At 42.0% G+C, this 144,179-nt stretch overlaps 5 protein-coding genes across 6 annotated transcripts; 3 read left to right on the top strand and 2 right to left on the bottom strand.

The window, feature by feature from the left end:
• Positions 1-22,249: 22,249 nt before the first annotated feature.
• ccdc85al (coiled-coil domain containing 85A, like) lies at positions 22,250-48,080 on the bottom strand. Of its 2 annotated transcripts, XM_035145999.2 has the most exons (4): positions 47,388-48,080; positions 44,861-45,947; positions 25,773-25,830; positions 23,220-23,384 (listed from the first exon to the last, which is right to left on the bottom strand). In XM_035145999.2, exons 1-4 carry the CDS (start codon positions 47,631-47,633, stop codon positions 23,366-23,368), a joined length of 1,410 nt encoding a protein of 469 aa, XP_035001890.1. In that variant the 5' UTR covers positions 47,634-48,080; the 3' UTR covers positions 23,220-23,365. The 2 variants fall into 2 exon arrangements, with proteins under 2 accessions (XP_047194206.1, XP_035001890.1); XM_047338250.1 differs by lacking the exon at positions 25,773-25,830 and having other exon boundaries at positions 22,250-23,384.
• Positions 48,081-51,035: 2,955 nt separating this feature from the next.
• Positions 51,036-61,499, top strand: sec23b (SEC23 homolog B, coat complex II component). The gene is made up of 19 exons (XM_035183565.2): positions 51,036-51,225; positions 52,875-53,105; positions 53,526-53,583; positions 53,722-53,808; positions 54,454-54,690; positions 54,880-54,962; positions 55,059-55,203; positions 56,413-56,571; positions 56,757-56,872; positions 56,977-57,100; positions 57,215-57,295; positions 57,416-57,505; positions 57,755-57,861; positions 58,718-58,871; positions 59,048-59,125; positions 59,304-59,465; positions 59,629-59,715; positions 59,809-60,030; positions 60,553-61,499. The coding sequence occupies exons 2-19, from the start codon at positions 52,885-52,887 to the stop codon at positions 60,640-60,642; spliced, it is 2,301 nt and encodes a 766-aa protein (XP_035039456.1). The 5' UTR covers positions 51,036-51,225; positions 52,875-52,884; the 3' UTR covers positions 60,643-61,499.
• A 5,540-nt stretch (positions 61,500-67,039) lies between these two features.
• LOC118116936 (germ cell-specific gene 1-like protein) lies at positions 67,040-75,369 on the top strand. The gene is made up of 5 exons (XM_035168931.2): positions 67,040-67,598; positions 69,393-69,440; positions 70,397-70,549; positions 71,406-71,517; positions 73,077-75,369. Exons 1-5 carry the CDS (start codon positions 67,310-67,312, stop codon positions 73,369-73,371), a joined length of 897 nt encoding a protein of 298 aa, XP_035024822.1. The 5' UTR covers positions 67,040-67,309; the 3' UTR covers positions 73,372-75,369.
• Positions 75,370-75,854: 485 nt separating this feature from the next.
• tmc5 (transmembrane channel like 5) lies at positions 75,855-85,122 on the bottom strand. The gene is made up of 21 exons (XM_047338241.1): positions 85,049-85,122; positions 84,266-84,498; positions 84,010-84,087; positions 83,568-83,684; positions 83,351-83,453; positions 82,380-82,461; positions 82,002-82,262; positions 81,684-81,826; positions 81,371-81,515; positions 81,067-81,219; positions 80,549-80,715; positions 80,051-80,126; positions 79,868-79,965; positions 79,697-79,792; positions 79,476-79,551; positions 78,826-78,959; positions 78,445-78,618; positions 77,683-77,761; positions 77,428-77,520; positions 77,051-77,336; positions 75,855-77,002 (listed from the first exon to the last, which is right to left on the bottom strand). Exons 1-21 carry the CDS (start codon positions 85,120-85,122, stop codon positions 76,773-76,775), a joined length of 2,898 nt encoding a protein of 965 aa, XP_047194197.1. The 3' UTR covers positions 75,855-76,772.
• Positions 85,123-86,972: 1,850 nt separating this feature from the next.
• nomo (nodal modulator) lies at positions 86,973-115,906 on the top strand. The gene is given in 48 exon segments (XM_035168943.2): positions 86,973-87,128; positions 88,619-88,883; positions 89,046-89,194; positions 89,352-89,507; positions 89,594-89,679; positions 89,761-89,906; positions 89,988-90,135; positions 90,433-90,615; positions 90,794-90,939; positions 91,975-92,089; positions 92,457-92,554; positions 93,595-93,778; positions 93,870-94,000; positions 94,227-94,382; positions 94,477-94,555; positions 94,670-94,858; positions 95,740-95,792; positions 95,794-95,959; positions 96,525-96,614; positions 96,694-96,739; positions 97,119-97,219; positions 97,562-97,668; positions 97,789-97,861; positions 99,044-99,196; positions 99,484-99,621; positions 100,744-100,833; positions 100,948-101,053; positions 101,168-101,318; positions 101,435-101,612; positions 101,922-102,063; positions 102,241-102,372; positions 103,586-103,722; positions 103,806-103,893; positions 104,091-104,154; positions 104,256-104,351; positions 104,473-104,694; positions 105,207-105,289; positions 105,529-105,688; positions 107,083-107,209; positions 108,677-108,790; positions 108,956-109,083; positions 109,620-109,761; positions 109,961-110,044; positions 111,290-111,400; positions 111,523-111,624; positions 112,420-112,539; positions 112,731-112,823; positions 113,114-115,906. Coding segments are annotated over 48 exon segments (5,976 nt in total). The 5' UTR covers positions 86,973-87,112; the 3' UTR covers positions 113,246-115,906.
• Positions 115,907-144,179: the final 28,273 nt, after the last annotated feature.

The following is a 144,179-nucleotide window of genomic DNA, read 5'->3' as shown; positions in this document are numbered from 1 at the left end:
GCCTTTTCTTTTAGCTGGGTAGGGAGTCGGTTAGGCAGGCAGGGGGTTAGACAATCAACAAGCGACTGGCTGTTAAGCCAGCCAGAGCAAATTACAGTCAACAGCTTGCTGGTAAAACATCTCTTAGCAAGCCAGAGAGGGAAGCCAGTCTGCTCGACAGTGAGGGTTTAAATGGGGAGGAAGACGCTTATCTCAACAGCCGAGGAAGCTGAGGAGACAGCAAAGCTGTAGAGGCAGGTGTGGTAGTATAGGCCGGGAAATATCTGTCAGTCTGCCTGCCTGTCTTACTGTCCGTCTGTCTGTGCGACAGTCTGTCAACCTGTCAGGCTGTCTGTGTGTGTTTGTGTGTGGGTGGAGGGGTGGGTGGGGACACACCGAGGTGGCAGCTGCATAACAGCACATGAGGGAAATCACTGTCAGGATGCTGGACATGTGTGTCAGCCCTGACCCCAGAGGATGACCAGTTGGATTAGCCGGGCCTCATCATGTTGTGGTCACGTGGGTGTGGACGTGGCTGCACTGCTTCAATGATACTGGCGTGTGTGTGTGTGTGTGTGTGTGTGTGTGTGTGTGTGTGTGTGTGTGTGTGTGTGTGTGTGTGTGTGTGTGTGTGTGTGTGTGTGTGTGTGTGTGTGTGTGTGTGTGTGTGTGCGATAGGCTTAGTGGTTCTTCACTTTGCTATTATATTGATGTTTACTGTCAGTGGTGCAATCTTTTCCCTTTCAAGAAGAGCAGCTCGGTGTGCGAGGTCACTGCAGTGGGTAAACAAAATGTTGAGCATGCTCCGCTGACCTTCTCGCTACTGCGATGAAGCAAGCATCAAAATCTGCGATCAAAATCCTGTATAGCCTTTGACAAGGTAGAGGAATCGGTGGAATAGAAAAGTTGAAGTATCTCCGGTTCTGCTTTATTGACTTTGATCCTGTCTTTTAACTGTCAATCATGAGTCCCATGGTGTTATAGTAGAGCAATGCTGAATCACTGGAGTTCTTGCAATACAGTGCAAGATATTTTTACATTTATATTCAGCAGGATATCAGTGCAACAATATCATGCAATAAACACCTTTCCTCCAATAAAGAAGGTGCTGTCCCTTATTTCATGATTACAACTCTTACCTATTGAGCTCTGTTATGATTCAATGCATCATGTCCAGTATCACCTGATATGATATCTCAGGAAATGCCACCTATTGTAAAATTTTATTTTTTTATTTTTATTTAATGTTATTGTGATTTATTATCTCTTTTTCAAGATAGACCCTAGAAAAGGCGACATTCACCATCAGCAAATAAATACAAGAAGGAGTTAATAAATAAAAGCAACACAACAAGGAGAGGGAAGAATGGTGGAACACATCAGATAACAAAGATTTAGAATCACCAAGTGGAATGTAGTTGCAGGACAGATTGAAGCTCATTACATTTGAAAGGTGCAGAATACCTGAGTTCACTTCTGCCAACATTAGTGTGAGTGTAGTGGATATTTAAGAGGATGTAGTTACTGCAGTGTCTCGTTTTAAATAAGAGAAGAAAAGCAGTGTTCACACTTAAAAAGAACTAGCTCAAAGTTCAGTTCATACAGATGAAACTAGTTCACGCTTATAGTTCATTTTCAAAAATTTCACAGTTCCAAAAATAAACTAGTTCAGTTTCATTTGTTCCGTTTTTTTCCTTGGGATGGTTCTGATTTAGATGACAAACTTGAGATTGTGTGTTTATTTATTAATCGATGGTGTCGGATCATGGATCCAGATCCTCCGGCCACTTTAACACTGAGTCCTGACTGTGAGCGTCACGTCTCGTGTTCTACTGAGCACAAAATGTTGAGGACTCATTTTTTATGATGTTTAAATGCAGCCTCATGAATTCTGGAGCGAATCAAACAAACACTAAGTTACTTCAAGTACTGATAAGGTCTTAATAACTTGTGATGAGTGCTGGTGTTTATGAGTTAAAGTGAGAGCAGGTCAGCAGGAGAGTATAGAGGAGGACACAGGAAACTCCAGCTTGGGACAAACCAAACCTTCTAAACACTGAGCAGCTGAGGACCAGAGAGAAACTCAATATTTTGTTCCACTGTTCTTCAACAAAGTAACTTACCGGCTGCTTCACGTTAACGCTCCTCTTATCTCACTGTGTGTGTCACTCTGAGCGAGTGACTGGGGACGGAGCCCCGGGTCCTGTGTGTGTACTCCCAGTCTGAGGAGTCTGAGGGCACACACACACACACACACACACACTTTTTCTCTCTCTCCTGTTATGTCACATGATGACCTATGCGATGATGATTAAACAAACGTGAGCTCACGTTCACGTTCATCATATGTAAACTGATTCGTTCAGTTCAGTGTTCACAAACAAATATGAACTGGTTCATGCACAACACTGAAGAGAAGTGTGGTTTTAATGGTAGAGCTTAGAACTGAATAACATGAGACGGCCGTTTCTTCTTGACTTGAGGATGTCCCTCCGACAGATTGAGACAGAGAGCAATGATGAGAGCCACATTTTTCATTTGTGATAAAACCTACTGCATTCTGATACTCAGGGTCTAACTGACATTTAGAAATGACAAAATAGCAAGGAGCATTATTGCCTATAATGCCAAGTTTTATATGACTTATCCAATTTCAAATGACAAGCTGTAAACATTGTCCATGTTTGTATTGGTGTAAAGAAAATATTCAGAGTCATTGATGTTGTGCAGTATGTATTTCATGCAGCTTGAGTTATGTTTCAGTCCACTGCCAGAGCACTGCGTCTGCATCTCCATACAGGAGGTGTCAAATGGCCTCTGCAGTAGTTACTATCCATGCAGCCCTGCACTGTTACTGGATACCTGCTGCTGTCACCGCCTGCTCTGTGAGTGTGTATGTACGTGCACATGCGGGGTTGTGTATGTGGGCTCTGTGTGTATTGATGTATTCTACATTTTATGTACACAAAAACACTTATGTGTTATGTTTTGTACGTATAACAACCGCACACATAAAACAACTCCAAACCTTGATGTAACTGCTGTATTCTTGTCCGTATCAACCAACTGTATATTTGTATTAATATATCGGTATATCCTATATATCAGTATTATATGTCTCTGGGATGCACTCTAACATGCACATGTATCGCCTGGACCTGCCTGTGGCAAAAACTTCCTCTGGAGGACAATAAACTACACGTGCTCTCTTCATGTGCTTACTGGGAAATATGTTTGAGTTTATGGACTTAATCACCCCCTCCCTCAGGAAAAGGCAATACTTCATACAAGTATATCAACACTGGCAGGCAGTGTTCGCCCTGATGGAGAAACAGACAATAGCCAAGCCTCTTAGAGCTCCTCTAAAGGGAAATACCCATAAAAGGTTAACAAAAGTCACCTCTTAGAAGGCTCTCACAGTCTATTAATCATGTTAAGATGATTACGTAAAGGGTTTATCTATCAAAGTGGGCTCAGGCAGGTCACAAGGGTAATTTAGGCTTCTTTTGGCTTAGGAAGTTTAGTTGGAAATGCTTTTTGTGGGTACGGCGGAGCCAGGCTTACCCGCTCAAACAAAGGCTGCACTGAGTGTTACAGGAACCAAACGTTCAAAGGATAGAAAGTCCACCCAACTAATACTGTGAGTCTCCATGGTTACACTCTTTGTCCTGTAGATTCACAGACCTCTGTCTCAGTGGGGAAAAGTCTGATATCCCAATATCTCATCATTTTGCTGATCAAAGCTCTACAAACCCTTTTTAAAATATTAAATCAAAAGATTACGTGTAAAATAAGTAGCAGTTGGTGATAGTGATAAAACTCACAGAGGATTATCTATCAGCTTTGTGCACTATCGTACTTCTTTCAGCTGATTGTTTTGGTTCGACTGCCTGTAGTATAACTGTATTGTCTTGGGTGTAAAGCAATTTTTTAAAACTGTACTCTACACTACCTACATAGTAACAAATGACAAATTGAGTGATGACCACAGTGGCCCAGTGGATAATGGTGTGTGCAGCTACCTCCCTTACGAGGGAGGCCAAAAGAGGTCTCACGAGGAGAAGAGTGAATATTGATCTTACTTCGTCCATTCACCAGTTGTACAGAAAGAAAAAAAAATGTTTTTTCTCAATCTGCTGGATGTAAAAATATGTAACTGCTCATAAAATATTCCCCACAACAACTTTACAGGCTAATTTGTCAGTCTTGTTTTTATTAGCTTGCTCTGATGCCCCGGCTCCGCCCATCAGTAGATCATTTAAATGGCGGTCTGTGTGACGGCCATCAGCAGGACACTGCGTTCATTTCTTCTATTTACGCATGAGAGCTGATGACAAGAGAGACCGTCTATGTCCAGTCCGGTCAATCAACAAATTCTGATTAGAAACAGGTATCAATCTGAGTTTATGATTTTTCTGACATAAGTAGATGAAAAAAAGACAAAATCAAGTGAAATTGAAAAATGAGATTGTGTGTTATACATTAATATATTATGTGAGTAAGGAAAGCAGGTTGAACAGTGTTTTTTATCTGTGAATTATGGAAAAGAAACTGGGGGGGAAAATCCTTGATAAAAAGGTTATTGTGATTTAGTGAAGAGATAGAAATCTGTTTCAATAATGTGGAAGCATAAATATCAGTTTCCAAATATTTGCTTGAACTCTCGCTCTCATTTTACAAAGTATCATTAACATTGATACACTATTAAAGACAAAACCTGGAAACACCATAGCTACTAAAAAAGGAGCTACAGTTCAGCCATAAACAACCTCAGCTTTAGCCGATCTTGTTTTCCTTCTCCACTGCCGGTTTCAGAGCTATAAATGCCCACTTTGTGTTCTTTCTTCCTCTCTTTTCCACTCCCTTCTTCTCTCCCGTTTTCCTCTCCCATGGCCTGATTGATACAAAATGCATTCCTTTTGAATCTTTAATTCTCATTAAACCAAAGTGTTCAAGGCCCGTGTAATGGCTAGCAAATTCAAAATCGCCATCAATTATCTCTGTAGACCTCTCATTAGAGATTCTGGCTGCAGTTTTTGGGGCTTCTGCTGCTGCCGCCGCTGTCCCCGACAGCACGCTGGCAGGTCCGCCTCCACTAATAAGGAGAAAACTGCAAAGTCATAGAGAGGGAGAGAGAGGGGGGGGTGACACGATTCTTCTCTTTTTCTCTTATTTGCTCAGTTTTATCTCTCTCGGTCAGTGTCAGAGCGGTTACATGACACAGACATTGAGACTGGCAAGAGATAATAGCAGATATATATATATATGGTATTAAAGAATATTTGGCCACCAAATTTAACTCAGCACTTTGAAATACATGTTTCAGGGATTTCATTGCATATTCATGACAAAAAATATGTCTCTATTTCTCATATTGTTCTTTAAAAAACGATTCCATAGTCTGACTGTGTAATTCCACAGAACAAGAACTTTGTAGAGGTCGGAGGGGATGCACAGCGATCTAATGATCCATTAACAAAGAGTCAGTCTGAATCACATTAAATCACCAGATTAATTGTACACATCAGCTGGAGGCGATTTCCTCCACTGATGGTCGCTGACTTCCATATGAGTCGTGGGCCCCATTGGAAGTGATTCGTCAGGATGGGTGGAGACCGTTTGCCTTGATTTGGCTCCGGGGAACGGAGAGCCTCTCAGAATGCAAATCAGAGTCGCCACTCTGCTGTGTGTATAGTGATGCAAAACACACACACACACACATTTATACTCGCTTTATACACACACACATACACACACCACATTGTGTTTGCCAAGTCCAATCAACTGGACCCTTGACGAGCAAGAAAGGAAGAACCAAATTCAATCATGCCATTGATTTAAGGGTGTGTTTGAAAATAGAAGGGAAGAGTGTGTGTGTGTGTGTGTGTGTGCGCGCGCGCGCGTGTGTGTGTGTGCGTGTGTGTCCTCACACTACATGTCAAGTCACACTTTTGTCAAAAACGACTCCACAAGTATTTCTATTTAAAGGATTATAAGCGGCTCGTGCGGCTGCAGCCGGAGCCACACAGCGACTGTTACGTCCTCGAGCAAAGTCCTCCAGGATACCATGTGATTCAAACAGAGGCTGACACACTTCAACCCAAGCTTTGCGAATATCAGCGTTATTGCGAAACATTGCGGCAACAGCCTCATTTACAAGAGTCTGCCGTGGTGTCATCGACACTGAAGGGGACATATGGACAAATGCATACAGACAGCTGCCTTTCTCAACCTGCGGGATTGCTATTGTGATATGCTGTGTGTTCTTTTAAGACGGCCTGTCTGCCGCTGTTTGCTTCACAGACACAAACGCTGTTTGATCTGTCGGTGTTTCGGAGCCTCCCAACCGAAGCCTGTGTTCTGCTACACCCCACCTCCATGTTCTTGCCCCCAAGTTAGCGCATACCTGACCTGAAACGCAGTTATGCAAATCTGACGCTAACTGAAACTGACATAGTACGATAACGATCACTTTGACTCCTGTCCAACAAGACATCTGTACTGATGCATTAAAAAAAGAATTATACATTTTCATGTTATGTAGTAACATGAAAATGTATCATTTACCGTGTCTGGATCTAAAGGGTAGAATGAAGTGGCAGAAAGTGTGCTGTGATAGATGATATGCTGCCCAGTATTACATAGCACTTTCTGTTTGGAGGAGGGGGACCAAATGATCTCTTTTTACTGGTGTGCAGGTGGTGCGATAAATCTCCCACCCTGGTGGCCATTTTAAGAGCAGCTTGGCCTGTTTTAGCAGACCCTCCAGACTCCTCTCTCTGTGGAGAAACAGGCGTGCACCATCCTGCAGGAGATACACTCCACATATTCCTGTATATTCCAACATTTCTCCAAGTATTCCCTTGTCTAAATTCCCTCCATAAATTTACTAGACTGTTGTCCAGCTCTTGCTTTACAGTTTGACAATTTCTGCTGCCGAAATGGAACAGTTGCTGTTACTAACTATAGAAGGAATGACTTGCATGAGGGAATCTGAAAAATCCACATTCTGTGAAATACAAATAAATAAACTTCCACGTAGAGTACTATAAAATATTTTCAGGTCTTCTACACAATAGTCATTTTATTTAAAGCAATCACTCATCATTTTGAGGAAAATCTACTTTCTTTCAAAGAGTGAGACGAGAGGACGTTTTTTTTCTCATTACCTTGTGTGATTTATGGTTGGTACATTTTGAGATTCAGAGCCATGAAGGCTCTGAAGTCTGGCAGTGTGATCTCATGGCGACCCTTCAAGTGAAGGTCACATCACATCATGGTTTCCTATACCATTAATACAAGGTTCCTCCTCGCTATCGCCTTTCAAATTTGACTACATCTTCATTTGATACATCCCCATTAAACGGCTACAGATGGCAGACCAGATGTGGCAATAAACATGTTTTCATTCAAAATAAAAGTGTCACCAAAATGACTTACAGCTCAGCCATTTATTTCCACGTGAAAGAACAATGTACTTTGCCTGCACACATTGATCCACAGGTACTCGTGGGCATGAAGCTGCGTTCGTCCTGTTCTCCTGTTTACCTCTTTCGACTGGACACACGGGGAAATCAATACCTCTCTCTGACAGGTCAGTAAACAGCCTGCATCCGATATTTACTGGTGTCGAGGTTCAGCGCTCCTCCTCTTGCAACCGTCTTCATCTACGTGACCCAAGTTTAGATTTCTGTCCGAGCCGAGTCGCTCCGTCACGGGACCTATACCTCCTGACGTATCCCTCCCTTCTCCTGCCGCTGCTATCGCCCATCAGGGTGGCAGGGTCTTTAATCGATGTGGAGCCAAATGGGTCTATGCAAAAGGCCCTTTAGCCTGGAATGTTTGCACTGCTGCTCAGACAAAATGACAAAGCTTCTCGTTGGAGATAAGAGGAGGCAAGGAGGCAGTCATAACGGAGGATCTTTGACAGGGTGTACAAACCGTACAGTGTAATGTATGCATGTGTGCGCCACCTGTATTCCAGCTTTGGAGTCTTACCCCTTTGTGGAACAGTCCCTGCTTTAATGTTATTTAGTAGTGCACAGCGTTATCAGTGTCAACATCACATTACTCTCTGATGTCTGATCGACTGATACCCACAAGAATAAATCGATGTGTCTGGCTGGAGATAGCTCCTTAGCAACCGTGTTGCCCAATAAGCTTTATTTTCAAGCACACATCTCAGTTGGGGCATTGTTGTCGTCAAGACAGCTTGGTGACACACTGTGAGCAACTGGGATAAGAGTCTATGAAGCAGTCCTGTTTGTGACAGGGTTGGCTTGAGGGAATGGTTTGAATAACTAGACGTTTAAGGGTTGTCTAGATTATTCCACGGAAGGGACAGTGTGATTATTATAATCCCTTTCTGGGAAAAAAAATGTAATTGCCAAAACCTGTTGAGGGTTCCTGGCTCCAGCTGCCATAACATAGTCTCTGTCCTCTGTGTTGCTTTCTTCTCAGGTTTCCTCCATTGTAGCCTCACATTAATAGACAAGGTAACTCTGAACCGGAAGAGAATAGAAATGAATTGAATGCAATAGAATAAAAGGAATCTTTGCTTTTATTCCACTTCATCAGTTAGTATCTCAATAGGATATATTGGACATTTTATGAGTTTTAAAAAGTTGTTTTATGTAATAATTAGATGAATAGAGTTTATATGTTTGAAGGTTCAGTGTGTCATAACAATGACCGAAAACTGAACTGAAAATCTCCAATGGCCGTGTGAGTTGAGCCAATCAGATAACTGAGGAATATGCACGGCTCGAAGAAAGGCAGGAAACATCACAGTTTGGCTCTGCTTGTGTCATGGGTCAGTGCACAACCCTCTGCTGAGAAGAAGTCAGGGAAATACAAATGATTACTGACAGGAAGGAAAAAATGATATGATATGAAATACTGTAGAAAGACCAAATAATAGACACGAGTATGACAGGAGTTGATTTATATCAATAAGAGCAGTGTTTGTGCACATATACATATACATTATATATATATATATATATATATATATGTCATAGTATCAGAGGTTGAATAGTCAAGTGAGAGGGAGACAGAAAAAAAGAAGAGGCAAGCAAAAAAGGCCTTACTCAGAGAGAGACAACCCACTCTGTTGGGGGAGTTTGAGTGTGAGGATGGGAGCATCTGCTCCTGCCCACTGGGCCTCCCAGCTAGTGCAAGCAAACACTCACACTCTGTCACACACATACACACACAGACACACCCTCAGAATGAAAACCGCTGCTGATTCTAATGAGGCCGAGGCCTGCTGGGCAGCAGTAGGGCTGTTCCAGCGTGTCTCAGCCTCCCTGATTCTCGTCCCAGAGCTCCTGATACGTCATCCACTGTTTCACACCATCCACACTGTTTTATTCTTGACAAATGTTTCCTCCAGTGTGGCCTCACATTAATAGACAAGGTAACTCTGAACCTGAAGAGAATAGAAATGAATTGAGTGCAATGGAATAAATGGAATATTTGCTTTTATCCCAATTCATCAGTTAGTATCTCATCAGGATATATGGGACAAAGTTATTTTATGTAATAATTAGATAAATAGAGTTTATATGTGTGAAGGTTCAGTGTGTAGTAGTAGTGGTATCATATGGTGGCCTTCAGGGACCATAAAGATGCAAAAGAACACACAGAGCAGAGCCAGTGTTCTGAAATATAGATATAAGCTGCTTTCAGACACGCACAAATGTCGGAGTGAGAGCCTCCAGAGTTTCTGCAGACTCTTTCCACCTTGCCCCCTAGTATAAAGTCTGCAGAAACTCCAGAGGAGCTGATGTGAGTACACCGCAGAAGATCCTCCACAGGAATCACAGCAAGCGAGTGGCGGGGTTGATGATGCTTCTAACACACAACAGACAATGATAAAAACGAAAAGAAAACAAATATCCCTGCAGGGAAAAGCAGTGTCACACACAGAGAAGACACCACCAAAGATGTCAGGAGAGCTACTGGTGATAAGGGCAGATGTGGGTGTCGATGTGAGTGAGATTATCATTATTATTATTACAACCTGCATCTGTCTGCTGCACCACCACTCGCCTGATCACAACGGAGGATTCGTTGTTGTTGTGAACGTGTAAAAGGAAACCTCTGGAGAAGGGCCGTACCCAATTCTCCAGGGTTCCTCCGGAGGTCATGTCTGGAAAAGGCTTTAGTTTAAGGTGGTTATACACTAATTTTAAACATAATTATTAATAAAATATTGCATTGTTTCTGTTAAATCTTTTAAAGAAAAGCAATTAGCTGAAAAGCAGCCAAAGTGGAAATGCAAATAAGGAAAGCAAAATTGATGAAAAAAAAACATGATCACATAAGTGATATAACTTGTGGCCTCCCTGCATTAATCTCCTGTTCACTTCCTTTCATGGCTTTACTCAACCAGACCACTACGAACATCAAGGAACTACTAAACCCTTAATTTAGCTGACACTGATCTTCTGGTCATTCTCAGAGCATGACTGGTGAATTTCATGGCTTTCATGCTTTTTCATTCTGGCCCACAAATCAAACTGGAACCTGCCGAGATTGAATATGATCTCCTTGAAATCTCTTCTTTCCCCCTGAATTTCGAAATCCTCTCAAACCATTTTTGCTGACATCATTGCCACATGGGTTTGTTTGTTGCAGATTTCTTCAGATTACGGAATAGTTTGCTCAGACAGAGGGGTCTTTGTTTTCAATGCAGGTTCAGAAGTTTGCAGAGAATCAACCAAATAATTCAAGTTAAAAAACAAATCTTGTTATTTTTCTCTGCAGGGTTTTGCAGCTGCAAACCTGCTGATATGTTACAGCCAAAATTCCTTCTCATTCAGTCTCTCAGTCGCTTTTGAACTCACTTTTCATTCAGTCCAACCCCGTTTGCCCCTCTGTCTCAGAGTCTCTCCATCAACAGGAGGGATAAGCCCAAGCAAATCTGCCTAAAGCATTTGTCGGGCTGATGGTCTCGCAGGAACGATACCCATATCCTCTCCTTTCCACAGACACTAATGGCATATCGACGTGCTTGCAGATTAACAGATTATTGTGTTTGTGTGTATGATGGGGAGGGAGTGTGCACTCACATCAGTGTTTATTTGAATTCAACGTCTGAGCAAGCTTCATTATTTCTGGTCACAAAGAAGGACTCTCAGTTTGTCCTTTTGCCCCAACACACTCCGACATGTCGCACATTAGCATGAGCGTCCAGCACTGTGAGCTCTTGGAGGCAATTTGCTTCATTGAGAACGGGCTCAGCTTTAGCCTCATTTTGCAGAGATTATGCAGTAATCTAACTGTTTATGATTTAATTGACATATTTAACAGTCTATAATTATAATTTAAACATTTTATATTTATGCAAAGCGTGGATGTCTAATCCGTTCTCACTTACTGGATTCTGCCTTATTTAATCAGGCAGCGCGGCAGTGGTCTGCTTCTGCAAATGGTTGTCGGGCCGAGCTATTTCTAAAGTGATCATAAAAACAGGGGGGGAAAAAGAGGGGGACTTGGAATGTCAGTGTGGTGAAGAATAGGAGGGGACAGAGTCATCAAAAAAGATCCCCAAGGAGTCATCTCATCCTTTATTTGGAGCCCAAGCCCTGTAGCTAAACTAATAGAGCGAATCAATCCAAGAAGGGCCTTTATTTCTCACCTCATCTTATGTGTCCGCGTGTCCGTTCAAGCCCATGGCTGCATCCTTGTGCCTGATCTTTGTGAAGAGAGGAGCTAAGCCCGACTGCTTTTAGCATTTTGTCTTTAGATTAAATTTTGCTGACGATCGCACACCAAAGAAACACTTTCAAGTTACACACGAGCATCTTAAGCCCCTTTTCCACTGGTCAAAAACTCCACTAACTTCCACTAACATCTGGCTTTTGTCTGCAGTGGGAATTAATACAATCTGTCAAATTACTTTTTTATGGCTCCGGTTCCGATTGGCAGTGATAGAAACATGACAGCCAAGGGAATACGCTAATGCTGCAAGACAGCGAGGTGAGAGAGCGCCTTTCCCCTTTTCAATGCATTTGTGATGTTGAACATGATGCACCATGGGAAAAAACCTGAAAGGCAATGTCCTCTAACGATACTGTCAAAGTGTCAATCTCCTTTTTTAGCGGGTATATTTTTAAAAAACGTGTGTACACACCCACATTTGGTGTAAAATAGGAATCATTAAATTACTTACCCATCATATGATAAATTCATGATACCCAAATCACCAGCGACCATTTAAACCAGTTTTAGTCTTTTCATTCATTTTGAGAATTGAGCAGAAATAAGGAAAAGATTGCGAGAAACACAAAAGAGAGTTTCCTCTTATCAGAAAGCAGACCAAAGCATCTGTCATCTCTTTGAAGTGGGCAAAAAGCTGGACACATCCATCCGCAGCTTGGCTCTTAAATGTTCTGGTTGTATTTCGATCAAATGATAATTGCATTGTCTGTTCGGAAGGTGTGTGTGAAGCTGGGTAGCATGGCTTACTGCTGGCGTCACTGCTCGGGTAGAGGCTGCCTTCTATTAATTTGATTTTTGACAGAGATAGATGGAAAGTCATAATGTCAGACATTGAGATTCACATTTCTCCTCGTAAATGTGGTGCAGTCGCTGCGATGTGTGAAGGATGGGCAGAGGATCAAGCAGCAACTCATCAAGGAAAAGGCATTCTTCCTCCATCAGAGGATACAAATCTGCCATTGTACCAGGTGCTGTTTGTTGCCTCCCAGCGGTGCAGAGAACTCACATCCACTTCCTCCACTTAGCTTCACGTCCAGCTGAGTCTCCCTCTGCCTGCTCTGTCCTAGTTTGCTTCTTGAAAAATGTTTTACACCAACCAGCACAATGTGTTTTCCATGTTCACTGTGTGTTCACGTTAGCTTTGTCCAAAGCCTTACCTTTCCCTCACATGGAAGACACCACAGGTGCAGTATGGAGGCATTTTATGTTTATTTCTGTTTGAAGAAGTACAGTACAGTTACTACAATTGTATTGGATACTGCTGCAACATTGTTTACGCCTGAAAAAAGTGTTCTGTGGACTCAAACACTTCACCCACACCTCCATCGGCATAGTGGCGAGTAGATAATGAGTGGATTTTCATTTTTTGGGTGAACTATCCCTTTAAGGCAGCAATGATTGGATCTAGAGACTTCAAGTTTAGAAATAAAATCTGGGCATGTGGAATCAGAAAGAAGTGAGATGATGAGATCTGTGTAGGCCGCTTGTTAGCTCCTCCTGAGGCTGTAGTGGCTTCAGACCACTGCTGCCAGAATAGACTGGGTTTTACTAAGAAGATGAAAATGACACAGCAAAAGAAAGACAATATCTCTAATTCTGCAGAGAAATTTGTAATCTTTTTAAAACTGTCCATCTTGACAGTGTTATAGAATTGTGACACTAAATCAGTGCAGTTGTCTTTTTATTAAAAACAGTGATTATAGCTACTGTAAACCAATTTCCACCAATTGTGATGAATGCTCATTCCTTTCATTTGCTTAAATGTACAATATGTAACTTCTCAAACAAAACAATAACAAAAGATGTAATTTGATGACGTGGTGAAGCAATGTGGGATCATGGGAGTTGTTGTCTTTAACACCATTGCAGATGAAAATCGACCTGACGTGACTCAGGCGCAAATCATGTTCACGGATGAGGTAAATTATTAAAGTTTTATTAACGTTACTTTAACAAACAGCAATTAAAAAATTGTGATCCATTACGAGTGACCCAATACAAACAGTAGAAGGAAAAAACAGTAGATTGGATAACTAGCTAGCAGTGTCGTTTTTTTTTCTTTTATCACACGTCATTTGGCCCGGAGGTTATAGCAAAGATGAGTAAAACCACAGGTAAACTGGACGTGACGCAGTTAAAAAGGCGACCAAAATGAGATGGGACAAAGAGCGTTAACAGTTGACTATGTATCGACGTAAAAAACATAAATCAATAAAAGAGTAGAGAGGAAAAAGAGGTCAGTAAAGTCAAGACAGTTCCATGTGGGAGCTCAGTGTTCAGGTCCCTTCTCACGTTCTCACCACTGCCTCAACGTGAGTCAGCCCTGGCTCTCTCTCTGAGTTCAGCTCCTACCTCCGCCTACCACCACTGCTGTCACTGCACATCAGCATTGTGTTAATTCCAACATCTCGCTCCACCAATCCTGCCTCTGCTCACCATCTCAGGAGACAGGAAAAAAAATGTTAACGACTCAAAGAAACAAAGAATTTTTTTCCCTGTTTCTTTGAGTCGTTAACATTTTTCTTCTGAGATGTCAACAGAGGCCTCATTAACACTAATAGATCATAAAAAATGATTCATAGATTAAATACCATATTATGATCCTTTATTTTTCTTGTTTAAGAGGTTCAGAAAACCCTACTCAGGGTTTGTGTGAGCGGGAAATTCTCCATCTCTGAAATTCAGGTAGAGCTTGTGCAGGTGGGTGAGAAAGAGAAAATTTAATTACCTTTTATTCTTCCACAAAATCTCACTGACAACGGTGTGAGCGCGTCACATAAAGTCTTCGGGGAAAATGGATGACAGAGGCAGTTTTCCCGTAAATGGCACCGATGAATTGCAGCTTTTTAAGCTCTTCTTCTCTTCTTCTCTTGCCGGATGCACATAGAAAGCAGGCAGTACCTCCACTGATTGCATAATTAGCTGCTGCCTCTGGTAAATTAGATGCTAATTACACAGAGATTGCAATTGCACACAGAATGAATGCTCCGTGGTTTCGAGTCCGTGCACATCAATCAATCAACGCATCTGTCCATCAGTGAGCATGACAGAGTCACCAAAGGCGCATTACATGAGTTTGTGTGCTGCCTCATTGCCTCTGTCGTATGCTCTAGTGGCTGGTTAGCATTACTGAATGACAAACAAAATAGTTGTAGTTGTTATTCTTCCCCTAGCTTGGCCGAGGCTCTGCCATAGAAGAAAATAGTACACTTTAAAGAAGAGGAAGATACGTTTATTATGTCATTCTGAGGGTTAGGTTTGCTGGAATTAAACCCTACTTTAACAAGTAGGAGCAGAACTCCAAGTAGTCACAGAAATCGCAGTGGAGCAAATTTAATTTTGAATCTATTAATCATCGTAATATAGAGTCAACACCAAGTAAATAAATTAAATTTAAAATAATTTTAAAAATGTAAACTACAATTCATAAAAAAAGTTGCAAATGTTTAGCAGCTTTAGCAGCTAGTCTGCCTCCTAACAAAGCCAGGTAACGCGCAAATGGAGGCTGACCAATCACAACAGAGTAGGCCAGCTGACGAATGAGAGTAGACTGGGCTTTATAAAGAGGGGGGCCTTACAGAGACAGGAGCTAAAACCAAGTGATGAACGAAGGCTGAACGAAACAACATAAAAATGCACTGACAGCATTTTCTATTGTTCTGAAATTATGTTTAATCACTATTTACTGACTACTTACCTTTACTAGTTTATCAACCATGTGTTGGAAATCAAGTAGATAAAACCTCACAGTGGACAGAGGCGAACACTATCTCCTGTCACTGTTTGTGGTGCTGACTTATAGGAAACTGTCTGTCTGGTCATATGAGAGGGTATAAACAAACAACCTAGAGTTTATGATCCTGAATATGAGCATCATTTGTCTCCTAATAAACACTTAGCCAAGTTTCCATGACAGTTGCCTGGCCGTCTTAACCAGGGCAATACCCGCACAGTGCGGTCACATTAGAGTGCAATTACCTCACAAGTGAAACATGTGTTTTAATGGCACCAGAGCTAAATGACAGATTTATTGTTCCCCCTTCGTAGCAGGACCCATATAAATGTGGACATGTCCCCTCAATGACGTGTGCGCAGTTTGTTTAATAAGTCCTCGGTTCCAAGATGTGTGCAGAGGGGTAATGAGAGATCTGTTATCTCTGTTGGCCATTAGCCTTAGTGTGTGAAGTCATTAGAGGATGTAATTAACTGCTATTGTACTAGAGATGGGTCGTTAGCAAACGAGTCTAAGACGCTGTATGTATGATGTAGCTTCGCCGTGATTGTCCTGACCTACATGGGGTGAGAACGCTGTTCCTTGTGAGACCGCGTTGATGTTGTGTTTACAGCCAAGTGTTTGGCTGGGATCACAAAGGAGCTGTGCTTTCATGATCACCTACAGAACGCAGATGAAGCACATCGCATCCTCACCTGAGACGCAGCATTACAGAGACATTCATCACTTCACAGAAATGTTTGCACTGGCTGCCGCTCAGGTGCCAGATATGGGAAACAATCAAACTCCTGTCCAGAGCTAACGCATGTGTGCTTTTATACAAATCACTGCCCCCAGAGGAGGCTCGTCCTTTCTTTCTGTCTGCCTGCCAACAGTAAGAGTGTCATGAAGGATTGGTTATTTTTCCTTGTGCAGTTTTGCACTGGCCTATCTGTAGCGGTTCACATTTTTGGAGCTCAGTGGGGTGCTGTCTATTTACGTAAATAAACAAGATTCTTTCACATGAGGGAAATTTGAGACTTTGCTGCGTTAGATAGAAACATAGGAGGGAGGGGGATCTATTTGTTTGTTTCTGTTGTATCAAGATGACAAATTGACGGGCCCTTTGAAATCCTCCTGCTGCGCAAATGTAATAAAACCCAGAATATCCTGGCTGATGAGCTGAGCTGAGTATTTGCACAACAAGCCGCTCCGTGTCAAACAGCTCCCTGAAGCCATATCGGGCAGGAGACGCGGTCAGAAGGTAAGTCAGTGAACTGTCACAACTGTCGCATTTCCCAAAGTGCTCTTTGTTTTATCTATGCCCAAGTTCTCTCAGTCTGTGTCAGTAATGGCAGAAAAATAATGGAAACTGGAAAACACAGTGGTTTTTGTGGCTCAGGACAGTTTTATTACAACTTTTTTTAACAATGTTTACTTCAGCTTTGGTCTCATTCTCCTATTTTTGGTCATCACTTTTGAAACACATTCCACCCACATTAGCCGGACACCAACGCTGTCATCTTGCACCATTGATGTCATTTGGAGCCAGAGTCTGTGCAGTAGTGGATGGAGCCATGGTAGGGATGTCCAGCAAGTACACATACTCAACCAATCAAGAGTCGGTCTCAGCAAGCCACCAGGGGGCGATCAAGATACTTTGGATTCCTTTTTTGTGAGGTGCCATGACGTACTTAATCTACAAGCTATACCTGTTCGACTGAGAAAATGAGGGGGGTGGTAGTATTGTGACTTAAACTGCAAGCATGAATCTGTAAATACTGACATTACATAAATTAAAGGGGCGATAATCAATATTTATCAGAATAATATAATATTGATAATATTACATAATATTTTACATGTTTTTTGTAGGACAGCAACAAAAAGGGACAGACACTGTATAGACACAATTTGAAGTCTGCTGGTGCAACTGATCACATGTGTTACTAGCACATTACTAGATATTAGCCTCGACCTTGGTAAATGCAATGTTACCCACATTGCAAGAAAGTGTTATTATCATTTAATACAGCATAAAGCTTCTCTGTAATTAGATTGTGCGTTGTCCAACTGCGCTGAATAACATATTTTTTAAATTCTCATGAATCATGAATGAATCATTCCAGGAGCATGTTTACATTCACGTGTGATTCATGCATATTTATACTAAATATAAAAATGGTTGAACATGAATTTGCCTCTGCTCTCCTGTTAGGCCAGCCTCTCATACTGTATTTTAAATATCTTCTCTTCCATCAAATTTGTAGTTGTTGTTGCTCTCAGTGTTTCTGTGCTCAGACTGAACAATGACTTGTATCCATGGCAGCAAGAGAAAATATTTTATTCGTTTGATTCTGCCTATGAACATAGATTATTTTACTGATATGAAATCTCTACCTACAAAGGAATGTGTTTTTGTGTAGTGTAGTCACATGGAATTACAACTATATTTTATGTTTGGGTCTGTTTTTGTTCTTCATTTGCATTTTAAAGCACTAAATTGTGTTTATTTCCATTTTTCTACGACTCAATTCAATAACAATGAAAGAATAATATCCTTGTTTCATATCAAATTTAAAGTTTGTGGGGTGGCGTATAGCTCACCTGGTATAGCTTACGCCCTATAACGAGGCTCTACGCCTCTGCAGAGGCTCGGGTTCGATTCCGGCTTGCGGCCCTTTGCTGCATGTCATCCCCCATTCTCTCTGTCCCCTTTTCCCCACTAACCTCTGTCCTATCAAATAAAGGCCAAAAAGCCCCCCAAAATACTTTTTTTTAAAAAGACGTTATAAAGCTGTGTCTCCAGATGCCTTTTGGCGATTCCCAGGGAAGTCCTCATCCTCAACAGATGGACAGTACATTCCAGCAGACTCAAAGCTCCCAAGTCAAAGTGTCTCTGCATGTAGAATGTGTGTGCAGCAGTAGTTCATCTTGTGTTGATCGCTTTTCCTGGTTGATCGACCGGTCATCTGGGTAGATTACATGCCCTGTCTGTGGCTCTAATAGATTATAGCGAGCATAGAGGCTGAGTGTGGTTATCTCCAGCTCGGGTTGTTACTGGTGTCTCATGGCTCTAACGGCCGACAGATTTGGTGTGGTGTTTACAGATTTACCCTCACAGCGGCTGGGTATGCAGATGGGGAGGATTGACCTGCTGCGACCTTGGAATAGTGCCCTGGTGGGGAACGACGGCGACCTCGGGATGGGCAGGATGTGCTGCAATGCAGCAGAGCAGATCAGTGGCGCTGCATGCTCTCACTCACTTTCACATGAGCTCCAGTTTAAAACACACTTCTCACACACACTTCTCACTCTAACTGTACATACATTTCATGAAGGAGGGACAACATGCACAGGTACTCCCAAATTAGCATTAACATACTCTCATAACATCTCTCTCTCTCTCTCTCTCTCTCTCTTTCTCTCTCTCTCTCTCTCTCTCCTTTATCTTCCTGGATAACCAGGCAGGGTGTGTCTTCATCAACCTGCCTCTGTCTGGCTGACTGGAATACACACACCACCCACATGACTCTGCATATTGAACAGCATGCACAAGATCACACATATTTACCTCCATACTTCTTTATAAATGCACACATGTGCACCTTTGCCGGATGCTTGTACAAACTCACACACACACACACACACACACACACACACACACACACACACACACACACACAACACACGCTATATCTGTTGAGACCCATACGATAAACTTGTGAAAACAAACACAGGGCTTTTGCATTACACTGCAATAATAGCACTATATACACACATTTACACACACTAAAAATAATGCACTGATTCATATATTTTCCCATCTCTATTGTCCTTTGTGTACAACAGCATTTGAAATAACAACATGCCCTATTCTCTGCATCTAAGCAACGTCCCTCTAATCATACAGATCTATAAACAGAGGTTTCATTGAAGATAAGGTGATCACTCAGTTCAATCAGCCACTATAACTCCCCCACAGATGCCTCCCCCAGCAGGGCATCCCATAGGAGGACAATATGAAACTGCAGTGCCAAGATAGTGAATTCAAATACCAGCACAGCTCCAGAACTTAATTAAAGAGATTTTCTCATGGCAAATAAGTAAGCCCTAATCACTCTGAGCAATCAGATCATACCAGATCAGCCTCCGTTTGCTCTCACTGGTACTGTGAGTGTACTAAATAATACTCTGACCCAGTGGACGGCCTAATACAAAGCACACACACACACACACACACACACACACACACACACACACACACACACACCAAGGCATGTGGGCATTTGTGACCTTGCAGTGACTTTGATTCATTTCTTCCTGGAGACGGCACCAAACCAAACCATTTAGTCCCAAGCTGACATTAAAGTTCGGTGATATTTTCTGTTTTGAGAACACCGAAATCAGTTGTGAATAGATTTCTGTCTAGTATAGGTCTGATATATCTGATTTCCTTTGAACTACAAATGCACCGGGGCGGCTGTGGCTGAGGGGTAGAGCGGTCCTCCCTCAACCTGAAGGTCGGCAGTTCGATCCCGAGTCTTCCCCATTTGCAATGCCGAAGTGTCCTTGGGCAAGATGCTGAACCCTGAATTGCCCCTCATAGAACAAAACAAAAAGTGCTGCTAATAGATGCACTGTATGAATGTGTGTGTGAATGGGTGAATGTAAGTGTACTGTAAAGAGCTTTGAGTGGTCATCAAGACTAGAAAAGCGCTATATAAATACAAAACCATTTACCATCCCACTGGATGACATGTCCCTTCGTTACAATGAACACAGGCACGGTAGTTTATTTGAGTTTAGCATACATCCACCATCCTGCTGCCATAGTAGCAACTGTGTAATAATAAACAGTTGGAAGTAATCCCCCGCAATTTGCACTTTTAAATCCTGACTGAGAAACGTTTTCAAAAACAACAGTGACCAGCTGTAATATTTGTGACCTTTTTAAAAAGATTTATATCTTCAGTGAACATGTAAGACTTTTGGGAAGTTGGAAAGTATGAGACGGACTATTCCACTGTTGGTTTTGCTTTCATGGGATTTGTTTACCATAACAAAAATAAAGAATATCATCATCCCTATTGTTTAACTTGTCCCCATAAACACCCCCCCACAATGGTGGTGGCAGATGTCAGAGCACAGCTGGACTGAGGCTCTCGGTCAGGATGTGAAGGAAGGTGATGGGTGCAGAGGAAGGAAGACGCCTCTGTTACAGTTCCAGTGATTTAACAGGACATTCTTTCCATGTTGTTCCTATTGTCTCCGATCTGGCAGGATGAGACGGGGGGGGGGGCATGTGGTGGTGTCACGTTGAACATGTGGTGTCCAGCTTTGCTATAGCTTGATTATTTTGGTTCAAGTAGATTTGTACTCTTTTGGAATCGTATTTACACACTTATGCCCTGTCCCAATTCACCACTTGGCCCTACCCATTTGTTTTGCATATATTTCTCTATGTGATGAAGGGGTAGCGGCCATCTAGCACTTCAAACACCCTTTCAACCGTAGTGTATTTACGACCCCCCTAAAAACAACGGGGTAGAAGGAAATTCTTGAATGCTCTACGAACAGACGCAGCGAATCAACATGACGACCACTGCGGGTAAAATGCTCATAAATGTAAGCATGAAATCTTGCAAAATAGGTATGAAAAATGTTTAAATCCAGAGTAATATCTTATTTTAATCGCTGTGACAAGCGTTTCAGGGAAATTGCTATTCACACCGTCAAAACAAGCATTTAATCAGTCTGAGTGAGAGTAATGTGTAACGTTCCTTACTGACATGTTCCGTTTATGAAATTTGAAAAGAAAGAAAGACGTTTCTATGGACAGGACATTCAAATAACTGATGTAAACATGCGGACTGATTGTGTATTGATCAATAGATAAATCTGTGCCCATGTGTCCTGCAGTTGTCAGATGTGTTCACTATTATAATGTTGGTTGATAACAGTTGTTAATACAATATTGTTTGTCACTGTAATACCGTTGGCGGTCTGCTGATGACGTAGTGAGTGGGGTCCCAATTCCTAGGGGAAGATTTTCCAGCCCTCTCACTTGAGGCTCCGTTTGGAGGGGGACAGTGAAGGGCACTTCATATCTCAGGGTTAGGCCAAGGGAGAGGCATTGGGACAGGGCCGTGAAGGTGGAGTTATTGATTCTAGGGATCGACTGATCGACTGCTCCTTCAGAAGCGCCACCCTCCCCATTCATGCACGACCATTACCAAGGTAACCACTGACCTGACAAGTTGGAATTAGCCACTACATTCATTAGCATTAACTATAAACCCAATCAACCCTCTGTATTGTAACACGTTACATGTTAACATGTTTTTATTTTCATCTATATTGTATGTAAAGCACTTTGAGCTGCTATGCAAATAAAGTTCATTATTGTTATTTTTATTTACACAACCCGTTCAATGACCAGAATCAGCTGCAGCAGTCTGTCTGCCCTTAAATAAGCAGACAGTCAGACACTGATGTACCGTTACCGCTGTACCACTAGTGGCAGTGACTGTCTTGAATCCTGTGTTCTCCGGTGCTTCAACACTTAGCATTTGAAGCGCTACTGTGAAAATAGCATTTCCAGTGGCTACAACAGTCGTGGCGGTGGACGTTATCTGAGGCCTTCTATTTTTAACCCCTGTTGCTGATTGGCTGGAACACTGCTGCTCTACATGACATATGGATTTTTCCTCTGACCCTAAAATTTGCTTTACGAGTCCAACTTGACCTTTGACCCGGCAGGTGAAAGTTCAGCACACACTCAGCACCATCTCATTTCAGCACACTGAAATAAAACCTGAACAAGTGATGCACTTTTACATAAAGAAGTCTGTTTATTATTTGATATATATATCATATGCATCTTAATATAATAGTTCTAATACCAGTAAGTCAAAAATAATAATCATATTATATATATATATATATATAGATATAGATATATAGAAAACTAATCCAATAATCTACTTTTTACTTGGACTTCACTTCCTTGTAAAAAAACAACATGGAGAAATGTATAATTTTCTCCCCAGCTATAATATAGGCGCTTGAAGGGAGCAAAGAAGAAAATACAAAAAAGAAGAATTACACCTGAACATTGCATCTTATCGAACTAGACATCTGTCAGCAGCTAGTAATGTTGACCATGTTGGTTTAAGACACAGGAAAAGGTTTTTTTTCTTCACTTTGATCATCTTTGACGTCTGTGTTTTTTGTTTTGTGATTTTTTTTTTTTTTAAAGTTCAGTTGAAATGGCTGAAAGAATTTACGAGGAAGGAGGAGGATACGATGGAGATCGTGTGATCGGCTGGATTTAGAGACCGGGAGACAGAACATTGGATTACACCAGTCTCATTATACATTTTGGATGAGGAATGTCTGAGGATGAAAGAGAGGAGGGAGAGAGTGGGACTAGATCGAAGAGAGACAGAGATGTGTGTAGCAAAATAGATAAAGTTTAGAACAGCAGGGCGTAGAAAGTTTCATTTCTGTGCTTCTCCACCAATGATCTACATTTGTAAACAGGGGACAGCCCCTTTCCATCTCCTCTCACCAATCCCCAGCGCGGCCCGCCCACCCTCCGTCTCTATGGGTGCTCTCTGGGAGGTAGCTGTGTCACAGTTGGCAGGGAGAGACATCCGCTCTGATCCATTTAGGTGTGGCAGTCTTCACGAGTTGTACCAACCACGCTAACAGCATTCTCTCAGGACACTCCCCTCCGCTTACACATCGATATGTAGAAACAAAGAAAATGGAGGCATGCCGTGTCAGGGCTGCCGACATGGATGAGGCCATGGGCGACAGACCGTGTGGGGCTGTGGACAGAGGCACCCAGGGGCCCCTGTGTCTATCAAGGCCGGAGATGCAGGAGGGCTGTACTGCTGCGACCCCTCCTCTGGTTGAGGAGCATAACTGTCCAACTTGGGGTCAAGAGGAGGCATCGAAGCTGTTCAGGGAAACAAGGAGAACAAGAGGAGAAGTCATTAGAACGGCGTGAATTATGTGATGCATCGTTGGTCCTTGATTGATTTTTTTAAAGGAAAGACTGGGAGTACAGGAATTGTGGCACACCTGAGCCACAGAATAGCTGGGTTTAAACTGTAGGTGAGTATTCATTTTGTACAGAAAAGAAGCATATTTCTACAAACTTACAAATAGAAAATTAACATATCGATCAAAATCTAAATATGGCACTATAGGTCACACTTTGTAAAGATTTACAGATTCTAGCTAATGATAAGTATCCGTCAATAAATTGAGTGGTAATGATTCATAGACAGCAATAAAATGCATGTCAATAACAAAGATTGGGTCTAAATCATTCATCAGTCACAAACTACGTTTTCCAAGGTGCTCCTTCTTAGAATCATGCCCAAATTCTGTCACTGCTATATACTATATATAAAATAACAATTCTTTACTTAAACCTTTAGTCTCTTTATAAGTATATTTTAGTGTGTCCTACACTATTTATTAAATTATTATATACTGCATATTGATACTAAACAGATGCATTATAAGTGTTACTGTTGAACTCACAAATGCATCTGTGGAGGAAACATAAGAGAAGAATTTGGGGGGATTGTGTTGAGGTATTTCCTGAGGAGTTTGAAATGTAATAGCAAATTTAAATTAACCAATTTTCTCTCATGAACTGATTGGTATAAACCCAGCCTGAGGATATTTGTTTCAGAGGAATAAAGTTAGGATTACACGTCTCATTTTAATAGGAACTCCAGCTTCAACAGGATGAACTCTGACCTTTTTCAATGCACCTTTTCTGGATAATTCCCCTGCAAAGTAACAAGACGCCACTGATATTCTGCACGGCAATGGATTACTCGACTTCATGCTGATTAATAATCAAGCGTTACCTGTACAGACAGATAGGATTCCACCCTAATTCTCTTTTTTCACAGCAGATGTTTGAATTAGTGTCAGTAATGTGTTCCAGATGACGGGCCTGTTCCATTCAAGTGTCCCATTAAGTCGGTGTGAACCTGCCGGGACCCTGAACCTGAAGCGGTTAAATGGATTCAACCATAAAAATTCATTATTTCCACCTGCATTTCTAACTGTGACCTGTAAACATGTTGTCTGTGGAAAATGCTTATTCACGTTGCCTTTCAAACCAACACAAACACTGACTCTAATCTTGAAAGTCACCTTTGAGTGTTCTTACAATAATCCATTAAGTCTGCAGATGTAAATCTTAATAAGTTTTTCATAAATGGATCCAGACGCTCTACACCACTGGGGCACGGGGATTTTTCACAATCACCCCAAAAGCTGTTCACGGCCCATTAAGTATTAGCAAATGATTTATTAAGGACAAATAAAGCCATTAGCTACGACATTAGTTGCAGCCGAAGGAGGCAGAAAGTTTGAATGAAAGCGATGTCCAGACTTTTCGTGTTGTGTAACGGTGACAGATCGTTTGTTCCTCCTGTGTCTGTCTGCAGCACAGCAGGGAGCTGAGGGAAAGCCATGGGACCCGACTTCAGTCTGCACTGTTAGCACATCCTTGAGCTCGCAAATCATCCACTGACATAAAGTACACCTTCTTCCTCTCCTCACCTGAGTCATTGGTATTTTTTGCCCGAAGGTGTTTGGGAGTGGGCTGAAAAAACTGCAGGCGCAGGAGTGACGGGGTGAAAATACTAATGTGAAGGAAGGAAGAGGACAAGTCGGCATTCTTGCAAGAGCAATAGTGACAATGTGCGTGCCGTTACACACAACACGGTAGTGCCTGCGTTCTGCGACAGGAATGGCCGGTGGGGCATGGCTATCCCTGAGGGGGCGTCTTGTCTTGCAGTCATTAAATATTAACACAGCCATCTCGCCCCCCCGCTGGGGCCTGATTGAAGATGTAGGATGGCACACAGGGACAGGAAAGGGTCACCTCTAACTCTGTAGTCTCAATGTAAACCCACTGTGATTACACCTGGGCCAGAGTAAGCATGCAAACACACTACTCATCAAGGGCCGCTACATCGGACTAAGTCATAGAACGACCCTGCAATGACACGGGATCACAACGGAATGTATTTTGTTGATCACCCACTGATCAGAACAGAGTGAAACCCCTCAGATACTGTTGATATAAATCACATGTACCCCCAGCCCAACAATAAAATGTAAATAAGTCTCAAGACTCCAGCTGCAGGAAGCACGCTATGGTTAAATAGAATAATGGGAGCTAATTACAGGATTATGGACCCTTGTGGAAAGAGCACACAACGACCTTCACAGGCCGTTTTTTTCTTCGTTCAAAGACTCTAATTAACACTTACGGGGTTTGTAAAGAAGAATCAGTGTGGCGGTGGGTTCTTACCTGTCCCATAACTTGACATTTCTACAGTTGTTAGTGCAGCAGCCGGCTGATATCAAAGCTGTGACGGAGAGAGAAGAGGACAGAGGCGGAGGATTAGAAGACTTTCAAATGTGCTGTTTTGACAAAAGAAGAGCTTCTCATTAATCTATAATGATGTCTGTCTGTTTACACACTGCCAAAACAAGGGGGATATGAATCATACATAAAACATGCTGATGGAGTGCGAGCAGTTTTTTGCAGGAGCGGGAATAGTAGGTGGAACTGGGAATATGTTTGGTTTAGAGAAATGACTGCACAACACAAAAACTAACAAAAATAAATGCAGGAAAAAAGTACGGCATTTTGGAAAATAACTTTTATTGCACATAGTTAGATGAGAACATTAATACCACTCTCACATCTGCATGTTAAGTATGGAGACAAAGCCCAGAGGTGATTAGCTTAGCTAGGAAAAAGGACTGTCTCTGTTCAAAATTCAGTCAAGTGTTGTAACTAATAGTTTATTCACTCGTCAATGACTTAAGTGCAGCATCTACACTGTTCGCTTGGCACGAATACATGTATTTCTATGACCCAGTTCAGACTTGGTAATATCGTCTATCCTGAGTTATCCCGGACACATGTGGCCACAACAACGCCGCAATATTATCACTGATCACCATGAAACGATTGATACTTTTCTTAACTTGATCAAATATTTCCTCACAGCAGTGCACATTCATTCATTCTGTCCCTTAAACGTAGAGTGGGGAAGATCCGATTATAAGTGGTCGCAGGAGACACATTCAGGATTCATTTCAATGCCAGGTGGGAGCAGACGTGCAGAGAGCTTTCTGCTTGTGATCGGATCTCTAAGGATGTATGTTAATACCAGGTCTGAACCGAACCTATGTTTCATCTCATCAGACACACTTCAAATGCAAAGCATCACATGGAAAAAGCAAAGTAAAAGTAAAAGGAGATTCAGATGGCCTCCACTTTGTGTTGTGTCGCGTGAAGCCGCGTTTACAACTCTTCCCGCATTTCCCCCTCGTCTGTTTCAATCTGTGCTGCAATGGTGCAAGTGACAGCAACGGAGCGGCAACAACCTTCACAGGGTGGCTAAATGAGAACCACACAGAAACATGCACACCCACAGCCAGACAGATTTATCTCCCCTTTAATCATCAAGTGTGTCAAATCTTAGACTAAGAGATAAAGTGAAACAGAGGGAGGAGACAGTGAGGCAAGAAAACAAGGATTCATTTGGTTTAATGAGTGACAGACTGAACAGCTTGGTCCACTGGTAATGCTCTCTCAAGTGTAAGACATCACACTATCACACTCAGCTTTACTGCCCTTAAACACAAGGCAGCCTCTCGACTCTATCTTGACACCTCTGACCACAGATTCCTTTGCTCCTCCAGTTCTTGTGTCCCAAGGGAAAAACGTGTTGCTGTCCAAAAAGACGTTTTTTTTAAGTAGCGGACATTGCAATCATACTCTGTGAGCAGTATGTACAATATGTCAAAACTTCAACCACAAGGGGTCTCTGAGTCAAAACAATAACCAAAGACTTAGTTTGATGATGTTGGGAAGCAGCGTGGGATCATGGGAGTTGCTGTCTTCACCACCATTTCCTGTTACATAATCTTCTTGGGTTGCTTGGTTCCCCTGTGCATTTCCAAAAACAAAAGACAGTGAATAATGGTGAACTATAATGAGTGACCAATACAAACAGGGGAAGGAAAAAACTGCACTGGCTAAATGGCTAGCAGAGTGTTTTTTCCTTCGTCATACGTTGTTTGCCCCGGATGTTTATACAGGCAAAGCTCTGGGTAAGGTGGATACAACACAATTACAAGGTGACTAAAATTCAAGGTTCCATTACCTTGAATATGATCTCTGTAAAAAAGATTCTGCGTGTGAATATGCAGAATCTGTAGGTGGGGGACAAGATTCTGGGGCCAGAAGCCCTTTGGTTTCAGTTTCTAGTTTGAAATTACGTTTGAACAGGCTGTGATGCCCGCAGGTAAAAAGTCTGTGTGGAGAGCAGGGCTTTTAATTTACCTGCATTTATTTGCAGATAGCTTTTCATAGAGATGAGCCAAAATGTCATCTTGACCTAAGACAGTCACAAAAAGTATGGGTGTTTGTGTTTTGTGTGGGGCGAAATGTTCGACCCGTTCCACTAAAGCCGATGGGCTCTGCAATCGCCTTGAATAAACCTGGGGATTTCTCTGGGATTGAACAAGTCAATAAAATATATAACATCGGTCGAAGAATTACATATTATATCTTTAAAGAAGTATAAACACCCTTGCCTTAAGCAGTCCATTAAAAAAAAATGGTATCCTTCTTTACCTCCTTTGCCCCTCAAAACAATTATTTTATCCTTGCACCCCTGCTTGATATAGCTCTCTGTCTCCTTTTCTCTCTCCACCGACCGTTTCCTTCCCATGAGTCCATAATCGTGTTTTCAGCACATTTCCTCTCCTTGGCGCACCAACGTCTCACATTAAAGATTCATGACGCTCTTGTGATCGCCGAGTTCTGCGAGCGATTCCAGAGGCCACCTTCACCTCCACCTGCCCCTTCCCTCTCTCTGTTTATCTTCGTAGGGGGGAAGAGGCAAAGAGGGCAGTGAGAGATATGAAAACTCCTTTTAAGAAGTCGGGGGTGGGTGGTGCGGAGGTGGGCTGCTGGAGGGTATTTTCATTTGGAGGTCAGGGCGTGCAGAATGGGATTGATTTCACGGTTAAAGCAGATCTTATAGACCTGTTAGAGGCCAGTAAACACACGATCACGTGCGTCTGGCTTCCTCGGAAACACACAAACACAAACCCACTAAAAGTGGACAGGATGTGTAGCTGATAGCTATTTAGCTGATACATTTGGAGGCAGGACTTTGTCTGAACATGCATCTGATGGATCGATGCAAACATAGAGTGGTCTCGCAAAAGCAGCCCAGCAGTTTGTGGAAGTGGTTTTGGATTGATGCTGGGAAAAAATGGCATCAAATGATACAATAAGTCTGCTCTGAATTTATGTTGATAATACTTGAACAAAAAATAAAATTAGCCCAAGTAGCCATGAGACAATGTGATCAGTTCCAGATGTGTTCCAGGTGAATTTTCACAAGACACAAATGCTTCCTCAGCACAAAGACTTGTCTGGAATGTCCACATGAATTTGCAACCATGCTTGATACTTTCATCCACAATAATAGAGAGTGACACAAAGGGCTTTGATGCAAGATGTGCGTTACTGCAAACGTGAACGCAACTCATTATTAATAGGAAAAAAACACAAGTAGCACGAGCTGCCCACACATTCTTATGCTCTCCGCGTGGAACCATCGTAGTGGGATATTTGAGGTGATGAGGTGCATGTACCAGCATAGCTACAGGAGCTTTGTGTGTGTAGCCTCCATAGCTAACACGCAACTATAAATCTAGCGAAACACACTAATGGTAGACAGTTCAACAGCCACAACGTGCAAGGCCAGGGTCATGAGACAGACGAGGGTAACCAAGCTAGCCATATAGTGTGCATTGGTCAATTCTCATTGGTATTTGAATGAGGTTTTCTTCTTTTTTTTTTCCTTGAACCAAACCTACAAGTTGTGTTTTCTCTGAAGATCTCTATGTGTCGTCGTCATTGTCTGATCATTTATCAGAGAGGGAGTCTGAGCAGAGAGACATTCTCATTGAAGAGATGGTTAAATGTGTTGAATAGAAATCTGATTACAAGTAATTATGTGCATTGTACCTGATAAATGTTTCACTGACAATTTAAACTTGAATTTGTATTTAGGAATGAAATAATGCAGCAGTATGGACTTCCCCCTTCTTTTCCAGTGACAGCTGTGTTGTATTTCAGCTGCTTTCAGACATGCACTGAGCTCCAGATTTATTCCTGAAAGTTTTTTAGAGGGGCTGAATGTGAGAACACAAATGTCCGGAATAAGCCGCCTTGTGAAATGTCCAAATGAGCCCATGTGAGTGAGATACAGCATGAAAATGTGGTTCCTAACGCACGATTAATGCAAAACCGAAATAAACAAAAAGAAGACGAGACCGGATGTGAAACAAAAACACGTCCTACATTCTCTTGCAGGTGACACCCGTCGCCTGAATGCTCCAGACATGTTCCTGTTGTTGTGAACATGTTTGACCCCGGCAATCTCCTGCTGCGTTCCACTAAGGGAAAGAAAAACACTGGGAAAATGTCCAGATCCAATTTCCCAGACTTTTTCCCGGAGTTCATGCTTGAAAACAGCTTTCTTTACAGTTGTGTTTCGCTGTGTGTTTTTATCACAAGGCAGCCTAAAAGTAGCATGCTGACACCTTCGGCTGTCTGTCATGTGACCTTCGCCTTGTGAAGTGTAGCTGATAGATATCTAGATGGTTCATTTAAAGCAGGACTGTGTCGTACCATGTTCTGATGGATGAACACTGTGACATCAGTTTGTGAATGTGGGTTTTAATTGACCCCAGAGTTCTGAAACAGTAATTCATGTTGCTTATATTAGGAAGGAAATGAATATTAGACCAAGTGTTCTCTGCACCACGAGATTATTTTCAGATGGGTTCCAGATGATTTCCCAGAGTAAACACATGTTGGGAGGACTATGTCGTCACCCTGCTGTATGGAGGGTGGCGTCCGTCTGTTCCCGAGCTTGTCTGGGACATCCAGACGTCCAGATCAGTTTCAAGAAGGGTTGATATTTTGGTCTCATTGCATTGTCATTTGTTTCCGTCTGACACTATGGGCACTCTGACATTTCTGTGCGTACAGAAAGAATAATACGAGGGCAGTTTCGGGTTCAACGTATCGTGTTAACTCACTTCTCAGTATAAGGATTCAAACCTTGACCGCTCAAGCACAAGAGCAGTTAAAAGCTTAAATGGATTTGCAGTCTCTGGGTCGGCAGTCACACACTCACAGGTCACAAGATTACAAACGGCTGTCTCGTGATGGAGCTGTCCCGTTACCGCACACGCCAGCCATATGCCAAAATCCGGAGAATCCCTTTAAAGTGAACTTGATCAGTCTCTTTCTGAATCCTAACCTCGCTCTGTGACCTCTTCAAGGACAGATATAAAGTGAGAACACACACAGCTCACTTGGATGGCATTTGTTGATTCACTTACGGGCAGAGTGTTAAAACCAAAATTGGATTTAACCGGATGGGAGAGATGTGTAGAGCGAAGGGGTTTGGTTGTGGGTCAGAGGAGGAGTATCGAGATAATGTGATTACTCTGATATAATGTGGGGCCTAAGCTCCCTTAAACTCCACCTCTGTACATCAGAGCTGGAGTGAAAGACTGCAGATTTCCTCACAAAGATATCTGTGAGATTGGTTTGGGAGAAGCTGCTCCCACACCGAATAAATCACTGTTACAAATAATGAACCCTTTGCTCTCTGCAGCCGAACACAAATTATTAACCCTGTAAAACTCATCATCGGACAGATTATAGTGGAGAATCAAGGCCATTCAAAAAAAAAAAATCACATTTCTGATGAGAAACATGTGCCAAACGATTCAAGGACGACCCAAGTGTTAACAATAAAGCAGTTCTGAAAGAAAATTAGGAATGACTGCTGCATAATTTGTTAAAACCAGTAATCAAGTTGTTATTGATGTGTGAATGGAGACAGTAAACACATGAAGCCGCTCTCCAGCAGGATGCTCGTCTCTCAATCCTCTCTAATCTGTCAGTCCTCCACCCCCTCCACCCCCTCCGCCTCTCCTTCTCTCAATTTACAGGATCAATGCAAGGTAATTTCACATGGCCATTCCCTCAGATCTCCTAAAAATGTGCCACATAAATAATTCAGGCTGACTGGGCAGGAGAGCCTGTGGAGATGCACGGTGGATCAGTGACCCTCCGTTTAGCTCGCAGTCAGTCAGACAATCACAGAGACAGTCAGTCAATCAGTCAGTCAGCAGTGGCTGCCTGGCAGGAAGAGAGACTTGTCTTCTATCGTCCCTGCAGGCAGCTGCAGCCACTGCTGCCGTGTGCAACTCTGGTGCATGAGGGGAAGTCCTGAATGCAAAATACAGAGTGTATGGGTGGCCAGAACACACACACACACACACACAATGAGGAAACAATGTGCAGGATACTTCTTGAGTCAAGTCAGCATTTGGTCAGTGACTCACAGAAAGGCTCAGTCGATACTTCAGGTCTGGGGAATTGCACCTCTTTGGTAATTTCTGCTGCACTAGACTGTACCAACAACATGCTGATTAGCTGTTAGACTGTTTTGTGTTAACTGTTGATCTGAGACCCTGGTGGCCTGGATTTCTGTATTTATAATAGACAATCAAGGGGTTTTCCAAACTCACAAACATTATGGATGCCTGAGGATTTCTCACACATATCTTTTATATATCATCATACATAGAGCCTGGTGTTTTCTTTCGCCTTCAATATGCCACGTTTAAAGTCAATGCACTGTGACAGTAGTTCAGGCATACATAGGTATTGCTGTGATGTTGTCAAGCAACGAGGGCGATTGGTCCTTGATCGTTAGTTGTTTTTGGCAGATTTGTAATTGTATTTTGCTAATATGGTCTGCCTCCCGAGAATTCATTCAACTCTATAAATTATCAACTTAGGAACTGGCACTTCTTATATTTATATAAAAATAAATATACATATTCATTCATTCAGTCCCTCTTCCATTCTACCTCTGTCTCCCCCTCTCTTTCTCTCGTGCTGACGCGCAGACAAGCACTGACACAACACACATACGCACAAACTGAAATATTGTCAAAGGTTTGCATCTGTAAACTCGTCATTGTTTAGTCTTGTGAATGAGAGTCAGAAGTTCATAAATATGTCTACTAATTCAAACATATCTTGTTTGAATTAAAACGATGGTTACTGTGGTTAATGCACAGACATGAGATTTGTGCCAATCTAACCTGGACAAAATATGAACAAGCATTTTCCCGCAAAATATGGAAATACTTTGTGTAAGAAACGACTGCACTTATCAATAGTGTGGACAGGCCTACATATTTTGCCCTTTTTGCCTATTTGATGTCCTCATAAGTGTATTTCTCTAAAATGTGAAATGATCTTGGTTGTTATGCTGATATATGGGCTTATTTTCTCTGCCTATTGTTGTTTAACAAAATTTGGATCATTTAAACTCTTGTTCGTTGTCACATTAAACTATGCAGAGGATAAAAATGCAAAAAAAGAGAGCAAAAACTGTCATGCTGCTGTAATTAATAATAAATGTCTATACAAGCACTGGAATGAAGTGAGTGACGGAGCAGGTAGGAGCAGGATTTAACTTGGCTAGGGTTAGGGGGCTCACTGTGAGGCTGGAGACACACTGGAGACTGTGGACTGATGAGGCTATGAAACTCACTGGAGTAGAGCTGGATAATTGGTGCCCTGTGGACTGATCAAGCCTACGAGGGTGATCTGTGTGTGTTCTCTGTGTGTGTTCTCTGTGTGTGTTCTGTGTGTGTGTGTCTGTGTGTGTTCCCTGTGTCTGTGTGTGTGTGTGTTTTGGATGTGCAGTTATTTTTCCCTTTCCGATCTAAGGGACAGAGATACGCGTCTATATCTAAAAGGGAAAGCTTACCCATGCAACCACGTGTAAACTCATGCATGGAGTGCTGGCCTCACAATGTGAATATTACCAGGAATTCTTATGTTTAGCAGTAATCATACACATGCTCATTTAACATGATGGATGGATGGCTGCTAAAACTATAAATCTTTGCTCTAACATCGCGTGTGTACATCATATTTAGACAAAAGAGATCAACATAGTGAGGGGGAAAAAAAACAAACAGCTCACTGTCAGAAAGACTCATCGAAGCGAGCGCTGTTACACCATCAGCCCTTAACTCTCCTGTTTTTTCTTTATTCTTCTTGTGTTCAAGCTACCCCCCCCCCACGGGATCCCTGCACAATCTACAAGGGTCAGAATAGTCATTGATGCGGTGCGCTTCCCGCCATGATTCTCAAAGGTGAATTAAATATTTAAGCGGCCGTTTGCAAGATAAACTGCTGTTGTCCTATTTTAACATGTCACCACCCATCACTCCTCAGTGCTGATGAATAATACAACAGCATGTAGAGGATTGGGGTATGAGTTTGTGTGGCTCCCATGGCCCGGGATGAGATACATTATTGGTAATTCACTGTAGCTGTGCATGATGTTCGACTCTTAGGCATCCCGGAGTTCTTTGCTGCCTCGTTTAGGATCTGCGTTTAATGACGCCCGACTTCCCACAAGCCTTTCAAATGTGTTAATACTTTATCAGACCGTTGCTGCCTCGATCCTCCTTCGTGACAACAACCTTTCGTTGCATCTAGATAGAAGTCACTTTGTCAGATATTCAAATAATAAAAACTGTTGGGGCAGTTTGCACCAGTACAATGCAACGCATAGACATTTTAGGTACTATTGTGTCACGTAGAGCCTGAAGGATGAGTTGACATTAACGCTGGTGTGCAGTGCCTTTGGGTATACATCGGAGGAAGGGGGATTTGCATTTTTCTGCTCTTAAAATACTGCACACGTTTCACACAGCTCTTCTCACATTAAAGAAGTTATAGCACTGTTATTCAGGATTCCTAAAAACCCTACAGCCCATGAATGCAGCTAGAATATTAAGAAATGTCAATTAAAAGCTGCTTCTACCTGAGATTCATCTTCCTGCAATTAGAGGAGCTGTACTAAAAATCAAAATACCTGCAAAGAAAATGGTCATCGAGGTGACCCAGGATTTCTCTGCAGTTTCATGTTGTACCTGCAGCTGCAGCTCTCAGAAAGCCACATGTGGGGGGGTAAGTAAATGCACCTTTTGCTGTAACAGTAAGGGAAATGAGCCAGTCAGTCTGGAGCAGCGGGGGGTAATGAAAGTGATTACAACATCTCCGAGAAGATATCTCATAGACTAAAAGAGAACTGGTACGAGATAATGATGGAAATATAATGACGGCGTTGCCAATCGCTTCACGTGGGTAAGATAAGCCCATTCATCCAGCAGTAATGGGAGCTGTGCACACGCCTCACTGTCAGTCCCATCAGAGAAAGCATTACATCAAATGCACATAATGCACAATATGGGCAGCAGGTAAATTTATGCCCCAGGAAATGGATAACTACATCCTGGGTGTAAGGAGATGGAGAGATTACGATGTTCTCAGCTGCAGCGCTTTCTGACATGTTGTGTTCACACTCTCTATCCCTCTTGTAACAGATGGTGGGGCCATAAAAACTATAACAGCGATGACAGCAGCAAAAGCAGCTCGTCACTGCCGCTTGACCATGAGATGGAAACGCACAACAGACCAATTAAAAGTTGGTATCATCAGGACACATTTTATGCCTGTGAGTCCAACTGGCTTCATCCAAAGTGACGGCTTTTGTGCCTGTTATGTAAATATCCCTCACAGCTTTATTCAGACCAGGCGAAACATTTGCGGAGAGAGAGCCGCACCTGCTAAACCAAAGTGAGCGCTGTCACTGCCGGAGGCCAGAAGTGAGTTGAAAAGGTTGTGAAGAAAGTTCTCTATTTTCTCAAAGTTTGTATCTGGGATTTTTAAAAACATACTGTACTTTTCTTTTGAAGCCTATATTAATGACCACCATGAATGCAAGGGTTCACTTAATGTGACAGGTAATTTCCTTATAATTTTTCTCATCAATTTCATCTTTTATCCAAACTGCGCTGCTTATTTTACAACGAGCAAGCATGGACAGGCAAAGAAACACAAGACATTCAGTTGGGATTCACATTTCTCAACGTTATATGTAAATTTTTATCTGTGGGATGGATGGAAATTATAAATAAAGAGTGCAAGTTCTGGTCTGATTGCTATTGTACGATGTTTATTCTTGCATTGCAAAGGTCGAAATTATTTTATATACTCTGCGAGGAACCTGCTAAACAACTTAAAATGGGCCCAATTCTACTCATTTAAAATTGACATGAATCTATGCAGATATTACAGCACTGTCCGAAATGAATTTATTAAAAAAATAATAAAACATTTACATAACAAGGTGCTTATTGAGTCGTACAGTGGTGAGCTAAGGTTCTCGCATTATCTTCTGCTGTTGTTCTCTTAATGTTCCATAGTCTAATTACTCAGCCTGGCTTTAAATAACTCATGAAACTCAAGTATGACTGAAAGAAAACCTTGGACATTAGTTCTTACAACAACACACACAGAGTAAAACACCTGAAAGCTGCCAAACATCCAGCACAGTGAAAAGGTGCCTGCAGCACATCCACTCAGCTGCATCGGTCCGGCTCTGCTCTCCTCCTTCCCCCCGACCCCTTCACCTGACACCCTGCGACTGCCAGCTCCCAGCATGACACCACAGCTGCAGCTGAAGCAAATGCAACAACGCTAAATGTGGTTACCGCTGGTGACTTTGGGACTGATGTAGGTCCCCTCAGGGCCCGGTGCTGCCCTCGTACATGGCAGCCATTCAACTTCCAGTTAATTACCTGGCCTAGCGAGCTAATTTCCTCTCAGCTCAGTGGGCCGTTCCCCGTTGGCACCACGTGAGAGGACAAATATTGTTCTCCATTCCGCTGGGTTTTGCGTGTCTACTGGATGACTGGGGCTTCTAAGGAACATTTGTCACGTTCCTCCGGGGTTTGGGCTGGAGCGACGCTAGTACACGCCAAGCCTCACTTCATAACTCACACAGCTACTTAGGAGCTGCTGATGCGGGAGATGGTGGCGGGGGTGTTTGGGGAACGTCCGACAACAGTTAAGTGCTCGACATGTTCTGATTGAATTATCTTTCTTTCGAGAAACATTTGAACACTGGTGGAGCATCTTTGTACTGTGCAGTCTCACAATATATCTGCTGTACATAATCGGTTTCCTTTTCTTTCCCTTATTTATAATTACAAACAATCTTTGTTCTCTTGTCAGACACATTTCCCACTCCACCTCCCATAGACATTACTCTTGTAGAGATTATTTGGCTGAAATTACCAATATAGGACAAAAAATAAGCCTGTATTCTGTGAGTAGTACACAGCAAAGAGGTAATAAACAGCTCCATCCAGGAGGAGAATGGAGGTGATGACAGCTGGAATTAAAAATGACAATGATATACACCAGAGGCAGATAAACAAAAAGTTAATCATGCACTCCTCCGTTAATAGCTGCCGAGGTGTTTGGGATAATTGATCTCAAGTGTGATTACAAATTCAAAGGCCATGAAAGCATTTAAAAGTAACATTTTACCCTTTGCCGAGCAGTGATAAAGACATCCACCATGAGAATGGCACGTCTCCAGAGGCCTCAGTTCTGAATATCTCTGGGTCTTTTTAACCTCTTCTCGTTCCCCCACAGTTTTAGATGATAAAACACGAGAACATTGCTGAAAGAAACTCAGGATTGCGTCCCTGAACAAGTCAAACTGATACTTCTAAGTTTTCATTTGAAAATGCGTTTTTCAAACTAAAAGGACCTTTGTCCACATGACCATTTTGGCTCTGAATAAATTTGAATCCCTGTGCATATAACACGCCTGAAAACCCATATCACGTGACCACCCATGTATACTGCACATGCACATGCACATGTAAACAAGAAGGCATGCACGTCTCACTCCAGTCCAGCTAAACACAGGAATTGTTGCAGATTGCTCAAATAATAGCTCATCTCCTACACAAAGTTGTATCATCACCGCTTGTTATTGAGTATCCATGTTGCGTTCTACACTGTTAACCGAGGCTAGTGCTGGTTGTTTTCTTCGGGAAGTGGGCCATGTGACAGGAGCCTGACAAATCACGAAGGTTACGTCATGACTGAAAAGACCCAATCAGCAAGCGGATATGAGTTTCTACGTCATTGTTTCCAAACCTCTCCATTTCAGCACATCCAGACTACAACACTGCCCCGGAGTTTTCAAACTAACTCGAGGCCAGCAGCGTTTCTCCATTTTAGCTGCACTAAAAACTTGACGCCAGAAGAATCTGCAGCAGAGTTGATGTGTTTTCAAAGGAAATGTAATGTGGATGTAACCTTTAGCAGGTTCAAGAAGTAATGAAAGGTAAAGCTGGGATATACTGGCAATACAAATGCAGCGTTCTGGTAATAATACTAATCCGTTTGAGTTACAGCCGCTTATTCCTCCCTCAAATCCTTTTCATGCCATGCAGCTGTGACAAACATTTGAGTTTCTTGATGCTGCTTAGGCTGCGTGGCTCCGCAATTTGTCGAGGGGATGCTTTTTCCACCCAGCGCCCAACTGGCAGACGAGTAAGGAAGAAGATGGAGTAGAGTCAGAGGAAAAGGAAGCAAAGAAAAGATAGAGAATGAGAAGGAGGGGAGGAGAATAACGAGTAATCCACTCAAAGACTTCCTCAACCCTCAGCTCAGCCTGGCAAACAGCACATCCTCCGGCCTCCTCCTCGAGAAAGACGAGGGCTTTGTAATCAGAGTTTTCTCTCTGTCAGACAGCTGGTGGTTTACACTGGCAGCCAATTAGGATGGAAGGAGAGAGGAGGACGCAGAGAGGAGGAAGAGTGAGATAGCCCGGCTTTCTCAGTAACAGTGGAAGGGGAGAACATTATCTCAGGCCGAAGCTTCAGTGATGACTTCCTGTTGCACTGACAGGCAGCAGCACTTTGAAAGAACAGCCGCAGGAGCTGGTTAGTCTGAACTGATGCTTACGATTGTGAAGATAAACAGAATCAATGAGACAGGGCGCTGATCTTAGCTAATGCAATCAGATATGTTATATGCTCGAGAACAGAGAGAAGCTGTGGAACCATGCTGACAGCGTATTGTCGGTTCTCGACCAGTCAGAAAACAGCAAATGGCGTTAGACAGGAAGACGCAAAAGTTCAGCAAACGCTTATTTCAAAGATTCAGTTAATGTGACAGAAAATAATACAATTGTATAAATAACTGTTCGCCAAACCCCTCCCACAAACGGCGACTGCCCAATCATAGCTTAGCGACTGTAAACAGACACGACAGGCCTGTCAGGGTTAGGTTTCTCCACATGCTGAAGTTGTATATATATCTGTAGTTAGAGCAGTGCTTGATATTTAAAGAGTTTTAGGGGTGTTTTTCATCCCCTGTCCAAAAGCAAATGTTAACAGCTCTATCCTGCTCTTTACTGCTGCTTTAAACCCATTACCTGTGATAGTGCTGCGTTTGTCAAACTCAATGGTTACTTCTTAGTCTCTTTTGTCATGTCAAAGTGAAAAATATGAGCGCAGCATGGCACTAATCTGCTCCCTGTCCACAAATGTTTCTATACAGTGAGCTATGACCACAAGTAACTGTCAGATTTCACATTTTCCTAATTACCAATATTCATTCCATATTACCTTTTAGAATTTCATTGTACCTTTGCTATTTTCTATATTTGAATTTCACCGGCTTTAATGGAGCATAGTTTGCTTGTTGCCACATTTTTATCTTTGTTTTATTTTATTTAAAACAATATTATACTTCTACCATTTATAGATGTGTGGCTCAGTGCTGTTTATATATATTCTTTCATTTAATCTGACTTCATTAAGTTGCCGTTGAGGCAATTCCGAGAGTTAATTGACAATACCATTGATGTAACTGTCACTGCTTTTAATTTAACTGCATGTTTTATTTAGTCATTTTTTGTCATTCACTTTCATACATTTTGACTTCTTCATTGTACTTGAAACGTTTAACTTATTTTAATTGCTATGCATTGTTCCATTTTAATTTTAATTTCTTATATTCCCTGTATTTTTGTATTGCTGTACCTCAGCACCATTGAAAATGAGGGTTCCAGCTCAATGTGTCTCCCAAGTTTAAAAAAGAAAATTTAAATGATGATGAAAATGTGTTTGTCCTACATGGGGTGTTTCGTGGTTTCCAGATTTTAATTTCTACTCTTATTTCATGTAAATACAATAAAATGTATATATAGCACTGCATTGCACTACATCAAACATGCTCCTTTATTACGAGGTCTTCCGAGTCAACTGGTGAGGATGCTGACTTTTGGCCTTGGCGATGATGCTGAGAGACAGAATCATGTATATAATGATTAGTTGATAGCTGTCAAGTGCGTGTCTATATGAAATTCTTGAAATACATAGTTCAGCAATCTGTGTACTCTATAGACTCTATGTAAAGATGGACCACATGTCAGTTCTCCAAAGTTGAAGCCAAAGCGTCTTGATTGCCCTCCCTGGTGACTGGCATCTACATAGGTCATAAACCCTCCTCCATGTTAGTGGATGGGACATGGGCCAAACTAAAAAGTCTGTCAAAGATGGTGTCTGTCATTGTAGGTAGATCTTATCCTACTGGTATATGTTCAAGTGCTAATCTCTCTGGTAAGGTTTGGTTTTATTAGTTATTTGATGTTATAAAAACAAGGTGAATTAGGTGAAAAAACAATTGGTCAAGCACATTTATCGACAGGACCTCGATACTACGGCTCCACATCACGATCACTACTACACTGACTCTGGCTCCATATTATATCATCAGCGCAAGATGGCAGTCTTCATACCCAGAATATTTTGGCTTAATTTCTAGATAGTAGGAGGAAGTGGAGCTGCATCGTCTATCTTTATATGATGTGTATGGGGGAAAACACTCACACTGTGGGGGCCAAACTTTGGGGGCTAAAAGCAAGCACTAACATAAATCAGTAAGGGAAAGACTTTAAGAAGGGGGGAGAGTTAAGATTAGCTTTAGATTTAAATAAAATAAGGGTTAGGCAAGCAGTGATTTAGGTTTGGGTAAATGAATGTGATTCAATATATTGTCCTCTGAAGACATGGAGACATTAATGTGTGTGTGTGTGTGTGTGTGTGTGTGTGTGTGTGTGTGTGTGTGTGTGTGTGTGTGTGTGCTGTGTGTGTCTGTCTGTCTGTCTGTCTGTCTGTCTGTCTGTCTGTCTGTGTGTGTGTGTGTGTGTGTGTGTGTGTGTGTGTGTGTGTGTCTGTGTGTCTGTGTGTGTGTGTGTGTCCCATTTATTGGCATCACAAGGGCAGACGTTCTCCCACACACTATAGTATTTTTTTCCCCCTCAAGCGGCCTTGCTTTCTCCTCCCGATCATCTGAGCAGCTTAAGCTAATATGCAGAACTTGTGATTGCTAAAGCAGAAAACATGATTAACTGTCTCCTCTTTTTGAAAAAGGACCCTCTGCACTGCAGCGCTCCTATAGGCTTAGTGAAAAATCACCCCTCCAGTCTGGGTCAGGAGACTGCAGTGTAATAGCTTATTATCTGTCACTGAGAGGGAATCTGTCCCAGGGAAAGGCGGATGTTTTTGATCTGGGTCATCGCTGAGATGAAGGTGGCATTGTTTATACAGCTCAACATCACATACACAGTATTACCAGGCTTTACAGGCCCATTATTTTATACAGGCGAGACAACATTTATTGTTAGTCTAAAACTCCAAAGTGACGTGCAGTCATTCTATCTCAAATTTATGCACTTAGTCCTCCTTGTATTCTTCAAATGCCTTTTGAGTTACTGCACTCTGCAAGGATTTTATGGATCAGGCATTGTTGAGTGGAGAGGATAAGCGTATTCTGGCTTTTTTTTCTTCCAGAAGATGAATTGAATATCATATTCAGTTCATGTCATGTTTTACACAACAAGAGTAAAAGTGCTTTTAGGGGTATTCCTGTCTCCCGCCTGCAGATATAACAGAACATGTGTCATAAGCTTACCAGACCCAACAGCAGATTGTATTTAAAGGCGGCAGAGGTCACCGTCTTGTTTTGCTTTCATTTTGGATTTTGACAGAAATTTAAATGGCCTTAGCTTCAACACTGTTGGGTGTCACATGAACATGAGACTTTCATTTGTCTGAATGAAAACCCAACACCACTGCACTGTCCCTGGATAGGGACACTAAAGCGCACCCACCCAAATCACACACAGTTATACACGCACACACACACAAGCACATACATAAAAAAATGAAATAATACTGTGCAAAGGGCTTAGGGGATAATCCAAGCAAGTGGAATGTACTACATCGTCACAGGAATTAAATTCCCTCTTCATCCAAAAAAGGACATGGCAGAAAGGATGGGTCAGGGGATGACACACACGGACATGACCACAAAGCTGTTCTCTTCACTTCTCTTATCTCACAGATGTCTTTCGCTACATCTATTCATCTTCCTCATCCTGTATTTTCTCTATCGCCTGCACCGCAGTTAGTTTGAGTGATGTTTTAGTGATTTTAATCCATCAACAGGCAGCTGGTAAAGTCTGAGGAATGAATTCAATTCCACAAAAGGAAAATCTCCAACATCTGGCCAAGTGTTGATTGCATGTTTTGATCTAACTGTAAATATGATGTTGTGACACTTAAAGTTGTCAGGTCAATGGAGTCACGGTGGCCCTGTGGGGACATGAAACCATATAAACAGCCATTCTGACAGACAATGCACACACACACACACACACACACATGATTGATGATTGATTATGTCTTTAGGGACCTGGTTAAAATACATTTGGTGTGTACATTTCACTCTGAGCTAAGTTCACAGCAGTTATGCCACAGTTGGCAAACCACCAGGCTCCAGGGGCAGCGATGGCCGGTGAACTCACAACATTTTCCAATTAAGGATTTGTGAGGCATTAATGTGGCGGGGCCTTTTGCAGACATCATATGGGTTTCAGGTTTGACCAAGATTGAAATCTCTTACAGAGCTACACGGGGAGCTAAAATAGAAACAAACACAACGATGATGCAAATCAAAGTTGTGTGTGTCCTTATAATAATCCAGTGCAATCCGTAGAGATTGCAAAATGGCTGCAGAGAGCATGTTTCCCGCTAATCTGTCATTTCTGAGGCTACTGTGAAGTTCTTAAAGGGGTCATCCAGCGACCTGTTGTTTTCATTTCATAATTATGAACTCACAAAAATCTGTTTTCAAAGTGAGTGGTCATAAACGAAGCAGCAGCAGCAGCAGCAGAGGTAACCCAACTTTTATGAAGGATCCACGCTGCGTTAATACTTGAGAGTGGACAGGGCCCGACGCTTTGTGCCGGCACAATCAATCATCATCACAGTTTCATGCTCAGGACACGTAACATATTTGGCTTTAGAACCTGCTAACAATCAATTACAATAGTAAAGAACCAGATGAACACACACCAGGTTCACCAGCTGCCTCCACTTTTGCATTGTGAAATGGGATTTGCCTGCTATTGGCTATTTGGCTATTGCCTGCCTGCGCTTCAGTGTTTGTTTAAACACAATTTGATCGGCTGGTGCCTCCACTGAAAAGTTGAGTTAGAGCCCGGTCACACATACATGAATGCAAATTTTGAGGGTCAAAGTTCACCAAAGATAGTGTACACACAAAGCCATACTGCGATTTGCCTCACCACAGGAAGCAAATGTTTTATTCGCCCCCTCGCTTGCGCTGATTGGAAGTGAACAAGAGACAAAGGTTTGCCACTGAGACATTTGCGTATGTGCGACCGTGCCGTTATGATCAACTTTTACTGTTACACAAGCAACGCAATGCAACTGTGGCAAATCGACAACACATGATGTCCCCCCCATTCAAAGTGAATGAGCAGTGTTTATGCTGAAGTCTACAACTCATACATGTGGGTCCTGTGTTAGTCTCCAACATGGATCCAGTCCCAAAACACTACATTTCCCATAATGCAACTTAATATTGTCTCTTAGAACCTCCCTTTTTGGTAAAAACTCATATTTAATTAAATTCATAGATATAAACCCAATTCCACAACTGCAGTTTGTAACAGAGGCTTTCCGTTAAAAACGTTTTTTTTTTTTTAAATCTCTCAAATCAAGACAGGATGACATTACAATGTCATCAGGGTTATTTCCTCTGACATCATACACACATGTTTTCATACACTTGGTAGTACTGCCTGTGATTAATAAACAGATCGTCATCTAATGTTAGCGAAGACAGCTCCCTCTCTCTTTCACGTCTTTGCTTTCGTACTTGTCTATTTACAGTGAAACATGTGAATCCAAATAATCAATTGGCCTAAATGACAGATCATTCATTAAATATAGCACCACTTCTCAGATAACTGCACGGACGTACCATCGTGAGAGGGACAGTAACTGCAATCCTTCCTGTAAGTGTTGGGTTTACTGCGCTCTGTGTACATTGTTTCTCTTTCTCCTGCGATTTCTGCCTCATATTGCAAAGTCAGGCTGATATTTCACCTTGAGGAATTTGTCCTTTAGCTTCACCTGACTCTGTGCCACTCAGCACTTTTCCCCCCAGAAATCATTATCAGCCTCTGTGGGGTATTTAAACAGTAGCCAAGTTGGTACTTTGATATTCCTCCTTCCCTCTGACGACCTTAATTCCCACTGATCTCAGTGAGACGGGCAGGGCAGCAGCAAGAGGTCTGGAGGTAATTCAAAAGTCATGTGACGTGCGTGTGTGTGTGTGTGTGTGTGTGTGTGTGTGTGTGTGTGTGTGTGTGTGTGTGTGTGTGTGTGTGTGTGTGTGTGTGTGTGTGTGTGTGTTCGGGTTTATGTCTGCCCAAAGTTGCAATGTTACACCACAAGCTCAAATCTGCACAATTTGATCATTTGAGCTGAATCTGTTCAACTTAAACACAGAACACAAGAACATAAAATAAATATTTCTGAACCCCTTATTTTCTCTCTCTCTCAACCACTGAGCCAACCCACATTCCTCTTGAGACGCCAACAAAAATCAATAATGCTGTAAATTTTGCAGCAGTCGGAACAAGGAGGAGTATCTTATATTTCTCAATTAAAAAAGAAATAGGGCATAAGTGGATTTCTGATCACAAGTTTTGAAATAAGAAACAATGTCTCCATTCTCCTGTATATTTTTACAGAGAGAACTCAATAAACTAGAAAAAACCTTGAGGGCTTTTGTGTGAACTTTTGGTACTCCAGTTTGTGTGTCTGTGTGGGTTTAGTCTATGTGAAGTTGTCTGTGTAAAAGATGCTGCAACATTTGCTGCATTTGAGGGGTTGTGTGCAATGTTTTGGGCTTTTTAAGAGGGTTAAGGTTAATTAGAAGCTCAAAACACAGGGTGATCATGCACAAACAAACACACACACACACACACACACACACACACCTACCATTCATTCCATTGTAGATGCCTCGGTGGTGTGGCGACAGCTCGTCTCCAGCCGGCCTCCTCTGCCCATCTCTCACAGGGCTGCTGAACTTCACATGGTCAGGGCTCATACTGTACTGGTGCCTGTGAATTTCGGGGCTGCCCCCCGGGACCACGCAGCCCTTTTCGTGATGCTCGACTGTCCCTAAATGTGCCTGTCGGGGCTCGGGGCTCCCACAGCCTGTGCTGCTGATGCTGCTCCTGTGGTGCCTCTGAAAGAGCTCCCCGCTGCCCCCCTGGCCCAGGAAGTGCTGCCTCTGTCCCAGGAGGAGGTCAGAGCTGTGGTGCTTGGGGTGCTGCTCTGGACTGCGGCGCCCCACGTTCCTCCCGTATTTTTCCGGGCTGAGGCCTCGTATGGCTCGACTGTGGTCAGGCACGGATATGGAGCCGCAGCGGGGTCGGCTGAGCTGGGGCAGGGTGTACGGGTACTCCAGGCTTGTACTCCGGTGACGCCCAGTGGGGTGGTCGGGGCTGGACATATCCCTGTCGCCTCCTATTCCACTGATGCTGCTACACCTGGGTTTATGTAGAAGCTCAGGGCTCCTTTTTTCCCCAGCACTCCCAACTCCACCCACTGCTGCAGCCAGGTGAGGCTGCTTATGATGAGGGTGGTCGGAGCTGTCGGCGCTCCCAGCACTGGAGGTGCTACTCCCGTCCCCTACATCTCTCATCAGGAGCCCCTGCCCGGGCACCAGCAGCAAGCTATTCTGGCTGTCTATTGAGTTGCGGCACCCTCCCATCCCTGCACCCCCTACACTTCCACTTCCAGTGCCGCCACCACCTCCACCCACCACTCCCTTCTCCTCGTCCAGCAGCAGACACAGCTCCTTCAGCTCCATGTTCTCGCGGATTACCTCCTCCTGTCGCAGCTCCAGCTCCTTGAGTTTTTGGAGGTAGAGAGTCACCTCTTTGCGCATTATGCTGGCGCTGTATCGTCCCAGGCGCTGCCACTCCCTGGAGACACGCTTCCCTTTCTGGCGGTCATCGTCTAGAAAGCAGCACAAGTCCCGCAGCTCACGGTTGTCCTCCTGCAGCTTCTGGTTAATGTCCTGGGAGGAGGAGTAGGCAAAACACAAGAGGAAAAGAGAGATGAGGCATTCAGCCTAAAAGCATTAGGGAGCATCGTAAATTCAGACAATGCTAATCAGCACAGGAGGAACACAAATGTGTCCTTTCGTACAAAACAAAATAGTTTGTCTTCCATTAATTGTAAATCGCTGCAGCCATTGTCCCGTTTCAATCCACTTTACTGCTCTTTTAGATATCAGTCAAACGCTGTATGCAATCATGATGAAATGAAATCCTAATCCTCTCTGTCTTTCCCATAAAAGCATTGACTGTACCATTCAATGTGGAGTACATAATGTGGATTAGAATGCTCTGTCGGAGATGGAGAGACCACACACAGATATCAGACTGGGTTAGGCCAGAGAAATCATACGCCTTGAACACTTTATGCAACATTTACTTAAGCATACCTTCCTCGGCTCTGTCTGTCATCCTGCAATGATTTAACTCTCCCCTGCCCTTTCCATCCCTATCTCTCTCCCGCTCTCCCTTTCATACCCTCCGGCCTTTTCTGTGTAATTAGGCAGCCTGGATGGGCGGAGAGGTGACAAGGTCTCCAAGAAAAGGCGAATGATCCCCATGTGCTTCATCTCAGGCCACCTCCGGCTGTGTTTTCGGCTTTAAACTGTAAACATTGTGGACACTGTGCCATATTCCTTTTATTAGCGGTGCAGGAAAAGAAAGGAGCGTGTGAAGGTTGCTGAAAAGGAGAATTTTCTCAAGGCAAATGCCACGTTGCTCTGAGGGCAAATCACCCCTGCACATGTTGTAGATCCGTGTGCACAATCTTTTTTTAGGAATGTAAAAGGTGTGTGTGTGTGTGTGTGTGTGTGTGTGTGTGTGTGTGTGTGTGTGTGTGTGTGTGTGTGTGTGTGTGTGTGTGTGTGTGTGTGTGTGTGTGTGTGTGTGTGAAGACAGACAGAGAGAGGTCTGGACTCCAGATCTCAGGCCTGGCATGTGAACAGAGCTTTACAGAGGGAGATGCCCCCCTTTTTTAGTATTAGGGGGATTTTTACCTCTCTGGCCTGCTTCACATTTACTTGCCCTGTGTTTTGTAAGCTAATTTGCAGAGATAGGCTGTATTCTGTCATTGGTTTTGGTCACAAAGATGCCCTCCTCTTGATTTTTCAAAAGCCTAAATGATCCCACCTCAACAGCAAAAGTTAAACGAAAGCTATAACTCCGGGTTGAGATTAAGCATACAGGCCTGTGTGCACAGAGGCTCTAAATTCATTCACGTCAGATCCTCATGCAGGCCTACACAATAGCTCCAAGAACTTCAATGACACCACCTCTCCTCACATTTGCCGACGCGCTCTCTCTAGTTGGACATGCCTCCCGCTATGCGCGCTCTCAGGTGCGCTCCAAACCTATGATCTCATCCCTCAGCCAGTGCGCGCCCCCTCCGCCGTGCACCTCACCTTCAGCCCCCGGATCTCGTTCAGGTGCAGCTGGAGGCTGCGGTTGACCTCCCGGATGAGATTGCCGTGGTCCAGGATCACGCTCATCTTGTCGGCCTCGGAGCGCCTCAGCCGCCGCACCAGCTCCTCCTTGGACCACTTGAACAGCTCCTCGTCCGTGAGCCCGGAGATGTCCTCCGCCGGACTTTCCGTCTTGGCTATCGACAGCTGGAGCTGGGGCTGGGGCGGCGGAGTGGCTTTCTCCATGGGCACGGCTCCTCCGGCACCGACAAAGGGCAGAAAATACTCAGAGGCTCGTCGGCGACCTCTGCTCGCATCCGCTCCCCGCTCGACTTTTTCAGGCTGGAAAGACGGTTACCGATCGGGAATCAGTCGCATAGTTTGTCCCTTTTCCCGTTTCTTTCTGCGGCTCCCGAGACTTCCACTCTCTCTCTCTCTCTCTGCTGTGGAGCAACAGCTGACGATGCCGGCTGAGGAAGCAGCTGATGGGGGTGGGGGGGGGGAGATGATGATGCTCCTCCGTCTATCACTGCAACATCCTCGCAGCAGAGTCTATGCAGCAGACTGGCGCTGGGAGTTATCGCCTCGGTTTGGGCATCAGAGATCTGCCCTGTGCGCGCAGGGGAAGAGAGAGGAGCGCACACACCTGGGGGTTCAGCGCACTGCGAGGGAGAGACAGGGAGAGAGAGAGAGAGGAGGAACTCCCACCCCGCCCCTCCTCATCCTCCTCCCTCTATCTCCATCTCTCTCTCTCTCTCCTCTGCTCTCTCCCTCCAAGGGGTTTGTGCCTCCCTCACCAAAAGTTACAACTTGCCTACAGCGCCGCCCAGTGTTGACAAGTTCTCCAAACAAGCAGCCTGAAATGTTGAGTTCAGATTTACTTGAGATTTAATTGAAGCAGGAAACTTGAATTTCAACGAGTCCCATAACTCTCACTGGTGTTTTGATTTGGACTGCATCGTTTCCCCCCAAAAAATCTTACTTCTACAAAAACTAAATCAACTTTACAAGCATATAAAAGCAAGCAGCCAGGTTTTTTCTGTTTAAATCAAATTGGCCCACTGTGGCTCCGTGTATTCTTGCTTTTTAACTTCTTCTCATAAGTAGCTTACTCATTCACTGTAACCTATAAGTAACCTGGGAAAACATCCCGTGTTTTTGAAGGTGCACTGTAGTGTAACATCCAGTTGAAACAGTTGACCATCCTCAATAAAATTGCAGTCACTGAAATATAGTTTGTTTAAAGTAGACTATATGCTACCAGGCCACCATAAATTGCAGAGCATTGCACGCAGCATGACCAGGAGGAGCAGAGGGCCACTTGCAGAACACATGCTGATGGGGCGCAACAGGGTTCATGTTGAACCCACTTAAGACATAGTTCTTATTTTTGTGGTACTTTATTAGCTGTATTTGTCTGGGAGAAACGCATTTTCGTTCTGATGTGCACTTCTTGTTCTATGGTCTGAATGACAGTAAAGTTCACTTTGACTTTGTGTAATTGGTAAAGCTGACATGCAGCACTCATTTGACTGAGATATCCAAATATTAGAATAAGAATTTGCCCAACACATACAAAAAATGTTAAGTCTATTCATAATTCAAATAAAGAAATTTTATTCTGATAACTTTTAGTCTATAATAACATTCATAATTCCCTCTAATAGACTATATAGGGAAGTACAAATATTCAGATAAAGTAAGATAGCTTACATATTTAGCCTACTGAACTACATAGGCTATTAGAGAGAGATATGGAAGTTATATCTTATGGTTATGAGAATAATATTGACTTTACTGTAACTATTAACTTAACTAAATTTGTATTATTCTCATAACTAAAGGCAATAACTTTCATGTTTCCCTCTAATAGCCTATAGAAATATTCAGATAAAGTAATATTGAAGTTCTTCTTAAGTAGCATATGGTAAATATGTCATATAGGCTATTAGATTAGAATAGAAACGTTATTACCAATGTTAACTTTGTTTTAATTACTCATAAGTAACATTTTGTATAATTCTGATAACTATTAGCAATAACTTTCATAATTCCCTCTAACAGCCAATGTACAAATATTCAGATAAAGTATAGGCTTTCTTTGGTAGTCTACATTTAGCCTACTTGACTACATAGGCTATTGGAGGCAAATATGGAAGTTATAGCTTATAGTAATGAGATTAACATTGACTTTACTGTAGCTATTAACTTATATTGTTTGTATGATCTATACCAGCCATTCTCAAACTTAAGAATGCCGCGGCCCAATTTGAAAACTGAAAAATGTGTGCGGCCCACCCACACCTTTAATCACAACTATATGATCCACACACAGGACTTTTATAGCAAAAATAATTGTATATGAACGCAGGCATATACAGTGCAAATCCAATAACATCCACATTTAAGCGTAACAATTTGCAAAGCAACCAATGTAAAAAAACATGAAGTGCAAATAGTGGATTGTTAAAAATATATTCTTGCTGTTTGTATAACAGAGCAGAACAAGAATATCCGGGAGAAGAAAAACACATTTGAGGCGCAACCAAATATACTCAAGGCTCTCTCGGCGTATTTTTAAAAGATGCTCGAGGCTTGAATAAATATTGTCCATGTTTAGTTTCTAAATGGCGCCGGCGCACTTTACATGGTCCCAGGGTCTTGTTAGCTAGCATCTCAGCGCACACACACACACAGGCTTGGGGGTTGTCCTCTGGGCCAGCGACAGGTCCTCACTTGAGTCCTCTTTTTAGTTTGGAATGATTCAGTTGGACTTCCTGATTCCCCTTCGTCATCAGCAGCTTTCCTCGGCTCCATCTTTGCTCGACCCAGCTCACAACAAAGTTCTCCCTCACCTGTGATTCCCCCGCTAAGGATGCGTCCAGGTGTTAATGTGACGGTCAGCAAATACAACGACACCTGCTATATAGGTCAGATAAAATAAGAACAACGTGGAATTTAAATCTCTTGTCTTTGTTTCATTACCTGTGATGATTACTTTTTTAAAAATCAATCATAAATGTTTGGTGGTAATCAACGCTTACTTACAAATCTGAAACTTTTGTATCCATTTATTTTCTGATGACCTCTCACGGCCCACCTGCAGTGGCTTCACGGCCCACCAGGGGGCCGCGGCCCACACTTTGGGAATGACTGATCTATACTATATGCAATCACTTTCATATTTCCCTCTGATAGCCTGTGGTTCAGTAGAAATATTCAGATAAAGTAATATTGTAGGTCTTCTTAAGTAGCCTAGTAAATACATCTAGTCCACTTGACTACATATAGGCTATTAGATTGAAATATGAAATGTATTGCTTATAATTTGAGAATAATGTGTATTTTAACTATGAATAACTTACATTTTATTATTCTCATAACTCTACAATATAACTTTCATATTCCCCTCTAAAGGCCTACGTAGACAATAGGTCTTATTTAACACAGTGCATGTATGTATTCTACTTTGCTTTCTATCAGCAGTCAGAGGACGCGCAATAAACAGTAGCAATGACGTCATCGCCGATATCTACCGACGTGTTAAGAAAGCTCAGAGGGATAAAACTACATTTCCCATGACCCCCCTCTTCCTGTTCGCATCTGTGACGTAACAGCAGTCACAGAGAGACGAGCCAATGGGAGCGGAGAGACCGTGGAGGTACACGTCAGTGTAGTAAAGTGCGGACTGCGGCTGAGGGAGTGATCCGCTCACCGACCGACGTCCTTCTGCCTCCATCTCCACACCCGCCGGCCTTTCCCCTCCAAATGCTCTAGCTCGTTTGGGAGAGATTACTCCGTCTGTACTGTCCACTCCCGAGGGAACATAAAGTAAAAGGTAAGAACTCTAATTTACATTTACGGGAAAGTAGGCCGCCAGGTTTCGTGCTGAGGGAGGCGCAGGAAGTGGGTCAATGCTACATTCCGCTAGCTAACCAACCGGCTGCTATTCAACGTAGCATCTTAGCTTCAAGAGCCACAGAGCAGCGTCGAGACCACCGTTTATTGTGTAGTGTGATGCCACACGGCTGTACACACAGTTAAAATGATGTTGCATGAATGAAATGAGAGTAGAGGAGCTGCTCAGGACCACAACCCTCACGGTTCACCACCGGTGATCATACGTGGCCTGTTGCCTGTGTTGTAGACCTGGATCATTTTGCTGCCTGAAGTTGACGGATGCTTTTCTGTTATTAGATTAGATTCGAAATTCACAAGTTTGTTCTATTATTCGTTGGGGGAAAACGGGGAAATCAATTCCCCACATGAGATAACCAATATCAATGCCCCCACGACTCCTTCATTTGGCCGATCAAAGGTCACATCAGATGATACACGTCAACAAAACAATCATCATTTATTTACTTATTTTCCATTCAAGCTCTTAAAGGGAAGGTGATATCTTTAAACCGCTTAATCTGCTCAACCATCACTCCACCACCCAAAGATATTTGCTTTTTTTATTACATAATTCGAAGTAACAGCCAATGTTTACTTTAAATTAAAATGCACATGTAAACACAAAGTTCACAATTGCCTTCAGCTATGACTCAATACAGTGTTTATCCAAGATTAATGTTTTTGGCACTTTTTTTTGTTTCTGGGTGCTATGAAATCCCTTTCCTCCGATCACATACAGAGTAACTGTCACATGCAATATCTCACTTTTTCTCATTTATTTGATTAATTGAAATACAGCTTTTACACCAACTCTTTTGAGAAATGAGGCAAACATTTTCAAGTCCCAGATACTTATTAGTGAGAATTTGCTGTTTTTCTCCATCTCATGTGATAGTAAGCAGAAAATCTTTGGACTGTGAACTGCTTATCAGGCAGCGTCACCTCTGGGTCTGTGAGATTATGAAATATCCCTCACAATTGGTATGTTTTCTTACATAATAGAACTAACGGGTCGTTTTTTGCTTGACAAAATTATTTGTAGAATAACTGATCATTGGAAATAGCCAGTAGTTGCAGTCCAACCAGGTGCACAGTTGTCTGGCCAAACATATTTTTCACTGCATCTTATGCCAAGCTGACAAGTGATTGCAACATTATTTTTTTTTAATCGTTCCATAAATATTGTTGTATAGAGTCCTCTGATTATGGTGAGAAACAGGGAGTGTGAACTGTTGCTACAACAAGATGCCTGGTGATGTTTTTTTGGCGTGTCTGGAACGTCAGTGACGCCTTAAGGCGAAGGAGAAGCCTAAATACTGCTAGGATTCCTCTGCTTTGTTCGTCATCAGAACATGCTTGTCAGGTTTCCCAATGACACGTCTGTGCGTCATGCTTTCGAACATCTGTGTCTTATTTTAGCTCAGGAGTGTCCTATTTTAGTTCAGGAGAGGAGGGAGTACCTGTATAAAGGTGCGAGTAGTTAGCGTGAACACACAGATAGAAGCAGGGACACGTTAAGACAACTGCATCTAGTTATTCCATCGGACCAACAACCTCATCTGTTGGTGTATTGGGCTCTTTCTCCAGAAGCACTGTGATGGCGACCTACCAGGAGTTCATCCAACAGAATGAAGACAGGGATGGGGTTAGGTTCAGCTGGAACCTGTGGCCCTCCAGCCGTCTGGAAGCTACCAGGCTGGTGGCCCCGGTCTCCTGCCTCTTCACACCCCTCAAGGAGAGGCCCGACCTGCCACCGGTCCAATACGAACCAGTTCTGTGCAGCCGGGCCAACTGCAAGGCAGTGCTTAACCCACTGTGGTGAGTCAAACAAAAAAAATACATGTTTTCAGATGTTGCATTGTATGTTTGAATGTTTGTTTTTCAGCTTCAAACACCAGAAAACAGTATCTATTTGGGCTCGGGGTAAAATTGTGCTCTCTTTTTTACATGGGAATTGCAGCCTCTCAATAGTTGAGTGTGTGTGCAGGTAATGTGTCATTATGTGTGTGTTACAGCGGCTAAAACCAACTGTGCCATCGAAGGACAAATGCAAACATATGAATTAATGGGAAACACTGGAATTGTTTTAAACCATTTATTTAGCTGATTATTTTAATTTTGTGCTGTGTTTTTTACACGTCAGCATTTCCTGATGTTTTAGAAGTTCTAGGTGTGTCATATAAGAACTGTAAACACACCTGCCCGTTGGATACTAACATTTTAATCCCTCTTTTACAGTCAAGTGGACTTCAGGGCAAAAATATGGGCGTGCAACTTCTGCTTTCAAAGGAACCCTGTAAGTACTGACGTCTACAGAACGCTTCTATTTCATATTTGTCATTACATAGACTTGAATGAGCCTGAATATCTTAATGTGGACCAACTACATTCCTTTATCAGGTTGGTTTACCCAGTTCTCCCTTTGTCTCTGCAGTTCCCTCCCTCTTACGCAGGCATATCAGAAGTGAACCAGCCAGCTGAACTCATGCCGCAGTTTTCCACCATTGAGTACATAGTGCAGGTAAATACTACATACATGTCTGCACTCTGACCTCAGTACCACTTGTGCTGAAGTTGTACCGTGCAAAGGTGAATATTACTGATTTCCATAAGTAACCTATAAAGGTAAATACTTCTTATATTATATTTAAGCCCTTGGTTTAATCAATGGGTCACCCTGTACACATCATGCATCTAACAACAGGGTTGTCTTTGTTCTGCGCTCATGGTTGATTTTCTAAAGGCTCATGATGCAAGCACAAGATTTTGGAAAAATAGATCATATACTTATTATGTGCACTTGTCCACTCGTGACAGATATTTGCCTTTTATTATATCATGTTTTGATAAGTTGATATAATACAGTTGGCAATAATAAAGATTAGTAAGGTTACACACAGACATCCTTGGCTTTGCAACCAATAAGGGGTCAAACTACTATAGTGGCTAACAAGTGTAACTTCATCGATAATGCACATGTTTTTCAGGAGTAATAGTAGTGCATACATTAAAAAATATACATTTAGAATTCATCCTCAATTTGCAGAATAAAAGAATGAAACAATAAATGAATGATCGCCACTGTTTCACTGAATATTATGAAGTTTGTGTAAATGATGCTCATGATTTCATCAGTGTCTAACCGTCCCATCCTGCCTCTTTACAGCGTGGACAGCCAACACCTCTGATCTTCCTGTATGTGGTGGACACATGTTTGGAAGAGGAGGACCTTCAGGCCCTCAAGGAGTCCCTGCAGATGTCCCTCAGCCTGCTGCCACCCAATGCCCTGGTGGGCCTAATCACATTCGGACGCATGGTCCAGGTCCATGAGCTCAGCTGTGAGGGGATCGCCAAGAGCTACGTGTTCAGAGGCACAAAGGACCTGTCCGCCAAACAGATCCAGGTGGGTTGGGGCGAAGGCATTTGGAATTTGGGAGGAATATGAAAAATAACGAGTTGGGTATCTGGTCACAAACTTTAAATGCCTTCGGTATTCTTTCAGAAAATGGAAGCAGTTTTGATATTTGAAGCTGATATGAAAACTCTCTGCTCAACCCAATAATGTGTGTTTTCCTTTGTGTCTGTGTTTCAGGAGATGCTAGGTTTAACGAAGCCCGCAGCATCAGCACAGCAAGGACGCCCACTGGCCCCTCAGGACACCGCAGCCTCTTGCAGGTAAATAGAGTAACACTCTGAATTTCTCTTTGTCAATAAACTGAAGTTGTGTGTTTTTCTTGTTCAACATGGGTTTGTTTGTTTTCTCATTTCCAGGTTCCTGCAGCCTGTGCACCGGGTCGATATGAATCTGACAGACTTGCTCGGTGAACTTCAGAGGGATCCCTGGCCCGTCCCTCAGGGCAAACGTCCACTCCGCTCCACTGGTGTCGCACTGTCTGTTGCTGTCGGCCTGCTCGAGGTACATTACACACACTTTTAGAAGAACAAATAATGAAGTGGACTGCGGATATATTGTACTTTTCATTTTTGGTTTAACTCGATTAACTAGATTAACCTGGTTACTAACACACACACATATTGTGTATATGCCATTGATACAAATAAGTTAGCAGTCATTCATTGAGGTGCTTCACAGTAACCTGACCTTTAGCCTCTTCCAGACAGTCGTGTCACATGTAACTGTTCACAAACCCACACAATGTCTGATAAATATCTGCTGCAGGAACAGTACATGTACTTTGTCTGTTCTAGAGCTGGTTCCTTGTTTGCCTTCTGTCTTTTCCCTCTGCCATCATTATCCTCTCTTCTCCAACTGCTAATCTGCATGGTTATATAACTGATAGTGCAACAGATCATTCCCCCCCACTCTACTCTCCTTCAGCGGATAGGATGAGGCCTGATTAGAATAAATTTGGCTCCAGATTCACTGATTTGTAGAGAGGGAATTTGACTCAATAAATGGGTATTTTTACATATAAGGCAGAACTGCAAAAAGCAGTTGGGGACCCGCTATCAGCTGACTTGTGTATTTTAGTGTTCTCCGTGAATGAGTAGACTTTGATCCTTTAGAAATGAATCAGCGCTGACGTAGAACTGGCTGTTAAATGTAACATTATATTGAAGGCTTCTCGCAGCTATGTCACTGCTTGGCCTATTTCCAATGTGCCATTGTGGGTTGAACTTTCCCACATTATTGGACTGTGGACTTTGTCCTAAGTGTTGGCGGTCAGGTTTGCCCTTTTTTATAATTCTACCCACACAGGACATTCTGTTCAGCTGGTGTTAAGAGTTTCAAAATCATTTCAAATGACTGAATAAAATAAAGATGTATTATAATTAGGCTTTGGTTGCTGTTTTAAAACTCGAGCTGTATTTGTACAGTCTCATATACAGTACCCTACACTCCTCTTTAAGATGGTAAATTGAGAACTAGGCCAGTTGTCCACCAGAGCTCAATATTTACAGCATGAAAACCGGGATTCAGCACAAATGTTATAGAACAAAAACTACTGATGGATAATTCTTGCCTGTGAAAGCTCTGGTTAATGAGCAGTAAAGTGCTGCAACACAGTCAGCATCTACATCAAGTAGAACTACTTTGTGTCACTGTAAAAACAGAAGTACTTTCCCTTGACTAACCCCAGATTCCTCCTCTGCTCACCCACAGGGAACATTCCCCAACACAGGGGCTCGTGTGATGCTGTTCATCGGCGGGCCACCTACTCAGGGCCCTGGCATGGTGGTGGGCGACGAGCTGAAAACTCCCATCCGCTCCTGGCACGACATCCAGAAGGACAATGCTCGTCACCTCAAGAAAGCCACCAAGGTGAACACTCGTGTGCATGTCCCTCTTATAAGAGTTCACCTCGAAGTGAAATCTTCCCATCAAAAATGTCCTTTTCTTATTATAAAATCTCTGACTGTCCACCGGTTAAAGTCGAGTCCCTCTTGCAGTAAGCACAGAGGCTATATTCATTGACATTAATGTGTTTCATGTCTTTTATCAAACAGTATCATGAAGCCTTGGCCAATCGCGCAGCAGTAAATGGCCACAGTATCGATATCTACGCTTGTGCCCTGGACCAGACTGGACTTCTGGAGATGAAGTGTTTATCTAATCTCACCGGGTGCGTCAGCTCTTATTTTTTAATTGGTGAAGGGTGTGGAATTATTTGTCTTGTGTGTTCTTAAGCATCATTTATGGTACTAATCGTAAGCTGTGCTTTATCAGGGGCCACATTGTGATGGGAGACTCCTTCAATACTTCGCTGTTCAAGCAGACCTTCCAGAGAGTCTTTAGCAAAGACTACAATGGCGACTTCCGCATGGCCTTTGGAGGTGTCATGGAAGTCAAGGTAAAAATGCGATTTTCTATCGTAATATGTTATCATTACATGCCACATTCTGGCTTTAAATGTTAAGATATTGGAGAAGTTGAATTTAAGTCTTGTCATTTTCTGTTTCCACAGACGTCAAGGGAGCTGAAGATTTGCGGGGCCATCGGACCATGCGTTTCACTCAACTCCAAAGGCTCCTGTGTTTCAGAGAACGTGAGTCACTGCCTCTGATAAAAGTGGGACATTAAGATCAGATTCCTTCCCCTGTCATTGGGTAATCTGAGAGCTGTTAGTTACCAACGTTGATCACAATACGTTCTCTGTTGTGTGCAGGAGATGGGCGTCGGTGGCACGAGCCAGTGGAAAGTGTGCAGTCTCACCCCCTCCACCACTTTGGGCCTTTACTTTGAAGTGGTCAATCAGGTAAAGGACATTAACTTGAATATAGCTTTTTGAGCTGACAGGATTATGGCACTCTGATGAAAGTACTGTCACTGATTACATCAAATAAGTGAAGAAGTGTGATAAAGGCTTTGCTTTGTAAACTCTACAAACAGTGGCTTTTTGTGTGGTTTACTCCTTGTAGTAGAAGGCCTTTTTGTTCTGCTCACACAAAAGAGGAATGGTTGTCAACTGAATTCTAACGTTCTCCACTGTTATCTGTGTGTTCAGCACAATGCACCAGTCCCCCAAGGTGGCCGAGGGGCGATCCAGTTTGTAACCCAGTACCAGCACTCCAATACACAGAGAAGGATACGAGTCACCACCATCGCCAGGAAGTAAGACTCTGTTTTTACTGTTGGTATAGATACAACTTTAGCTGCTTTCAGACATGCACTGAACTTCAGATAATCTCCTGAAATTATCCGGAAGGGCTGTATGTGAAAACCCAAATGTCTGAGTCAGTTACATTCTCATGATTTACGCAGCGGAATTCATACATTATGTCCGGCCTCTGTATGCCTCACATGAACGCTCCAGGGATTTTTCTGTTGTTGTGAATGTATCGAAAGGAAAGTATCGATAATTACGTGGTGATCAGTGTTGACATTGTTGCAGTGGTAACGAGCGAGAAGAGACTAAATACATTTGATTCATAGTGAAACTGCAGCGAATCAGAGGACATCGCTGAGTAAGAGGTCCTTCATACGTGGCCCAGGACGTTCACACTGTTAAAAGAATGTGGACACATGAGGCCCAGACCACACCACACCGCTCACACCTGTACTTAGAGCTCTCCGCTTGCGATGTATCACAAAAACCACTATGTTAATACCAGGTGTGTACGGGGTCTAGGATAACTTTATATTCAATTTATGATAGATCCTTTTCACCTTACACACTGGACCTTTAATAAGTTATGACAGATAAGACTGTACCTACAAAATACAAGTGAGTTCCTTCACGTGAATATCCACTCTACCTGTCACTTTAAATAAGTCTTATAATGAGTCTGATATTTACTCAAGAGAGTGACGTCTAGAATCAATATTAGCTTCACTAGAAAGGACTTTTACGTTCCTGTTTGACGACGCCTTTGGCATGTGCGTCATTCATACCTCACCCATACTAACCTGCGCATCTCTGTGTCCTCCCTCCCTCTCTTCTTTTCTTTTTTTTTTGTCCCTACCCAAGCTGGGCAGATGCGCAGTCCCAGATTCAGCACATCGAGTCGTCATTCGACCAAGAAGCGGCCGCCGTGCTCATGGCTCGCCTGGGAGTCTTCAGAGCCGAGTCGGAGGAGGGACCTGATGTCCTGCGTTGGCTCGACAGGCAGCTCATCCGCCTGGTGAGTGACACACCCAAAAGAAAACCTGCTTTGTGACGAGAGGAATAATGCATACTTGGCATCGCTAGGATTGTGCACTATGAATGTTCTTTTTATATTGCTGCATGATGTGCCAGGTTATTATCTGTTCTGTTCTGTTCAGTGTTTAAACAATGTTTTGTCTCCCTTGGTTGCAGTGTCAAAAGTTCGGCCAGTTCAATAAAGATGATCCTTCATCCTTCAAACTGTCAGAGTCTCTGTCCCTCTACCCACAGGTAAACCTAACTCCTAGTAACTGCAGTTTTGCCGTCTCTATCGATCAGATTAAAATGTGACTTAATACCCTGTAATTATAACACAGTGGCCACAATATAATAGATTTGCAGTATTTAACAAAAATATGACATTAAACTGATTTTTCATTTAATAACTTGTCTTTTATTTCCTCTGCAGTTTATGTTCCACCTGCGGCGGTCGCCCTTCCTGCAGGTGTTCAACAACAGCCCAGATGAGTCGTCCTATTACAGGCACCACTTTGTCAGACAGGACCTCACCCAGTCCCTGATCATGATCCAGCCCATCCTCTACTCCTACTCCTTCCATGGACCACCAGAGGTCAGCCTCACACCCTCCACACCATTACTATTCATGATAGAGGAGTCCAGCTTTCCTTTCCTCGAAGCCTCCTCACCGTGTCTAGAGGAAATGTTTGTCAGTGCTGAAGTGTTTGGTGTTAAATGTTACTCAACTGTTTCCTGGATGTATTTGTCCCTCTCAGCCGGTGCTCCTGGACAGCAGCAGCATCCTGCTAGATCGAATCCTGCTCATGGACACCTTCTTCCAGCTGGTTATCTACCATGGAGAGGTGAGACAGCAGACCCCTGACTAGAAATGCGAGTATTCATTTAGATTTCACCAATCACTTCTTAATGCTGTTTCTTTTCCTCTTCATTTCCAGACTATAGCCCAATGGCGAAAGGCGGGCTACCAGGAATTGACGGAGTACGAGAACTTCAAACAGCTGCTGCTGGCTCCTCTGGACGACGCCCAGGAGATCCTGCAGACGCGGTTCCCCATGCCGCGCTACGTTGACACGGAGCATGGAGGCTCACAGGCTCGCTTTCTGCTCTCCAAGGTCAACCCATCACAGACCCACAACAACCTCTACGCCTGGGGACAGGTACAGAACAGCTACAACTCGCTATTTTCATAAAGCTTTCTTAAAGGATATATGTAACATGTATAGGGTAATACCTTTTCTCCAGATTATCTAAAAATGATAGGATTCAGTGGATTATCATCTGATTTCTAAGAATATGTACTATAATATTTTCAGAAAACCATACAATCTCAGGATTTGTCTGTAGCCTGGATTAAAAACTGTATTGACAACACAGAAGATTTAAAGTCAAACTGTCAGCGAAGGCAGGTCTTGGATCAGCTAACCTCTGCTTTAAGTGGGGATGATTGAAAAAGGACAATAGCATTAATCTCTTATCTGCTGGTTCAAGGAAGAGCCGAACCATATCTTACTCTTCACCTCTGGCAGTCTGAGAATGAGATTATCAAGAGAGCGAGGTCTTAGACAGGTTAACCTTTAGAGATAACCATGTTCGATTCATTAGCGATAATGAGATCAGTGAAAGAAAAGTTTGTAAAGTGAGTAAATCGCTCAACACCTTTTATTTTTGTGCCTCCACAGGAGACTGGAGCCCCGATCCTCACTGACGACGTCAGCCTGCAGGTCTTCATGGACCACTTGAAGAAGCTGGCAGTCTCCAGCTCTGCGTAGACGCCTCTACTGCACCACAGCAGAAAGGAGTGATACGACATTCCTCTTCTGACAACGGGATCCATTAACATTTCCCCCTTTTCTTTGTAAAGGAGCCAAACCCCAGAGTGCTCTTTCTCGAGTCATGTGACATTGCCGTCACGCAAGGAACATTCCTAATGAGAAAACCTCCACTCGTTTTCTAACGTGTTATTATGAGAAATGGCTCCGATACTCCTGCACCAAGCTGTCATAATGAAAGCAATATAAAAAGTCTTTATTTCTATTTTATATTTGATATCACCTCTGACATGCAGAATGATTAGACAAATAATTTAATGTCTTCTCTTTGTTTGTTTGTCCTAATACATGTGTCTACTGCATCAGACCTGGTTGAAGGTGCTGTTTAATGCAATGCTAATGTGTTCGCTTTGTCTATAGCTAAAGATGGCATTTTTCTCATTAATAAATTATAATGGTACCTCTGATGCTGGTGGAGAAATGTTCGCACGCAGAGCTTGTCAGGTCTGCACACCGATTGCTTGTTAATCATAGCTTGTTTAAAAGAAAACCCCACTTGTCTTAAAATGTTATCAAGAAGAATTGCGAAGAATAATGTGTGATTACTGTTCTGAGAATTGAAAGTCAATCACTTCGACTCTGCTTTCAATGACGAACTTTGAGATTTATTTTTAACAGTAGTTTGGTCCACTCGTCCCCACTCATTCACCATCTGGTATTTGTCACCCAATGACTGCCCAAGTGTCTTTGTAATCAAACTTTAATATACTGTAGGACTGTGTACAAGTGACAGTTGTTTGATTTAAATCCTGTCTGGATTCTTAAAGCTATCTATATAAAGAACACGGGGAAACAGATTATGTCTGTCTTGTCTGACCTCACACATCCTATACACAACGCTTGTTTTTGTATATATACACACATGCATTTGGGGCCACCTTGTCTATTTAGCTGATGTGAAATAAGTGGATTTTCACATTGAGGTTAAGAGTTTACCGGAGATGCTCACTTCAACCACCAGGCATCTGTTAGTGCAACAGGTGGAAAGGCCTCAGTGTCACTGCCTCGCGATACAGGTTCGCTTGGTTTCGTGAGAGCGTATACGAGAGACAGGCACGCAGCGTGTTCTTACAGCAGTAGGTGACACCCTCTGTGCAGATTGCAAGCGGCACTCTCCCTAAACAATTGTCTTTTTCTCATTCGTCACTGCTTTACATAAAGCCCACACAGCACACAATCCCAATCATAAAACCACTCGCACACCATCTACTGTCACTGTAAGCTGATTCCAGAGCGCCCAGACAGTATGATTTCGAGGATCAGTGAATGGCAGATTATGAAGACTAATCCGTACGGGCTATCTGTTTAGAGGAAAATTCTACTCTTAGCAGCTTTAAGCGGAAGTTGCCACTGAAATACAAATGAAGTCTGTGTCTATCAAGAGCTTAGGCCGTACAGTGTTGCACTCCGAGGCCACATATGCTCCGAAGGTATTCAAGGCTAAATAAAGAGATGCAATGGTTCTTAATCTCTTTTGACATGGACACTCTTGTACGATACCAGCAGCTCCTTTTTTGATCCCTTAATTTTCCAGTGGAAAGTGGTGTGTCTACACAATTTAAGGCTGTGGTGCACATGGATATAAAAATGATCCCATTTAGAGAAAATAATTATGTCTTCTCGGTGTTGTATGGTATGTAAAAGCTGCGGCCGGGATCTACAGAGGAACAAAAGAACATTAGGAATTTCTCTGAACCCACCTTTTGCTGTGTTTTATTCTTCAGTGACCATTCATGATGCTCACATCCATGGGATTCTCAGGCTTAGGCAAAGCTGGAAGGAAACGTGTCGTCTTATTATCTCCTGTCAAATCCGAACAGATCAGTTCACGTCCGGCGGCCAGAGAAATCCATTCTGGCTTCTGTCCCAGATATCTTATGTAAGATTTCTATATAGAATTTGCCATAGCATTGTTATATAACTGACACAAAACTGTAGACTGATGACACTTCAGTGATCAAGATTATAGAGCTTTAACGCAAAGTTTTGAATGTACAGTATATTAAAATTGTGAGTCCACAGGACCATCCTCTTGTAATCCTCCGATGATATTAATCATCTTTATAGTGCAGATTTCGCTGAGCTGAATATAGAAAGTGTACATCACAACCAAAGACAATAAGAGGGAAGCAGAAACTTACAATAAAATGAAACCAAACTTACAAGCAATCCTGCAAAGAGGAAAGGAGCAGTGAATGAATGGTTTCATTGGAAAGGAATATATGTTCTTGTTAGCTGTGAGGAAAACTATTTGCAAATTCAACGACAACTGGATGTAGCTATTGAAGAGTGATGACTATGGCTTTGTGTATTGATCCATTAATCCAAAGTTACACTTTTTAACCAAGCTTTCTGAACCATGGCCTCAATATAAAGATGGACAACATAGCTTCTTTGAGACATGCACTGAACTCCGGAGATCCTCCAGAGTTTCCAGATGATGTTTCTAACAAGCGGCAGACGCAAAAGTAAAAAACTAAATTCTGGAAACGAAAAAGCAGTGTCATATACGAAGATGTGAGGAGAGTTTGTGGTGATAAGAGAGTGTCGATGTGCTGTAAACACAAACATGTGATCCACGCAGCGGAATGAATCCGTTACATCCTTTTATATACAGGCTGTGGTTACATCCTGCCTCTGCCTGCTGCTCCACCCTTCACCTGAACTGTGCTGAGGACTTGTTGTTGTGAACGCGTCTGAGTAGAGAATCTCCTGCTGCGTTGTTCATGTGTGAAAGTTAAACTGCGGAGAAAGTCCGGACCCAATTCTCACGAGAACCTCTGCAGGTCACGTCTGAAAACGGTGTATAGCTGCTCTCCAAAAGTAACGCCAAAGCATCTTGAGCACCCCCTAGTGGCTGGCTGCAGTATAGGTCATAAACCCCACATCCTCCGTTTTAGTGGATGGGACACGGACCAAACTAAAAAGTAATAAATGGTTTCTGTCATTTTACGTAGCTCTTATCACATTGATGTATACTCTAGTGCAAATCTTTTCAGTAAGTTGAATTTTTGATTTGATGCTAAAATTATATGATACCATAGCTCCATCCCAATTGTTACTGCCCAGACTCCAAATGTCAAGATAACGTTGGTATCCAAGATAGTGTGGTTTCATGTCTGGATAGCAGGAGGTCGTGGAGACGTATCTTCCATCTTTATATACTCTACACTACAGTCTACTGTCTGAACACAGCATTGAAAACATCAACTTTTAAATTATAATCACACTCTGGGAGGCAGTTGCTTATTTACACATCCAACAGATATGGATCAGCATACAGTATTTTAATAGGAGTCATGTTTCTGGACAGCTCATGAATGTTAAAGTCCAATAATAAATATTGAGGCTCTTTGGATTTTTCATTCATTTAAAATAAATACAATATGGTAAAAAAAAAAAAAATATCTGCTTAAGTATTAGATCGGAAATGATGCATTACATCAACAGAAAATGCATCAATCTTTTGCAAAATGTAACCAAACATAAAATAATCAGTGGCTGCAGTCCTGTCTGGTGCGCAGCTCTTTCTCAGCAGTTAAACACCATACGTGTGTCCATCTGGTGCTCAAAGCAGAAAGCATCTTAAAACTTTAAAGCCCACAATAGGCACCCACTCCACAGCAGTGATAGTGAACCTAAAAGAGCTGAGAATAACTGTGTGCTCTTCACTCAGAGCAACCGCTTTCACATTATTAGATCCAACCAACAACAGTTCACTCTCACATTCACACCTGCACCGACCTTTAGAAATCCAATTAACATCACCCCAATCTGCATGTTTTTGGCAACAGTGCTAATCACTGCACCTCTGTGTGGTGGTTAACAATCTATTATTAAATCCAGTTGCAGCTTTAAGTTAACAGTCAGCCAGTGATGAGATTAGCATAGAGGTCATTTGTGCACTCAGTGTTAATTTTTAATTTTTTTAATTAGTATCCTGCAGAGGTTTGAGCAAACTGTGTGTCAGGTCAGTTTCTCAGGTCGGCCTGTAAACAGTGTCATAGTGGAGAGGGGTGTAAATGAAACAGATGGATCACTGTTTTGCTCTCAGAGAGAAGCCCTGATCTTTGAATGTTCTGTAAGTGGTGATCCTTAAGTCAAAAATAAACGTCACGATCAGAAACCATGAACATCCGGCAGCACAGGACTTAAAATGTGTTAAATTGAGAGCAAGGATTAACTTCTTGTTATTGCCACAGACTCAGGAGACAGCCTATCACCGTCCACATGGACGTCATAAGCAGTGTTTACCAGACTGTAGCCAAGTATTCTGACTTCCAATATGGTGCTGATATTCCATAAGACACTTGTTAGCTGCTGGCAAGAACCAGCGGCTGATCTGAGGTCATAGAGCACTTTGTGAGGCTTGTAGTGGTTGAGAGGGAGGGTTTACTCACAGAGCGGCGAGTGTTGAGGTGCCCCGCAGTGTTTCAGTGGGTCGTCTCCTGGAATGTTTTCAACCATTTTCATTTTCGTTCATTAATGTTTGATTTTTGTGCAGATGAGCCTGTATAATATATGTGGAACAAGAGATTTTAAGTGGGAGATGCAATTGCACCAGCTCACCTCCCTCTGACTCATTGATCACCCACAGCACCCTGCCAAGGTGCTAATTACCTACAGTATCACCAGCAGCTTGTTCAACAGTATGTGAGACACTTGTGGTGGAGAGCCTTGGCCTGATTTGTCAGTTTTCAGAGTCATGTTTTGAAGTGCGGCTAAGCCCCCGGTGCTGAAGAGGAAGGCAATCTGCTGAGGTAACAGAGATGTCAGGCCTATCTGGCCTCGTTTACTCGTGGGTTGTAAACACGTTTTGCCAAGAGGCTCAAATGATTTATATTTTTAGCTCCTTTTCACACGAAGAATCGCAGCACTCATGGGAAACGTCTTTGAAATGCCAAAATTTGCGATGCCTCTGTGCCTCAGCACAGTTCACAACACGAGAGATTTGTTGCAGATTTTCAGTGCTGCAGAGTCATCTCTACTCGTCTCAGTGCCCGGCGCTCCACAGGCCACCATCGGTCTGGTCAGGAGCAGCAGAAGGCTCATCATCCTCTCCGTGACCTCCCTGTTAGCAAGTTAACACAAGTCAGCTTCTCTGAAAACAGACGACGCTCAGAAATGAAAGAGAGCGCTAACAGGAAAAACACAAGCTGAACTTTTAACACTTTAAGACTGACCAATAAATACACATTTGTTCTGATCATTTTTACATATTTTACACACACACACACATATATATATATATGTATATATAAGTTCAACCCTAAGTGGCAACTGTACTAGCCGTTATTATTTTAGTTTACTGGATATTTAATAATTTTTTGATGCATCACTGATAAATTGGAATTTCTAAAACCAGGCTACACTCACACACAACAGTGGGAACATGGTGACACCACTATAAATACATTATATAACACAGCATTCAATACTAATTTATTAACTTAAAAAAGGGCTTACCCCAATGATGTTATCAGGGTCATCATAACATCCAGCTTCAGACTGAACCTTTTTACAGATAGTCCTAAATGTTCATGGCTATTATACACCACAGAAGATAAATGCAGATTATAACATCACCCAGAAAAAGCGTAGCATCTAAACTGCTAAAGAAGAAGATGAAGAAGAAGAAATCAGTGCATTCACCCAGGTGTCATGTTTCCCTCACTGCTGGTCAGAGCCACAGTCTATAAAAACCTCTACTGCAGAGTCATTTCACCTGGTAGTGAATGCAGATATACATTCCCATTGCAGACATGAAGCCAAATGTTAGCAGGTGTTAGTGGTTGTTTTGTATCAGTGGAAAGGTGTCGGGTTCAATAGAGCATTCGGGATGCAGGGGCTGTCTATTATTTCATTACTAATACAACTTTAAATCTAGTTTAGTTTAGTTTTCTTTACTTTCCTACACATTACTTTAGGTCAAAACATATTTAAAAGATAAAATAGAATACATTTGTAGAAAATATAAATGAAAAAATAGATCATCAGCGACAAAAGTAGTAGAAAAAAACATAAATATTCACTAACATAAATATATATATGTTAACATTTCGTTTCCCATCCTGGAGTAGGAAGAAGCTCTCTCTTGTGACTTCTTCTTCAACTTGGGTTCTGAACTGATGCATCAAAATCTGAAGATACTTCTGTGTGTCTTTTTGTAGAAGTAGTAAGTTTTCCACACACATAGGCTCATAATCGCTGATAAATTGTTTGTAAGAGATGGAGGGATGTAGGGAGGGAGGCATCCTAATGACTGAGAGAGAGAGAGAGAGAGAGAGAGGGGGGGGGGTCTAGCCCTGACACAAGCTGAGTGTCAAATCCTTTCCCCGTGACGTCCCATCGGCTGCAGGACGCTCGTGGGACAGCGCGTGTGTACTGGTGATGGAGATGTGACACTTCGGCTCAGAGCGGACCTCACTGTGCGTCCTGCGCCTCCGTGGACACATCTGGACACATCTGGACACTGCGCGGTGCCAAATGGAACCCGCACCTCGCCCGCTGCGTTTGGGAGAGACCCGGGGCTCGTGCGTCCTCTCCACCTCGAATCCATGAACTTTTTGGTCGTGCGCGCGCCGCTGCACCTTCCTCCTCGCGGACCATGAAGTCGAGTCGCCGGTGCAGGAACCTGCTGTCAGTCAGCCTCAACTTCTTCGCCCTCTTCTTCTCCATCACCGCCTTCATCACCACCTACTGGTGCGTGGGCACGCAGAGGGTCCCCAAGCCCAAGTGCAGCAAGCTGCGCACGCACCAGTGCATCGACTACGGCGTGAACGAGACGGACCCCAACAAGGTGGTGTACAGCTGGGAGACCGGGGACGACCGCTTCCTCTTCCGCCAGTTCCACACCGGCATCTGGTTCTCCTGCGAGGAGAACATCCACGATGAGAGTGAGTGTGTGTGTTTCTTTCATCCACTGACACACAACTTCATGAACTTTTACATCCATTAAGAGTCTGTTTCAATACGTTCTGATCAGGATTGATCCCATTTATAGAAGAGGAAGTCCTAAACATTTGCATTTTATCATAAAAATATCTCAATCAGTAATTAATTACTTTAGCATCTAGAATTTCCTCTGCAGGCATATGACTTTTCTTTTACCTACTTCGGCTCATTCTGTGTCTTCATTTGTTTGTAAACAGACCATCATATTACTCACACTTTACTTAAACACCCTGCATTCACAATTTAACACACTGACCCAAACAAACACGGTTCAAATCATTTCCTTCCTCATTTGTCATAATGGAACACTTAGTTCAAATGGAGGGTTTTTTTTTAATATTCCCTTTCATGACAATTTCAGGATAATCGTCCTCCATTAATGTCAGTCTACTTATAACCGTTTAACTTGCTTTATCTGGTGTTATCTGGCATGAAATGCTGAGCAGACGCCAGCTTCAGTGGGTCAGTCACTCCCCACATATAACATTGTCCACAGACCTTTAGGGTTAGTTAAGTGAGTGGCCGTGCAGCACTTAGCCCGGGGCTGAATGTGATTACTTCCCAGCTTAAGCAAATAGGAGGAGAAAACAGTAAATGACGTGTGCACGATTATCACTCAGGGATAATGATTTTGACCTCATTAGAGTAAAGTTTGAATTACAAAGGAGTGAACTGGGCGAGGTGAGCTGCCAAGAGGAAGGTTCAGGTCAGAGGTGTGATCCGACCGGAGTCGTCCTCTCTGGCTGCTTCGCTGCTACTGACTCCGGCACAAACTCTGCTAATAACACACGTATTTCTTACAATGCTCGGGAATAGAAATGAAGCACAGGCTGAGATTAGTGGCGTGGGGAATTGCTAGCACATGTTTATCTCATCAAGTGGCTGTACGATGGAGGGGGGTTTCGGGGCCGGACGTGGTGGGGGCTGAGACAGCTTGAGTTAATAAGGATTATGTAACAGCGGCCTTGATGAGTTTTTCCTCAAAACAGCTGTTGCCACCCTCCTTCTACCTGATTAAAGTTTTCCACTTAGAACAAATCCAGCGACACGCTGCGCTCCGCAGACGTCTGAGGGAAAACATCACATCTGCAGGAATGTGTCAGGAATCACTGGTATTTGATATATCCTGTTTGTTACATTAACACACAGGCTCTCATTACATGCATAATTGCAGGATTGAGTGTTATAACAGTGCTATTTATTCTTGCAGAATGTCTCAGTTCGGGTTTATCACTATAACTCTATGCATGCACATGTAATTCAGCAGGACAAGAAGCAGATGTTGCGCGGCCTTGCCAGCACACCATCTGCTGACACTGAATCACAAGTCCAAAAAGCTTCTACTACTGTTTGCCTCTCATTTAACCTCTATTTGTTTTTGCTTTAAACTCATTACCTCTGGATTTTCCGTCGCTGTGCGGATTTCTGCGTGCAAGAGGTCACACTCCGGTCTGAGCCGATCCTGTGAAACACACCTGGACACAAAATGGGTATTAGACGCAGATTAGGACTTGGACCGAGGCCCGTATCAGTTCAGCACTAAGAGCATTTCTTCATTCACTTTTGTTTGTTAATCCCCATCTGGTCCCCTGTGACCTTTTGGACGTTTCGCATGTCCCCCTCCGAGGCTCACTCATTTCTGACGAGCCGCACGGAGGATTCCACACGAAGCGGTGGTTAGAGAAGCTGCTGCTGCTGTTCTGTGTCATGACAGTGCTTTTTTCTTTGTATTACAGGTGAGATGTGCCGCAGTTTCATTGATTTGGCCCCTGCATCAGAGAAAGGTGAGTGTCCACTGCTCATTATCAGAATAAAAAATAACAACTGTTCCTCACTGAGGACTCACATGATTTCACACTTGATGTAATTATGATTCATTTGCTTTTTTCATTTAGCTTTGCAAGACACGAGACAGATACAATGACAGTGTGTGTGTGTGTGTGTTTGTAAAAAAAAAATGGGGTAAAGAGAGAGGTTCAAGAACATTAGTAATTTTATTATGGCAATAATAATAGTAATAAAAATCGTATAAACATGTTAATAATCAAACCACAGTGATAATCTTATCATAATAATATCATTGTTGCAATAGTAGTCTTACAAATTAATACTAATAATACGTTTGAAGAAAGTATGAAGAATTAATAAGTAGCAAAAATAAATATTCATGTAGTTATTTTAAACGTGTAGTAAAGTAAAATCACTGAAGTCACTTTAAAGCACTGAGCTGTGCATGACCAATATTACGATGTACTCTAACTACTTCCTCAGAGTATCTGTTTTGGTCTGTAACTTCCCAGTCCTCCACTCTCAGTTTGGGAACCATCCCCTCATGAATCAATGGAGGGACACAGGCTTAGCATTCTCAAGCTGTGTTGAATCCGTCCTTTGGGAAATGCTTGCTTGCCACCAATCTGAATAACGAGGACAGGGGAAGCAGAGATATTTTGGTGTTGGCAGGTCACATTTGGCTTGATTCATTGAGAAGCTGAATCCGGCTCGTAGGAGACTGGAGAGCTCAGCTGAAATTCAGCCACTCTCTTACTGGAAATGTCCCAGTCAGCCTTTATTAGCTGCACGAGGCACCTCTGAGATATCAGACTAATCATATTAGTGCAACATGCAAATTAAAGACTGTGGAGTTGTTAATAGGTGATATCGAGCTGTGAATTGAAATTGTAACATGTCTACCTTAGATTTAATGTAATGTTTTTTGCAATCACTTGTCCCTGTCTTGCAGGGATGCTGTGGCTGTCGCTGGTTTCTGAGATGCTGTACATCATTCTGCTGGTGGTGGGCTTCAGCCTCATGTGTTTAGAGCTGGTCCACTCCAGCAACGTCATCGATGGACTCAAGCTCAATGCCTTCGCTGCCGTCTTCACTGTCCTCTCAGGTACTGTGGTGGAGTGTTGTTTTTTTTATTGCCTGTAACACACCATACTGATATTAGAGGCCATATATGAGTTTGTGATTCTATTCTCCATTTATGTGGTTTAATATAGGGCACAGCATGTTCCATCCCAAGTCATGACAAGAAGAGAGAAGCTAACAAAACCAACATCATTCAAAGAAGCCAGTTTTTCACTTTTTTCTGTAAAGAATAAATTAAAAACCAAACTAGAATGGCACTCAGTACATGACAGCCCTCTTATGAAATCACAATTAAAGTCACTATGTAAGTCACAAATTATGCACACTCATAGTTATCAGTCCCCTAAATATATTCATCAAGATCCATAAATCATTATCTGAGAAATTAATGAAAATGTTCAAAAATACACACAAAAAAAATCTATCTTCCATCCAGTAGTTTTTTGCGTAATCTTGTTAACGAACATAGAAATGGGCAGGGGAGAAAATATAACCTCTTTGGAGGTGGTACAATATTTGTTCAAAATCTGTGACGTAGGATTATAATGAAATAAGAGTGGGTCAAGATGAAGTGTTGTTAGTTTTGATCAGTGGCAGATGAGATGAAAACACTGAGATCACAGAGAGCGGGAGCCTCCAGTGGAATTAAGGATGATATTTGTTGTACATATTATATAAAAAATCTCAGATCATTTAAGAATGAACAAGCATGAACAAATGGAACGGGGATGTAGGAGACAGGGATCCCATTATTTCAGTGAGTTTGCATATTTGAAAATGCTTGTGGAAAAAAAACTCTCTATAGTTTTAGAGAATCCCTGTGCATGATTTATTTTTTAAGCTAAATAAGCAGACTTGCTGTGTGTGTGTGATTTCAGGTCTTCTCGGTATGGTGGCTCATGTGATGTACACACAGGTCTTTCAGGTCACCGTCAGCCTCGGTCCACCGGACTGGAGGCCCTACAACTGGGACTACGGCTGGTCCTTCTGGTATGACACACCTCAGAGATCACACTCATTGTTCAGAAATAAACGTCATATGAAGCAACTGGAATAAACTGCGTTGCACTTAGAGATACATACATATATAGCTAAGTCACCTCTTAAGAAAACCAGATGAGGATTTCCTCTCTGCATGCAGCAGCCCCAAATTGCCGGTTGTAGCTCAACTCTCACCTCTCCCCAGCATCAGTGTCTCTAATGAAAAAATCCCAAAGCCCCATGTTATGGCAGGATTAGGCTTTGGTGTCCAAAGCCCCAATACAGGCGTGATTGGAATTGCATAAGGGGATAATATTTCACTCCTTTACAATATGTTCAATATTCTGACAGATTCATTTTCAAACAATTCTTGACCTTTTGTTGGCATGAACCAAACATGATGGTTTGATTGTGTGATCTCACATGTGGTCCAGCATGCTCGAGGGGGGGCAGAGGGACTTAAAGCGATTAATACTAATCTCACCAACCACAGAGTCCAAGTATTGAGCGAAAATGTCAAAACTAAATTAAAATGATGACGTTATACCTTCTCAGGAAGCTGAGTGACTTCGGGGTGATCCCGGAAATTCTTGAATTGGTGTACAAGAATCTGGTGGAAAAAATCGAGTCTTTTAACGTGGTCGCTTGGTATGGAGGGTTGGATGTTAATTTTAAAGTGAAACTTTCAAAAGTGGTTAATACGGCAAACGGAATCATAGGGAAACCACATAAGTGACAGGTATATGCTGAATACCAAAAACAAAGCTCTTGACCTAAAAGTGATCCATTCTATCCTTTGCAAACACAAATTGAACTTTTTAACTCGAGAAGTTGTTTTAAACGAGCCACCAAATATATCTACGTGACCTCTTTTGTACGAAGTGCAGTTACATTGTTATGTTATTAACATCCTTCGACATACGCAGTGTACCCGGCTCACAAAGGCCAAACCAAAATGAGACGGTCTGATCTACAGAGTATTACCGTGATTGGCGTCACTATCTGGTCTCGTCCTTATCACTGTTGCCTAGCAACAGAGCTGAAGTTGGTCATGGCAAGAAAGTTTGAATGCCCTTGGTTTTTTTCAAATGTGTATAATTAGTAGTTTGGGTTGAAGGAGCCTTCAAATGCAGCCTCCGACGATGCAACTCCTGAATTGAAACACAGCACATTGTGAACAATAAAGTTTAACCTAACCTAAAGTGCCCTTAACCTTTACCTAACCTAACCATTACCTATCCTAGCCTAACCTAAACTAACTTTAATCTCAACCTAAACCCTTACCTAACCTAACCAAACCTAACCTTAACATAACCTAGCCTAACTTAACTTAACCTAACCTAACCTAACCTAACCTAACCTAACCTAACCTAAACTGATCTTAACCTTAACCTTAACCTTAACCTTAACCTTTACCTTTACCTTACCTAACTTAACTTAACTTAACTTAACTTAACTTAACTTAAACACAATTTAGATTTACACAAGCTTTTGCATTAATTTAACCACAAAGCAGAATTCTCCAGCATGCGCTGATTTGCCTGTTTTCTCTCTTCCTTTCATATCAGCATGGCCTGGGCGTCCTTCACCTGCTGTATGGGTGCGTCAGTCACCACCCTCAACTCGTACACGAAGACCGTCATAGAGTTCAGGCACAAACGTAAGACCTTTGAGCAAAGCATTCGGGAGGAGCACGCAAGGGAGGCTTTCGGATACTTCCGAGATCACTCTGTGCACTCCATCTCCAAATCCATGGAGGTTTATCCGAGCCAGAGCCTGAAAAGTGGCAGGAAAACTCCCATACCCGCTGACTCTCTGGACCTGAGTGACATTGCAGCATCTTTAGGGGAAGAACAGTGCTGAGTGTGACGGGACAGTATAGGTGGTGGCGTTTCTCTCGGTGTGGCAGCTTGATGGATGGAGGCGTTGTTGTCCCACTCTGCTTTGTGTTCAGTCCGGGATGAAGGCCTCAAGGGATCATCAGCTCCATCTGATGCATTTCAACACTGCCTTAATGAAACAGGTCGTAGGGATTCAAGTCACTCAAGGTCAAAGGTGGTGAATCCAACTGAGAACTGGCAACATGGACATGATCTGATATCATGGATAAGGGTGTTTTCTCTGTTTGTGTAACTTACCACAATGTAAATTTAAAGTATAACCCAATCATTATCGTGAGGGTCAGTCGGATGCTAATCGCCTTATTCAGTTTCAGTCGATCAATAAATCAATGCAAATGATTTTCTAATCACAAAGACATGGTGTAACTGGTGTTTATTAAATGTGAAATACTTAAACTGCACATGATGTGCCTAGATGCAGTATATACAGTGAAGGCCAGGAGTTTTTAGGCAGTTACACATTTTTTCGTTCTTCAGGCTCTGAGCTTCAGCACATTCAATCTGAAATCAAATAATGAACAGTTGTGCAAAGTCTCAGCTTTGATTAGACCAGATTCACGTCACCATAGAACTGTGAGTGATGAAGTCCTTTAAAGACAGAGCACCTGAGTTGGTAGAGTAAGATGCTTGTTAGAAACTAACACTTCCTTTGAATATTTCTTTAGCAGCTGTCAACCTTAGTCCGTGCACAAAAAGAGCTCATACGTGTCTGTTGAGTTTCCTGTGACTTTAATTGAAAATAAACTGAATCTATTGCCATGCACCATAAGGAATGAATGTGATGTGATAAATATGAGTCCATTTGGCGCTTAGACTCCTCGTGATGGATATGGAAATGTATAATTGAGACTGGAGGTGACGGGGAGGAAGAGGGTCAAAGTGAATCATTGAATCTACAGCTGAATGCAACAGAGACGAGAGGAGATTTTAAGTTTGACAGAAAAAAACAAACATGATTGGCATGAGGCAACATTAACTATTATTTAACCAACACATGTTAAGTTTGAAGTAAATTTGATGTCGAATTTTTTGGAGAAAAACAGCTAAATTTTTACTATGGCATTCATAACTTGCCCTTATTAAATGTTATTTCAAAAATCCTTAAGAGGTCACAAAGAATATTCACCCCACTCTTGTTCATGGTGACTCCCACTGTCTGTAAGTCAAGTTTCAGAAGATTTTACTGTAGAAATAGTGTCACCAGCTGTATGGGCAGCGTGTTCTGTAGCATCATCAACTCCTGTTAAGAGAAATTCCTCTGTGACAATGAAATCTTGCATGTATGTTAAATTTGAATCATTACTATTGAATCATAACTATACAAATAGCTTACTCTGTTGGGAAAAACAAAGCCGTGAACAATCACAAATAATAATGTATAGAAAGACATTAACTCTGCTGATATCATAAATAATCATCCAAAGATTGTCATTTCACATTTTTCAACTGCTTTGAACAATTTGAGAGATATGTAAGTTGGGCTTTTTATGCTTTCTAAAGAATTTTTACTATCTAAAAACTGATTAAGACTTGGCTCAAAGTTATGGAATCAGCCATAGACCTACAGGTGGAAGTGAAGTGTATGGTACATTTACCAGCCAATACTTAAATAGTTTAAAAATAAATGTTTTGCTGAAAAGGCTGATTGGAATAAAAACCTTCACACAGAATGTAGAGATGCTGTTATAGGCAGCAAGGTGTTATTGTCATAAAGCAAAGTTCCTACAGTTGAACTTATTATCGAAATAATTTATATAATATATTTATATTTATCCTTTTTATATCTATTCTATTTTAATTGTATTCATGTCTCCTTTACTCACTGACAGCGAGCCAGGTCAAATCAGGAAAGGCCTGTTGTATTAATGATTGCCAAGTATTACAAAAATACTAACTAATGATGTATTTTGTTGTGAAATGCTCTCTGAATCAAAATAAAAGTGTATTTTTGGGCTATTTATGGCAGGTTCAGTGTGACAGCTGTTACCTATGGTTCCATGCAGAGTGCCTGGAGATGAAACCAGCACAGATTTGACAGCCAAATCTGCAGACTGGAGCTGCTATTTGTCACAAACAACTCTCATTTTCTATTATCTTCAACTATCTCACACACAGTTCTTTCTATATTGATGCGCAGCTACTCAAATTCAAGCTGAGACTTGGCACTTTTATTATTCATATCATTATTCATCTCATTGTGCTGAAGCATATGTGTTGTCGACCAAATACTTCCAGCCTCTACTGTAAACTGTAAATAGGTTGTGGAGTGTAAGTGTGCATATGTGAGAGGTTATGGAAAACTGTATATTGTTTTATTCTTGGATACTTCATGTCTGTTACTTTTGTGCAACAAAATTCAAATGAGCATTTGTGTTACACCTGCATTAAACATATCAATGATTAGAGACGTGTAGCATGGAGGGCAACATGAACACTTGATTCGAATGAAGGTTTGTTTCTGCCTTTATTGGAGGAAAATAAATACTCAATGTCATCAAAATTAGTATTTTAGACAAATACAGTGAATATTGTTACTTACAATTAAGATTCTACTTTCTACTGTTTGGACGGGCATTGATTTTTATCACTGTTTTTGGTGGATGTCTGTAGTGGTGGAAGAGATATTCATATATTATTCCGTGAGTTTAAGTAACAATACTACTCTAAACCTATGTAACCAAAACTGTAGTAAAGTAAAAGTACAGTTATCAGCAAAATTAAAAAAAATTATAATAATAAAAGTGAACACTCTGCAATTGGACGTTGATATTTGGAACAGAGTTATTTTTCTAAATGTATATGGATCTTTGATTTTGACTCATCAGACTGATGACTATCAGTTCCTCTTAACATCTGATCTGTGGTGTTGCTGAACATTACCTACAGAGGGCAGTATTGTCTCAGCAGACTTTCACTTTTGCCTTTCTTTCATTAGTATCAAGAGATAATCTACATTTCGCAGGAAATATCTAAATATATAGTGTTAACTGTTTATGTTTATGGTACAGAAATTACATTAGAAATGGCACTAAATCAGACCTTGTGAGTTAATGTTGGTACTTATTTGTTATAAAGACTTACACCGACAGAGAAATTTACTATTAAAATATATCTTTAAAAAAAGTTGTATAAAGAGGTGAACCTGCACTCTCTCATAGCTCTGCTACTGGAACTGTATTTGTTCTTTTGAAAACACAGCAGGATTTATTTCAGTGCATTTCTGGAGAAATCCCCCCATCTTTTGACTGATGCTAAATTATAACATGACAAGACGGATTTCAGTCAACTTAAAGAAAATCTTTCCTGTTACTCTTTTCTCTTCAAGTCCTCTCCATATGGTAAGATAATTGCAGACCCCTTAGTTCAGTAACCGTCATCAAATTCGTTCCCGGCCTGCTGCCGGGCCAACATGGCCTGAATGAGAGCACTGGAGCCTGGGGGGGCTGGGTTTTGTGGCTGAGCAGGGAGCCATTGGCTCCTGTTCTCTTCCTCAGCTCTCTGCCTGGCTTGCATGACTTGCATCATAACATTTGACACAGAAGATGTTGGGTCCCCCGTGTCATCTATCCTGTCCTCCTCTGCTCTTTGTCTGGCTTGTCTCGCCTGCATGACAGCATCAGAGCTGTTGTCCCTCTCTTGACCCTCTGCCCTCTGCCTGGCCTGCATGGCCTGTGTGAGGGCACCGGAGGATGGCAGGTGTTTATCAGACATCTGGTACACATCGTCAACCAGGTTGTCAGCTCTCTGCCGGGCCAACATGGCCTGCATCAGGGCACTGGAGGTGGACATGTCGGAGGGAACCGGCACTCCACCATCGCTGCGTCTTTCTTCTTCCTCTTCGAAATGCTGGCGAGCAAGGAAAGCCTGAAACATGGCATTCGAGCTGGACTGACCGCCTGAGGAGTGGACATCTGAACGTCGTTTGGGCTGAAGGACAGAGGAAAATATTCAGTGAGGCTGAAGGCAAATCTCAGGGTGAAGGGCGGTTAGGTAGCATGAGACACATTTCACAGCAAACCTTTTTTTGATTCTTCTGTTTAGGTTTTTTAGTAGGCTGAGATTTCTGGAGGTTCTGGAGCTTGTCTAACAAGAACGACTTGTCTTTTCCCTCCTGGCCAGAGAAAATGAAAGAGGAAAAACAGAAAAATAGCGGGAAATTAAATAAACAGACGTTTACTAAAATACGGATTTCAAGTACAACTAAGGTTGTGTCTTATTCCCCAAGGGAAACAAAACAAACTAAATAAATTAACGGATGTCAATCAAAACTTACATTAACAATCTGCTGTCTCAGTAGACCAATCAACTCCTTGCGGCCCTGACTGACTTGCCAGAACATGTATATGATGACCCTGGGCAATAAAACAAAACATGATTATGACACAAAGATGGAAAAATGTTACTGAACAAACACAAGTAGCAGTGTTCCAGTCTCTATTGGTCTGTCATAGTCAAATAATCTAAATAAATGAACTACAACATTGTGACTGCTGGGTATGGGGAAGTTTCCATGGAGCCCCATATTTACTGTGCATGACTGATTCACTGATGTGACCAACTGCTTAATGTCCTGACAAGCCTGTTTTAGATTCAATGATGTGAAACTTTTACTGGTCTGGACCTATCAGGTCACTACAGTATTACATACACAACACCCTTCATTGTCTATTGTGTTGATATAACTGCCTCGGTGAATTAACATCAACAAATATAATTAGGATTCCTATTAAAGCAAAACACATTCATTTGATGGATTATCATAAACATTTTGTTCATGGAACCCAGAGGAAGAATCCTAAAGAATTTGGTGGTTCCCTTCCTTATAGCGCCACCAAGAGGCTGACTTTTTAAATCTAAACTTTGGTTTATGACCAAATACCTGCAAAACTAATGTCATTCCTATCAGCCTCAGCTAGGCTTTGTGTTAAGTGTTTGCTTTTCTTTGGTGTTTGCTTTGGTCTGCAGGTCCAATAATAATTGAAAAACATGCAACAAGAAGCACACACAGAACACATCCCTTGCACGATGCACTTACAGGATGATGAGTGTGATAAGAAAATAGAAGATCTCACTCCTGATGACATTTTGGTAGATCCAGACCACCCAGTGAGAACCAGGGATTTCCTCCAGATCATCTATCCAGACGCCAACCACGCTGAAGGTGTTGTTGAGTCCCCGAAAAGGACCACACTGCTCCGAGGGAGTCAGACTGCAGAGCAGGACGAAACAAAAGGTTGGACTTTGGAGGGATTTGTTCACTGGTGAAGAATACAGCACGTATCAAAGACTGGTATTATTGAGGTTTTGTTACTATTTTCCTCAGAAGGTAATGATCTTTAAGAAATATTTTTCTGTAACAAGCTGCTAATGTTCGATAAAGGTTATATTGCTGTCTAAATAGGTCACGTCCTCATACCTCCAGGCAGTGTATGCAACCATGGACAAGGCTCCCACGAAGAAAGGGAAGAAGAGGAGGGCGATGAAGGTTGTTTGCATCTGAGCTGCCCTGCCTGTTCGCCTTGGAGGCTGGCAGTTCTGGGTCAGGCTGACCTGAGGAAGCACAAAAAAAAATAAAACATGAACAAACAATTGAAATAACTTGGTGAAGTTTCCCAAACTACGAGCTCATGTCCCTTTTCACTCCAGAACAGAAAACAGGAGAATCTCATCAGAGCTTTTGAATAGCATTGCTTGGAAGGTCATTCAGCATGTTCATGAAACATTCAGCAACACCAGATCAGGCCTGGGTCAAATTACATAGTCACAAAGAAGTCATTTACTTTTCCACAAATCATTGATCTCGAATGTGGCCTGGGAAAGTACAATGCAACAGGCAGCTTAACAATTCAAAATCCTGCCTGTCTTTTCCACAATGCAAAATAAAGCACGCAGTGAATATAATGAAAGGATTTGAATTAATTATTGACCCAGGTGCACAAAAGTAACACGAGCCGCTCCGGAGCATGGAGCTGCTCAGACAAAGCTGGCATTGCTACTGCTGATGGCAGCGTGTCAACATGTCTGTTCAGTGTACAGAGTGACCAAACCTCATGAACCTGCATTTACCTTCTTCAGGTAAAACAAAATGAACAACTTGACAATCTGGATGGCAGGCAGCAGAGGAGAGAAGTAGATCCCAACCCTATGGAGAGAAAATGGCGGGTACAACAACTTTTAATAGGATATTTGCACTTTGGCCGAGAGAAAAAACACGATACTCTATTATAATACAACTGTGCCACCAGATAATGTGTCCAATTAAGCAAGTGTTAATGAGTTGCTCTTACCAGGCAAGTGTCTGTGCATATATGAGTTCAAGGACATTTCTGGCTATGTCGAACTCGGGGACCCCCAGACGTGGTAGTAATGTGGTCCCAATTACGCTGTAATAAAGAGATGATGAGTATAATTTCACATCCGTGGTTATATGTGCTTTAAACTCAATTTGTGTTACTTACTTGCTGAGAAACTCTCCAAAGAAAGATCCCAACATCAGGAAGAAGAAGTCAAAAATGACCAGACGGTACAAAGCCTGTCCTACCATGGACTCCCAACACTGCAGGGAGCACATTGGGTGGGAGATATGGTGAAATATATCGGTTATAAAAAGACAATGCCGTCTTATTTCATGCCAAACATACCGAAAAATTCGTAGCCACCACGTTCATCCAGTAATAACACAAGACACCCAGAATGGACATCCTGAGTAGGACATTTCTGTTAGTGGAAAAAGAGAAAGATTTATATTTAATGTTTCAATAGATCAGCACCAAATATGAAGCCAGAGCTATATTTCACTTACCAGAACCTGTAACTCAACTAACACCCACATCTAGTTTATTTAAACTGTGCAAAGATGTGTTAAAAACACTGTGTATTTATGGTTAGTCCAACAAATATGCTGGTACATAATCACTTGTAACATGGCAACATATAGATTTTATGCCTTTTATACATTGTATATAAACTAGATTTTGGCTACCACATTAATATTGAGTATCTTCACAAAGAGCCAGGCTAACTGTTTATGCCTGTTTTCAGTTTTTATACTAAACTAACAAAATAAACCTATTCCTTAGTCTTATGTGGTTTGATTCATGTAGGCCAATGGATTTGGAACCGGAGGTATGCTATCTGACCTGACCACCAGAGCGTAGATCTGTCTCCGCTGGCTGGAGTAGTGCTCAAACTTGTAGAAGAGTGAGTAGAAGAGCGGGACGACCATATTCATCAGAGACACCACAAAGGGAACCAGGAGAGTCTCTGCCTCCTGCAGCAGAGACCAGCTGGCAGCATCAGTTGCTCGCTATAAAGACAACAGCTGGAGGTCAGATCAAGATAGGTTACAATGAAATGAATCACACCCTAGTGCTGCTGGTAAATGACTTGACACGTCACTTTCAATAAGTCAAAAGTTTATGATGCTGATACAGTCAAAATCCTTTACTATGCCATAAAGTATTATCATGTGCTGTTCATCTACATATGGGATCCTTGACTGCGCAGGCAAGGACATTTTTCTTTGAATACTTGTTTTTAATGTAACAACACTAATCAAATTTTCCCATTTGATATTCTCTATAGTCTATTTTCCACAGCAAAAAAAGTATATCCCAATTTAACAATCCGACAAATTATTCAATCTTGACTTGTGTACCTGCTGTTCATATTGGCAGAGGTAGTAAATGCTGGCTCCGCAGCCAACAGCTAAGCCAGTGGAGAGGAGCCAGGAACCAAGATAAACCCCCAAGTGCTTCAGTTTTTCAGAGAGGGTTAGCAGCTCCCTCTGGGCCTTCTCCGACAAAGACTCCTGGAGAGATGGCAAGAGGACAAACATGGCGATGAAATATTATGAGACGCGTGATGCGCCTGCAAAAATGGAATTAATCTCTTAAAAGTTAACTGTCTGAAAGCCTAATGTGAGTATATCATTTGCCGTTTTGAGTTGCAGTAATAGTCACCTTGAGTTGGACACAGAGGTTGTTCTTGCGCTGTTTCACTGCTCTCTCATTGGTTACACTAAAATCCCAGCTGCACAGAAGCTGCCATGCGCCACTTGAAGCTGGTGATGCTAGTACATAGTTTGTCCTAAAGGAGCTTGCCATGCTGCATGAGGTTAAACAGAGATTGGAAAAAGAAAGGAACAGCCATTAAAACATTTTTGGAATTAAACTACAACAAAACAAGGAGAAAAAGTGGGGAAAGTGAAGATAAATGCTGGCGGCTGCCACAGTCGTGGAGACACGGGGGGTTCTCAAAGCTATCTGAACTGACCTGAAAATAAGTGCAATACCACACAGCACCATGTAGACCGTAATGGTGAAGAAATAGGCCAGCTGCATGTTGTAGTCCACCAGACCCACAAGTGTTTCATTGCTGTAGCCACCGTAGTACATGACAGTATTGGTGAAGTAACCCTGGAGAGACCAAAATGCAGTGGAAACAACCAGTAATCTATCTGCAGTGGGAGGAGTTCAACGTCAATCAAATATTAAAACACAAGAGCATTAAAAGAGACCAAGTTGGATTTTGCTAGTTTTTAAAGCTGTGGCTTTACAAGAGGTAGCTGGTTTGATCAGAGCCTCCACTTACAGCTCCAGTCAGTATCTCCAGTCCTCTGAAGCTCACGTTTGGAGGTATGTTGGGTAAGGGGTCGTAAACAAGCAGCGGGATGGTGATGAAGCCAAAGTTGACCAGGAAGGAGAAGATGTTGAACATGAGCAGCCACTTGAGGAACACGAAATAGGAGAGGACACTGGTGCCAAACTTGCCACCAATCTCTTTCATGATGCCTTGCCACAGCTCCAGGGTCTGCCTGGCTGACCGTATACTGTAGCCACACCTGCGGAAAAACTGAGAAAACAGCCTGTAACATGTATGACATGTAAGGATGGGCCATGAATCACATTCTTTAATGAGTTGTTTGCATTTTGTCACAGCTTATTGTTTTATGAACGATGAATCACTCACCAGTGACACACTCTCAGAGCAATCTGCAAAACATGTGAACTGGCGAGATTGCTTGGAGGACTTGAACGCCATTACTTGGCTCCTGTAAAGATAATTAATAAAGTCCTCTTGTAAGATATTGACACATTAATCCTATAAAACAAGATCTGCAACACAAGACAGCAACCGTTGAGTTTGCAATCATTACCTCCACCAAGGAGGTTTAAATTTCACCCGTCTGTTTTGTTTTTTTATCAGCATTTGTCTGTTAGTTAGTTTGCAAGATTATCCAAGAACTGCTTATTTGTCAGTAAGGTTATGCAAAAACTACTTCACTGATTTTCACTTGGTGGAGGGGAGATTGAGATTATGACAAAACACGAATAACTAATTTAAATTATCAGACAATTTCTGTTTTGTTTTTTTATAAATCATTACTGTGAGAACTAAACAGTCATGTCTACGACTGTTTGGCCTTGGCAGAGGTATGCGCTCTAAAGTGCCATAAAAGTTTCTATAGATCTTGTTGAAACAAGAGAGCAGTGTGTTTATGTGTGTGTGTGTCTGTGTGTGTGTGTGTGTGTCTATCTATAGTTATGAGGTTATTTTTTTTCAATACCATCATTGTGAGGACATTTTGACATTGTGGGGACATTTTGGCTGGTCCTCACAAATTCAAAGGGCTGTTTGAGTGTTAAGACTTGGTTTCAGGGTTAGGGTTAGAATTAGGTTTAGGTTAGGGGTCATATTTGTGATGGTTAAGGTTAGGGTAAGGGTCTAGTGAATGCATTATGTCAATGAGTGTCTTCACAAGTATAGAGAGATGTGCATGTGTGTGTGTGTGTGTGTGTGTTCGCATAGATCTCTTCCTCCTGTGATCTATTGCAACATCCTGAAGCCAAGAGGGTGAGGGAGTAATGTTGAACTTAGTCCCTTGAATGACACTGACAAAGAAGTTTATTACCTTTGACTGCTTGTTATTCAAAACCCACCTGATATGTTTCTTTTCCTCAAAGCTCATTGGAAGATCCTGGATAGCTCGGATTCGGTCTCGTGTTGACATTGCAACAAGGTCCTTGACCAGGTTCTGTTCCTCTGTGACACACACGACCGACAAGAAAGTCCTTAACAAGCAACAGCAACCGTCCAGAACGCAGGCCGGGTGACAAACTCCACAGGAATAACACGACACCTGTCACGGGCTCTTACCATTCTCCATCTCGTTCCTGATGGCGTCCTCTGTGAACGCTACATGGGTAGGATCAATGCCGGGAAACATGCTCATCCTCCGCTCTGTGATTCCCCTCCATCTCAGTGTCATGTTGCCTGGGTTGAATACAAAGATGAAGGTTTGCTTTTCAGATTAAGATAACATTTACCAACAAAAATGTATTTCTAATTCCATCTTTCCTCCCTTCTTCCTTGTCATTTGTTGTTGTTAGGCCTCCATCAATAAATACTCAGTTTACTGATTGATAATGAATAGTTCAACTTGAACTTCACATTCACTTTAAATCATTGTCTAATTTCACAACTTTTTGTGTCCATAGCGATACCATAGAAACAGTGTGAGAGCCGACAGCAATGTTTATGAGACTATGACAGTCAAAGGAAGCTAATATCTACAGAATGGGATTAGTTTAACAATTACCTGACATTGAAGAAGGAAGTCGAACTGATGGCGCGCGATCATACTGAGAGTCAGGGTTGACCTGAAATGTGCTGTGGTCTGAAAAATAAAAGTGAGGAGGAAATAGAGTGGAAAGTATCAACAGAGGTGTCACTTAGCAACACTTCAAGGAACAGAACTGCAGTGTCACCTGACAGACTCACAAGTTGTGCCCTCTGCAATACAGACAGCCTTATGTACACAAAGGTTTAAAGTCAGAAGTGGATTGTCCACTTACTGAGGTCATGATGCTGTGAAGGGCCCCCAGGGCGCGCTGAAATGAGGCCCATGGGGATGCTCTCTATCCCCCTCCAGCTCTCCCCCTGCCAGCCCCTCCAGGGCACTCTGGCTGAAGCCTCATTACCGCCCGTCATGTGACTCATGTAGCCGTCATGTGTCTCTGCCCTGTCACCCTGCCAGGCCGGGTCATCCCTAGGATAGGGGTTAGTATGGCGGGATTTGTTTGAATACCTATAGAGGCCACACGGAGTAGATAATGTTTTAAGTTAAAAACAGACGGCTTATTAATGAACTCGTACACTATATGTGTTTATGATAAAAAAGATGGGGGTTAACAGTTCAAAAACGAAAGTCGAAATTCAGATAATGATTTCATGATATAGGTTATCTGTAATTAGATATGACTGCTTCGGAGGCGATGTCTTTACAATGTGATAAGATATATAATGTTCTACAAGGAAGAGTTGGATTAAGTTTGTGAGTAGACATGAATGACTAATGCACTAATGCTTTTGTTTCTTAAATGTATTTAAACGTTTTTTTTTAAAGAATATTTACACTCTTTAGTCCTAAGAACAAAAGTGATCGAAACAAGCTTTATTCTGGAATAAAACCAGTGTAAATACTAAATCCAGCTGCATGTTCCTAATGGACTGTTCATTCTTTTATGGTACAGTATATGGCTTCTGACCAAAAGTACAAACAACACACAGCACTCAGTCAAACACAGTAATTGATGATTAAATATTTGTTTTTTTCAGGTGATTATATGAGCACAAACCTTCTATCAACTTCCAGCGTCTCGCTGTCATGATAAGCAGCGTTGAAAAATCCACCGTTGCTGTAACTTGTCATGAGATCCTTGTAGAGTTGATCCTCTTTTCTTCTTTTTCTTCTTCAGCTGCTCTTCAATATGTTGACGTGTCTATAGTCCGGTTGCAATAACAGACGCTGACCATGAGTAATATAACAGTATTCGCTTGATTACATAATGTAATAAAGACTTCAGATGCCAGCTATGTGAACTCTGATGAAACTCAAACAAGCGGCATCACACGTAGAGGCTAAGTGGCTCTGTGTCCTCAAGAGTGACAGCTACATTGTCGGGGGGGAAGCATAATAGTGTCATTTAATCTCTTGGTCCCATCCTCATCTGTTCATCATTAATTCATTCAGTAGGTTTGGTTTCGTAACATGGCTCTATGGCTCTCAAACAGAAACACTGAACGAAAATGTATAATCTCATAAAGTAGGGACTACTAATATATGAGAGTCTACAACCAATAGATTATATACATTAAAAAAATCCCATGACATTGTATTCAAATAATTCTGCGTACCTGGTGTGGAAGTAGCTCCTTCTATCAATCCTGGTAGATTGAGCCTGAGGAGTGTGAGTCAGCCTGAGAGCCACAGTCCGAAAGGGAGAAAGAGAGAGAGGAAGAACTGTGTGACTACCAGGAAGTGAGTGCTAAAGTCCACTCCTCCTATATACAACAGGTAAATCTCATGTGGTCACTTTGTGATGTGACACGAATAATTAAACCCCTAAGGCTATAATCTAATTGCCATTCTTATTAAGATTCAAGTATTCAAGGGTCCGTGGTCAATCGACTGTAGAGGCTGCACCTCTGCTGCTGCTTACCGACTTAATTTATACAGACAGACGGACAAATGAATAACAATTAAATTAATGAATTAATATATAAAAACATAAAGGTTATTGATACTATTGAGCATTAATACCCAAGTTCATATATGGGTTATTGTTACTTTGGTATGTTAATATGCAGGTTATTGATACTGATGATCGTTGATATCCAGGTTATAGATACAATGGTAAGTTAAAATCCAGGTTATTGATACTGTTGATCATTGATTTCCAAGTTATAAATACTTCGATTTTTTTTTTTTTTATGTCAATCATTAATATCCAGGTTATTGATACACTGGTACATTAATATCCAGGTTTTTTTTTTAAAATGTTGATCATTAATATACCGCTTCAGAATAATATGGTCCATCAATATCTTGGTTACTGATACTTTATGTATGTTGATACACCGGAGCATTAATATACAGGCTACTGTTGATTGTTGATATAATATCCAGGTTACTAATATTTTGTTTTGTCAATATCCAGATTATGGATACTTTGATGATTTAGGTTATTGTTACTTTTGTATGTTAATATCCAGATCATTGATACACAGAAATTGACGTTTTGGTACTTTAATATCTGTTATTTTGTTGATGATTTATTCCAAAGTTATTTATTTGTTGGTATGTTAATATGCAGGTGATTGTACTATTTTATGTTAATACCCAGGTTATTGATACTTAAGCATGTTGATATCTAGACTATTTATATTGGTACTTTCATATACAGGGTTTTGTTGATGATTGGTATAAAAGTTATTTATACTTTTTCACATTGACATTACGTTTGATCATTTGGAATATAAACATCGGTTGTTGATAATAATATTTCCCATACTTCTATTCTGCAATAATAATAGGATGTAATATTTTTTTATTCATTCACTCTCTGTGCATCTTTCAAGTTTTCCAACTTGCGCTAAATTGATCTAGATTAAATTTTCCAGGGTAGTTCTTAAAAGTATCAATCGTGGTAAAATACAACAATAAAAGAATGAGATAAGGAGGGATACTTACCACAGGCTGTGGAGGTGACGCGTGTTGGAGCTGCGGTCACATTCAGGAAGTGATCTGTGTTGTCTTCCTGACAGATCCCAATGGACCAGGTCTGCTAGCTTCACTGTCCGCTAACTGTGATATTACAGCATTAACAACACTAATAACTGTTCTCCCGGAGGAGGAAACGATGGAGGTCGACTCAGGTAAACATGGAGTTAGTGTGATGTGTGTTTCTATTGTTGTTCTCACTAATAAGTTCATTAAAACTAAACTACTTCAACATTAGCTGCGAGGCTAATAATGCTAGCCTCCAACTTTCGGATCGAACAGCTTCTAACAACAGGCGGACAACTCTGACCTACGACTTTTAATAAAGTTTCTAAATGACCTTTAGATAAGCACAAGTATGAGAGTACACCGAGTTTCGTTTGTTGGTCTGTGTCTGTGTCTGTTGACCGTGTTCAAACTTCCCTCTGTGTGTTTGAACTCGCTCAGTCTGCTCTTTTCGTTGCTGTAGTTGATGCTGAACACTTCAAAACAAGGGAGACACGTTTCTTTAGTCCCGATCAGTGTTTGTTTCCCACACAGGAAACCTACAGAGCAACTGTCACTGGCAACACACTGACTCCTTGTGTGTTGTAATGTCACAGCTCGGTTGCGATGTGTGTGTTGGAAACTATTGATTCATCCAAAACACACATTTCCCTGTGATTTCTCGTGATAAGTTACAGAGAAGGCAAGAAAATCACAGGGAATGAATGATTGTCCGGTCCTCAGCACGTACGGCTGCATGCTGTGTGATTATAGACCCACTGGGATTCAACTTGTGATTTAATCCACTTGTGATATGAGCTGGTTGAAAGTACCCCCAATAATACAGATGTTCTCTGTCACACACGAGATAATATAGATCAGTAGGGAATCAAATAATGAATGACAAAAGTCCCTCTTTTGGAACTTGTATAACTTTGTACTCTAAACCGTCTTCATCCAGAAAATGTCTTGCTCATCAGGCAAAGATGAACTACTTGAATCAAATTATTCAAAGGCGTGGAACCAGAGTAATTAGAAATTATGGAGCATAGCTCTGGATCACAAATTGAAAAGGCATATTCTGGTTTGGAATAAATGAGTAAAACTGGTATGATTTTTTTCAACTACCGTGCATTAAACATGGAGTACATTTGGTTCTAAATCAGGGCTGTTGCTAGCTGTTGTTGTTATTTTACATTAATTTGCAGATTTTTTAAATGTTTGTTAATCGATTGATTGTTTTGTCTACAAAGAAAATAGTGAAAAGAAATGCTTTTTGGGATCATGAAATATAATTTCATGATCCCAAATATAAAATTTCACTATTATATATGGCAGACAAAGGCATCAAATTCCCACATTTGAGAAGCTAGACCCAGGATCTTTAATGGAAGAATGACTCAAACAATTAATTAATTATCAAAAAAGCTGCACATTAATACATTTTTAGTCAACTAAGTGATTGATTAGTTCATTTGATTGATTGATGGAATGATTGATTTGAATTGCCCTCAAATTTGTAGCATCTGCCACTGCATTCAGTCATTTACTTCATCTGTCAGTTTGAACCATATTGGAACTGTTGACTAAATGGTAGCCTAAATTATCAAACATTTTGTCACCTTTGTAAGATCTAATCATGTTTATTCACCTCTTCAAGTGTTCTACACTGATCGTGGCGGAAGAGTCGCCAGTAACCCACTGCTGGACCAGCTCCCCAGCTACCAGTCCCTGTTGTACCGCAGGAAGTCCTCGACCAGTACGAACAAGCGAAAGGGCAGCACTAGAACTCGGCTCAGCTCCTCCAGTAGCGGGAAATGGGGCATGAGCACGGTCAGCAGACAGGATGAGAAGCAGAAGGCACAGACGGAGCAGAGACCCATCAGGGAACTGGCCAAGACCATGGCTGAGAAACGTAGAAACAAGTAGGAAAGAAACTATTATACCGTCTCTACAAAGTCAATGTTGAACATATCGGTTCTGTTTTTAAAGTGACTGGAATGGTTCATGAATCACTAATTTCAAAAGGTTGCCTGTAGTCTGCTAAGTTCTCAACAAGCGATGCATTTGACTGTGTAACCTGTCAGGACGCAGCAGCTGGAGGAGGCTCGGGATCTCAGCAGCTTGATACAGTGGAAGCAAAACACCCGCAGGAAGCTGAGGAAGCTGAGGGATGATGCCAAAGACTGGCTGAGCTCCCTGCAGCTCTGGAGGGGAGACATCCACCTGATAGAGGGTGAGAGATGAGTAACGATGGTGTCACTGTCAGAAAACTGTATCTAACCTCAGAGACATTTATTGATTTCTATTCGGGATGGTCATAATGATGAAATACTCCGAAAGTGGACAAACTTTGGTTTTGTTGTTCAGTTTTATGTCCTCCTTTCCTTCAGGGATGTTTGGCACAGGGATCTTGTCTTACTTCTCCTTCCTGCGCTTCCTGGTCATGCTCAACTTGATCATCTTTCTGCTCATGTTCAGCTTTGTAATGTTGCCCATCATCATCGCCTCCCATGCTTCAGGGAACACCACCTACAACCAGAATGATGGTGAGAAGATACTAGTGTATTAACACCTGGAGCACAAACTGAGCATAAACTGTTCTCAAACATACAAAATAACTGTTTCCATACAGGCAGTGTGTGCAGTGTGTATCCAAGCAGTGCTCGACGAGGCCTGGTTATCTTTCATGAGCACATAACAGATCTGCTGTCTGGTGGAGTAAGTCCTTATGTTTTACATCTAACAGTCTCTGGAGAAAAACAGTTGTTTCCTCACTCACTCACTGTGCCTCATCTACAGGGCTTTCTGGAACAGACCTATCTTTTCTACGGCTACTACAAGGTGGACAAAATCCTCTTCCCAAAAGCCACTTATAATTTGCCACTAGCCTACCTGTTGGCCACTATAGCGTACCTGTTCCTCAGCCTCATCTGGATCGTTAAAAGGTACTGATAAGACCAAAATCATGACACGAATACATTTATTTGAACAATCAGGTTGTGGCAGTATGCTCTTCTCTCCTCAAGGTCGGCCACAGGATTCAAACGTAGCCTGGTTCAGGATGAGGATCGCTTTCAGAGTTTTTGCAACAAGATCTTTGCCGGCTGGGACTTCTGCATCACCAACGAGAATGCTGCGCGGCTGAAGAGGAGCAGTCTGCTCTATGAGCTCAGGGTTAGTCGATCGCATTAGAGAGGGCAGAAGTGGTCATTTGCACTGCTGAGAGAAGCTCGGTTTTAATCTGGATAATAAACTTGTTTTTGCATTGATACATGTAACCCAGTGCAACCTACAGCTGTTTCTTACTATGATCTAGATATTGGTTACTATTCAATAAGATTTTCATGTCTCTTCTTGGAGATCTCTTTTTTTATTTGGATCTTTTCAAAAAGCTCTTCTCAGTTGAGTAGACTGATGCAGTATTCTTTGTTCAGAAATGTGTTCCATCTCATTTTAAAATCATATCTGCAGACGGATTTGGAAGAAGAGAGGATCAAGCAGAAAATAGCGGATCGCACACGCAAAGAGAAGTGTCGGATTTACCTGATCCGCCTCATCCTCAACCTCTTTGTCATCGGAGTATTGGCCGGTTGCTTCTATAGCATTTATGTAGCCACCATCTTCTCCCAGGAAGCACAACCGAATAATACAAAGGTAATGGAATCCAATCAAACTCTAATGGTCTAGTTTTTTTGTTATATTTTTCACACTAATATTGTCTTTTTTTATACCTTTGATCTGTTGACAGAAAAGACTGATGGTTATTTCTGTTAGTTTAATTTAGTTCGATATCAGTAGGCATCAAATCAATGTAATTTATTCTCTTTTGCAGGAGAATTTCATTGTGGATCTCATCTATGAGTATCTGCCCTCAATAGTTATCACCTTGGCCAACTTCATCACCCCCCTTCTCTTCTCCGTCATCATCAATTTCGAGGACTACTCCCCGGCCTTCGAGATCCGCTTCACTCTCATGAGGTGGACCAGATTTCCATTTATTGACCACTTACTTTTAATTGATGGTGAATTGCATTAGGATACAAACACTATGATGAGGAAAAGTTATTATATTTGAAAATGGGAGCTTATCATCTAAAAGATGAAACACTCTAAATAGCAGAACTGCCAGTCAAGTTTATTTATATATTCATTTCATAAAAAAATACATGAGTAAAAATACACAATATAACATGACTAAAAATAATTACAGATGAAAATATATAAACTACGTAGATATTACAGATATAATATCATAAAACAGACAAAGAATGGCACTCGGTGGAACACATACCTCCACCAAGGCCCAACAGTCCCCTTAAGAAATTAATTTACATTCACTACAAATGGATTTTATTTGGATAGGAATTAAATTTCACACACTCATAAATATCAGTCCCCTATGCCTGATTTGTATTCATCAAGATCCATGAATTATTCTCTGGGAAATCAGTGAAAATGTAGAAAAACACTATCTCACAATGTTCAAGAAAGAAAAAAACATTCCAGGATCCCCTCCATGATCCAGATCAGCACCAAAATGTAATGGTCATGTCCCACCTCTCAACAAAATGTCATGGAAATCGGTTGTATGGTATTTGTGTAATCCTGCTAACTAACACAAAAACAAATACAGACGAAAACTAAACCTCCCTGATGAACATTTAAAAAAGAATAAAACAGTAAAAACAAATAAGATTAAAAAAACAACAACAATACATTACAATATAATATAACAAGGAAATGACAACATTATTGATTATTGATTCAAAAATGGAGGGTTATTCTTTAATCACACACTAATCTTTCTTTCTTTTTAAAGAAGATAGTTTTGTAGAAGAACTAGTAGAGTGGAAGATAATTCCAGAGAGTGGCTCCATAGGGACTTAAGGCACCACAGGCTAATTTAAATGTTATTCTAGGTGAAGTGAGGAGACCTTTACCTGTGAAACCAATGGCTGAAAATTGCTGCCCTTTTTTCCCTTCTTTCCTCTCTTTCTCTTCCCTCCTTCTCAGGTGTGTTTTCATGCGGTTGACCAGTATTGGGGTGCTGCTCTTCTCTCTCTGGTCTCAGATTACTAAATGTACGGAGGATCCCTGCATCTGTGGCTACAACCATGTGCTTTATTCTGTAAGTCATTTTCTGTTATTCCAGTACAGAACTCTGTGGTTTCTTGTCGTAATCTGCAGGTGCCAGTGCAAACTCCCTTTTATCTCCCTGTCAACAGTAGCTCAAAGCTCAATGATTTAAGAGGGTTTTAAACTATGAAGAGTTAATTTTAGAGTATTAATCATTTACGCCTCTTTACATTTACATTAGTCAGAGTGTATTTACCCATTTTATTTTGATACGGTAGCTTTTCAGTGGTAAGTGAGCCCTGTATTTATTCAGTCATTTGTCACCCATTTTTGTTTTCAACACATTGATGTATATCATTGCACATATGGTGTAAAATCTCTCTGTTTGTCCCTCTGTGTGTCCTGGCTATGTTCCACAGTGCTGGGAGACCCGTGTGGGACAGGAGATGTACAAACTCACCATCTTTGACTTCATTATTATTGTCACAGTCACCATCTTTGTGGAGTTTCCCAGAAAGTAAGTCCTTGCGTTCCCACAGTATAAAAAAGAATCATCATGTTTATAATCAAAGCTAAAAAACCTCTGTTATTCTGATTCTGTGCACAAATGTCATTTAAAAGAGGCTTTAGATGCGTTCTTGTGTTGTCCGTCTGTCTGTCCATCCCATTCTTGTGAACACGATTTCTCAAGAACGAAGGAATTTTCTTGAAGTTACAAACATTCTTTTGGACTCAAAGATGAATTGATGAGATTTTGGTGGTTTAAGGTCAAGGGTCAAGGTCATGCGACCCTACAAAGCCCTTTTTTACCTCGAGAACTTGTTATCTTAAAGGTTCAGTGTGTAGAATTTAGTGACTAGTGGTGAAGTTGTATGTTGCAGCTGAATACCCCTCACCCAGCCTTCCAAACAGAGAGAACCTGTTGTAGCCTTCAGTTGTCATAAAAACTCAAAAGGTGTTTAGTTTGTCATGTCTGGACTACTGTAAAAAAAACATGGCGGCCTTTGTAGAGAGGACTCAGTCCCGGTATAAATATAAAGGGCCCATTCTAGGGTCAAGAAAAAAACAATTTGTACAATTTAGATGAAACACACACTAGTGAAAACATCACTGGGATCTTTTAATATTCAGTTTCTGCCAATAGATCCCTTTTATCTAAATCTTACACACTGAACCTTTTTAAGAGCAACAAAAGAGAATCCTTTCATATTTGTCACAAATGGATCCACGGATTAACGGATTCGATTTGTGTGGACAATGGTCAAAATTCAAGGTTACACTGGCCTCACAAAACATGCTTTGGCTTCTTCAACAAGATATCTCAAGTCTGCCTTTTAGGAGATTTTTCACTTTAACTAAAATATTAAGAGATTAGTGATCACAGTGACCTTATATGAGTCTGGAAGAAAATACATCATACACTGATACTGCACTGGTTGGCAGAGGCTTACAACTTCAGGGTGGTAATACCCTTTTTTTTCTTTTGCTGAACTTCCTGTTCCGTGTTCTTCAGTCATATCTATTATCAATGTCCTTGCATTTCCCTGTGCTACTCAGGCTGATAGTGAACCACTGGGAATGTGGCCTGACTAAGTGGTGGGGCCAGCAGGAGTTTGCCATTCCTCAGAATGTGCTCGAGATCGTCTACGGTCAAACAATATGCTGGATCGGCACGTTCTACTGCCCGATGCTGCCTGCCATCTGCACCATCAAATACTTTTTCATCTTCTACATTAAGAAGGTGATTTTTGCCTCTAATATATATATTTACATGGTTAAAACCAGGAATACAGCTTTTGATAACCTGTTCCCTTTCTCCGTTTTATTCAAAGGTATCACTGATAAATAATTGCAGACCAGCCACACGTCCATTTCGGGCTTCTCGCTCCAACTTCTTCTTCCTTGGCGTGCTGCTGATCGGTCTAGCTCTGGCCTGTCTGCCCGTCACTGTCAGTGTAGCACAGTGAGTAATGACCATATTAAGTTTTAACTTCAGTCTCTGAGGCTTTAATAGAACCTCAAGAGCTAGTAATGACATCAGAGGTCAGTGTTTATGTGATGAGTTTCACTTTTAATATAAATTTCTTTCTTCTGCATATCAGTAAATTGATAAAAGTAGAATCATTCATTAGTATTGCTGATGTATTCTCTTGGCATCTACACATATTCACCCTTCCCTGTTTCCCTAGAATAAACTGTTCCCAGGCCTGTGGACCATTTGTTAATTATACCACCTCCTGGGAGGTGCTGACAACAACGGTCAAGGAGTTACCTGATGGAGCTCGGACCCTGCTCCTCACTCTCTCATCAGAGGCCTTTGCTGTCTCCTTCTTTGTTGTTACGTGGTAGGTTTCAGTCACAACCTTCAGCTTTTAGCAACAGTTGTTTTTGTCTCTGTCTGGTTATATTGTTTTAACAAAATGTCTGTTTTGTCTGCAGTTTGGCCATGTTTTATGTGATCGCGTTAGCTGGAGCTCACAAGAGAGTTATCAATCAGCTAAGGGAGCAGCTCGCCATGGTAACGTTACACAAGAATACAACAATTTATTTTCAGAAGATCGCCAAGCCATGTCATCATTAGTAATCTCATCTGTTGTTGAAACTTCTATCTGTGTGTCATTTTGTTTTCCAGGACGGTCGAGACAAACGTTTCCTGATCCAGAAGCTGTGCCAGGCCCAGCGAATCTCATCCGTCGTATCTCCGGTGTCCAACTCTCGGCGCCGCAGCAGCAGCAGCAGCCCAAGCTACCACACCAGCTTCTCCAACAATTTCAATGAAGCCCTGTTCCTCGCAAACTCACCTCCAGACTCCTCCACACATGTGTAAAAGACTTTACATTGCACAGCAGATGCAGGACTGGACAGATGTACTGAAATGGGGAAAAAAGCCTTATTGAAAAAAATATTTTAAATGTTTTTTATTGTGAAAACACTACAGCTTGAGAGCTTCTGTGGACCAGCTGGCATTAATGCGTCATGCCTTTTCAGTGATCTTCTCTTGACAATTATAAAATTATTAAGAAACTGCAGTGCTAAGTATTTTTAAACCAAAACCATCTTTGGCAGTCAGAGGTTTTTAGGTTTTTTGTGGTGTTTTTCCTTTCCTTCTTTTTTACTTAACGTTCTCTCCCATCATTTCCTTCTGAGAAGGACTTGATTACTTTAACCACTGGAGTTTGAAAAAAACATTCTCAATTTCATGCACTTTAAAAGTATTAACACTAGTATTTTCTTACTTGTACATCTTGTGTGTTTACGTACTATGCATTTATCGTATGTCTTTTGTGTTTTTGAATCTAACATTTTTATCGATATTATTTGATCTAAGGTTGCATGATTGGAATAATTGGTACATTTCACAACACTAAACTGTATCAAACATTCTGCAGTCAGTTTTTGTAGTTTTTGTAGCTCTAACATAACTTGGATTGTTGGGTGTGTCAGTAATAGTAGTAGTTTTAGGTCGATTTGGGGTAAATATGCTTAGTTTTTGTTAGGTACCTTTTATATGACTTTCTTGAATGTGTGAGTATTTACATAAAATAAAATAAATGTTGAAATGAGTTGAATAACTGCGTTTAGCTCATTTTTGCCTTGGCTCCCTCCTTCTCTTTTCCACCCTGGCTGTCAAGTCGCAGCACCTCCGGCCCGGCAGGGGTCGCTGCCGCCGCTCAGCGCCCCTCCTCGGTCGGACAGTGACAGGAGCTCAGCTGCTGCGGAACCAGAGGAACGTGCTGTGGCTCCGGGCTCCTGACACACACCGAACATGTTGCGAGTTACAGTCCGGGCCGACATGGGCTCCCTGTGGGTGCTGTTCTGCATCATCTACTCCCAGTGCTGGACCGTGTCCTCGGATGTCATCGTCGTGGCCTGCGGCGGCTTCGTGAAGTCCGACGTTGAGATCAACTACTCGCTGATCGAGGTGAGAGTGCAAACGTCCCGGCTAGCAGCGAGCTAACGGCTAGCGGTTTACCGTGGCGAGCTAAAGGTTAGGTGCAGGCTGGCGGTTCACTTGAATGAATGACGCGTTGGATAAAATAACCATTAAACCACTATATGTCAACTCATTGAGCTTTTTGCAGCTAGTAGACATGCGTCAAAGGTTTTATACGACATTTAGCTGCTTGCTATTTAGCTAATTCGTGTGTTTTTCTGCTGGCAGTCACGGTGGAATGAAAACCCCTCAGGTTAATCAATAGTCAACATGAGTGTTTCACATGGCTGCTCGTACTTCTTAAGCCCGTGGGTGTGGGCGAGGAAGACGTTAAGTGCTGGTCATCAGTGCTAATCCCTGCTCATTCACAGGCTCCCACTGATTCGCCATTTGGTGTAATTAGTGGAAAGAGCTAAATCCCAGAAAGACTGCTCCTCATGTTGATGATGGCTGATACACGTGTGGCCATTTAATTTAGAAGTCAACACTGACTAGTCTTCCAGCATTTAATGAATTATAGTATGATCAACCTTGTGTCCTCTTTCATTCACAGATTAAACTGTACACAAAACAAGGATCCTTGAAATATCAAACAGATTGTGCTCCCATCAATGGCTACTTCATGATCCCACTCTACGACAAGGTACGGTGATCATTAACTCCAGTATTTTCATGCTCAGACCCGGTTCCTGATTTTAATCCCTGTCTATCTTTTTATGCAGGGGGACTTTGTTTTGAAGATTGAACCTCCTCTTGGGTGGAGCTTTGGTAAGACGATCACAGCTGCACCCTCACAATTCACACACTTTTAAGCTGCTTTCAGACTGAACCCCGGATAATCTGCGGACATCCTCTGGAGGGGCTGTGTGTGAGAATGCCAAACTTAAAAATATATAGTTTTTAAGTGATAAGGGCCGGCACTGGTGTTACACCTGTCTCCTGCCTGCTGCGCCACCTCTCACCTTTCCACTTAAGAGATTTGAGATGCATGTAAGGCAAACTCCAAAGAAAGTCCCGACCTAATTGTGCGAATATTCTCCAGAGTTCATGTCTGAAAATCACTTTTAATAATGCCAGCTGTTGCTAGAGGTTGTTTGCATCATCTATGGACTCTTCTACATGTCTGTACATTTTTAAATCTCACCAGAGCCTACCAGTGTCGACCTCCATGTGGATGGAGTTAGTGACATCTGCACCAAAGAGGAAGACATCAACTTCTTTTTCACCGGCTTTTCAGTCTTAGGAACGGTGAGATGTTTTCGGAGTTTCTTCCCCTTTATCTTGACTTGAAGACCATTAAAAATAATCTGTACAAAAAAGGGTGGTTAAATCGCAACAATTTCGCTGATGTCTAAAAGTCTTGCAGCTTCATGCATTGTAAAAAAAAAAAAGGCTCCAGTGTTTGACAGAATCAGTCCCTCACACATACATCAGCTTTCCAGGTCTTTCAGTTCTTATTTACACACCAAATATAGCTGTTCTGATAGTGTATCCAACTTTCTACAAGCCTTTTCTTGCTCTTTCTTATCACAAATTATCTCTTACTATTGTGTCACGTGTTTACCTCTTAATGTGCTGTGTCTCGTTCAGGTGCTGAGTAAGGGCCATCTCCTGGGCCCGGCCGGAGTAGAAGTCAAACTGAGCCGAGAGGGAACAGCAGAGAAACTCCAGAGTGTTGTCACACAGCCTGGAGGAAAGTAAGTGACTTTCACCTTTCTGTCCAATTGATGTACACGGGTGTTTCTGCAGTAAAAAATCTAAAAATTGAAATTGTGTCATGTTTTAAGACCTTTCTTTTGTTTGGTCTTGCTAAACAGGTATACCTTCCTCAAAGTACTTCCTGGAATTTATGACATCACAGCTTCCCATCCCTCTTGGTCTCTGGAGCAGGTTAGTGTATTTGTTTCAGGTATTCCCATTGCGACAAAAGTTTTTTGGGGTGCTGCTGGATGCCATTGTTTTAAGGAGTGTTTGGCTTCTTGTCAGTTTTATCATTTACCTGAGCTCTACTATCCAAATGTGATCTATAGAATAAATCTTTAGGATGTTCATCTGTAATTCCAGCAAACATTCACCAATTTAAATATATAGTTTTAGTCTTTGTTGAATATTCAATTTCCAACAGGTGACACAAGAGTCAAGTGAAAGTAATTTTTATTACTAAGTTTTCATGTTGTGGAAAATATTTTTTAACCTCTTAACAACTCTTATTTTTGTGCTTAAGTCCTGAGAAATTATTACACCAAAATTAAAAGGTTACTGTTCTTTAACCCCTTTAGTTTACAGTCATAACCCATGTCTCTTTTAAATGGTAACTCTTTATATTTTAAAACCAATACAGCCAATGGTGTTTGAAAGATACTGAGCCAAAGCTACAGAGGCAGTTATCTGGTAAAAAAAATAAAAAAGTATTACCAAATAACCAAATTGTTTTGGTTTATAAAAGGGAATATTAGTCTTTTTTATGATGAGAAAACTTTGAAGCCATCTGAATTGATTCTGTGTCAGCAGCTGTTGCAGTGATACAGAATTAGGAGAAGTTCAGTGTGGCCAAAGTCTCCCACTGGTGGGACTATATTCTAAAAGGTTAAGAGAATATTAAGAAATTAACTTTTATATCCACTGGTGTTTCCCCAGTTAGAAATTAATCACAGCCAGATTTCTGTTGTCATTGGTCATACACAGAAAGAATGAAAAACTACTGTAGAGGATACAAATTAAACTTAAATTAACTACCTCATTATGATGATTTCAACTGAGATTAGTAAAATCAGACCCATGTGTGTAATTTTTACCCTCAGTCTTTAATAACACTCTGCTGGCTGCCAAAATATCACAGTCTCCGTCTGACCAGTGTCAGTACTGTAGAGAATGCACAATCTCAGTGGTCTTTTTAATTTGGCATCACCTTGGTATAGAAAAGTCATTATCCACCCATTATCCCTGTCAGGTTAGCAGGTTTTAAAAGTCATAATCTAATGTACTCCTGCAGTAATTAACTTGCTCATGACCCTGTCATTATTCCGACCCTTTGCTGTAACGTTCGTTGTGACCCCTGCCTTCCTCCGATAGAGCACAACCTCGGTGCACGTCTCCAATGCCAATGCCCTGGCCGCCGACCATCTGGTGGTTGGAGGCTACGACGTCTCGGGGGAGGTCCGCAGTGATGGAGAGCCCATGAAAGAGGTCACCTTCCTGCTGTACTCGGCCGCAGTCAGGAGAGAGGTAAAAGCATTAATATAGAAACTGAGGAGATGAATTAGATGAAGTCGTCATACTGCTTCTCTAATCTATCCTTTATTGTTTTCATTTCTACTGCTCTTTGTCTTTCTCAACTATCATAGAATCTAGTTTTTTTCGAAACAGCCAAAGTCAGGATTTTATTCTCAGTAGAATATCAGAGTGTAATGATTTTGATGTTTTGTTTTTTAACTAGAGAATACCCTTTTAGTTTAGATAATAGTGATGATAAGTGTTGATGGACTGAGTGGATTGTGTGTTGTGATTTGAAGGATGTTACTGGCTGCAACATGACCCCAGTGGAAGGGGCAGATTCTGGGGACAGCTCCCTGGTCTACCTGTGCAGCGCTCTGTCCAGAGAAGATGGCACCTTCGTCTTCCCCTCTCTGGCCAGCGGAGAGTACACTGTGGTGAGTTTTTTTTAATGAGATAAAAGTAACCTGGCTTACCTGCAGGAATTATGTCCTGTGAGTCTCTCATGCTTCGGTTAGGCCTCTGTTTGCACCTTCCTCAGTTCACTTTAATTTACCACATACTCATGTTGGAGGACGGTTCTACATCATTGTGTAAAGTTTAAGTCCATAATGTTGGTGGGAGTTTTTAATTCAGCAGTGAAATGGCACATCTCGCAACTACCACTATAATCTTGTCCAAAGACAAAGTACCTCTTAAAGATAGCCATTTTTTTTTTTACAGTAGCCCAAACTGGACAAACTAAACACCTTTTGAGTTTTAATGACAACTGACAGCTACCACATGTTCTCTTTCATGTTTAGAAGGGGAGGGTGAGGTGAAGGCTATTCAGCTGCAACATGAAACTTCACCACCAGGTCTCACTAAATTCTACACACTGAACCTTTAATGTAAAACTACAGAAAAACTTGACCAAAGACAGAATCAACTAGAATCCCCTCAGTAATAGAGCTGTCAATTGTCCTCTATAATCCCATTGAAATTTCATTCCTTATCATTTTTAGTATTCAAATTATAAAACGTTTTAATGATTTGGAATACAATTTATCTAAGTAAATATAATATATATTACAAATACATATCTTTACACAATTTAATCTATTATAACTTTAAAAAAAATATTATTAGAAGTATATTTGACTCCTGAAATTCAATCAAGCCACACCAAATTCCACACACCCATAAATATATATATACTTTTTTCATTAATATCCATGAATTATTCTTTGAGTAATCAAGGAAAATATCATAAAATGTCATAATGTTAAAGAAAGTGAAAACAATTGCAAGCACCCTCTGATCCACACCAACGTTTCATGGATTCTTTCTTGACCCATACCGCATCCTTCCACCAAGTTTTTTTGGAAATCTCCTCGGTAACTTTTGTTTAATCATGCTAACAAACAAACAGACATGGGTGAAAGCATAACCTCAGTGGCAGATGTAAAACATTTATTTGATTTCATGAAACTCCAACTTCATCCTGCACACTGCATTGAGAAGGACTCCGTCTCTCTCACACGTTTCTAATTCTGCTTCTGCGAACTTCTTCCCTTCAGGTGCCATTCTACAGAGGAGAAAGAATTACATTTGATGTTGCACCGTCCAGGATGAATTTCAAGGTTGAGCACAACAGTTTGAAGCTCGAGGTGAAGCATAACATTATCTCCATCCATCATGTTTTGTTTGAACATTTAAACAGTTAGATTTAATATCAGGCATGTAAATCCACCTTGACATGCTGTCTCTGTCGCTCCTCTCAGCCAATCTTCCGAGTCATGGGCTTCTCCGTGACAGGCCGAGTTCTCAACAGTATCGAAGGGGAGGGTGTAACAGACGCTGCAGTGTCCCTCAACAACAACATCAGAGGTAACAGTACAATAGGACTCCACACTAACAAAGCAACAATTAAACAACTTGAAAATCGTGGAAGTGCATTAAGTGTTTTTAACTGTAAACACATTTCTCACTCTGTCCTTGCAGTCATCAGCAAGGAGGATGGTTCTTTCCGGCTGGAGAACATGACAGCTGGTACCTACACCATACGTGTAAACAAGGAGCTGATGTTCTTTGAGCCAATCACAGTGAAGATTGCCCCCAACACGCCTCAACTTCCTGACATCATCACAGCAGGGTATTTAATTTTATGAAAATATCGAATTATATATTGTTTAATTTATTGCAGAAATTAAGCTTCAGTGCTGTCAGTTTGCCACATTGCTAAACAAGCCGTGTTTTGTCCCACACCAGGTTCAGTGTGTGTGGCCAGATCTCCATCAGCCGCCTGCCTGAGGGCATGAAGCAGCAGGGTCGCTACAAGGTCACGCTGACACAGCAGGACCAGGACAAGACGTCCAGCCGGACCATCGAGTCCGACCCTCAGGGGGCTTTCTGCTTCCAGGCCAAACCTGGAGACTACAGCGTCCATGTAAGACTCTAATACCGGCTACAGTTAACAGTACTGATTGTTGCTGAGATTCTAGGATGACATTCTCTGAATTAAAACCTTAAATAACATATCATTTCAAATTAGGCTACATCTGTAGACACTGATGAAATGGACAAGAGGCTGAGCTGTAGCTCTTTGTATATTCAGCTCTAGAATAATTTAAATATTATGCTATATGGTTTTAAGGCTGCATTGGCAGAGAAGTAACTGATTCCAGTGTGTATGAAGTAGTATTAGAAACACTTGGTTTTCTACAATATAACTTTGCCTCCACTTCTGTGGGTTAAGGTATCTCTCCCTGAGGCGGAGGTGAAAGCAGGTCTGGCTCTGCAGCCTCAGGCCCTGGAGGTCTCCCTCGTGGACCGGCCCCTCACTGACCTCCTCTTCACCCAATTCATGGCTTCAGTCTCTGGAAAAGTCTACTGTCTAGGTAAGGGCATAGTTACATATCGCCTGTATTAATACAACAGACTTGTGGGTTTTTTAATTATGTTAGATGATGTAGTATAAGATGTGGGATTTGACTCAGATTCAGCCCAGAAGAAAATTTAAATCTATGGTTTTGCATTTACACAAGCTAACCTTATGTCTTCTTGTTGACCTCTAGCGTCCTGTGATGACCTCTCAGTAACCCTGCAGCCAGTGAGTCGTCAGGGAGAGAGAAAGGCGGTGGCTCTGTCTGGCAGCAATGACATCCTCAACTTCTCATTCGACAACGTTCTTCCTGGGAAATACAAAGGTCAGGACTTGATTAATACTTTTCATTGTTGTACCTGTGCAGTTTTGTGTGTGTTTTAAACAAAGCTGCTTGTGTGCGTGGACATATGACGATATTAAGGGTGTGTGTACCGATATTAAGGGTGTGTGTACTTGCTTGTGTGTGAGTTGAATGACAAATTGCTATTCGAACTGGTAGTTGTAGTGTGTCATGTAATAACCATGTCCGGTCTGCGAAGAGTCAGACACTAAATCCCACGATTCCTACTGATCTATCCCTTTGTTTCTCAGCACGTTGAATTAGTGAGCTCCGACATAACTTGGTTATAAACAGTTAATGCAGGAAAATGAAGCTGTATTTTCACATCATAAATCAAACCCCCAACAAATGACCCCACAAGGTTGTTCTCTTCTGAGAGGGTTGGTAGCTGATGGTTGGTATTTGTTTGATTGTCAAAGACCTGTTTGGGTTTAACTATACCTGTGATTGTTTTCAGAGATGGAAACAGATGTTTACTCGTGCTAAAACTTTGTAACCTGTGCTGCAAAACTGTCAACATCTGTAGCACCAGTGCAATGTGCAAAGAATGTACAGCCCTGTCAGTAATATCTATGACTCAGTAGAGCCATTACAAATCAGAGATAAGAAGTTGTAAGCATTCTTTTTTTTTTCTTGTTCTAGAAGTGCCTCATCATTTATGTGGAGCTCGAATGCATAGTCAGCACACAGGTTTGGACTGGAAGAAGTCAGAGCAGGCAGAGTAAATAAACTGATTCCTCCACCGTTTCAGAATCCATGAAGAAATCACAGTAATTATTCCCTTAACGACTGTGGGAAAATCAATTAGTAATTACCGTCCTTCGATCATAATTGGGTTTTTAGCAGCAGCTATTTGGAAGCTCATATTATTTAGCTGTTGTTTCTGCACTTTATTGTGCCACATCTATCTCCCTCACTGTTCAATACACACGATCTATGTGTGTGACTACAAGTTAACTGCACACACAGCATCTTTGGGGCACATTTACTCAGCTTGTTGTGTTGTCAGGCCAGAGTTGTGCAAGAAGTGTACTTCCTTCGGCATTTGCTTAAAGGAAATAATTAGGATCCTGAGGAAAGACTCAACTTCCACTGATTGAGGCAGGTTTTTCCTCTGGTGCGAGTCTGACAGGTTTAATCCTTTACAACAAATATTAACACTTTTTTATTTTACTTTTACTTTCTCTCCTCTCAGTGAGTATTTCTCATGAGGAATGGTGCTGGAAACACAAGTCCATTGAAGTGGAGATTCTGGATTCTGACGTCTTGGGGGTTGAGTTCAGACAGATTGGCTACATCCTGCGCTGCTCCCTCTCCCATGCCATCACTTTGGTTAGTAATCAGTAACTTGACCACAGAACCAGTACCTGGTGTGTGTTATTTTTGTAAATCTAACTGAGTGTTTTTCTGCACAGGAATTCTTCCAAGATGGCAGCAAACCAGAGAACGTCGGCATGTACAACCTTTCTAAGGGCGTGAACCGCTTCTGTCTCTCCAAGCCCGGTGAGGTTCCCTCTCCTCACCTCTCATTAGTTAAACATAGTGTGAATTAGCATATTGAGAAAAGAAAACATCAGGGTACCAACTGTTCCCCTGAGTATAGTTAGAGCACAGGGCTTTGAGCCAAAGGGTCTGTGTCAGACTTACCTAAATATAAAACTGGAGCAAAGTAATTAATCAACTAAAAATGGTTTGTGCAGGTGTTTACAAAGTCACCCCTCGCTCCTGCCATCAGTTTGAACAGGACTTCTACACCTATGATACGTAAGTAGCCACATGCTCTGTCCATTTATTTCTGGGTTAAAGGAGGCATCCTCCCTCCATACATTTATGTAAAGTAATGAATGTTGACCCGTGTCTAACAGCTCGGCTCCCAGCATCCTGACCCTCACTGCAGTGCGGCATCACATGACCGGGCTCATCACCACTGACAAGATTCTGGACGTCACAGTGACCATCAAGTGAGACTCGTCATGGCTGCGCTCACATTTCTCTGACATTCACTAACATTCACTGCTGAGCATAAATCTAAATGACTGGCTTGCATGTGTTTTTATTTTGCATCTGCCCTTCCTCTGTCAGGTCGTCCATCGAGAGCGAGCCGGCGCTGGTGCTGGGTCCCCTGCGGAGCCTGGAGGAGCAGCGGCAGGAGCAGCAGCTGCAAGAGATTCAGCTCCGGCGCCAGGAGCGGGAGCGACGTGCCGCCGAAGAGGAGGGAGGTGCGAGGGATGACAGCCCGCCAATCCAGGAGAAGGCTGATGAGCTGATAGGCCCATTCCACTATGATTTTTCCTACTGGGCCAGGTCAGTTACTCAGGGTTTTCACTGCAGTTTATCATCTTTACTCTTATCGAATTAACAAGGTTGAGCTCTGCAAGACCCTCTGCCTGCTGCACCTCCCCCCCCCCCCACCTGAATCCTCCCAAGGATTGTTGTGATTGTGTCTGAGCAGAGAACCTCCTGCTGCATTGTTCATAGGTGAATGGAAACCTCTGGAGAAAGTCCAGACCTAATTCTCCAGAGTTTCTCTGGAGGTCATGCCTGAACAACTTGAACTTCTCATTGGTTTTTGTTTTAATGATACCTGCAGTGTTCCTTATCACAGAAAATCTGAGTTCTCACAGATAATGTAACGATCCCGTTAGTTTAAGGAAAATCTGTTTTAATCCTTGTAACGTAATTTGTGGGTAATCGTGTTATTTTTCCAGTTTCAGTTTGTCATGTTGTTGATGGCACCCCAAGTCTGAGAGGCTCATTCAGTCTTGAATTAATGTAACGATACAGTGAGTTAATATTGACTGTACATGACTGTGCAGGGCCGGAGAGAAGATCACTGTGACTCCCTCCTCCAAGGAACTGCTGTTCTACCCACCTGAAGTAGAGGCCACTATCACCGGAGGTAAAATCCTTCACACACATTGTAACATTCTAACAAATCTATCAAGTTTGTCTGTTTACTTGTTTTTGTTATAGCAGCTTTTTAGGTCTTTTGTTCTTATGGTTATAATATTGTATCTCTACCATCATTGGTTACACAGCGAAAGTGGAGAAAAATCAACTGAAACCATAAAATCCCAGATATTCTGTTTCATGAAAAACAAGCAACCTGAGGACTCATCACACTCTCTTCTCTGACAGAGTCCTGTCCAGGCCGACTGGTGGACATCGCAGGACGTGCAGGTCTGTTCCTGGAGGGCAAAGTCTCACCGGAGCTTCAGGGTGTTGAGATCTCCATCACTGAAAGAGGAGCCTCTGCTCCTCTCATTACTGTGGCCACTAACGAGAAGGGATCATACAGGTAGGAGAACCTAGTCCTTAAAATAGGAGATGAAAAGTGTGTAAAGCTACTGGGTTGATGCCTTTATCTGACAGTAATGGCTATCTTTGAGTTCTGCTATGAGTAAAAGTGCTTAGCAGGTCATTATACACTAAATGGTGAATCCATTAATACATTAGGGCCAGAGCAAGTGTAGACACAGCAGTGACGTGTGGGCTCTAGTTAAAGCTCTGGTCCTAAAATAATTTGCTGTTCAGGCCCAGAGAGTTGAGATGGGTTTTAAACGGCTCTGTTAAAGGAGGTCAGCCAAAGAGATAATTAAATCTCAGTTTGTGCCAGAGAAACCAACGGGATCTTGCAGCCTGGTTAAAAAGAGCCTGATGCTAAACACTGCAACACAAGAGTAACGAGGCTGAGAACTGCATCATGAAATCTATATTATAAACTTTATATCTCCGCTTATTATTACGTATCTTCTGTTGTTCTGATTGATTTAGCCAAATAAATCAGATGCAATACAACATGTCAATAAATGATAAGTATTGGAAATAAAGCTGTGTTTGGGATGCATGGCAGTGCAATGGCTGTTATCCAGTTTAAACATATTATAAAGATTATTCTACTGCCATTGTTTCTATGAAAAATTTTAAAATTCACTCATCACTGTAAATATCATTCTAACCCATAAGGCAACAGGATTAAGATAAATATGTTCTTTGACCTCCAGCTGTTCGTAACGTTCCAGACAATATGTTGTAAATGTGAACTGAATGTAATGGATGCAACGTCACATCCAATTAATACAAACATCGTTTGGTGTTAGAAAAGGCCGGAAAAATCAAACCTTACCTGACTTTCTGATTTTATGCCAACAATTATTCACTGTTAACAAAGTAAAAGTCACAAAATACTATTATATGCTGCATACCACTATTTTAGTTCCATTTTACTTCCCATTAAATTTTGGTGCGGATCCAGAATTTTTTTTTCACTCCGTTTAACATTGTGAGACAGGGTGTTTTTCACCATTTTCCCAGAGAATAATGTTTGGATCTTGATGAGAGTTGTGTTTTCTGTCATTTCATTATCAGAGGTTATTCTCATTTATTTGGGATTAAATGCTCTATTAACTTAAAATTGTGTACAGTCTGGTACCTTTATGTTTTTTTCAATTCTCCAATAAGTTTTTGTCTCTGAATCAAATGTTTTATGGTCACGATTCATCTCGTAGGTGGTTGGCCTGGCTTAAAACTCTTTTAATGAGGATTTTCTGAAACATCATAGAGAAACATGGAGAAAATGAATGGGAATGTACTTCTGTGCTAAAAGTGGGGGTGGTCACAGTTACGCTTTATAATAACTTTATTCATAGACATGTAGCGATAACCACTACATTTCTCCTGTCTTTGCTCCAGTGTGGGTCCACTTCACAGCGACCGGCAGTACAACATTAGTGCCAGCAAAGAGGGATTCGTTCTGAGTCCTGTGGAGGGAACTCAGGGAGATTTCAAGGCGTTCGCTCTGGCTGGTGTCACCTTCAAGGTACATGTGACCACACTCCTCACTCACATAGGTATCGCATCCCAGTAATCACCAGCCACTTTAACACCCACACTAGTCAGCTGATGCTTTCACCTTCACCATCTTTACAATTAAAGCTCTTTGTTCCCATTTGCTGCTCTCTCTGATAATCTGGTTTAGAGCGAATGAGGAATGACATGACAAAAAGCCCCTGTTAGTTCCCGCTGAATGTTTTCGTAAAATATAATTAGGCGAAAATACCACTGATGATAGTTGAATCGGTTCCTGCTTTGCTGTGTGTCAGTGCCTCGCCTTTGTACTGCCTTTGTTAAAAGCGTCTGTAATTATCTGCAGCGACCATGAGATCCTGGCACAAATGATCAGTGTCTGTTTCCCTTTCAGCCTCTGTGTCACAAACTGCTTTGAACTCGTCTGTGTAGCATTTATAAAGAGTTGGGTGTCCTTGTTTATCCTTCTTTTGTAAATCCTATCTGAAACAGAACATCAGAGACACTAAACTCACCTGTCAGCCTGATTATGCCCACGACTCTACAAGCTGCGTCTCACACTTGAGCCATGACTGAGATATTTAATGATTTTCAAGATTTGTCTGCGCGAGTTTTCCTTCATTTAATCTCTATAAACATATTCTTCATGTGAATTTGCAGAATCTGTAGTTAAGGGATGTGATTTGGGGGCCGTAAACCAGTTTCATGTTTGAGCAGGATTTGTCTGTGTGTAGAGCAAAAGAGCCTAAACACATTGACTGAAATGCATCAGCTTCATTCATATACAGATGGCTGTTTATAGAGATTAGCCAAAATGTTGTCTGGAACTAAAACACCTACAAAAAAAGTATCACTGTTTGTGTTTTGCTTTGAGAAACGTTCAACTCATGGATAAAAGAAACTAAACAGCAGCGTTTTCCTCAGACTGAATTCAATGAATGGCAGTAATGGGGACGCACTTGCATTTGCATGAAGGTCACTCTGGAACGCAACAGATTCCGAGTGAAGGGTACACAAACTACAGAGTGAAAGATATTTTCTCCCCTTTGAGAAAGAACTTCATTGCATGCCACAATTTCAGCTGAAAGTATGAGGTCTGACTCTGCGTCAATGATGAAAACGTAATGGACCATAGCATGAGCACGCGGCAAATAGCGCTGCACACACCAAGTTATCTTATCTTTTAAATGTTTTGTGAAAAATAATTTTGTTCATTATGAAACTGTGGCAGGACAAATGAGAATATGGCAGGTCCCCACTGTCAAGATAATCAATGGGAAACACTGAGTTAGACTGTAAACAGGGTACGAGGAATGGAAGATATCCACTGTCTACACCAGAAGCCCCAAAATATTGGCCGTTGCCCCCAGAGGCAAATTCAGATGATAGATGATGGTCGATAGATAGTCAAGTCAAGTATTTGTCAAATCATGATGCGAGCTATAACACATTCTCTTCTTCTCTTTCACTTCTTCATTAGATCAAATCAGAGGACGCTCAGCCCCTCTCCGGGGTCCTTCTGTCTCTGAGTGGTGGACAGTTTCGGTCCAACCTTCAGACCCAGGACACTGGCCTGCTCACTTTCAATAACCTGGTAGGGATCCAGCAGTTTGTTCTTTTGCTTTCACCTTTGTACTTTTCTTTCTGTGGTGTAAGATATCAGTCCACCAAGCTGTAAAGCTGACCGTGGGGTGTTTTGATCTGTGTTGTGCTCTAGCTAATGTGTCTTTTGACTTGCTCACTGCTCTTGTATCCTCAGAGCCCCGGCCAGTACTATTTCAAACCCATGATGAAGGAGTTCCGCTTTGAGCCGGCATCTCAGATGATCTCTGTGGAGGAAGGTCAAAACCTCAGCATCGATATAACCGGCATTAAGACGGCGTACAGGTAAACAAATGTACCATAAATGGCTATTTCCTGTTTAGTTGGGTTTACAGTCTTTACTTTGTCACTCTATTGTAAAGTATTATGCAAAAGTTTTAGGAAATAAAGGTTCAAGGGATGCTTTAAAGAACGGTGCCATGTTATGATGACATGATATCATGTAACTAAACACAGTAAACAGATAAAGGCCTTAATTGAACCTGTATCTGCCTTTAAAAGCAAAGAGAAATCATCTTGGAGAACTAGTCCCAGTTCTTCAGTTTTTAGTCTGCCTCAGTATCTTTTTGTAATCCCACACTGACTCCTTGAGGTTGAGCTCATGGTTGAACGGCCTGACCCTCTGTCTCAGGCTAAATGTCATGGTACAGAAGAGATTTTGGTCCGATAACAAACGTCCCTAATGAGCTGGAGTAGAATCTAAATGTCGTTAGTTCCTAAAACTTCTACACAGTATTGTTTTCTTACCTGCTGCTGTTTGTTGAATCCAGAAACGTCCTCTCCACACGTGTCTTATCATCGTCTTGCACCTTTGTCCCCAGTTGCTACGGAGCAGTGCAGTCTCTGAGTGGGGATGCAGAGCGGGACATTTCCGTGGAGGCGGTGGGTCAGGGAGAGTGCAGCCTTTACAACGAGGACACGGTCACTGATGAGGAGGGACGCTTCAGACTCAGGGGTCTGCTGGTGAGGACACTTAAAACTGTTCAAATCTGATTTTCGAAAACTGTATCACACTGGTGTGGTCACCAACCTGTGTCTGGTGAAAGAGGCCGGTGACTGGGCTGGTGCACTACCTTGTCTAATCGGCATTTGGCATTGCATGAATAATTGGTGCTCTGTCGTCCTTGGTCCTTTTACTGTAAATCTTAATGCTTCTCTGCAGCCGGGTTGCAAGTACCTGATTCAGCTCCGCGCTGAAGGCAACGACCACATCGAGAGGGCGCTACCTCAACACAGAGCTGTAGAGGTAAGAAACAAAAGATCCACACAGCTGTCCAGATGTGCAAACAGTCCTTCAGCTTTTAGAGAATTCAAGAAACTTTTAATAATTTGCTACAAATTTAATATTAGGAGGAGCAATTCTAGAAAGAGTCTAACCTCACTATCTGTTTAAATGTACTGGAGAACATGTTAAAGCATCATTCAGCTAACAAGGCAAATTGTTGATGATACAGATAGTTGTATTTAGTCATTCTTATGTTTACTCAGTGTTCAATTGGATTTAGCAAAAATGGGATGAAAAGTTTGGAATCTCACATGTGATAAGTGAAAGGCAAATAAAAAAAGCAGATATTTTGATTATTGGTTAATTGTTTCTGTTCTGTTCTGTAAATAGTTGCCAGTTTGAGTCTCTGGAATGTTCGGATGAGCTGTTTTTTATGTCAAAAAGTCAACTGGTTGATCCAAACGAGCATTTTAAAGAAGTGTTTTGGGGGAACTTGTGAGGGACGAATGGTTTTTCACATTTAATTGAATGAGCAAGTAATAAAACAACGGATAGAAGCATCGATAATGAAGATATTTATTAGTTGCTGCCCTAAAATGCATGTTGTACAAGATAAACTATAGAAGCCTTTTTTTTTGCTTAGATGTCACAGAATCGTAAATATGGTCTGAGCACTTTAACAATGTCTCATCCATGTGACCCTTAAAGCTCAAGGTCAGAGTTCATTCTTGACTTTGATGACTGTGTTACGATCAGAAAGCTCCAGAACTGCCACTTAATGCACCTGAATGTGAAATTGTTTCCTAAGCTGATGTTTCCACAGTCAAGACCGAACTTTGAACCTCCACTTGAATATAAAGAGCAGATATCCAGCCCGAACAATAACATATTGTAAATTCCGTAGTCCTTTCCTTTATGTTTTGAACTGCAGTAACGCAGTCATGAAAACTTTAGTAATTGAATTGTTAAAATGACTGTGGGAACCCTGTGATTGTGTCTTATCAGCAGCCTTATCACATGGGCCCTTTTCTATAGGCAGAACAAAAGCAGCGATAATCCTGTTGCAAGTTAAAACCTCTCAGTTCATAATTTGAGTTTGTCTGAATAGTGCAGGCCCCCTAATCTCTCCGGCAAGACTGGAAATGCCTTAATTCCACTTAATTCTCTGTTATTATCACACTGTGTGACTTGTACGGAGCTTTATCCCGACATTATTAGGAGTTCAAGGTTGTATCTGTACACTCAGCTCCGTGTGTTCACTCTCAGGTCGGCAGCAATGACATTGAAGGGGTGAACATCATCGCCTTCAGACAGATCAATCAGTTTGACCTCAGTGGGAACGTCATCACGTCACCTGAACACCTCCCAACACTGTCGGTACGACTGATTCTCCTTATGTTACATTTTTATAAATCTCTGAATCTTCCCTGCAGTGGTCACATGGTTGAAGTTTTACTCACTTTTTTTCTTCCCATTTTCTCTTCGTTTGGTCTGTGTAGGTGAAGCTGTATAAGAGTGACAATATGGACAATCCGATCAACAGCGTCTCTTTGGGACAGTCACTTTTCTTCCACTTCCCTCCTCTGGACAGGGACGGAGAGGTATCAGCTTGTAGTCATTAATCCAAAAGTCCGATTTTTCTAATCGACATTATTCACCGGTTATTCACGGCAGGGTCGTGGTGGGTAACCCCCCAAAAACATTGCGAAACGGGTATAAAATATCTTTCTATGAATTCACAGGTTAAAATTAAATACACATGGGCGTCCAGCGGGTCAGAGCTCAAGTATATTTTTTGTCTGGAGAATTCAGAAATAAAACAATTTTCTTAACATCTGAATCAGCTTATATGAAGCCTAGTCAGGTGCAAGGATTCGATTCATTGCGAAAGCCTACGACACCACCTTAGGCCCTTTCAGTATTAAGAGTTATGTGAGTGAAACTGAAAACAACTCATCCAGTACATCAATGGATGACATAAAAAACAAAATTAGCCTGTGATGAATACGTCCTCGATGGCTTTGCTGCTTGTTAATAAACGTTTTAGCTTTTCATAGTCACAAGCTAGCTCAGCACGTTGTCGGGGAGGAAGCACATTGTCACCTGCAGCAACACAGGTGCTGCAACAGTTGTGAGAAACCTTTCCGAGAACAGAACGTGTGTTTAATCACGGGTTAGAGGTCGAGTCACGGGACGGGTTTGGGTTTGACTGGAAGATAATTGCGGGACGAGTCCAGGTGCAGGCGGGTTTGCAAAAATGGACCCCTGCAGGACTCTGATTCATATCTTAATGCGCTTTTATGTTTCACTAAATCTGTCGATGGCTTTAGACTTACCTGTGACCCAGGACATGCTGCTGTTAGATCTAAAGTCGTCTCTCTCCCCGTCTCCTCCAGACCTACGTTCTGATGCTGTACTCCACACTGTCCCGCTCCCAGTATGACTTCACGCTGCCCCAGGTCTCCTTCACCTCCACCGGATACCACAAGCACATCACGCTCACCTTCAACCCCACTGTAAGAAACAGATGTTTTTTTTATAAAAACCAAACTGAGTTATATCTGCTGTTCTCTGTAGCAGCCTCTGTTCCTCTTGCAAAGACAAAGAACAACAGGAGTCACGACAAGGAGAGAAACAGTATTGATTGGGTTGTTGTCTCATCTCTCATTGTGTTTATATATAAATGCCTCTGTGTGTTTTCCCACAGCGTAAAGTGCCTGACCAGGATATTGCCCAAGGCTCCTACCTAGCTCTGCCCCTCACTCTGCTGCTCCTGTTGGCAGGATACAACCACGAGAAGGTAAAAACCTGCGCCACACTCAATGTGCATAGAGCTCTTTCCTACTCGCCTATTGAGTTTCTGATTCCATGTAGTTGGTATGAAATTCACTGGACTTTGGCCTTATTATGGCAAATCCTAAAATTAAAAATGAGATTAAGCATTTATTTTTCATGTAATATAATCAGTTCTTATATATTCATTCATTGAAATGAATCATTATTATTCAGGGCTTTATATATTCATATTTCAAACTTGCAAACTGCATGGAGATCTTTAGTTTGATGCCCTTTGCCTCCTCTCTCTCGCAGGTGATCCCGCTCCTGCTGCAGTTCGTGAATCGTATTCAGGGAGTGAGGAGCATGAGCCAAGCCAGCGCAGACAGCGCGGCTCTGGATGAAGCCAAACGCCAGGCCAAGAGACAGAAAGCGCGGCGCACATGAGGACTCACTTCAGACCACACCTTTGTCTGCTAAACAACACGCCAGCTCCCATTATGCTCAGCAAACACTGGGTCAGCCGAGGTTCAACTTCCTCAGTATCTGTGGCTAATTATGGGCGCTAGTAAACTGTTTAGCTGATGAAAGATGTGATTTGGCCCCAAGTTGAAGCTCAACATAAACCACTCGACGCGCATTACCACACCTCATCAGCCAATCAGGTTCGCTGAACTGAAAGCTGACATTTTACAGGTTTTTGTTTTTTTTCCTTTTTGAACCTTTTTTTCCCCCACAACACTCATTGTCGAAGAAGTTTTGAGAATATTTGATACAATATGAGTCATTTTTATACATTTGTAATTTATCTAGATCTGCTAAAAATCTTTAGTGTTTTGAAAGCACTTCCTTTTGATGTTTGTCCTAACCTGGTTTAGGATCAGTTACTGTGGATAACCATGTCCAGAACACGGCTGAAATTCAATAAGATTTAATCAGAACTACCAGGGATTTGAAAACGTTCAACAGGTTGACAAAGGCTGATATACAACCTTAAGATTTTAGGGCCTGGTCACACATACGAATCAAATCTCAGCGTTGTGATGTTCCCTTTGAAACTGCATGGATGTGACCAGGCCCTAAAACAACATTTCACAAGCTCAAAACCTTTTTTGTCCCAAATGTGAACCATTGATCTTAAACTGCATTGACTGCTATAATGCCATCACCAACAAGCGACTGTATGACTGCTATCTGTGTGGGAAGGACGGCCAAAGATGTACCATCTACCATTGGCCGCCGTATCACTTCAATGTAAAACACCCACAGGTCACTGAAATGCGCTCCATCCACTCCTGATGGTAATTTATAAGCTGTTCAGTGCGATGCAAGATTGACTTGTTTCTCTGTTGGCTCAGGAAGGTGACGGTGGATAAGATGCTGGAATTGTGGGTAACGGGGGTGAGGAGCTATGGGGGCTTACTGACATTGATTAATTTATTAACAGAAGTCTAATCAGATGTGAATGTCTTACAAAGTGTGTGTGTGTGTGCTTTTTTTGTTTTTTTTTATGATATTCTGTCAGATGAAGTGTGTGATGGACGACACGGTAAAGTAACATTTAAAATCCCCACAGAAGTAAAAAATGAGTGAGAACATCTACAAAGCAACGGTCGCGACCTTGAGTTAAACCCTGAGCGTTAAGGCAGAATCTTAATTTTTCTGAAGCTCACCACTCAGCTGTCGGATGCTGTGGAGCCCAATTATTTCCCTGCATTCAATTCGTGCGCTCAGTGTTGTGGCCGACACTCAGTGAAAGATGAAAAGGCCACCGACTATTTACTGAGTTAAAAGATATTCCAATTAGTCCACATTTAGGGGGAGTTAATTAGTTTGGTGGGGATGGGATGGGGAGGGCGGGGTGGGATTGTCATTCGCTCAGAATCAGAATCTACTCCTTCTTTTTCTTTCTTTTTTTGAGATAATGAATAAAGTTTGACTTGAAGAAAAGTTGATAGTTTAATGATTTTGGCTCCAGGGGGCAGTGTGATGCTAGACATTCATATTTTCATCAAGATGCCAGGAACTGCACATCTCCTCATTCTTTAAGTGTTTAAGAACAAAAGTTATATTGTGGTATTTTAATTAGGGATCAATAAGTTTCCTTAACCTTCCTTCTCGTCAAATTAGCAGCATGTTATAAAATGTAGTTCACATTAGAGCATGAACAATATTAATGATATTGGGCTCAGAGAGGTTAAAAATGAGTGTCTTAAGGAGCTTGAATCGTATAAATATCTTAAATACCCACATCTAGAGATGCCTGGGAGGAAACAAACCTCACAAAACTCTTTCCACCTCATTGTTGGGTCACTGGTGTTAGAAGATAACATAAGAGACACAGGTGAATACCAGAGTATATGGACAAAAACAGCTTGTGAAAGAACAGTTCAGTTTTCAAGAGTTAAAAGGGATGGAAAAAATCCTGATTGGCAGCAGAAGCCACAGCAACCCAGACGTTTGTGTTTGAAATAAATACCTGACGTTTTCACAAGTGATACTTAAAACGTCAGCAGTGGCTTCAGTGCATGAAACTCAGCTCTGTTCAAATAAGCGTGTAGCTCCACTAACATGACTTATTGGGACACGAACTTTGTAATGCCAGTAACTACACCTGCTTCTCTGTCTGCTGTGGAAAAAGGTCTGTTTTGACCAGTAGGGGCAGAAAGATAGTAAAATATTCAGAAACATCCTTGACATGCCATCAACTCTTCATGTTTATAACTAATGACTAACTTTAACACCCAGAAAGAGCAGATTAGCTCCTGACTTGTGTTTCCAGTACCAGGTTATACAAGTCTATTATTTACATTTTAGTTGTGGTGTGGTACACAAGCGTCTGAGAACTTCATTCCATCAGATTGTTGGTCTCTATATTACTGTAATTCTCTGTCCTTATTCTGAGCTTCTGGAATAAAAAATGTAAAAACTTTAACAAAGGCAGGAAAAAGGAGCCAATTTAGTTTTTGTCCAACTGCAACACCTCCCATGAGGCTGTGACAATGACTGAAGACTCATGAGGCACAATGATATTGTTTACTGCTGGTGGACACACGCTTGTGTGTGTGTGTGGGCCCAGTGAATCTTCATCAAGATAAATTTATACCACAATGGCTATTATGAAATACAGTGTTTACACCACAAGCTGATATTTTTACAATTACTGGAGCCTGTACACAGTGCACAAATTCACATTTGGCAGCATATGATATGTTCTCTCTGATTAGTTTTATATCCAAATAGTTAAAGTGCAATGTATTATGAACGCCTGTGTGTAAGAGATAAAGAACTGAGGGGGAAAGTATGAAATCAAAAAAATCAGTTGGCATCAGGAAATGCTTTTCAATCATAAAATAATTCCTTCTGCCCTTTTTAAACCATTTATAAATTCACTAGATCTGGATTTTTATTTGGATCTGCACCAAATAGCACACACTCATAAATGTCAGTCCGGTAGATCCATGAATTATTATCTGAGAAATCAACGAAAATGTTAAAAAACGTCTTGTTAAATATTAAAGCAACACTATGCAACATTATGTCAAAACAGCAGCTTCAAAGTAGTGTGATGGTGCATTGACTTGGAGAATGGAAAACTGTTCTGCTCTTCATCCCCTAATGCTTGTTCTTGCTCATCGTCGCAGCTTAAACTGGCAGAATCAGGTCCAGCAAGTTCAGGAGTAATGCTGAACTGAAGATCAGTTAAAAAGACTTAAGTCATTAAAAACCATGTGTTTATGTCTGATATTCAGAGAGGGAACTTTTAAACTATCAAGAATTTCGACAGAGTTTGGTGGTTTTGTTATACATTACATTTCATGTAGCTGACGCTTTTATCCTAAGCGACTTACAATAAGTGCATTCAACCATGAGGGTACAAACCCAGAACAACAAGAATCAAGAAAGGTACAATTTTCTTCAAGAAAGCCAAACTACAAAGTGCTAAAGGTAAGTGCCGTCTAAGAGCTACGAAATCGCCACTTTTTTTTGTTATAGCGGCAGCTCCTCAGCTTCAGAAGGCCGCTGATCATAATATCCACCATTCAGTTGTGTGTCAGTTCAGTGAGTGGGACGACGCAGTAATCAAATTGTTCAAGCTTTGTTTTTTTCTTTAAAATGAAAACCATTTGGTCTCTCGGTGACCAATGCTGGTGAACACAATCTATCACCAGAGGGCGCTGTTGCTCAGTAAGATACATAGTGTTGCTTTAAAGAAAGTGAAACATCCTGGAGTTGATTCTTCCACCACCCACACACACCCCATACCCTCCACCCAGTTCCCTGGTTATCTGTCCAGTTGTTGCATAATCCTGCTAACAAACAAACAAACAAACAAACAAACACACACATGCAGATGAAAGACCTAACCTGGTTGGTGGAGGTAATAATTTACTTGTGTTGTCGGCTGCTGATATTTTGTGTTGATTTTAGGAAACCACACCGAGACTTTAATCACCTCTAATTTAATCTTGATATGACTCTTCTCTGCTCCTCTGCTGTTCATTGTTCTCACTTTGTCTCCTCTTTCCAGTTGAAGCTTTAAAAGGTGAACTGTTGGTTCTTTGTGCATCATTATTTCTCTCCTCTCCCCTCAGCACTGTTAGCATTCGCCTGTCTCCCCTTCCCCCTGCACAGTTTGAGACAGTGCCGTCCTGCTGCATGTTCCTCATACACAGGAAGGGCTGTGCCTCCATATACTCTCCACTCCGGGGTGAATGAGAGCCATTGTCTTAGAGCTATAGTTATACTCAATGCACAGCTTTTTAATGGCAGCTGAGGCTGCTCCGCACTGTGCTCATCTGCTGGCATTTAGTCTGGATGAGATGCAGCCAATTAGTGTGAGCCACTCGGCTCAGCATCTGTCTGAAGCAAACAGCAGCACACCGGGGTCAACGGCTCCATCAAATCACCTCGTCGTTCAGCTTCAGAACACATGGCTGCATGTTGGAGACATGCATCCCAGTCTTTCTTCACCTCATTTACATTTCTTGACTAAACTGTTGTTTTTTTCTTTTGCAACCACTTTTCCCACAGGAATCATTATCATACAATTTCCTAATATGCTACTATGGTTTTATGTGAACAGCTGTTTCTCAACATGTATCACTGACTGCCTTCACTGATGCTTTCAAAACACAACCTGTGTGCTTCACACAGCAGCTCAGTGACTCCCAAATTGTATTCCAGGGACCCATCAGGATCCGTGAGGGATAAGAACAGGTCCCCAACAAAATGTTGAATTGTGGAAGGTTTTTAAAACCAGTTGGTGTGTAGAATAATCGTCCCATGAGAAGCTTCCACACCTTTATTAAACAGCAAAATCAATATCACACACAATATTTTTAATTGAGTTCTGTTGTCCCACTGTAACACAGAAATCACATGTACCTGTTACATCAACGCTTGGTGGTGGGAGAACCTGATGCACATCATGCAACATCATAACAATAACAACCAATCACATTTTCCCGCTCGTGACACACACTATTGCCGACTTTTGTTCTGAAGTGCAATCCTAGTTGTTAATGCAATGCTAAAGAATTACACAAGAGAAAAAAACCTACACACACTCTGCCCCCTGTCCGGGACCTGTTTGTTCATAATGTGATCTGATTGGCTTGAGTATTTCATAGACATTATATAAAGATGGACGACATGATAGTTCCCCAAAAGTGAAGCCAAAGTGTCTCGATCAGTACCTGGTGGCCGACTGTACTATAGCTCAGAAATCCTGCCTCCTCCATTTTAATAGATGGGAGATGGGACAAAATAAAAAGTCAAAGTACACGTCAGACGATTTTTCTCAAAGATGGTTTGTGTCACTTAAGGTAGTTCTTATCACACTGATGTTTGTTCAATTTTCAGATTAATTAGATTTGAATTGCTCATTTGAGGCTAATTAAATGGTGTGACACATCATGATGGACAGCCGGGACTGACTTGTGATTGGACTTCAAGACCACATCTCCATCCTCCGATTGCTTTACTGCACAGACTCTTGTTCCAAATGTGCAAGATGTCCCTGTTGGTATCTATGATATTTTGCCTTCATTTCTTCATAGCGGAAGGAAGTGAAGCATCTTCCATCCTTATATATAGTGTGTGATTTAAACAGGATTTGATTGGCTACTGGCTGCACTGTCACTTGAAAATGGAGCTTTGCTAACCTCAATGCAGTTCTCCATTGCACGAGGTCAGCCCATTCAAAGTGAATGAGTAGCATTTCCTCGAAGCCTCCAACGTGTTCATGTGTAAATGCGCATAAGTGAATTTATTCAGAGTTTCTTTAATGCGAATGATTTGGGTAAATCGTACCAATAATCTGTGGCTGTATCATGACGGGTTCTGCTGCTTTAGTGCGTCACCTGATATAACCCCTCTCCGTTCATGTCACCCCAAACTCCAGTGGCATGCAGCCCGGCCTGAGTCACCCCTACCAGTCAAAATGCATTGGCCAGGACACAAGTCATTGTGGAGCAGAGGAGGGAGGAGGCGGAGGGAGGTGCAGTGCACACGCCGTCTGCAGTGCATTAATAGCAGACATTTGATGAGAAGGCCGGCGAGGGGGAGAGGAATTAAATATTCATTGGGGATGATGACAAGTTGGGCTGCGATGAGGGTGATGTGTTATAGTATCTACTGGCTGCTTTCTGTGGGAGCCAAAGTGTGTGTGTGTGTGTGTGTGTGTGTGTGTGTGTGTGTGTGTGTGTGTGTGTGTGTGTGTGTGTGTGTGTGTGTGTTAGACAGACTCTAAGTGCCAGTTTCTATCAGAACACGAGGTGTGTCATGTCAACCTTTTTATGAAACCGAATGCCTGCTTACTGTATCCTGGATGTGATGAAAGCTGAGAGGGCTGCGTCCCCACTAATGTAATCACAGAGAGCCAGAGTCTCATATCATTCATACTTTAAAAACACACTCTGCGAATAGGAATAGGCCTCAGTCACACCAGCGCTAATAATGGCAAACGCAGTGTATTACAAACCAATTGCTGTGATTATTGCACTCGCTTGGTGCGTTGACACCAAAAGCAAATTTTCACGCGATGAAATTACATCATAAAGTTACATTACATAAATCTAATGCAAAGATTCAAAGACGCGAAATCCGCTTCTCTCGCTCCAGTTGAAATATTAGACCTTCAGCAACCAATTAGCGTAAACTGGCTCGAGAAACGCAATGCGACAAATCGCTTTGCGTGTGGTGTGAACGCAGCATCGACTCCAACAAAATGTGGGCAATGTTTAGAGAGCCAGCACAAAGGGTTCAACTTTGGTGAACTCTTACATGCAAAGTTTTCAATGCTTTTCATCAACTGCAGACAGTGTTGACCCCGATGGCCTCGGAGGGGATCTAAACACAGACAGCCCTCACTGAAGTACGGTATTATATCAGCTGTGACGCACATCTCATTCTATATAAACCTGCTTTACCTGTGGGCTGGATGAATATTTTCCCTCGTGTTAAATGTGTAAACATAACATGACTACATGTATGTGAAAGTTGTTCTGCAGTTCCCTTCACCTTATCTGGAGCATAAAAGGCTTTCTCTGTGACTTTACTTTGTTTTTCTGGCCCACAACTGAAATGTTTTGGTTCACTGTCAGCGCTCTCATCAGCATTGTTTCCAGTCACAGCACACAGCCTTTTTCATTAAAAAAATAAATCTAAAAAACAAATCTCATAGTTAGCCATCCATATTTATCATTCCTGCACATTGCTGCGTTTCTTGGCACCTGTAAATCAGTGGAATGGTGTGAAGCTCTGTGCATGAGACTAAACCCAATGAGGGGCTGAAAGCATTGCTTCATACAACTGCATCGTTAAAATGTAATAACATACATATGTGTGTCAGCAGTGTGTTAACAGCTTGTTTCTGCTTCCCTCAGGTAGTAAAAAGCCTGAGCAACAGCTACTTTGAAAAGTGGGCCCCCATCACTTAGTAATGTTACAGCGGCTCCTCGACATCAATATCATAATCAATAATCAATTTGCTTCACACTCTATTGTTTGGGAAGATTTAGCACCTCTTCAGTGAGATGAGACAAGTGCAGCTTCAGGTAACTAAATCAAACATCTCTCTTTTAAGGACTATTTTGAAGAGCATTTATTATATGTTTGACACTGGAGAGATGACCTGAGAGGAGGTGAAAGAGAGAAGGGGAACGCGTGCAGCTGCAGGCGGATTATATGTCCAACATCCATGCACAGTTCCTGATTCAGTTAGGTGACCATTTAAGGCATTTCTTGTTTGCTGTATAGCTTTGAGAAAAGCCACATCTCATTGATTATATTTATTGAAATTATCTGTGGAGATTCTCACTATCCAGGTCGTAGTATATCCAAGTGCTAAAAAACTGGTCAGCTGGCCGTGGTCGAGTTTCTTGAAGACGTTTCACTTCTCATCCAAGAGGCTTCTTCAGTTCTAACTGACGGCCGGAGTCCCAGGTATTTAACCTGTAGGGGCGTTAGGAGTCGTGGAGGTTGCCTGAGAGGCTGCACCCACCCTGCTATTTGGGAAATTGTCCCTTGTTCAGCTGTGTTCTTCAAAAAAGCTTGGGAAATAAAAATTCTTAACAAACTGTCACATTTATTGTTAATGTTGTTCGTAAGTGACTAGTTTATTAGAAAACAAGACTACTGACAGGACAGGGGCACTTCAGGGCCAATCAGAATTGAGCTGGGGCCAGTGTCCCACTGGTCACACCCCTGGGTCTGCCCCTGAATGACTGCATATCTTTAACTATATGTATGTAAATCAGGCTAAATTTGAATTCACATCATAGCACTTCTTGAAGACACACAGTTCCCCCTGATACATTTAATCCATTATGTTAAACCATGTAAATTAAAGGTCAAACTTTAGTCTTAATTCTTTAAAGTTTTTTTTGCAAGTTATACACTTTTACACAGCTTTTTTCTTTCTTCCCTCCCCCCATTTTTACCCAAACGTATGAGCACTAACATCTGAAACACATCTACTTCCCTGCGTGAGCCTCAGTGCTTTCTTCGCAGGAGTAGCCGGGTTCGAACAGACTTCTCATCCTCTGCCTGTCCACAAATCTCTCCTTGAACACTGTGTGACACTGACCATGGCCACTAGCTGTCCTTTCCCCTCCTCTCCATCCAGAACGGGGTCAGCAGGGTGAACCATCCTCCCTGCAGCTCCCCCCCCCGACCCCTCCTGAGGTCTCACTGATTCACCTGCAATGCACAAGTGCCTCGCAGATCAAGTGCGCGTTCCGGCCTGCTCGCCACCCAGCGACGGCTCTGCAGCTGCCGCCCCGTTGGCTTTAAGAGTTTTTTCGTTGGCGTGCACGGTGATAAAAGCTCAGACATCACAGTAATAAAAAAGCTGACAGGCTCTGGGAAAGACTGACTCTCTTTTCTCTCCTCCTCTCCATCCATCTCATTTTGTCTCATATCGCCTCTGCCTTCCTTCATCGCTCTCCTCAGCTCTCGGTTCCGATACACTGGTGCCATAGTCTATACTGTCATCTGTACGGCCAACGGAGCCTGACGAGAGAGGAGGAGGAGGAAGTGAGACGGAGGGGGCAGAAAGAGACGGAGGGACGTCTGCTATGTGTATACGGGGGGAAGAAGTTGACTGGAGTTACAGAAGTCCTTGAGCAAAGTCACGCTGCGGAGGAGGACAAAAAGAGGCAGGCATGGCCGCTGACACCCTGGAGGAGGGCTCGGCCAACAGGCCTCCATTTACCGAGACCTTTCTTTAGTACATCGGCGGGATGAGCTTTGAATGTTAAATATTCAACATCGGCTCGCAGCGCTCACAGTATCGATTAATGCCGAGCAGTCGTTGGAGCTGCCCTTCCAGGCCAGGTGTGGGCCTGACTTAATTCAGACACAGCACAGTGACGGGCACATTAACAGTCTCTGTGCGGAGTGTGTGGTTTTCAATCAAGCCAAATTATTCATTGTATTCAACTGTGCTGCACACGGGTTTCCTAAAACTGTCCCATGAAACAATCCTCGGCAGCAGGTTCCACACAGACAGCAAATTACACATATTTAACGAGGTTTGTATTAGTCGTCCTCGAGGCACAGCTACGGCACGTAGTTAAACAAACATGATGTCGCCGCTGGAATCCAAGCCAGTGATGTGCGTGTCAGTCGTCATGTTCAGATCAAAACAAGGTATATAATCTATAACCGTAGTGTCAGGGCTTAAGAGCGTGTCATGTTTCAAGATGACTGAGGATAATGAAATGAGGAGGAAAACCCGAATTAATGTTTCATCATCCCCCCGCCTCACCCTTCACACTTTGCTGAGCAGTGGTGGGAGGATACTGATGATGCTGCCAGATACCACACACATGTTTTGATTAGGTGTATATACCTTTACTGATGAATTGGATTAATTAAGTGGGTGAATAGTCACCCGAGCGATAGCATAAGAGGGTTTAGTGTACTAATTTAATTTGATAGGTGTGTGTGGTGCTCACAATTAGGAGAGCTGTGTGGCTGTGTGTGTGTGGCAGAGACGTGGAGTGAGAAAGAAGGAGGTTGTGTGTGTGTGTGTGAGAGAGAGAGAGAGAGAGAAATCCTCACTGACCTCCACTGTTGCTTAGCCTGAGGATGAAGAGATGACACAGTGGGAATGGGTGAAGCTAGTGTGGGCAAGAGGGAAGACACATGGTTGAAACCCTGACAGAATTGTAATGGGCCGTGTGCGGCTTTTACCATCAAAAAATCATTAGCACATTCATTTGGAGACATTAATATATTTGGTGTGAACAATCAAAGCAGAGTTGATCTGTAATATCTACAAATCCCGACGAAGCATTTTAAATAACAACCCGCTGGGCTGAAATTCACAGCAAATCAGTTGGAAAGCTTTAAGAAAACAGAGAGAGGCTGCTTTACTTCACCGTGCTAAAAGAAGACACTGTCTTCCAGAGGGAGCTAAAGCCTCTAGACTTGTTTGCAATGGCAGAAGGTGGAAAACAATGAAAACTCATCAGTTCAGTCGGGACACATCAGTTAGAAGTGAACACACAAATCAGCCATAATATGAAAACCACTTACTGGGTTTAATGTTTTGTAACAAGTGTAGTGTCCGAACTAAACCTGTCTGTTTAGAATGGGCTGTTTGCTTGGCCTGTCTGAAACTTGAACTTCCGGTAATGCCTGGGCCACACTGGGTGCATGATGTGCAGCGTGTGACGGCTGCATCGCTGATCTGATTTCAGCTGCTTCAAAAGGTGACATGTTAGCCTCAGGATTGTGTGAACTTCTTCCAGAAGCCGCTCTTATCAATCAAAAGAGCATTTAGTTGTTGTGCTCCGCAGTCTGCAGTCCTGCATTGAAGTCGTGTTCGTGGAGAGTTATGTTGCAGCCAAACATAACAGCAGGTGGTTTCACTGATTAGTTCCTCCCCTCTGACTGACGGTGTGTTAATCAGCGAAATCAAACGCTGAAGTGTTTGCAACAGACGCGTGGCGCTCACCGGCACACAGTCGGTCTGCTCACTTTTGATCTTGTTACTTAATGTCTGCCTTTGTATCAATTTGCCTCCTCACATGCTCTTGTCCCTCAAGTGCTGTCATCCTCTCATCCCGGCTCGCTGCCGTCCCCTCCCTCCCTCCGTCTTCTCCTCTCCTCTCCGTCGCCATCCCTCACGCGAGGGTGTATCCCTCATCTCCCCACGTGAATAATACATGCATTGGCCCCGAGGCTCGGGATGTGGATGGAGAATAAGATACCTGGCCTGTTTTTCTGTCTCCTCAACTCCTGGGACCCTCACGCTCACAGCGTCTGGCCAGCTGCTGAGAGGAATACTGAGTGACCCCCCCCCCCCACAGCTCATAGTCACCACATCACTGGCAGCGCACCCGTATGCAGACACACATCTACAAATGTTTAGGAACGCTCTTTGTGCGCAAAACCCAAATGCAAAATAAAAGGTAGAAACCTAACGACCTGCTGTGTGGTTATGATACAGGTTTTTTATCTTTGTCAGGATAATGGGCCATCATCACTTGCAGTCTTTTCAGGGTAATTTATTGTGCAAATCCCATCTTCCTTCTCTGCATAGGAAACATCTGCTCACAACAAAACAGCCCCGTAATGGAATGCTGGTGTCTGGGTGTTTTAGTGAAATGACAATTACTAATTCTCACCTAGCCCTTCCTCAGAAGGCCTTTTTCGAAAAACACGACAACATAGCGACAAATGAGAGCAAGTTTCCCTCTAATTGATAACCTCATTACCTGTGTCTCCCTAGCTATTAACATCCCCCCCGCCCTGTAGCGCCTGGGTCACTGGGTCACCACTGAGACTTGCATATAGGAGCAGCCAGCATTAAATTGGTACAAGCTGGCCGGGCCACCATGTGCTCTGCTCCCTGTCATCTGTCAAATGGCTTTGCTGGACGGACGCACCTTTCAAAGGGGCGCCGCCTGCCACCAGCTGCTCTTTGATGATACAAACAGAGAAAGAGACACGCAGGAATGTCGGACAGAGGGATCTGGCGGCGGACGTGTCAGGTGTCTGAGATTGTTATCACCAAACCTGACAATGCCTCTGAACTCCCACTTTGTGAGGATGTCTGGATGCTCTTCTGGAGGAGGGTTTGAAGAAACAGATTAAATAATTCATATGACATCACGTCCCATATGTCTCTGGGTAGTCTGCTGGTGTTGAATAATAATATCTGACCTGGGGCTTTTGTGTGTTCAGCTTCTGAGCTTCGTTAGTATTTTAGGGGGAAGTTAACATTTCTTTGCACAAAGCTCTAATTGGCTCTCTGTAAGACTGCCAATAAACAAATATAATATCAGCTTTGGTAGGCTCGTAGACTCCAGGCACCTGTACAGGAAACACTGTTAATCACCAATCAATCATAATAAATAATCTGCTGATGGGTCATTATCTTTTATTCAGGAACACTCAGATTTTTAAATGTTTTTCCTCGTTGCAGGAGTATTTGCTTTACTTCTAACAGCCTTCTCTCACAGGCAGTTAACCAGGTTGATTGTGTCATGCTCTATGTTATGTATGAATCATGTGCTATGTTCATGGTGCTGTCACTTTATTCAAATTTAATTGGTAAAGTTGTATCATCATAAATCCCCATGGCTAGAAAACTAACGATAAAATTATAATTGACTATGTTTATAACTGCATAATACCAAAATTGGCCACTTGGCAAAATTGGCTTTTGCACACAAGATCGAATTATGCATCACGATTAATCGCTAAATCACTTCATATTTTATGTGAATAGTGAGGCACTCTTAATTTTAAAATTTCCCTCTGAATTATTCACTATTAGGGCCGGCTGTGGCGGAGGGGGTAGAACGGTCATTCTCTAACCAGAGGATCGGCTGTTTGATCCCAGTCTTCCCCAGCTACATGCCAAAGTATGTCCTTGGTATGTGGCTAAGTCATGACTATGTTGCACCTATGACACATCTATAACGTGCCTGTGTTGCAGAAGTAAAAAATTGGTCATCAGAAGTGAGCAGACACACACAGAACAGAAATACTATATAAAGGTCTTTGGCCTGGGCCACACTGGGTGTGTGTGTGTGCAGCTCGCGATGGCTGCGCTGCTGATCTGTTGCATCCCACAGGCGTCTGTTGTTCACACAGGGAGCGAGTCTGCTGCATGTCCCACTCACCACAACAGGGTGCCGACAAAACAAAGCCCCACAAGACTACACATAACCATTACATGGACAAAATTAAGAATAAATACACGTCAACCTTGATTTTACTTTGCTGTCAAATAAACACAACTTTAAAAAAAAGAAAAGATTACTATTATAATAAGCAGTTTTGCTAAACGGTGCCTTTTGATGCTGCAATAAATGGAGGATGCCATTTTCGCAAAGAAGTGTAAAAGGTAGTCCCCAACAGTAGTTTTTAACATGTGCTTGTGCAGCCCTGGGAACAGACTTTTTAGCACTTCATTCGTAGCAGCTGATGCAAAGCCATGTCCCAAGAGAAGCCTGCCAGAGGTTGTTCTCAAAATCCTTTGAAAACAATGCTCTGACTGCCCCCAAGACGTCTCTTCTCCCCGAGGAGGCGGTTGCCTGTTCCAGTCTTTACCTGATGCTCTTCCACTTTGTATGCAGCTGTGAGCTGTTTTGCAGTGGGGTTGTTGTTGATTCCATCTCGTGTTTTGAAAAGAAAAGCTGCAGGTGATCCAGGTTGAGCTTGTATGTGAGGAGATATCGGCACAGTGGGCATCTAGGCTTTTGCACCAAATCTTTGAAAATGTTGCGTACACATATTGCATTGGCAATAAAGCCGGTGATGCGTCTTTGTCGTTTTCCAGGATGTATAGGCATTACTTTTCATTCCAGAGCTTCAGAAAGGTTTTTTCTGTCCACCATCTCCTCACATCCTCTGAACCGTGGCAAATGTATGATTGTTGCAGTCCTCCAAAGGACCTGCCCTACTGCTGCATCTTCTGTCTCACCCACCTTATATGTGCCATCTTAAGCTGTTTAGTAGTCTTGGGCCGTCTTCAAGTTTGGTCTGCACCATGGTGTATTGCCACTTTAATAAATCCCTTAGTTCCTGAGAGGCTTTATCCTGTGGCACAGATTAAAAATCACAAGGACAACTTGTGAGGAATCAGCAGGGTTGGTAAATGGGTCCTTATTGAATTTATATCAAATATAATTTGTCACCTAATGTTTTTTTCTTGGCAAAATGGCATAATGATCAATGGTTAAAGACACTACACAAATTTCAGCCTTGTCAAGTCATAGAAGGCATTTGTTAATTATGTTAGTGGCTTCTTAGTGCATCAACTACGAAATATGCCACAGGGATTTTCCAAAGTTCATCAATAGCACTAGAACTAATGTATCTGTTGCTGGTGGCAACCTGTCATCAACAGCGCCACAGATAAGATCTACATAAGCATGGAATTTCCCTGAAGAATATTTCACATGCTTTCTAATGACCATTTCATCCATCACTGTGGCACAAATTGTTTCCTCCCCCTTCTTGTCTCCTATCCTGTAAATGAGCCTGTTGCAGACAATGATGATTGTGTGAATACAGGGTTTGCAGATATGTTGCTGATGGTGTCTGGACAGAGGTCAGAAACTTTGTGCACACAGGCCTGGGCAGAATAGAAGTGTCATTTCAAGTGACCGCTATTCCTCTGATACTGTGGACGTCTTCCCACCGAAGGAGTTCTCCTGCATCTCTGCACATCCAGAAAAAAAGGCTTTACTGCATCGGCGCACCAATGACCTCAGTGGAGAATCTACTCTTATCATTAGTCTCTTATCATTTTCTTTTCCGAATTCAACTTTTCTAACAACTCAAGTCTCTCTGCCACTGAAAGCAACTGAGTCTCCAACTGACGCTCCAGTGATTTTGATGATACCAGCACTTTAGAGGTTCCTGTCTGTTGAACCTCTTCATCGTCACATGTTGTGTCTGGAGCATCAGTCTCAAAATGGCCAAGACCTATGCCACATTGTTTTCCTTTATCTGAATGTATACGATCATGGAATAATTAAAAAAGGTGGGGGACAGCTGTTGATCTGATGCTCTACCTACCCATGGACAAAGCCCTTTCCTCTAACCCAATAGAACAAGAGGCTTTTCATGGTCTCCTTGATTTTAAGCCGTGTTAGAAAATATTTAAAAACAAATATACAGTAGGTCTGTATCTTATCATTGCATTAACTGCTGTTATAAAATCTATCCATTTTCTGCCACTTATCCAGGATCGGGTTGCGGTGGCACAAGGTTAAGCAAAGTATTCCAACATCCAATTTCCGCAGCAACGTGTATAGAAAACTACCTTTTTTTATTTGGGCTCCTTATTTCCTGTTTTCAGCAAGTTGTTGCAAAGCCAAATGAACAATCCAGCTAGCTGCCAAAATGTCTCACTTGCCTTAGAGTGACAAGCTTTAGTCACAGAATAAATGTTTTTGACAACATATGATAACACAATGTGTCTGCATGGTGGTAAGCAGCTATTACCATGGGTGGCATTGTTAGCATAGCCGTACTGTGTGTAGCGGGGTTGGTTGGATGGATCATGTACCATAGCTGACAGTCATCATGATTGAGCCTGTGATCAAATCAAAATCTGTCCAACAGCTTTCTGACTGAAAGTATTAGACGTCCCACACCTGGAAAACTGATGAAAATGTTTGATATGTTCATTTAGCTCATCTGATTTTCTCTATTTACATCTGCTTTTGATTGTAATGAATTTATCCACCGTTACTTTGTCCATATCTGGGCAACACTACCTAATCAGTGACATGACCACCAAACAGTTTTCCTCCCACTACACTGCAGAATATACTGTATAGGCAGCGCTCCCTGTCACACACTCGCTGACAGCTGTCCAGTCAGACTCGCTCATCAGTGGTGCCGACAGTTTATTGGTTCTCCTCAAAGACCTTAAGATACCACAGCTCTTCTGGGAATTCATCAGAGTCAGAGCTGTCATCAGTAATGAGCTACTGGGTGTTTTTCCCATCTACACCAAAACTTTCACTTCTCTCAGGATTTTAACACTCATGCTGACAAGACAAGATAACATCAAAGACAAAACCGTAGCTTTGTTAGAAGGAAACCTGTAATGCTGCAGACAGCAGCTGTGGGTAAAAGAAGTTAAGAAAACTAGGACAAATCCCACTATGTGCTTTGACCGTAAAAAACTGTTGTGGAACTGAGATTCCAATTCATGATGCCACTGTGTCGTATTCTGCCTGCTGTCAGTTGGTTTCAGCCCTTTATGAGTTTGCAGGCACTGTTAAATATTACATGGACTTTGTCATAGGGAATCACATGGTGACTTTCTCCTAGAGGAAGTAGCTGCGGCTTCACTTGAGGGATCTGAAGAGTCAATAAATCATCTTGTTTTATGTATGGATTTCTGCCTGTCACCGTTGTATGTTAGTTGGTGTAGCCCTTAGCGACGATAATCATAGCAATTAATGAATTCTATTCTATTCCAATCAAACCTTTTACAGTGTGATATTTACACCTACCTTATATACAGCATGTTAACTGTATTAATCCTGACTGCTGCTAAAATTATAACACATAAAACTTATAATAGGGAATTAACCCTACAAAATAACTAATGCTATCTAATGGACACCATCACATTTTGTTTTTACCATGTATTTTGTGAAGCACTTTGTAACCTTGTTTAGATAAGTGTTATATAAATAAAGTTATTATTATTATTACTCCATTCCAAATCAATTCCACACTGAACATGTGAAATACAGATGGGCAAACTTGCAGAAAACCATTGTATTATTAACTGGAAGATAACTCAGTAGATTGCATTCCTCCGCCAAGGCCCACCAGCCCTGAAACCACATTCAAAATCACAAGATGGATTTTTATTTGGATCTGCAACACAGTGCTCACACTCATAAACACACGAGGTCATTAACAACACAATAAGAATGACGCACAGTGAAGCGGACACGTACCATGCTGACCCGTGCAGAGTTACCTGAGAGATGAGTGAAAGGCGTGGCTGGAGGGTTATGGTGCTATGCAGGTTACTGGGCACACTGCTTCAACCCTGTCACATGAATGACAAATAAAAACAGACTGACAGCTAGGTGGCCTCTTACACCACTGGACCCATATCTGCCTGTTTTTTTAATACAACTTCTTGTTATATTTCAGTTGGTTCCACTGCCCCTATAGCTTCATCCATCTGACATTTTTCATGCACATAGGTAGTTACAGCCACGTAGCAAGATAATGCCCCCCCTCTTAACACGAGTACTCTATTCTACCATATCCAACAACACCAGACACCGCTGAACAAACCGTAGGTGTTTCAGACGTCTGCTGCCAGGCTATGCTCGTACATACAGCAGAACATATAAAGTTAGCCATTAGAACAACAGACATCCATTCACATGTTGACAGCGAGAGCCAGGGAAGAACCTGCTAATAGAGCCAATCTTGACTGTCCCTTCAACCTGCAGTCAGATTTGGAGGTGGAAGGCGACGGTGGATATATACAAATAAGCTGATCAACAGGATGCTTAGCGAGTGTTTCCTGATGGATGCCCACAGGAAGGTGGACCTGAGTGGCAGCTTGGCAGCCAGTGGTAGAGAGATCTATCATGTCATGACAGGAAGGAGAGGGCTCTGACGTCTTGGCCTGCCCAGAGAGGCCAGCGCCTGTCAGCCTAATGAGGCTCCCAGTGACAGGTGATGTGGTTGTTGGATTTTGTATGTGTGTGTGGTCCAAGTATTAGTCATGTGGGGATCTAAACCTGTTTACACAGTCACATTATGGGGACTTCCTTATGTCCCCAAAACTAAATCCTAAAATTTTAAGGCAAAGACAAGTTTGAAAGTCGGGTAATGTTAGGTTTAATGTGAGGATAAGAGTTAGGATTAGACAAATGGTCTTTATGGTATTATCTAAAGTAAGTCTCCAGGAAATCATGGGTACATTTGTGTGTGTGTGTGTGTGTGTGTGTGTGTGTGTGTGTGTGTGTGTGTGTGTGTGTGTGTGTGTGTGTGTCTGAATTGTCACAGAGGTTGAACAAGTGCCGAATTAGTCTGATTTCCTCAGTTGAGATGTCTGTTATGTTCTATCTAGTTCATGGCCGACAATCTTTTCCTCTTTGATTTATTTCTCAGAAATATCACAGAAGATTTTGTCCCCATTTATATCTCTTAGACTTTGGAACAAGTATAATAACAAGAGCCTTGTTTTTCTCTGTGGTTCCACACGGATCACAATGGATAATTGTGCAGTAACTATATCTAATCTAAATCTAGAAAATTCCCCTAAATTGCTCCAGCCTTAGTTACACTTACCTGTGTGAGTGCACCAGAAAACTTTGAGTATAAATAACTCTTTGACCTCTCCGTCTCTCTCTTCCTCTTCCCCTCCAGCGCGTCCCTACCTCTGAAACTCCCTCACCTCTTCCCCTCAAACCACCCACTCATCTTCCTTTCCCCATGTGAGGGTATTAGGTTCACACAGCAGAATATAGATGAATCCAGCATGGACACTTTTATTGATTTCTCCCACACCGCAGACACCAGGGATAATGAAAGGGTTTTCCTTGCTTCCCCCCAAGTAGCTCTGCGTCATGTCTCTTCAGGAGGTCCGAAGGTATGGGACAAATTGAAAGAACTGGACTCGATCCCACTGGTTCTGTAGTCTGTGCTTATCTGATATGTTCCCTATGATCAATACAAGACATGTGACTTGTACTATAACCAAGAGAATATGATTTCTGCATTTCCAATAAAGAGCAGGACAGAGCTGCCTAAACTCAGAGAACCTCCATGCTTGCAGACAATGGGGTAATCATAGACGATATATAAAGATGCATGCCATGATATAGGTTATAAACCCCACCTCCTCCATGATAGTGGATGGGACATAAAAGGCCAAAATAAAAGTCAAGTAATTTTTTCAAAGATGTTTTTTTGTCATTTCAGGTAGTTCTTATCACACTGTTTGTTCAAGTGTTAATTTTTCTGATAAGTTTGGTTTTAATTAGTTATTTGATGCTATACAAATGGCATAAACATCATGATTGAGAGCTGGCACAGACTCACGATTGGTAGAGGGCAACTGTCGTCGAATCGATACCACGGCTCCATCCCCCGATTGCAACTGCACCGTAGACTCTGCCTCCAAATGAGCATAATGGCAGCATTCGTATCCAGGATATTTTGGCTTCATTCCTGGATGGTGGGAGGAAGTGGAGATTCATCATCCATACATTGTAAGGGGGGGGGGGTTCTAAACCGTGGATGTGCTTCTCTTGAACACATTTTAATTAACCTGCATCCCCACAACTAATACGGTTAGTTAATAAAATGCAAACTCTTGGTTCCTTGCGTAGATTACGACTGTGGGTAGTAAGCCAGAAGCCGGATGTATGGTTTGCAGCTTACAAGAGCAGGTCAACATTTCAATTGAATCCATTACTCTTGTGTCGTTGGTTTTGGTAAGGCCGAAAAAAATTAATAAAACATGTCACTCTTTAAACTCGTGAACACTTCCTATAGGGTATCTCTTGTAGCAGAGTGACAATGGTTGCTGAATGGTACATTTTTGAGTGATTTTAGAGGTAATATTATATGATCTCACAGCATCTGTTCGTCAGCTCCATGTTGCCAAAAAAGTGACGGTACCTTAAAGTAAGTTATTGTTGTCACAGTTTTACAAGCAATTTATCATCCCACAAAATGCACCCAAAGGACAAATACTCACACATGTCCTGAAAAGCCTTGAGACAATATTTTTTGTGAATGGCTTGGTGTAAATACAGTTATATGAGTGTTGTTAAACAGCCAACTGGGAAGTTTATTTCACTTTCATACTGATTGGAAGGTGATTCGAGTCGTACATTGTGGACTAATGGACTGCCAGAAGCGATGGTGGCCATTTGAGAGCAGCGAGGGGCTGATTTCTCTTCTTTTAATCTGGTCACACTGGGCTGGGTGTGTCCTTAGTTGCTTGAGGCCCAAATGGCTGCAACACTCTGGAGAACTTAATTACTACCCAAGCAGCGCTCAGAGATACAGAGTTCGTTAAAGCCACTTGCTTTTTAATCGCTGCCGTTTCTTGCCCAATAAGAAAAGAAGCCGATCTTTTTCCTCCTGTGAGAAAGGAGTTTGGAAAAGACCGATTCAAACAAAGTGAAAAGAAATACACCCTCACGATAAAGCTAAGATCCTTGGGCCCAATTTAATTTAGATTATTTCTTGGTTTTGTGGTATTGAACAAGAGACATCACTCGGTCTTTTACAACGTCAAACAGTGTACGTGTTTAAATATGTTGTGTCTCTATTGATTTCTTCATGAAGCTCAGCTGAGATAGAATATTGAGCTGTTCAGTCTGAGGCGGCACAGACTTTCTCCCTCTGTGCACCCGAGGTGCCTGGTTTCCACGCTGCTGAAGGAAAAGACTTATCATGGGAACATGATAACATGATGTAGATGCTCGGCGCTCCGAAGTGATTGGTGCCGTCGACTTTGGACTTTGGAACTCTCGGCCTCTTCCACCGTGACCCTGCATCAAACATGCAGAGGAGAGCTTGACAAGAGGTCTCAGGTTAGATTACATGGAGCGATGCACGCTAAAGCACTTAATCACATGGTTAATAGGGTTTGGTGCCACAGAGGTAAAGGATACCAAATCGACGTAGAAGACAAAGAGTGATGTGAATTCATAGGCTCCCGCTCCCTGCTTATTTTCACCTGACCACACTGCATTTCAAGGGTACATGAAACTCATCCTGCACATTTAAAAATAGCACAAACTGTCCATGTAACCTGATTTTAAGCGCTCCTCCAGGGGCTTTGAAATCATAAAATGATTTATCAGACTTGACACATCAATTTCTTTGCACTCGCAGATCTCGCTGCATATGCTTTTGGTCATGAGATTATTTTCTTACGAACGCTGTTACAGACGTAAATTTGACAACTCCTTTTTTCCCCCCTACAGTAAAATGTTGTCACTTTTAATCAAACTAGCACATTTATCACGTTAGATATCGAAATGAAAATCCAGCCTTTGTATTATTGAATTTCCATACATTGTACTGTACATAATTTGAATCAGAGCCCCTGTTTAAAATTATTCACACTTCCACTAATCCTTTAAATTATGTGACGGCTGCAGTCAGGACTGACGTATACCAGACAAGCTCAATAATCATTTTTTTCATTACATTTTTGCCCAGTACTATACACATTCACTGTGCTATATAGGGAGTAGCCTACAGTAGCCTACATACATTTGAGAGAAACCTAATTTCATATATGAGCGACTATAGCACACGCTCTCACTCTCCCTTTTTATCTTTTGCTGCCTTTTCACTCATCTCTTTGGTCAAAATTAAAGACGTTGGAGAGCTTTGGTTTTAGTCAGCTAACTGCCCTCAGTGAAAAGCAGATTGGTCCACCCTCTCACTGCATTCGATTTTGTAAATCCCCCTCCATAACGTCAGAACTGCTGTTCCAGGAATGTGGGATTTTGCTGGAAGGTTCCACTGGCATTTTCTCAAAAGGTCACCGGAGCCATTCACCATTCAGTTCTGTGACTTTTACAGAATGCTTTTTCACTGATCTAGTATTCTATACAGCGTGCAAGATCCGGTGCATTTCAAGTTATTTTGTGTTGCATGAATTTTCCAGATATAGGTCATCTGTGCAAGCAGCTTATTACAACCATAGACTGTATGTTAGACGACATGTCTTCACTTCCTCCCATTATGTAGAAATGAAGCCCAAATGGGGCTAGAGACCGCACAGTAGTGATAAGGGGGGGCAGCAGCGAGGTACCGTCGATACACAAGCTCGACTGCGAGTCAGTCCCAGCTGTCATTCAGGATGTTTATCCCATTTTATAGCATCAAATAACAAATTAAAGCCAAACTTAGTAGGAAAAAGAACGTTTGAAAAAGCATCAATGTGATAAGACCCCCCTAAAATGACAGAAACCATCTTTGAGAAGAATGTATTTGTTGTGTACTTTGATATTTTTGTTTGGTCCATGTCCCCCCCATTAACATTGAGGACGTCAGACTTATGACGTCTTCACTTTCTGGGATAAGTCATGTCGTCCATCTTTATTGCTTTGATTACAACCTACAGTTACATTTTGATCTAGACGACCTCTAGTGGCTGTGGTAGTAATGACTGGAGTAGAGAGGAGGTGGTTTAAAGAGCGACACATATTCAATTATCAACATTATTTCCCTTGTTCAACTTTAACAGCACGGTTATTATCCTAACAATGACAATGATGGGTCTCTAATCTTAAGGAAGAATTAATTTGAACCCAAGTCACTTTTGGCCACTTTTCCTTTCTCTGTGTTGTACAAATTATGCATTTTGTTATTTGATTTTGAGGAGTAGCTATTATGTCAAACTCAGTATAGCCTCTTGTGTTTCTGTTTGACAAATGATTGAGAAAATGGCAAATAGTCATGATTGATAATGATGACGACAGGAATTCGCAGTTAGCTGGCTGTAAGTTGAGAATTGCACCCCTGATGCAAAATGGAACATATGCTTCAGCTGCCGTGCATGGATTACTAAAGACAGACTCTTTTGTGTTTCAGTGTTTCAAATGTAAGAGGTGATTGCTGCTGTCCATATAATCTGGCAAGAACATGTAAGTTAACCCTTCCTTTCTTTTAAATTGTTAGATAATAATAAAAAATAATAATAAATACAATTAAATACAAATAACTTTATTTAACCGTTAGGAACTGCATTTGTGTAAAACCATGGGTGCTTATCGTTCACGTATAATGCAACTATACAATATATAACATAAACCCTATGACATCCAAAGAGCAATAAACAGTGGTAAACAAAAGTAATAAATAGACAATAAATACTATTAAAATAATAGATGGGCCAGTAATGAGTCTGATGGATGTAGGCACAAAGACATGGCTCTCAAATCAGTGATACATCTATAAACATTTTTTTATCTAAGTTGCAATAATAGAAAAACACAATCTGTGGCTCACTGGGTCGTCCACTAGCCAGAAGGTTGGCGGTTTGATCCCAGTCTCCCACATTTCACATGCCAGAGTGTCCTTGGGCGAGATTCTGAACCCAAATTGTCCCTGACGGCTGTGTCGGCAGTGTGTGTGTGTGTGTGTGTGCGTGTGTGTGATGTGTATGAGAAAGTGCACTGTAAGAATGTGTATGTGTGGATGGGTGTAAAGCACTTTGTCATAAAGATGAGAAATCACCATATAAATACAGACCATCTACCATTTACTGACACACAAGTCTTTGCACTGGTCTTGTTCATACTGAATATATCATTCAAACATTCACAGAAAAGTCTGTGGGCCCCTGGGATGATGACATCAGTCACTTAGTAAACCTGGAGTCGTCCGCAAACTCTGAACTCCTGAAGCTTTTCAAGCCGACAGCGCTGAGAGGGATTTGAACTTTCCTCCACTGTATTCCCACTGATTATGTATGAGAATGTACTGTTTTGGAACTACGCTATAGTTATAAAAAAAATGGTTTCACCCAAGTGGCCATTCCAAATCAAAATTCAGAAGACCAGCTAGGATGTAGAAGTCCAAGTGGCACAGTGGATTTGCATATATAAAGTCTGCAAGGCATTATGTACTTTACACCAAGAGACACAGAGCTGTCTGTGCTGCATCCACAAGGTGTTATTTCAATTTCACTCCCAAAGATATTATCTGTCTGGTAAAATCGTGTGGTAATGACACTGTCTGGGTCTCTCTGTTTTCTTAAATACCAGGTCTTTCAGCCTTTCACAAAGTTTTAGTAACTGGCAGACTAAACAAAGAGCTCAGAGTGTGTGCATGCAGATTTGTGCTTTGATTGTCTTGGTGTGTGTGTGTGTGAGTGCGTGTGCGTGTGCGTGTGCGTGCGTGTGTGCGAGCGAGACTATAGAATAGATACTCTGTATTCACAATCTATTCATATGCATGTAGGTTTCTGTTTCTTGGAGCGAGATGGTGAACGCGTGTGATCAGACACACGGACGTGAATGTGCGTGCACATGGACAGACGTGCTCAGGAGTAATTGGTTTGGTGTGCAGAATCACCAGTGGAAACATCAGAGAACAGGAGGAGTGGAGAGAGAAGGAAGAGAGAGGATGCTTTGCTTCAGCTCATTAACCAACGCCTGTTAGCTTGGAAATAAATTGGGTGAGATTCCACCACTGGAGAGGCTGATTAGTTCATTTTTCTCCTCCCTCCGACTGATCTGTCGTAGGTGTAGTGAGGCACGGCCGCTTGCCTCGCTCCCTGTCACTCCGTCTCACTTACACACATGCCGTGTGAGCCAGGGCAGGTTTACGCTCAAACCGGCAGCCCGTGGGTCCTGCAGCAGATGTGAATGACACAAGTGTGCGATGACGTGCAGCCTGCCACAGCTCAAAGGTCACCTAGACCTACAGTACCCCCCATCTGGTGGGCTCACATCCAGTGGCTGGTGCTTCATCCAGTGGGACTGATGGCTGGCAGAAAAACTTCAAGAGGTGGGAGGAGTGACGGGCATCGCTAAACCTTAGAGCACCAGGAGGAAAGTTTTCCTCCATGATGCTGGTGGCTCTGCAAAGACACAGAGTGCATCACCAGCCACGGTTTGGGTTTACTGAGCTCCTCCCAACATGTAATTCTGAGCACATCATCTCACCGCTCCCTGTCATTACAGCAGCAGGGGAAAATGCCTCTTCTGCATCAGTGCAGAATAGAGCATAAAAGCAGAAATTTGGATCGTATCTTGTCATTTTGAAAACCTTGGCTTGTGGTTAACATGATTGGCATGTTGTTCCAAACAGATTACTTAACCCCGCTAAAAGGGCCATTGTCATCCTGAATTAAACCACCTCAGTTTGGCACAAGATTCAATGCAGAATGGGGATGATTTTTCAAAATATGTATTTGCTGCAGTGATTGAGGGGGTAGAACTCCGAGGTCTCAGCGAGTAACCGAGGGTGTTCAGGCTTTTAGTGTTCGAGCCTCCAGACCTGTGGAACAGTCAAGATCAGAGTGGCAACACCTTTAGTGCCTTTTAAAACTGTATTTTATTGTGCCCTGACAATTTATATTTTCATGTTCATTTTATTCCCTGTTTTATGAACTATGTGTGTTTATTGTCTGCTCAGTTTGTTTTACAAGCTGATTTTTAAATGTAATTTTTTTCTATTTGTTGTTGTTATTATTAACTCTGCCAAGGACGTTAAGTTTTTGTCTGTATTTGTTTTTTCGGGGTTAGTGCGATTACCCAAAAACTGGGTGGATTGGTATCACGGGGCGAGCCCATACATCTCTTTATCAACATTGTGAGGCACTTTTCAACATTTTCGTTGAATTCTCTGAAAATAATTCATGGGTTTGGAAGAAAACAACCAGACATGTTTAGGGGACTGAAGGTTAGAAGTGTGTAAAAATCTGGTTGAAGTGAATTTAAATGTGGTTTCATAAAGGGGACTGTTGAGGTATGTGCTTAACTGAATGTGATTCTAGTTTTTATAAGATTACCCTGCAGCAGTGGATAACACCATAGAACTTCACACTACTGTTTTTAATGAGTTTGTCAATACACATTGTCCATGCATGTGTGCATGTTCATTCCCTCACTGACACACAGCTCATCCAAAGCTTTGCATTAGACATCAATGGACAAGCTGCAGGCATGAATGCACCTATGAACACAAATGTGTCATCATGTTCATATTCTAATATTAACACGCAAAAGAGTGGACTTTTTCAATACTGCACGCCCTAATGCGCACACACACACACACACTCACACTCACACACACACGTTAATGGTCAATGTTTTTGGGCAGCTGAACAACAGCCTGTCATCTTTTCCCCGCGCTGCTCCTCCCCCCTTAATAACATCATTAATCAGGGAGTGTCAGCGCTGAGATATGGGTCGATAAACAATTTGGTGCAACATGCCTAATGGAAACCGGAGTCATTTAATATATTCACCTGCTTATAAATCCTACAGATTATATCCAGCTCTCTGGACCCTCCCACCGAAGCTGCCAGCCACAACTTCAGATGTTTTAGAGGAACCTGCACCCAAACTCCCATTGAGAACGCCAAAGTGTTTCATCATGTTGTGAACTTTGTACCTCAACACCTGTTACGTGCCTTGAAGTCTTGAAAGGTGTGTGTGCCTTCTCGGCCTTTTCCCTGGGATGATTGATGTCTTCGATCCAAAGTTTGATTTGAATTCATGGGTTATCAATACAATCACACTACGCACTTGCACTATAAATTAGTTTTCTCCATCTAAATGTTAATAAAAGTGCCATAAAGAATCAAACAGACCCGTGCCGTGCAGTTAATAATGTGGCATCTGAGCTGGCGTGCGATGGCAACAGCAATATATTGGCCTAATTAATTAGGATAATAAAATGATTAGACGCATTTTAAATGTTTAGATTGCAGAGGTAGCAGAAACATAGTGTCACTGTAATAAACAAATGTCCCAGCCCGTATATCAAACTCGACATTAATGGCACTAGATACAGAGAAAGCATTTGAATTGTTGAAGAGTTATAAATGTATTTCATCAACAATACTGAGTGATACGGACAATACCGTATAAATCACTAATAGCTCAGATTCTCTCAGACAACAACATATTGCCCTTTGTCAGATCAGACCATACGTGGGGAGAATATTCTGTAAATATTGCCATGAAGCGACATAAACTCGGTTAATCCGCAGGTGATACAATGTTTACTGAACATAAATCCTGAAGTTAATAGCTATTAAAATGTGATGTGTCAAGGTCATTATAAGAACAACATACTACTGTTTCATTTACCTTCGATAGATAGATGGATAGATGGATAGATGGATAGATAGATAGATAGATGGATAGATAGATAGATAGATGGATGGATGGATGGATGGATGGATGGATGGATGGATGGATGGATGGATGGATGGATGGATGGATGGATGGATGGATGGATAGATGGATAGATAGATAGATGGATGGATGGATGGATGGATGGATGGATGGATGGATGGATGGATGGATGGATGGATGGATGGATAGATAGATAGATGGATGGATGGATGGATGGATGGATGGATGGATGGATGGATGGATGGATAGGATGGATGGATGGATGGATGGATGGATGGATAGATAGATAGATAGATGGATGGATGGATGGATGGATGGATGGATGGATGAATGGATGGATGGATGGATGGATAGGATGGATAGATAGATAGATGGATGGATGGATGGATGGATGGATAGATGGATGGATAGATAGATAGATAGATAGATAGATAGATAGATAGATAGGTAGATAGATAGATAGATAGATAGATAGATAGATAGATAGATAGATAGATAGATAGATAGATAGATAGATAGATAGATAGATAGATTGAAGAGTGAAGCTATCATTGAATAGAAATACCAGACTACAACATGAATTAAATCGATCTTAAATAATATTTTGATCAGTAACATTTAAGTTATTTTGGTTCTTACAAATTAAAGATATATTTGTTCACATTTTAAGACCTTTTAAAGGGCTGTAAGCCAACCAAATAATTATTGATCAACTGAAATCCTACTAATCGATTGGTTGCAGTGGTTCTAAAACAACTCACTAAGTGCACTCTATGTGGTAGCCCTTTCAATTGAAACAAATTATAATCAACACATTTATACGTTAAATATAAGTAAGATAGAATTCGCAACATATTGTGATATGTGTATAACATAATATAAGAATTCTAAAGTTAGTTTACTGTTTGTAGATTATGTGCCACGGTGGGTGTTAGAGTCCCTGTTGTTCTCTGTGAGTAGCTTGTCCCGTCCGTCACTGAAAAAATTGGCTTATTTTAAGAAGGTTATTGATGTAAAGCTTTGCTACTATGAATTTAATACTGGAAAATATCTTACAAATGAGAATTTGATCACATGTCGACCAACTAATGAACCAGACGATTGTTTTACTGTCGACTGCAGCCCTACCTTTTAAAATCCAGGACAATACTATGACAGTACTTCTAATAACAGAATATACATTTTAAATTGGTGATGTAAGCAGTTAAACCTAAAATAGAGGTGAAGAAATACTCCAGCCATATTTAAATACATTGTAGTGAGTTAATTGATACAGTTTCAAAGTTTCAGAACTTGTTCAGCAGCATCTGTGGCCGAGTACTAATTTCGGACACAGTCAGCAGCACATTTGGGACCAAAATCACACTTTTGTATGGGCCCACGTCACACTCTCAAAAATGGCTGTGGACAAACTGGGCACATAAACCACAATGGACAAAAACAGGCCAGACTGGACACTATCTCCATTGTAAATGGCCGAGATCATGCACGTACACACACACACACACACACGCAGAGCATCCAACTTTGTGGGTTACTGGATGATACACTCATGCCAGACCGTCTGGGGAGAGTGTTAACTGGATTAGTCATGCATACTCAGTTTTATCTCTCTGCATGTGTCTGCTCTTGTGTCCGTACACACACACAATGCATGACTGCTGCGTGAAGCGTCACTCGGTTCGACGCTGGACGTTCACGTTTGATGAAGATGATTTCCCTCCTCAGGCACACGATGACGCTGGCTGTTATTTTGTCATTATCTTGTCGTCTTGTTATCTCGAGCTGAATGGTCACTGTGTCTCTCTCCTTTTCTGTTTACCTCTTACATCACTCCCTTGTTTCTATATATTATACAGATAAATGCGTGTACACGTCAACACACTCGTAGTGAATAATGCCGCTGCGTTCCTGACTGAGCTGATCTGGAGCTGGTCGCCCCCTCTCTCTCTTCTGTGAATGACACACAGCCTGAGTGGACATGGCACTGTCATCAGACTGGGACCAAATGAGCCGTGAGTAACGACAGGAGCCACCCAGCCCATTGGCTAATTGTCCTGAATAATGCGCCTGGTTCTCCTCTCTGATTGGCGCTGGAGGTGGGAGGTTGACAGTTGGCCGACCCATCCACAGAATACAGTACAGATTTGTCGGACAACCTCCAGTACTGAACCACCTGTGCGTTTTCAGAGCTAAATTCAATATAAAAAATTGCTGAGTTTGTTCAGTGTCTGTATCTGAAACACAATTATTTTTCCAGACTTTTTCGCAGCACTGTTCTGCACTTGAGCACAAAAACAACCCAGGACAAATTGGTTTCAGTGGAACTACACAAATATGGAAGGTATTGCATTTGCCTCGTGCTACACAGACCCTGATTGTAGGTTTACTGCTGGTGCAACTGGACTGTAATCCCATTTTGAGTGTGGCAGTTGCTGCTGGTTTCCTGCTGGTGCTGCTGATTGGGTCATCAGAATGCAGCAAGCCACTGTGTGACATGCAGAACTCCGACCTGATTGCACTGGGTTCCGATGCTGATAAATGTCAAGGGGGGTGGGAAGGAGGGGAAGAAACGCAGCGGCTTCATGAGTTCAAAGATGTCGCTCCGGGTTCATTTGTATCTCGCATGCTTTGATGAAGATCTGTAAGCATCTGGGTCCAAAGTGGAATATATTAGGGAACAAAGCAGGAGACACAGGAACAACCTAGCAGAAAGAAACAAAGGGGAAAAAAACACAACATTGGATTGCATGGATTAATTTTAATAACTGAGGTTAATGAATGTTTTATTATGTTATCATGAATTTATTATTCATTTATTTGTAGACATAGAATAATTGGAGTCTGGGTTTTACAATGACATCAGAAGTAAAACAGACAAGAATATTGACAAAACAAATATATGCAGGTGAAGGCTACTTTTCATCTATAACCTCAGTGGCAAAGTTTATTTTAAAACAGTGGTGTCAGTGGTGCTGGATACTGGTCTTTACAGCTACAACTATTGAAACCAACTTATTACAAGAAATGACACAAAATATTCAAAAACAAGTGTTATAGAGAGCTTTTATGTTTAAGAGATTCATGTGAAAGATTCATGGGACAGACTGTGATAAGTAGTGTGAATGCAGAACTGGGGGCAGCAGTCCGTGCTCTGCTGGTCATAGTCTGCTCTTATCGTGGTTCTCCGAAGCCTCTGTGTCACACTCCACATGCTCGGCAAAGTCTGTTAACATAAATACACGTTCCCTCAATTACCAAAACATCAACTCGTGTCATATGACAAATGTATCATACAAGATGTCTTCCATGTCATTCAGCTGATTTTGCCTCCGTCTTTTCCTGGCTGTCATGTTTGCTCCCCCCCTCCCCTCCCTGTCTCCATCTCGCCCTCTCTGTGCTGCGTCCTGCTGAGACTTCACACAGCCCACTCACAGGCTGCTCGTCAAATCCGCTGCACACACGCACGCGCACGTGCACACACATGAACGTTCACACAGAAATTCAACCAATACCATTCCATGTCACCTTGCTGCACAGCAGGTCGCCATCGCCTGTCTGTCAGTGCCACCCCCAAAACACACCCAGAGCAGCAGCAGCATGACTTTATCAGCAGCCCCCCCCCCTCCCGAGCTAACCCACTGGAGCTTGATCCTTTTCCTTTGAAAGGAAGTGCTTTGACTCATGTATCTACATTTATGGATTTTGCCTGAAAATATCTGAAGATTGTCAGAGACTAAGACACAGACCTCTCTGCATTTGCTCTTTCGGTTTATTGAATGTGTCTTTATTGTCAACATGAGTCTTGTGTGCACATCGAGGTGAATATGAGTGTGACTCGCGGTGCAGCCTTGTGATCTTGTGTTGCCACATTCTCATCTTGTCGGGCTAACATTGTGTGATATAAACAGTATTATATGAATATTGTGTTATACATATTAAATTATAATAATCAAGAATAAAATACATGTGAAAAATAAAATGTATAGGAGACTTACAAAAGGCATTTAAATTCA

Source organism: Hippoglossus stenolepis, chromosome 2 (genome assembly GCF_022539355.2).
Source record: "Hippoglossus stenolepis isolate QCI-W04-F060 chromosome 2, HSTE1.2, whole genome shotgun sequence".
NCBI classification, from domain to species: Eukaryota; Metazoa; Chordata; class Actinopteri; order Pleuronectiformes; family Pleuronectidae; genus Hippoglossus; species Hippoglossus stenolepis.
Note: the sequence above shows the minus strand (reverse complement) of the source record. Positions and strands in the feature narration are given on the sequence as shown.

Excerpts from the sequence above, each read along its gene's own strand:
- LOC118116936 (XM_035168931.2), top strand. The coding sequence starts at position 67,310 with ATGAAGTCGAGTCGCCGGTGCAGGAACCTGCTGTCAGTCAGCCTCAAC. Across the intron at positions 67,599-69,392 it reads GGAGAACATCCACGATGAGA|GTGAGATGTGCCGCAGTTTC; the intron begins GTGAGTGTGTGT and ends TTTGTATTACAG. Across the intron at positions 71,518-73,076 it reads GACTACGGCTGGTCCTTCTG|CATGGCCTGGGCGTCCTTCA; the intron begins GTATGACACACC and ends CTTTCATATCAG.
- tmc5 (XM_047338241.1), bottom strand. The coding sequence starts at position 85,122 with ATGACAAGTTACAGCAACGGTGGATTTTTCAACGCTGCTTATCATGAC. Across the intron at positions 84,088-84,265 it reads TTCACAGCATCATGACCTCA|ACCACAGCACATTTCAGGTC; the intron begins GTAAGTGGACAA and ends TTTATTTTTCAG. Across the intron at positions 82,462-83,350 it reads GAGGAAAAGAAACATATCAG|GAGCCAAGTAATGGCGTTCA; the intron begins GTGGGTTTTGAA and ends TTATCTTTACAG.
- ccdc85al (XM_047338250.1), bottom strand. The coding sequence starts at position 47,633 with ATGGAGAAAGCCACTCCGCCGCCCCAGCCCCAGCTCCAGCTGTCGATA. Across the intron at positions 45,948-47,387 it reads ACGAGATCCGGGGGCTGAAG|GACATTAACCAGAAGCTGCA; the intron begins GTGAGGTGCACG and ends TCCTCCTCCCAG. Across the intron at positions 23,385-44,860 it reads CATCTACAATGGAATGAATG|CTTCGATGCCTCCTCTTGAC; the intron begins GTAGGTGTGTGT and ends TTCCCTGAACAG.
- sec23b (XM_035183565.2), top strand. The coding sequence starts at position 52,885 with ATGGCGACCTACCAGGAGTTCATCCAACAGAATGAAGACAGGGATGGG. Across the intron at positions 53,809-54,453 it reads CCATTGAGTACATAGTGCAG|CGTGGACAGCCAACACCTCT; the intron begins GTAAATACTACA and ends GCCTCTTTACAG. Across the intron at positions 59,126-59,303 it reads CTCTGTCCCTCTACCCACAG|TTTATGTTCCACCTGCGGCG; the intron begins GTAAACCTAACT and ends TTTCCTCTGCAG.